This window comes from Myxine glutinosa, unplaced genomic scaffold (genome assembly GCF_964187855.1).
Source record: "Myxine glutinosa unplaced genomic scaffold, kmMyxGlut1.1 SCAFFOLD_802, whole genome shotgun sequence".
NCBI classification, from domain to species: Eukaryota; Metazoa; Chordata; class Myxini; order Myxiniformes; family Myxinidae; genus Myxine; species Myxine glutinosa.
Window position 1 is genome coordinate 57,176 of NW_027616897.1, and position 115,736 is coordinate 172,911.

Below are 115,736 nucleotides of genomic sequence, written 5' to 3' on the forward strand. Positions count from 1 at the left end.
TGGAGTGAAATCTGCACCTGGAATTTATCAGCGTGTCATGGACAGTTTGTTTGCCGCCGAACGCAACGTCGTTTGTTACCAGGATGATATTCTGGTTACTGGTCGTACGGACGCGGAACATCTACAGAACCTGGAGAAAGTTCTGAAGAAGATTTCGGACTCCGGCCTACGTTTGTGTCGAGACAAGTGCAAGTTTATGGTGCCATCAGTCACGTACCTGGGTCATACGATTGATGCCGAGGGTCTACACCCGACAGATGAGAAAGTCCGAGCTATCAAGGATGCTCCTTCTCCACGAGATGTGACCGAATTGAAGTCATACCTCGGTTTGCTTCAGTTCTATGGTCGTTACATCCCGAATGTGACCGACGTTTTGGGCCCCCTTTATCGGCTTTTGAGGAAAGGAGTCTCCTGGAGCTGGGGGTCTACTGAACAATCAGCATTCCAGACCTCTAAGGATCTGCTCAAATCGTCCAATGTTCTCGTTCATTTTGATCCAGAGAAGGATCTTGTGCTGACATGCGATGCCTGTCGGTATGGAGTGGGGAGTGTATTATCACACGTGATGCCTGATGGTACGGAAAGACCGGTTGCATTTGCATCCAGAACGTTGTCCCCGGCAGAGAAAAACTATTCCCAACTTGACAAGGAAGGATTGGGAATCGTTTTCGGCGTCGGCAAATTTCGCCAGTACCTTCTTGGACATCATTTCACGATTCGCACTGATCACAAGCCGCTGATCAGTCTGTTTGGTCCAACTAAGGCGACATCTGACACACTACCGCCCAGGATCATCCGCTGGTCCCTGTTTCTCGCTGCTTATGACTACACCATATGTTATAAGCCCGGTTCGTCTATCACAAATGCAGATGCCATGAGTCGGTTACCCCTTCCAGAATCCGTTGATGATTCGCCTACACCAGGATCCATTATCGCACTGATGGATCATCTGGAAGATTGTGCTGTCGATTCCGGCCAGATCCGCACTCGTACTCGACGAGACCCCGTTCTGTCCAGAACTGTCCAGGCTGTACAGCTTGGATGGCATTTGCTACCTGAGGGTGACCTAGATTTTGCGGCTTTTAAAGCACGTAAAAACGAACTCAGCGTGGAAAATGGTTGCGTACTCTGGGGATGTCGTGTCGTGATCCCGAAAAATCTGCGTTCCAGGGTCATGGATGAAATCCATGACTGTCACCCCGGGATTGTGAAGATGAAGGCACTCGCCAGAAACTATGTGTGGTGGCCGAATCTTGATGCTGATATCGAACATCATGTTCGACATTGTTACCCCTGCCAGAGCACCCGGAATACACATGCGAAAGCGCCACTGCATCCCTGGGAATGGCCCAGCAAACCGTGGCATCGCCTACATCTCGATTATGCCGGGCCTATTAACGGCAGCACGATTCTAATAATTACGGACGCGCACACAAAATGGATTGATGCCTATGTGACGCGTGGTACTACGTCAGCCATTGTCATCGAAAGACTCAGACGCTGTTTCGCCACTCATGGTCTGCCCAGGATGATCGTGAGTGATAACGGTTCGTGTTTTTCCAGTACCGAGTTTGCCAAGTTCACACGTCGGAACGGCATCAAACATAAGTTTGTCAGCCCACATCACCAGGCTTCAAATGGCTTGGCCGAACGATCCGTGGGAATCATCAAATCCGGATTGCAGAAACTTCAGGAGGGAACCCTGGAAACAAAGCTGTCTCGTCTCCTGTTCAAATACCGCATCATGCCACAATCAACAACCGGTGCAGCTCCGTCTGAGTTATTGATGAAACGACACTTGACAATCTCAAACCAGACATATCATCAAATGTTTATCAGAGCCAGCTTAATCAAAAGTTGGTGCACGATAAGACGTCCAACAGTCGATGTATCAACATTGGAGATCCAGTGTTTGCCCGAAATTTTGGTGCAGGTGCGACGTGGCTACCGGGGGACATCATCGAGAAGCCAGGTCCACTGTCAGCACCGATTATGCACCGATCAGCACCGATTATGATTGAGTGGGTTGGGTACTTGATCAGCACCGATTAGGTTTGAGTGGGGTGGGTCCTTGATTAGGGTTGAGTGGGTTGGGTCCTTGATCAGCACTGATTAGGGTGGAGTGGGTTGGGTACTTAATCAGCACCGATGATGATTGAGTGGGGTGTGTACTTGATCAGCACCGATTACGTTTGAGTGGGTTGGGTACTTGATCAGCACCGATTATGATTGAGTGGGTTGGGTACTTCATCAGCACCGATTAGGTTTTAGTGGGTTGGGTACTCTATCAGCACCGATGATGATTGAGTGGGGTGTGTACTTGATCAGCACCAATTAGCGTTGAGTGGGGTGGGTACTTGATCAGCACCGATTAGGTTTGAGTGGGTTGGGTACTTGATCAGCACCGATTAGGTTTGAGTGGGGAGTGTACTTGATCAGCACTCATTAGGATTGAGTGGGGTGGATACTTGATCAGCACCGATTAGGGTTGAATGGGTTGGGTACTTGATCAGCACCGATTATGATTGAGTGGGGAGTGTACTTGATCAGCACTAATTAGGATTGAGTGGGGTGGATACTTGATCAGCACCGATTAGGGTTGAGTGGGGTGGGTACTTGATCAGCACTGATTAGGGTTGAGTGGGTTGGGTACTTTATCAGCACCGAATAGGTTTGAGTGGGTTGGGTACTTGGTCAGCACCGATTATGATTGAGTGGGTTGGGTACTTGATCAGCACCGATTAGGTTTGAGTGGGGTGGGTCCTTGATTAGGGTTGAGTGGGTTGGGTCCTTGATCAGCACTGATTAGGGTGGAGTGGGTTGGGTACTTAATCAGCACCGATTATGATTGAGTGGGGTGTATACTTGATCAGCACTAATTAAGTTTGAGTGGGTTGGGTACTTGATCAGCACCGATTAGGTTTGAATGGATTGGATACTTGATCAGCACCGATTATGATTGAGTTGGTTGGGCACTTCATCAGCACCGATTAGGATTGAGTGGGGTGTGTACTTGATCAGCACCAATTAGCGTTGAGTGGGGTGGGTACTTAATCAGCACCGATTAGGATTGAGTGGGGTGGATACTTGATCAGCACCGATTAGGATTGAGTGGGATGGATACTTGATCAGCACCGATTAGGATTGAGTGGGGTGTGTACTTGATCAGCACCAATTAGCGTTGAGTGGGGTGGGTACTTGATCAGCACCGATTAGGTTTGAGTGGGGTGTGTACTTGATCAGCACCAATTAGCGTTGAGTGGGGTGTGTACTTGATCAGCACCAATTAGCGTTGAGTGGGGTGGGTACTTGATCAGCACTGATTAGGGTTGAGTGGGTTGGGTGCTTGATCAGCACCGATTATGATTGAGTGGGGGTGTATACTTGATCAGCACCGATTAGGTTTGAGTGGGGTGTGTACTTGATCAGCACCGATTAGGTTTGAGTGGGGTGGGCACTTGATCAGCACCGATTAGGTTTGAGTGGGGTGTATACTTGATCAGCACCGATTAGGTTTGAGTGGGGTGTGTACTTGATCAGCACCGATTATGATTGAGTGGGGGTGTGTACTTGATCAGCACCGATTAGGTTTGAGTGGGGTGTGTACTTTATCAGCACCGATTAGGTTTGAGTGGGGTGGGCACTTGATCAGCACCGATTAGGTTTGAGTGGGGTGGGTCCTTGATCAGCACCGATTAGGGTTGAGTGGGTTTTTTTTTTTTTTTTTTTTTTTTTTTTTTGTATACAAGATCGAGGCTCGTGAAAGAGCTAACATTAATCACACAAAAAGACAAACCGATACACAAAACTCAAAAAACAAGGGGAGCGGCAGACAAGATGGGGAGAGAGGGGGAAGGACACAAACACAACATTTGAGAGCAGGGACATCGGGAGGACTTGGGGGGAGGTGGGAGAGGAATAAAACGTATGAACACTGCAAGGACTCTGGGGTGAATTACCGGGGGTAGAAAAGATCAAGGTTTTCGATGGGGGAAGATAAGAGATGGTGGTGAACAGCTGTTTTAAAGACCTGGAGGGAGGAGTTGGATTGAAGGGAGTGGGGGAGTTTGTTCCAGAGGCGGGAGAAATGGGGAATGAAAGAGTGAAGGTGAGCAGAGAGCCTAGACTTTTGCAGTTTAACCATAAGAGGGTTGCAGGCAGATCTTGTGCGACCTGAAGGAATATTGGGGGGACAGAGCACAGAGAGAGCTGGGGGAGCAAGGCCGGAGAGGAGTCGGTAGAAGACAGAAAGACCACCAACCTGCCTGCGGTGAGTGAGTGAAAGGCCCTCGGAGTTGACTACATCGCAGGAGATTCCAATGATTCTGAAAGCTTTGGTCTCAACAGCGTGAAGCCGAGCAAGGTGTGAGGCAGGAGCACCAGCCCAGAGGGGGGAACAGTATTCCATTGAGCTGCGGATGAAAGCCTTGTATGTGGTGAGGAGCTCAGGTGTGCCAAGGAAGGACTTCGCATTGACGGAGGATGCCCAGTCGGCGACTGGCTTTGGAGGCCAGCTTGGAAATGTGGTTTTCCCAAGAAAGATCATGGCAGATAGTGAGACCCAAAAGCTTGAGCGACAGAACTTCTTGGAGAGGATTGTTGAGAAAGTAGATGGGAGGGTTTTCCAGTCGGTCCTTTCGGAGAGACATTGTAAGAGTGTGAGATTTGTCAGGATTGAAAGACATGTTCCACTTGTTTGACCAGTCTGTGATTTTGTCCAGGTCTGCAGAGAGTGAGGAGGCTGCAGACTGCCGATCTGAGGGATGAGGAATGGAGCGGCAGATAGTGGAGTCATCAGCAAAGAGATAGAGAGGATTTTCCAGAGAGTCGGAGAGATCATTGATGAAGACCAGAAATAGCACAGGGCCCAGAACACTACCTTGGGGAACTCCAGCCAGAACAGGAAGGGAAGATGAGAGAAATCCATTCAGGGCCACACGTTGCCTACGACCAGAGAGGAAATCCACAAGCCATGAGTGGAGATTTCCCTGAATACCATAGGAGGTGAGTTTGGTGAGCAGAGCTGGGTGCCAGACCGTATCGAAGGCACGTGATATGTCAAGTGAGACAGCTCTGATTTCCTGTTTGGCATTGAGGACCTCCATCCATTGTTGAGACAGCAGAAGCAACATGTCCAGAGTAGAATGACCTGGTCTGAATCCAAATTGATGATCAGAGATCAAGCCATTGGAGAAGAGGAAGGATTTGATATCCGAAGCAATGATGGATTCCATGACTTTGCTGATAATTGGGAGCAGGCTGATTGGTCTGTAGTTGCAAGGATCTGTTTTTGCACCTTTTTTGTGTAAAGCGGTAATGTTTGCTGATTTCCAAGATGCTGGCAGATGACCTTGAGCAAAAGAGAGGGTGAAAAGAACAGAGAGAGCGTGAGATAGAGCGGCAGAGCAGGATTTTAGGACCCGAGGGCTGATGCCATCTGGTCCAGTTGCAGAATCAGAGTCGAGGTTTGATAAAAACTTCTCCACCTTGTCAGGAGAGAAGGACACAGAGTCCAGGAGCAGTTGGGTTCGACTGGGAAAGGTGGGAACAGAGAGAGATGGGTTTGGGACACAAGATTTTGAGGCAAACACAGAGTTGAGGCATTCGGCTTTGTCACGTGCGGTGTCAACTGTGTAGCCATTTGAGGTAAGGGAGGGGATGGAGGGGGAACAAACACCAGAAACGGATTTGACCAGACGCCACCAGGATTTGGAGGAAGGAGACAGGTTTGAGAGTTCAATCTTGAGTGTGGAGAGATAGTGCTTCCTGGCACTCCTGAGGGTAGAAACACACTTGTTTCGAGCTTGGTGGAAGGAACTGAGATTGCCTTCAGTTGGATTTGCCTTCCAAGATGCAAAGGCAAGTTGTTTCAGGGCAACTGCCTCACCACAAGATTCAGTGTACCATGGACGGGAGGAAGGGTAAGACAACTGAAGACGAGATGGGATAAATCTGTGCATGAGAGAGATCAGTTTGCTTTGGAAGAATTCCCAGGAAGAATTGATGTCAGAGGCATTAGAGATGGGAGACCAGTCGAGTTGATTGATGGCTGCTTGCAGACCGTGCCAGTCGGCCTGAGTGAAATGCCAGACTCGTCGGCGCTGAGGAGGCTCTCTGAGAATGGCCAGTGAGATGGCCACTTTAACAAGCACATGATCAGAAGAACCGATTGGAGCAGAAGAAGAGCAGCAGACATTTGCAGGGAAGTTAGTCATAACCAAGTCCAGTAGAGAAGATACTCCATTGACTGAGATCCGGGTCGGGAAATTGACAGATTGTGTTAGTCCCAATGAGTCGCAGAAGTCCTTTGCTGAGGTGCCATGACTGGTGAGAGATGAACCCACACCCAGCCAGCTGGCATGATGACAGTTGAAGTCGCCACATATGAGGAAGAGAGAGTTTGGATGAGTTGATAGAAGTTGGTCCATGTTGTCCGACAGAGAAATGTAAATGGAGTCATCATCAATCATGATTGATTTATGAAAGATAAACACCGAGAAACTTCCAAGGTGCACACTATAAGTTCACACACCGAAAGATAAATACAGTTTCGACAAAATACAATTGTGAACAGACTTAACTTTGAAAAACGTGGAGACCGTGTGGATCGACGTCGACGTCGAAAACCCCTGCCACCGTCTCCAAGATCTCGCGAGATCTCGCGATTTTCCAATCGGTACTTGATCAGATTTTCCAATCGGGTTCGGTACTTGATCAGCACCGATTATGATTGAGTGGGTTGGGCACTTCATCAGCACCGATTAGGTTTGAGTGGGTTGGGTACTTGATCAGCACCAATTATGATTGAATGCGGTGTACTTGATCAGCACCAATTATGATTGAGTGTGGTGTGTACTTGATCAGCAACAATTAGCGTTGAGTGGGGTGGGATTACATTGTAAATAATAAATGACATTTTAAGTAATGCAGGAAAATAGTTAAATAAATCAATCATTCATTTAACATTGAACCCAATGGGGACATAAAGACCAGGACGTAAGACAGGTTCATCATTTCATCTCTGCTCAACAAAGACATTCAAGGCAAGAACCAAACTCCAACATACGATTTAATAACGTTCTCGATGGTTATGAAAGCCACAAGAGAATAAAACAGTTTGATGAACTTCAAAACAACCAGATATTTATCGGCCCTCTGTTTGTGTTCAATGACCAAAGTGACATGTAATTGGTCTTTATGATTAATTAAATAATTAATGTCAAGATGATAAGATATCACTATATCATTATACCAACACATGAATATGTGGGTAAGGAAGGAAGAGAGGAGGATTAAGGTGTGGAGATACAGATAAATTGGGTGTTTGTTCATCATTATTATTGTTGAGTTCGTAGAGGTAGAATTCAGATATTGGAGAGGGACTTTTGGTATTGGTCAGTTTTGGGATCCATCCACTTACATGTAAAATTTGGGAGGATTTTGTCTCAGAACTCTCATTTCCCAACTACTGGCGGGGTGAAAACATAACCTCCGGGATCTGTACACCTTTGATGGCAAAGGCAATGACGGATTTTTTGAACGCTGGCCGCATTTTCCATCCAACCATCATGTAACATTGTATGAAGCTAGGTTTTACCACACTTTTCTTATTTCGTCAACTTGGTTGTGGGATGGCTTTGAAGGCCAGAAATACAAATTGATGAGTCTTTCCTTTGTGTGGGGAAAGGAGGTGCACAGAGCACACTGCACAAGCGCAAGCACATCTACACTTGCCACGAGAGATAATCGATCGTTGGAGCCAAAATTTTCTGAGCCTGAACCGAAAAAGGCAGGAATCTTAGGTTGGGAGGGGTAGTGGGGGGATGCACGAGGGTTGGGAACGCCAATGTCTCTGTCCTTTGATTGAACCAACCAGCGAAGTGATTGCAAACTTCCCTCGGGGCATATGAACCACCGAGTAATAGACCTGAGGGCACTTCATAAACTGATGAAATATTCCCATATTCTGGTCAAGTTTATCGTGAAGCAACAGGTAGGCTCTGCTAGTATTCTAGTAATATAGCGAACTATTTGAGGACTAGCTCTGAGCTTGGATCACATGGACACACGTCTTCAAATCAACACATGACTCTCGCCCGATAAGTGTCGGTACGGCGTCATGTTTCAGAAATTTCCAAGGCTTGTTTCCCAGGTAGTGAGCCTGTTGATCAAATACGAACGCTGACGGCTCGAAGTGATCTTCGCAAACAACATGATATTTTGAATTAACATACGTTTTGATGTTGAATTTGGTTGTTCCTAGGTTTTTCAGTTAAAAGCTTGGCACATCGGCATCTTGAACACTAGAATAACTTGTAATCAAACGCAGACGTACACATTAGTAGAGCTTCTTTGCAAATTATGGTTCAGATTGTGATAAAAGCATCAAATTTGGGACATATGTGCTATGGCATGTACTAAATAAGATAAGAGGTGGACCCCAATGAATTTTGCCTTTTAAAGGGGCGTGGCACCATATTTTCAAAATGGCCGCCATGAAATCTTGAAAAACACGTTTTTTGTCACATCTCCACTTCTAATTGACATTTTTTTAGTGGTTTAAAATGCTAGACTATAGTTTTAAGACATAAGGAATTGATTAAGATCAAATTTAATGTGATTAGATGATTACCTCATTTGCATATATGCAAAATAGTGAGTCCTGCTTAACATTTTTGGTTGAAGTCAAAATTTAACGAATTATTTATTTATTTTTTCAGAAGACAACTGTCGGGATGCCTGAAAGACTGATTATTGATTTTATAAAACCAACTATTAAAGATACAGATCTATTGATTGTCTGTTTTTTTTATTTTTAAAGTAGATAATACTAATTGTTTGCATTTTTGTTTTACTTGCCGGCTACAAAATCTCACTGAGAACTGCTGGGTTGAAGACATGGATTTATCGAAGTTGAGCCACTATCGAATGTAGCAGTCGATCACCATTGGCTATCGTGGTCACAACAGAATGTAGATGTCACCATAGAATGTAGTTGTAGAACATAGCTTTAGAACTCTAACAATCCTGCTGTGATAATCTGTCAATATGTCTAAAAAGTTGGTGATAGTGACCGGTGGTGCAGAGGCACATATAAGTGACACTTCAAAGACTCTCACTGATTGGACTAAGTGTATTATTTGTCAGATGGATAAAGAAGAAGAACCTGCTAGATGTCCAGCGAAGTCCACCAGGTCAGCTGTTTCTGGCTATGAAGCATTTGCATCCAACTTATTGGAATTTGAAATCTTTCGTAAAATACCACTGGATGTAGATCCCAAACGACTTGATGATGGAGACGGTATCCAACAAACATTAGAGAACCACAGGGTATGGTGGCACAAAACCTGTTACAACAGATTTGATTGCTATCATTTAACCAGGGCACAAAGAAGGAAATCAAATGAACAAACATATGAGTGTAGTCCAGTCAAGACAAGAACCAGTACTGGAAACATTAATGTGCACCAAATTAATGTATGTTTTTTCTGTGGAGAAAAAGGAGGAAAAGACGGTCTCCACATCTACAAAGGACCTTGATACTAGGGTTAGAAAAGCAGCAACCACCCTTCAGGACAGGACACTGTCGGCAAAATTAGGAACAACAGACTTGGTAGCACAAGATGCTCAGTTCCACCACACAAAGTGTTTGACTGCTCTCCACATCCGTGAAAGAAAAACGCATGAAAGTGCAACAAGTGAGGCAAACCATGAGTCAGAAATGAAAGCACTTGTCGTCCTGGCTGAGTTGGTGACTTACATAGAAGAAACTCGAGATCCTGAGGTGTGTCCAGTGTTCCGCCTTGCTGATTTGTTAAAAATGTACACAATCAGACCGACACAAATGGGTGTGCTCATGGACACTCGACCAAATAGCACAAGGTTAAAGGAAACACTCATAAAGATGGTGCCAGGCCTGAAAGCGCACACAGAGGGGAAAAATGTGTCGCTTATGTTTGAGAAAGACATCGGAGAAGGGATAAGGAGTGCATGCAACCAAAACATTGAATCAGATGCCATAATCCTTGCCAAAGCTGCTGAGCCAGTTAGGTGGGACATGTTTGAGATGAAATACAGCTTCAGTGGCTCTTTTGCAGGGAAATGCCAAGAGGATTCAGTGCCCCACAAATGGAAAGCATTAGTCAATATGATTTTAGAAGGCCCAAATATTAAAGACCAAACTGAGAATGACAATAAATCTGCTGGGCTCACAATTGCACAACTGATAATGTTCAACAGTGTTACACACCAGAGAAGAGTTGGGTTGAAATCACTGTTGGTTCGTCATATGAGAAACCGGGAGACACCATTTCCCATTTACCTTAGCCTTGTAATGCATGCACAGACAAGGAGTAAGGAACTAATTGACAATTTGCATTCATATGGCATGTGCATTGTGCATAGGATACAACAGACTCCTAACCATATCAACTGAACTGGCCAATAGGGTCAGCAACTTCTACCATGAACAAAACGTGGTATGTCCTCCACATCTCAAGTCTGGGCTCTTCACTACCGGGGCAATGGATAACATTGACCACAACACAAGCTCAAGATCATCAAAAGACAGTTTCCATGGGTCAGCCATATCTCTTACGCAACACCCGACTATGACTGTTCAAGGGGAGAAGAGAGATTTGACTGCAAGGTATGACAATACCACCAGTGCTACAAATATACGTCCCTTGCCAGCTGTGTATTCAGAAGTCCCACCAGCTGGTCTGGTTGGCACAGAGTATTCTGTGCCAAAAGTACATGGACAGGTGTACCCTGGTACCGACTCTGTCATTGCTGCATTGGATGATGAAAAGAAATGGATCGATAATGTACAGACTCTACTAGACCAAGCACAGATGATTGTGGATGAAAACATATCTTGGGTGGGTTATCATGCAGCCGCAATAACAACGCCTGTCCGTCCAAAATGCATCAGTGCCTTGCTACCTTTGTTCCATGATCAGGCACATACTGTTGCCATGGTACGTCACTCCATGACTCTTGTGGAGCAGGGCATACAACAGCTCAACCCAGGCCAGACTCCTGTTGTCACTGTAGACCAACCTCTAAATGCACTCACCAAACAGATACAGTGGCGGTGGCCTGATATGTATGGAGAGGACCGATTTGTCATTGTACTTGGAGGCTTACACATCGAGATGGCCTTGTTTCAGGTACTAGGTGATTGGCTTGAGGGTAGCGGGTGGTCAAGTGCTTTGGTAGAACATGAATTCCATCGTGACGGAATCACCATGTGCACTCTAATTTTGAACATATAAGGTAATTATCTTGAATGCTAAGAAGAGCAGAGAGAATTCAATTATATGTATTGAACCAGAACTGTCACATGGCTACAGACGAGTACTACTCTCAGTGAGGCTTACCCCAGTTAACAAAATTTGTTACCCAGAATAGTCTTGTGACGGAATCACACTATGTGGACATGGTAAACAGACATGAGATTTGATATAAAAACTCTGTTCTATTAGTGAACACAAGGTCTAGAAAAAAAAATTCGGACATCAACAATAGTACTGCTTTCCTGTCGCAGTCTTATTGGTAATGCAATGCAGAAACTGCAAACTATAGGTGGCAGACCAGGTAATGTGACGGAATCACACGTGGGTGACGATTTTCATGGAATTCATCAGAAGCAAACATCACAACTTCAGGTAGGGCAAACTCCATGATGGAGGGTGGCCATGTAACATCTTGCCCATCTTGTCCTTGTCCCTAACAAGGACAAGATTGGCATACCAAGTAACGGACGCTAGTCTCAGTCTCCTACAGAGATTTAATAGTTGGTTTTATCAAATCAATAATCAGTCTTTCAGTCATCCCGACAGTTGTCTTCTGAAAAAAAGAAAAAAAAATTAGTTAAATTTTGACTTCAACCAAAAATGTTAAGCAGGACTCACTATTTTGCATAAATGCAAATGAGGTAATCATCTAATCACATTAAATTTGATCTTAATCAATTCCTTATGTCTTAAAACGATAGTCTAGCATTTTAAACCACTAAAAAATGTCAATTAGAAGTGGAGATATGACAAAAACTTGTTTTTCAAAATTTCGTGGTGGCCATTTTCAAAATATGGTGCCACGCCCCTTTACAACAAAACAACAACAGGCATTTTAAGGCCATTTTCCCTGCAAGAGCGGGGGTTAGCCTTGCGGTCCCCATGACAATCTTCTCCATTTTGCCCTATTTTCTGCATCTCCCCTTGTTAACCCCCTTGCACGCATTTCTTCTTCCACCATCTTTAGCCAAGTCTTTCTCGGTCTTCCCCATCCGCTACTTCCTTCTACATTCATTTCCATCACTCTTCTCAACCAGTCACTTTCATCCTTCCTCAACACATGACCAAACCATCTCAACCTGTTCCTCTTCACAGCATCAATCACAGGCTCTATTCCCATCATCTTTCGCAATTCATCATTTGTCTTCCTCTCTCTCAACGATACTCCACACATCCATCGAACCATTCGCATTTCCACCCTTTCCAGCCTTCGTTGCTGCTCTACGTTCATTACCCATGTCTCGCTCCCATAAATCACAACACTTCTCACACATGCAGCATCACCTTTCCCTTCAGCTTCAACGACACTCCCCTCCTCGTCAGCATGCCACTCAGTTTTTTTTTTTTTTTTTTTTTTTTTTTTGTATACAAGATCGAGGCTCGTGAAAGAGCGAACATTAATCACACAGAAAGACAAACAGACACACAAAACAAATAACATCGGGAGCGGTAGACAAGATGGGGAGAGAGGGGGAAGGACACAAACACAACATTTGAGAGCAGGGACCGAGAGACATGGAGACATCGAGAGAACTGTGGGAGGGAGAGGGCTTTGGGGGGGAGGCATGGGAAGGTGGGGGGGGGGGGGGGTGGGAGAGGTATAAAACATATGGACACTGCCAAGACTTCCAGGAAAGAAGTTGGAATTTCAAACAAGGTGGATCTGGGGTGAATTAGTGGGGGTAGAAAAGATCAAGGTTTTGGATGGGGGAAGATAAGAGATGGTGGTGAACAGCTGTTTTGAAGACGTGGAGGGAGGAGTGTGATTGAAGTGAGTGTGGGAGTTTGTTCCAGAGGCGGGAGAAAAGAGGAATGAAAGAGTGAAGGTGAGCAGAGAGCCGAGATTTCGGCAGTTTAACCATCAGAGGGTGGCTGGCAGATCTTGTGCGACCTGTAGGAATATTTGGGGGACAGAGCACAGAGAGAGCTGGGGGAGCAAGGCCGGAGAGGAGTCGGTAGAAGACAGAAAGACCACCTACCTGCCTGCGGTGAGTGAGTGAAAGGCCCTCAGAGATAGCTTCATCGCGGGAGATTCCAATGATTCTGAAAGCTTTGGATTCAACAGCGTGAAGCCGAGCCAGGTGTGAGGCAGGAGCACCAGCCCATAGGGGAGAACAGTATTCCATTGAGCTGCGGATGAAAGCCTTGTATGTGGTGAGGAGCTCAGGTGTGCCTAGGAAGGACTTCGCACGACGGAGGATGCCCAGTCGGCGACTGGCTTTGGAGGCCAGCTTGGAAATGTGGTTTTCCCAAGAAAGATCATGGCAGATGGTGAGACCCAAAAGCTTGAGCGACAGAACTTCTTGGAGAGGATTGTTGAGAAAGTAGATGGGAGGGTTGTCCAGTCGATCTTTTCGGAGAGACATAGTAAGAGTGTGAGATTTGTCAGGATTGAAAGACATGTTCCACATGTTTGACCAGTCTGTGATTTTGTCCAGGTCTTCAGAGAGTGAGGAGGCTGCAGACTGCCGATCTGAGGGAAGAGGAATGGAGCGGCAGAGAGTGGAGTCATCAGCAAAGAGATACAGAGGATTTTCCAGAGAGTCGGAGAGATCATTGATAAAGACCAGAAAAATCACAGGGCCCAGCACACTGCCTTGGGGAACTCCAGCCTGAACGGGAAGGGGAGATGAGAGAAATCCATTCAGGAGGGCCACACGTTGACTACGACCAGAGAGGAAGTCCGCAAGCCATGCATGGAGATTTCCATGGATACCATAGGAGGAGAGTTTGGTGAGCAGAGCTGGGTGCCAGACCGTATCGAAGGCATGTGATATGTCAAGGGAGACAGCTCTGATTTCCTGTTTGGCATTGAGGACCTCCATCCATTGTTGAGACAGCAGAAGCAGCATGTCCAGAGTAGAGTGACCTGGTCTGAAACCAAATTGATGATCAGAGATCAAGCCATTGGAGAAGAGGAAAGATTTCATATCCGAAGCAATGATGGATTCCATGACTTTGCTGATAATTGGGAGCAGGCTGATTGGTCTGTAGTTGCAAGGATCTGTTTTTGCACCTTTTTTGTGTAAAGCGGTAATGTTTGCTGATTTCCAGGATGCTGGCAGATGACCTTGAGCAAAGGATAGGGTGAAAAGAACAGAGAGAGGGTGAGATAGAGCGGCAGAGCAGGATTTTAGGACCCGTGGGCTGATGCCATCTGGTCCAGTTGCAGAATCAGAGTCGAGGTTTGACAAAAACTCCTCCACCTTGTCAGGAGAGAAGGTCACAGAGTCCAGGAGCAGTTTGGTTCGACTGGGAAAGGTGGGAACAGAGAGAGATGGGTTTGGGACTAAGGATTTTGAGGCAAACACAGAGTTGAGGCATTCGGCTTTGTCACGTGCGATGTCAACTGTGTGGCCATTTGAGGTAAGGGAGGGGATGGAGGGGGAACAAACGCCAGAAACGGATTTGACCAGACGCCACCAGGATTTGGAGGAAGGAGACAGGTTTGAGATCGATCGATCTCAGTTCGATCGATCTCAGTTCCTGAAACTTCTTCCATGCACATCTCACTCTAGCAACAGTTGCCGAGTCTGATCCACCTTCTCCATTCAGCATGTCTCCGAGGTAGCAAAATGTTTTCACACCTTCCAGATTCACACCGTCTCCAAGATCCAACTCAACTTTTCCCCCATCTGCAGCTCCCTCTGTGCACACCTTACATTTGAATGTAGCTGCCACACTGGTTAATGACCCTCTCAAACCACGACATTTTTGATGAACCCACTCAGCGCACATTGTACATTGAATGGAGTTCACTCCGACACCCTTCCTGTACACAGCACGCGGCCACTTCCCAGTTCTTTCCACCTCACCACATGCTTTACCACTTGCCATCACCTTCGTTTTTCTGATATTCACCTTCAGACCTTTTAAAAGGTCTTTTTAAACGCCCCTTTAAAAGGCAAAATTCATTGGGGTCCACCTCTTATCTTATTTAGTACATGCCATAGCACATATGTACCAAATTTGATGCTTTTATCACAATCTGAACAATCGATCTCATTTTGTGTGCTAAGAAGCTCTACTACATCTGCCAATGAGTTGTGCACCCGTGACGTCACGCGAATCGACGGAAGTAACTCCTTTGCATAACGGAAGTGAAAATAGTCCGATTTTAAAATACGGTTATCTGGCTTATTATTCTCCCCGAAAAATTATTTTCGTGCTAATGGGTTATATTAGGCATAACATCCTCTAAAACACATCTCTTACAAAAACTTAATGATTGTTAATTACTTTCCTTTCATCGTTTAGGTAGTCGGTTGTAGACAGCAACCGCCCAGGGTGGTACTACCGTTCTGACTTCGGAGTGTTAAAGTGGTGCCTGGAACCATCTAAAACTCTTTGTGTCAGGATTGCTGGTCTTACTCACTGTCTCACTCAAGCTATAGCTACCGCGCTAGCTTTAATCTCTCTTTCTCACAAACAAACACCATACACTTTTCTTCTCTTTTATTTTAGGCCTGACCTCGATGAGGGCTATACAGCCCGTGCATGGAACCTCCAACATAAAAAAAGAAAAAGATTGAATGAAGGAAGGAACGAACGAAGTTTTGGAACGATCGAACAATCGAACGATCGAATGAACGAACGAACGAACGAAGGACGAACACATACATACATACATGCATGCATACATGAATACATACATACATTTAAATAAATAAATAAATAAATAAACAAACAAACAAACAAATGAAAAATCACTCATAGAGTGACACTTGGCAAAACAGAACAAAGTAGCATGGCACTCAGTAGAGCATCCTTTTGACCTCAAAAATAATTAGTGGTTGAATCCAGTGACCTGGTATGCAAATCGTCTTCAAGGTTTAAGTTAATCGGATGAAAAGTGACAATTTTAGAAATTCGGCCTATGTTGACCTTTTGGCCTATGTTGACCTCAAAAATAGTTAGTGGTTGCTTTCAGTAAGCTGATATGAAAATCCTTTTCAAATTTCAAGTCAATCAGATGAAAATTGAGGATTTTAGAAATTTGAAAAAAGTGGTTGACCTTTGGCCTATGTTGACCTTGTGACCTATGTTGACCTCGAAAATAGTTGTTGGTTGAATTCAGTTCACAGATATGTAAATCCCATTCAAATTTCAAGTGAACGGGATGAAAATTGAGGATTTTGGAAATTTGAAATTGTTGTTGACCTTTCGCATATGTTGACCTTTTGGCCTATGCTGATCTCAAAAATAGTTGGTGGTTAAATTCAGTTAGCTGCTATGAAAGTCCTATTCAAATTTCAAGTCAATCGGATGAAAATTGAGGATTTTAGAAATTCAAAAAAAGTGGTTGACGTTTGGCCTATGTTGACCTTTTGGCCGACGCTGATCTCAAAAATAGTTTGTGGTAGAATTCAGTTTGCCGATATGTAAATCCTCTTCAAATTTCAAGTCAATTGGATGAAAATTAAGGATTTTAGAAATTCGAAAAAAGTGGTTGACCTTTGGCCTACGTTGACCTTTTGGCCCACGCTGATCTCAAAAATAGTTGGTGGTTGAATTCAGCAAGCCGATATGTAAATCCTATTCAAATTTCAAGTCAATCGGATGAAAATTGAGGATTTTAGAAATTTGAAAAAAGTGGCTGATCTTTGGCCTATGTTGACTTTTTGACCAGTTGACCCCAAAAATATATAGGATTTTGTCGGACCACGAACTCTACCATTTGGTAAAGTTTCGTGAAGATCGGTTTAAAATTGTGACCTGTAGGCAAGTATAAGTGAACGGACAGATAAACAAACAGATTGTGGCGGACACAAAAGCCCACTGGCGTGGTGACATCATTCCACGCACCAAGTGGGCGGTGGCCACGCCCGAGGGGTAGGCGTGGCCTCATGATATACCCCGGGCGACCAGCCCGGAGGAGTACAGTGTTACAGTGTAGTCTTACAATAAAGACGTTTATATGTTACCGCTTGTCCGCTCCCTCCTTGCTCACAAGCAGGGCGCGTAACGCCGCGCTTTACTGGTGACCCTCGACGTTGGATCTGCCGGAGCGATCCTTCCACATGCGACGCCATCGCCATGGCCGCCTTCGTCAAACTTCCGGAATTTTGGGAGGCTCAGGCCGAAGTCTGGTTCGTCCAGGCCGAAGCCCAATTTCAGCTTCGGCACCTCACCGGCGATGACACGCGCTACTGCCACGTCGTCGCCTCCCTCGGGCCCGGCACGGCCGCTCGAGTTGTGTCCGTCCTTCGCCACCCACCGGACGGCCACAAGTACGAGGCACTCAAGCGGCTACTCCTAGCCACGTTCAGCCTCACGGACGACGCACGGGCCGACCGCCTCCTGGATCTCCCCGAGCTCGGTGAGACGCGCCCGTCGGTCCGAATGGACCATATGCTGTCACTGTTGGGCGACGAAGCCCCCGGTTCGCTATTCCGGGCGCTTTTCCGTCGCCAACTTCCAGCGCAGGTTCGCCTCGCGTTGGCCGGGACCGGGCTAACGGAACCCCGAGCATTGGCGGCCGAGGCGGACAAGTACTTCGCCGCTTCGGACACGCGGGCGAGCGTTGGCGTGGCCGTCACGGCCTTCGACGCTGCTGTTCCACAGCATCATCTTCTACAGCACGCTGAGTTTCAGCAGCATGCTGATACGCACCTCGTGAACGCCGCCACGCCCCGCCCACCGCCGCGGCGAAAACCGCCACCGCGGGGAAACCCGTCGACTCCACCGGCCTGGCGGAGCCAGCCGCGCTCCTCCAGCTCCACCACCTGGTGCTGGTTCCACGCCAAGTTCGGCCACGAAGCTCGGCGGTGTCATCCGCCGTGCTCCTTCAATGGGTCGGGAAACGCCCGGGCCGGCGCTCAATTGTGGCGATGAGCGCCGGCCGTTCGAGCAGCCTGCTGTTCATAACGGACACCTTCTCCGGGCGCCGTTACCTGTGCGACACAGGAGCACAGGTGAGTGTCATTCCCGCCGGCACGTCAGACAAGCACGCCGCGGGTGGGGGCCCCGCGCTGCTTGCCGCGAACGGGACGCCCATCCGTACGTACGGAAAACGCTGCCTCTCTCTGCGGTTTGGAGGGCAGGTTTTCCGATGGACGTTCGTCACCGCCGACGTGCCCATGGCACTGCTTGGCGCGGACTTCCTGTGCGCTAATGGGCTCCTGGTCGACGTCAAGCGCAGACGGCTTGTCCAGGCCGAGACGTTCAGCTCGCTCGCATGTGCGTTGCCCAGCTCAACGAGCGGCTTGCCAAGCGGCTTGCCGAACGATTCGGTTCCGGCCACGTTGGTCTGTACGCTTCCGGCAGCGGACGCATTCACCCGCCTCCTCGCCGGCTTCCCGGCCCTCACGCGGCCCACCTTCTCGGCGGGGGCCGTCAAGCACGGGGTGGCCCATCACATCCCCACCGTCGGGCCACCGGTCTACGCCCGGGCACGCCGCCTCGAGCCGACGAAGCTGGCGGTGGCAAAAGCGGAGTTCGCTACCCTGGAGCGACTCGGCATCGTTCGGCGCTCAGAGAGCGCTTGGGCGTCGCCGCTGCACATCGTGCCGAAGCCCGGCGGGGGATGGCGACCGTGCGGGGACTATCGCCGTCTCAATGACGCCACGACTCCCGACCGCTACCCCGTCCCCCACATTCAGGACTTTTCCGCCCGCTTGGCGGGCAGGTCCTTCTTCTCGAAGGTGGACCTCATACGCGGCTACCATCAGGTCCCCGTCAGGCCGGAGGACGTCCCGAAGACGGCGGTCATCACGCCATTCGGACTCTTCGAGTTCCTGCGCATGCCCTTCGGTCTGAAGAATGCGGCTCAGGCGTTCCAGCGACTGATGGACAGCGTCCTGCGCGACTTGGATTTTGTCTACGTCTACCTGGACGATATCCTCGTCGCCAGCGCGTCCCGCGAAGAGCACCTACGCCACCTCCGCACGCTCTTCGAACGCCTGGGCCAGCATGGCCTGATTGTGAACCCCGCAAAGTGCCGGTTCGGCGCCGCCACAATCGATTTTCTGGGGCACCGTGTCACCAGGCACGGCGCCGTCCCCCTGCCGGCCAAGGTGGAGGCGGTGAAGGGGTTTCCGCGCCCCCGCACGATCAGAGGGCTGCAGGAGTTCCTGGGCATGGTGAACTTTTACCATCGGTTCCTGCCCCGTATCGCCCAGCTCCTGCGCCCCCTGCACGAAGCTCTCCGAGGTAAGCCGGGCAAAGGCGACGTTACCTGGACCGAGCAGATGGACACGGCGTTCACGGGCGCGAAGCTCGCCTTGGCTAACGCCACCATGCTCGCGCACCCGGCGCCCGATGCACCGATCGCCCTCACCACCGATGCCTCGGACTACGCGGTGGGCGCGGTGCACGAGCAATGGGTGCGTGGAGCTTGGCAACCGCTGGCGTTCTTTAGCCGGCAGCTTCGCCCGCCCGAACGCCGTTACAGTACCTTCGACCGCGAGTTGCTCGGACTTCACTTGGCGGTCAAGCACTTCCGCCATCTGCTCGAGGGCCGGGCGTTCACTGCCTTCGTCGACCACAAGCCGCTGATCTTCGCGATGGGCAAGGTCACCGAGCCGTGGTCGGCCCGGCAGCAGCGTCACCTCTCGGCCGTGTCCGAGTACACGACGGACATCCAGCACGTCGCGGGGAAGGACAACCCGGTGGCGGATTGCCTTTCCCGGGCCGTCGCCCACGCAGTCCACCTCGGCATCGACTATGCCCGGATGGCAGCGGACCAGGCCGCTGACCCCGACGTCCAGGCCTTGCGGACCGCCGTCACGGGCCTCCGCGTCACCGAGGTGCCGTTCGACGGCGCGGGCGCGGCCCTCTTGTGCGACGTCTCCCTCGGGCGTCCTCGCCCCATTGTGCCCGCGGGCTGGCAGCGCCAGGTGTTTGACGCCATCCACGGCCTGTCCCACCCGGGCGCGAGGGCCTCCCAAAGGCTGATCGCCGACAAGTTCGTCTGGCATGGCCTCCGGAAGGCCGTCCGCGGCTGGGCCAGGACATGCCTCGCGTGCCAGCGCGCCAAGGTGCACCGGCACACCCAGGCCCCGTTGGCCCCGTTCATGGTGCCGGAACGCCGGTTTGACCACGTCCACGTGGACCTGGTGGGACCTCTGCCCCCCTCGCAGGGTTTCACCCACGTCCTCACCATGGTGGACCGCACCACCCGGTGGCCGGAGGCCGTGCCCTTGGCTTCGACAACGGCGGCTGATGTCGCGCAGGCTTTCATCGCCACCTGGGTCGCCCGGTTCGGCGCCCCCTCAGACATCTCATCCGACCGCGGCCCCCAGTTCACCTCGGAGCTCTGGGGGGCGGTTGCGCAGGGGCTCGGGGTCCGGCTGCACCGAACCACGGCCTACCACCCCCAGGCTAACGGCCTGTGTGAGCGATTTCACCGCTCATTGAAGGCCGTGCTCCGGGCCACCCTCCGCGACGGCGGCTGGGTCGACAGGCTCCCCTGGGTCCTGCTGGGCCTCCGGACGGCGCCCAAGGAGGACCTGCGCGCATCCGCGGCGGAGTTGGTCTTCGGGCAACCGCTGCGGGTGCCGGGCGAGTTCCTCCCCGACTCCACGGCACCATGGTCCGCGGCACAGCAGCGCTCCGCTCTGCAAGAGACCGCCCAGAGGTTCGCCCCGGTGCCAACGGCATGCCACGGGCACCCACCGACGCACGTCGCCCCGGAGCTTCGCACGACGGAGTACGTCTTCGTCCGCCACGATGCCCATCGGACACCACTGCGGCCCCCGTACGACGGGCCTTTCCGCGTGCTGGAGACCGGGGCGAAGCACTTCACCCTGGACATCGGCGGTACTCCTGACCGCGTTTCGGTAGACCGCCTCAAGCTGGCCCACCTCGATGTGGACCATCCACCGCCAGTGGCCCGACCCCCACGTCGGGGCCGCCCTCCTGCGGGCGGACCCCCGGCACCGCCCAGCCCCGCCGCCACGCCGCCCCCCGGTCCTGCACCCATCCCAGGAGCAGCCAGGGGCATCCCACCTGGCATCCCTGCACCCCGATCGCCAGGGGGCGCTTCGGCCGGGTCATTCGTCTGCCCCGCAAACTGGCCCTCCAGGTGCGCGGGAATTCTGGGGGGGCGCGTGTGGCGGACACAAAAGCCCACTGGCGTGGTGACATCATTCCACGCACCAAGTGGGCGGTGGCCACGCCCGAGGGGTAGGCGTGGCCTCATGATATACCCCGGGCGACCAGGACCAGCCCGGAGGAGTACAGTGTTACAGTGTAGTCTTACAATAAAGACGTTTATATGTTACCGCTTGTCCGCTTCCTCCTTGCTCACAAGCAGCGCGCGTAACGCCGCGCTTTAAGATAAACAAACAGATAAACAAACACACACACAAACCGGAGTGATCAACATACTTGCAAAAAAATAAAAATAAATTGCCAAGTAACAAACAATAAATCAATCAATTAATCACTCAATCAATTAATCACTCAATCACAATCACTCAATCACTTCCTCCGTTTGCCGAGCAGCGAAAGAACATGGAAAAGAGCAACACGGAAAGACGCTTAATCAGACAAACGTGGCGGCATTTTCCTGATTACATGAATTTGGAAATTATCCTTTCTTGTCTTAAAATATTATTTTAAAATTCAAAATATTAATGTCATTAAAGCTTGCGAATAATAGCCGTACTATTATTCGTACGATAGCCGTACTACGTATAATACCGTCATGGATTTATGCACAGATTAAAGTGCTAACTGGTTTTAAAAAGAGTTCCTCAGTAGTATATACATTATACTCGCCAGTGTACTTTCTGTGCTATTATATGTAGCTCTTGTAATTAAGTGTATCTAAGTATTTTAAAATTAATTTAGTCAGGAAAGTTTTCGTACCGGTACATTTATAGCTTCATTCGGGGTTTTTTAAATATCTTGCGTTTGTTTTTGGAGTTTTCCAGTCCATTTCAGCGATGAACAAACCTCCTAATTCCTTTTAATGAGAAAAAATACAAATTAAACTTTCGACCACCTTGGTCGTTCCTAATGATAAATAAAGAAATAATATGTTCTTTGAACTTCGCGTTATAAAAATATATAATTTCCCCGTGCTTGCCTGAAATTCATTAATAGTACATATGCTCTGAGGGCAGCTATTATCGAAGGAAACCACGTTTCTCCCTGCATTCTTCCGCCTCTAAGGTCATTGGTATTATCAAAAGGATTACCTCAACAAACAGCGCGGTTTTCATTGCGGCTGGAGAGATTTGTTTCAACGTCAATTTCATTCAAAAGTACTTTTCCTTGTTTTACTTCGTATTACATCGTTCTGTAGAAATGTCGTGATTGTACTCGTGTTGCTTTAATAGTTTTTTTGTTGTTTTCCTCATGGCTTATCTTCCACCACCTCATGTCTTTGTTCCTGAACCTCACCTGACGTGTATTTTTGCTATTTCTTTTGGTCTTTACTCCGTTGTAGCGATGTGGGGTTTCTAGCGAGTCGTGTTGTGTTTTTTTTTTTTTAAATCGAGACTTCGTTTGATTAACAGCTCTTCTGTCCACTTTGACGTTATTTTCCACTTCCTCGATCGTCGCATCACCTCAGGTTTTTATCCACCTTCGTTTGCTTTACTTCATCAGTTCATGGCTTCTCCCAAGCCAATGTGTTCTTTTGTAAATCTTCGTGATCAATTCACGCTGCCATTTTTGTGGTAGTGTTCCGTGGTAATTCCACGTCGAAGACTTTTCTATACCAGGGTTGAGGTCCATGAAGGACATCGGTAGGGTTGTGAGAGAAACACGCAAATGACAAATGTTGGGGTTAGGAGTCGTACATGCATTGATTAAGTGATTTTCAGATGAATATGAGTGTGTAAATTAAATACTGAAAAACAATCCTTTTTTGTTTACAGGTTCTCAGGCTCATGGAGGAGCTGTTATGTGCAGACAGACAGATTTAATTTATTGAACACCTAACATAACTTGACTGCAGACGTACATCCGGTCACGTAACTTCCTGGTGCACTCTGGGTGCCAGTGACGTCATCTTGACATTTCTTTATCTGAGGTCATTGCACTGACCTCTGTACTAACGTGATAGGAGGGCGACGTGATTGTCTGAAGCAATTGTCCGCCATCCTTGTTGACCCAGAAAACCTTGGCACCACGGCCGTTGAAAACGTAAAACACACACACACACACACACACACACACACACACACACACACACACACACACACACACACACACACACACACACGGAGGAGTTGGAGGAGAACTACCAGGTCTCCACTTGGAGGAGACCTGGTAGTTCTCCCTTCCATCTCATTAAACACACCCACATGTGGTGATTGCAGTCAACAACAGCAACTTGCATGCACACACACGTACACATGTATACTTGCACACATGCATATATTATATACACACACACAAAGGTGGATACTTCAAGACCTGGGAGGGCTCTATTCCACCTTCTGAAAACCTGCATATGGAGATGACCAACGACACACACACACACACACACACACACACACACACACACACACACACACACACACACACACACACACACACACACACACACACACGTATATATATATTGTTGCGGATCTGTCGCCGGCCTTCTCCCCTTACCAAGGGGGGATTAGTCCCCTTGTCTTGGACTGACCAGGCGCGACCCGAGGCCTATGACGTCCCTTCCGGACAGCGCGGAATAGGGTATTAGGACTAAAATTCGCTATTACCTAATTACTCGCGCTGCCCTGAAACGAGGAAATAAGCCTCGCACGAACCACGTGTGTTGAGACGCCGAGCGGTGCATACACGCGATCCGTGCCATTTAGATGGTGAACCCGGTTCTAACGGTCTTATTCATGCCACGCTTAGTCAATGGCGAAATCACAAAGGCGATCGAATTGGAAACGGGAAGAACAAGATTTATTTACACTATTCACAATGATTCCAGAAAAAGGGGACACAGAGCAGCGTTATACAGTCTTACTTAATACCCAGGACAAACGGGCCCGTCTCACACACACACACTCACACGGGGCTTGCAGCTGCAGGATGATGGTTCGCGCGTCCAGGGATGGCTCCCGTGCAGCTCCCTCCGGTCTCCGGCTCGTCCCGTGCAGATGGATCCAGGAGAAGGCAGGAGCTCGTAGCGCGCCGTTTGGACGCACAGGGTTATTATGGGGCGAACGGTAGGGGGGTGGGCTCTGGTGCGGTTGGCGGTTATCACTGGCGGCTATGGCCGCGTTTACTCGCGTGGCTGGAATATTCGCTATTCGCCACCGGCGCGTTTGGCTGTGGCCGCGTACTCGTACCGCCAACGCCTCTTCTTCTTCCCCTCTGGCGCGTACGTAATATGGCGAGTTACAGTTCAAAGCCTCAAAGCGAGCGAGTCCTCAGATCCTAAAAAGGGCTATCGCAATGAAGTTCTCTCCACAAGTCCTTTTCGATGCGCTCCAACAAGTGCTCACAATGCGCTCGCCCCCTCAAGTCCAGTCCTCTCGATATGCGCTCGCTGTAAAAGTCCTTTCTCTGCGAGTCCTCGCACCAAGCCCTCTCCCAACAAGTCCCTCTCAATCTGTCCTTCTTGCCGACAAGTCCTGATTGGCTGATGGCTCTTACCGTCATCGCCTCTGATGCTCTGCCTCGACACCGCCCTGACTTCAACGCCGGACCCACCCTTTTTAGGCCTACCTCGTGTTACTCGACTCGTGGGCAGCCAATGATTAACAAACTGAGCGGGCAGCCAATGCTTAACAAACTGAGCGGGCAGCCAAATGGGGCGCAGGATGGATTCCGCCCATCGAGGTGGAATTGGAGGGTGGACGCAAAATGAACGGGACCTAATCTCATGTCTTTACACAACGCAGATATTAATAGGGGAAATGGCCTATACTTACACATACTATGACATAACTAATACTACAAGTGGGCCTACGTGTTGCTCGTGGAACTAACTATGAGGGGCAAACCTTTAGCATTTATTGAAGTCATATGTACAATCTCAAAACCGCAGCACTGCCCCCCTCCCTTGCCAGACTCGTCCCCGAGTCGAACCCACACAAGTGAGAACGACCGGTTTTGAGAAAGGTTTGGAACTAGTTTTTCAAAATTACGTGTGACACTTAGATGTGGTTTCCCTCTACATTTAAGCTAACACCCTGTATGTGACAGTTTTACAACACTAGATATGTCCCACCTACTGCGTTGTGTAACTAACTAACAGACTCACACCCACAGCTAACCGAATTGCAGAATTGATTTGAAACTAAACATAAAGCTGGTGGGGAGCATGTTATGTACAACACTAAACTAATTATTTACATTTCTATAACCCAGGACCTGTTATTTTGTGGAAAGAAATTTGGAAGGGGAGAAAACACAGCAATACACCAATACACATTTCACATGTCATATTTAAATGTCACATTTGCTGCTCGGCTGCCGCTTGGCTGCATCTTCTTGCTTCCTGCTTCGTCTTCGGTGTGCCATAATAAAAACTTAAAGGTCTTCTTTCCTGACACACCAGAATACAACGTACAAACCGTGTCCGTTTTTATTTACCAGCAGGGCCAATCTTAGGTGGTCCGACTGCGTGACATCGACGCCACTTAAAACCAGTGGTCCGCAGGTGCAAGGTAATGTTTGCAGCAAATGTCTGCTCAGCAAAGATGCCAGGCCACAGAACGTGTGGTCCATAAGGTGTATTGGTGCAGCAAAAGGTAGCAGGTGTGCCGCACAAGTGTAGCCAGGTGCAGCTGCACCGTTCAGGGTTCCTGCACACTCCCCTCCAAAATGGGTCCATGGGTGGGGAGGAAGACAAAGCACAGTTAGCAAAGGAAAGGACGCAAGGGTACACAAAAACACAAGGTAATGCAACATGAGGGGCGCGGGAGAGCGAGCAGAGCAAGCTCGTCCCTAACCGTTCGTAACCCCCCCCATGTCAGCTACACTACCCTTGCCCCTCCCTGTATTTACACTTTACAATTCGTCACTACGTCTTGTCTCCCATATCCCCCTCTAAACCAAATTTGTCTTCCAATCCCTCCCAAGAAGGAAGAGATGGAATTACACACAATGTCTCATCCCGTCGAGATGCATCTTACCCACTCAAATCGTTCACAAAACCTGGTGTGGAGCTTCGTCCTCCTCGGTGACTGGCTGTGGATGGTGCGAAGGGATTTCTCATCCTAACTACACTACTGACATTTACTCTTTTAACCTACCCGGGGTCGTACCCTGCCAATCGGCCTCTTTAAACGATGTGGTTCTAAGAACCCGAATTCCCATTGCCCACACTGCGGTGCCCTTGAAATTTGGGTCTCACTCTCACAAATTTTCACTCTGTGCCTTTGCACAATTTTGGGGCTGGGTCGTGTGGCTCCACTAGCAGGTCTACCTACCCGCGCACTTCCGCCACTGAAGTCGCCACCCGAGCTTACCTGCTCCTGCGACTACCTAAATTGGGGAAGGCCCCTCCTGGCTCTCTCACCCCTCTGATGCCCTCTCTGACATTGGGCTACCCGGGTCCTCTCCTGGGATCCTCGGGCCCCACTCGACAACTCTCAACTACCCTAACTGGGGAAGGCCCCTCCTGGCACTTTACCCCCTGATGCCCACCTTGGCATTGGGCAACCCGGGTCCTTCCCTTGGATCCTCGGGCCCCACTCAACACTACAACTAACCGGCTCCCAGAGCCTACCTGCGGCCTCACCTGGCCGACAAACTACCAGTGGCGGAGTGCCCCAATAACCACACGCACCAATTAAGCCACACGCCCAGCCATTCCACATACTCATGCACCCAACAAAACATTTCGTTCTACTACCTGCACCACAGGTGTCAATATCCATACAAATTTACCTACGCTCTCTACCTGGCTTTACACTACCCACCCCGGGCTTTCGCGAATGGGTTCCACCTCCCCCCATTCAATCCTTCGCACCATGCATTCCACACCTTTTATCTCACACACCTTTTGTCTCGCACACCTTTTGTGCTCACACATCTCTTTCCACGCACACCTCAAACACAATTCCATTTGTCTCAACAACACAATTCCATTTGTCTCAACAACACAATTCCTCACACACACAGCATCATCTATCTAACTACTTCCCCTAATACTCGTGCTTCCCTCGTCGTCCCTTTACACTGAGCACTCCCTTTCTCTTTATCATCCTTCTAAGCTACCTACGTCCCCTCTATAGTCCAGGTGTCACTACTTAAAGCTTGTCCCTACAGTCTTCTAGTTCCCTAACATTATCCTAGCCCTCCCTCGGCTGCTTCGGTGCCCCATGGAGGTAACCATTGCTGGCACCCCCATGTGCCTATCACTGCCATCCCCCTAAACTAATGCTCATGGGCCCTGTGTGTGAGGAATGGTCAAACTACCATTCCTCCACGTAGGGTACACTACTCTCATCAGTCCGCTACACTCGAGCCTCACCAAGTGGATGTACATTGTTGTCACGGCTCGGTCTCGGAGGGCCAAGCGATCCATGCGGGTGGTTGGTCGCCTGTATGTTGGGTCCGGCCGGCATTTTCGATCCAAGGGAGGAGGTATGGATGGGCCGAGGTGCAGGGCCCCATCCCGGCACGGGGCCTCACTGTCCCACGCACGATGGCCCAACCGGCCACGGTCGGAGCACCGCACCCGCCAAGGTGCGCAGCTCCGAAATCTCCTACCTCCCCTTGAACCTTGCCGATTGCCTTTCCCGCCATGGCACGGCACCAACCATACAGTGCAGGGGCCGGCACGAATCGCGCTCGCCGGTTCTTGTGAGACCGCCGCGGCACCGATCCCCGCCGGTCCCTGCTGCACACAACTCACCGGGGGCTCACGTCTGCTAACCGTCCTGCTAGGCGCTACCCCTCCGGTCCGTGTCGATGCTTGAGCCGCGTCCTCCCCACTCGCGACCCACTCCGCACTCGCACACCCAGGCGTCCCCGCGCCGCCCATACACTCCGTTACCGCACATTCTCTGGTGTGCATTCTCCCTCACACTCCGTACTTGTACCTGCACACCTTGGCGCACTCACGCCTTTCACACACCCCATTATCGCACACTTTTCTGTTACACACTCCGTAACACCCTCGGGTGTGCACTCCTGCACACACTCTCTAACATGCTCGGGTGTGCACTCCTGCACACACTCTGTAACACACTCTTCCGTTACACGCTTCGGCGCACACTCTCTCTCGTACCGGGTACCACACTCTCTCGTACACCGCACAATGGACCTTCCGCGAACGCCCGGGTCTCGACTCTGTCCCAAGCGCGCCAAAAACCCGTTCGCGCCAAACACATTCGCGCCATTTTTTTCACTCACCTCGGGGTCCTCCTTCCCCGGCTGCACCTGCAAACTTTTAATTTCGTTAGTAAGCACGGCATCACGGTGTAAATACAGACTTTGCGCGGGTTCCATTACCTTCTCCCGTGATTTATTTTCCGATTCTACCGTCTCTTCGGCCCCGATTATTTCTTTTTCCTCGACGACTGCTGTCGCTCATGAAATTTATTTGTCCAATTCGGCGACCGTCGGCTCTTCTACACCCCGTGTCGCGATTTCCATATCCCCGGTCAACTTGGCTGTCCTTTGCTCAAGCTCGCTCCCCACGCATTCCTAACACTGCTTCACCCCATCGCGTACCACTGCGACCTCCTCGCTCAACCCGTGCCTAATGTCCTCCCCCATCTCTTTTATTTCTTTCTTCATGTTATTATTTATCCCACGAAGTTCGTCCTTTTGGGCATCCATTGTTTCCCTCAATTCGCCCATGTTACGCCTTGCTTCGTCCCTCATCTTTTTAATGTTTTTTTCTGACTCTGCTATCCAGGTATCCATTTTTCCATGCAGCTTTTTCCAGTCTTCACCCGACTTGACCATAAAGGCCCTCATTTGTGCCATAAAAAGGCCCCAGTCCATTGGCACTGCGGGCCCGGCTCTCGCCGCCACGTGCGAGGCACCGCCATTTTCGTTACCAGCTGCCGCCCCCTTATCAGCTTTCACTACCAACTGTCTCTGCAGGTCCTGAGTCATGAATTTTTCCTTATCTACCCCCACCGGCATTCGACCGCCTTGGTCAGCCATGGTACGAATACAATTTGGATTTTAAGACTAAATTTCGTTCGCTCGTAATTTGGAGCCAATTCGTCCAAAAAAATTTTAGGGTCCAAATCCCACTCCACTGACACCAAATTGTTGCGGCCAATATGTACAATTTGGTGTCCAAATTTTTTTTTAGGGTTCAAATCCCACTCCTGACTACCAAATTGTTGCGGTTTTCCGAAGCCTGTTCCCTTACAAAGGGGAGATTAAGCCCCTTTTTCTCCTTGGGTCTTCGAACCTCAAGACTGAGTCGCCACTTCCAGGCAGACGTGGAAAAGGGTCTCGGGACAATTTCGCACGTACCTTGAGTACCCACGCCGCAGCGGAAGCGGGGACCGAGTCTCGCACGAACCACGCGTAATTGAGTACACCCGAGCGGATGGCGTACCACGTGACCCGTGCTGTTAGCTTTCTTATTGAACCCGATCAGAGTGATATAATTCGTACCATGCTAAGCCAATGATGGAAAACACAAGACGGTCGAATCAAAGGAATAACACGATTTAATTATTATTTACACAATGTACAATGATTCGGTAGAAGTAGAGACACAGGGCAGTCCTAATCAGTCTTACTTATTCCCCAGACAATGGGCCCACTTAAACACACAGGGAGATGGAGGAAGAATGTTCACGCGCCGAACGCGCCTGCCTTGGTCGCTCCAGGAACAGCTCACCCGGCGTGGCCCTCTGGCGGTCACAGCACGTATCCCGGCGAAGGCAGGCAGGCGGGAAAATCCTCGCGGCGCGTATATCGGCAAAGGCAGGCAGAACGAAATATGAAATATGCGCGTCTGTGGCCCGGCGCGGGTCGTCTTTACAGCGCGATTAATACTGCCCGGAGCGCGGGGAGCAGGGCAAAGTTCGTATACACAGAGTTATTCAGTTCCTCCAATATGGCTCGACACAATGCAATCTCACGCGCGTATCCTCACAACTCCGATTCGTAACTCTTCTCATGGGCTGCGCAACTCATCTGCTGACTCACCAACTCCAGCTCATAACTGAACTGAACTCAACTGACAAATCCTGACAAATCTCACACTCTTACGATGTCTCTCCGAAAAGACCGACTGGACAACCCTCCCATCTACTTTCTGAATAATCCTCTCCAAGAAGTTCTGTCACTCAAGCTTTTGGGTCTCACTATCTGCCATGATCTTTCCTGGGAAAACCACATTTCCAAGCTGGCCTCCAAAGCCAGTCGCCGACTGGGCATCCTCCGTCGTGCGAAGTCCTTCCTTGGCACACCTGAGCTTCTCACCACATACAAGGCTTTCATCCGCAGCTCAATGGAGTACTGCTCTCCCCTCTGGGCTGGTCCTCCTGCCTCACACCTAGCTCGTCTTCACGCTGTTGAAACCAAAGCATTCAGAATCATTGGAATCTCCCGCGATGACGCTATCTCCGAGGGCCTTTCACTTACTCACCGCAGGCAGGTTGGTGGTCTTTCCGTCTTCTACCGACTCCTCTCCGGCCTTGCTCCCCCAGCTCTCTCTGGGCTCTGTCCCCCAAATATTCCTACAGGTCGCACAAGATCTGCCTGCAACCCTCTTATGGTTAAACTGCCAAAATCAAGACTCGCTGCTCACCTTCACTCCTTAATTCCTCTTTTCTCCCACCTCTGGAACAAACTCCCTCACTCTCTTCAATCCCACTCTTCCCTCCAGGTCTTTAAAACGGCTGTTCAGTGTTCACCACCATCTCTTATCTTCCCCAATCCAAAACCTTGATCTTTTCTACCCCCGCTAATTTCACCCCAAATCCACTTTTTGAGGTGCCGACTGCTTTCCTGGATGTCCTTGGTGTCCTTGCGTTTTATACCTATCCTGCCCCCCCACCCCAGGCCCTCTCCCTCCCACACATCTCCCGATGTCCCTGCTCTCAAATGTTGTGTTTGTGTGCTTCGTCCCCTTCTCTCCCCGTCTTGTAGACCGCTCCCCTTTTTATATACTTTGTTTGCTTGTTTGTTTGATTTGTTTGTTTGATAAATGTTAGCTCTTTCACAAGCCTCGACTCTGTATACAAAAAAAAAAAAACAAACAAAAAAAAACTGAGGTGGGGGCTCTGGGCACAGGGTTATATTGCCCCGCCCGAGCCTGAATCGAATGTTCCAAACCCCGCCTTTTGCCGCAGTGGTAAGTCACTCCCCTCGAGCCCTGATTGGCGGCTCGCGCTTACCGTCGGCTCCTCCTCCGCCTTCTTTCGGCCTCGATCGACTTGTTCAGGCCTGCCTCGTGGCATTTCGTGCCAAAAGCATCAAGGCATCGTAAGAGGACCTAATTCTCATTATATTCCTACTCAAGGTTGAGTATTATCCTACTCAACGCAAAACTAAACACAGGAAAGGTCTATGCTTACATTTACGAAGAAATAACTGAGCTTAAACGAGGCTACATGTTGTAGTGTACTAACTAGGAGGGGAAATTAACCTTTATTATAAAAACATAAAGCCGCAACAATATATATATATATAGTATACACACACACTGACACACACACACACACACTCACACACACACACACACACACACACACACACACACACACACACACACACCAACAACATGCATTTTAAGGCCATTTTCCCTGCTAGAGCGGGGGTTAGCCTTGCGGTCCCCATGACAATCTTCTCCACTTTGCCCTATTTTCTGCATCTCTCCTTGTTAACCCCCTTGCCCGCATTTCTTCTTCCACCATCTTTAGCCAAGTCTTTCTCGGTCTTCCCCGTCCTCTACTTCCTTCTACATTCATTTCCATCACTCTTCTCAACCAGTCACTTTCATCCTTACTCAACACATGACCAAACCATCTCAACCAGTTCCTCTTCACAGCATCAATCACAGGCTCTATTCCCATCATCTTTCGCAATTCATCATTTGTCTTCCTCTCTCTCAACGATACTCCGCACATCCATCGAACCATTCGCATTTCCACCCTTTCCAACCTTCGTTGCTGCTCTACGTTCATTACCCATGTCTCGCTCCCATAAATCAAAACACTTCTCACACATTGCCATCACTACTCTGATCAACCATTCCTCCACTCCTAACTTCCTCAATGCCCATGTCAATACTTCGTGCGGAACCCTATCGAATGCTTTCTCCAGATCAACAAACCCAAGAAACAACTTCTTCCTCTTCTCCGGATATACTTCTCCTGCAACTGCCTCACAATAAAGAGCGCGTCTGTCGTTCCTCTTCCTGGCATCAATCCAAACTGCATTTCATCGATCTTCACCTTCTTCCTTATCCTCCTCTCCAACACCCTTTCCAATACCTTCATTCCATGCTCCAATAACTTTATCGCTCGGTATGAGCCACAGTCCAGAGGGTCACCTTTCCCCTTGTATAGAGGGACGAGGGTACTCAGTTCCCAATCCACTGGAATGCGGCCTTCTTTCACCACCAGATTGCAGATCTCTGTCATTCTCTTCACACCCCAACTTCCTGCTGCCTTCAACTTATCTTCCACAACTCCCGTCGGCCCTCCCGCTTTTCTACTCTTCATTGCTTTTATCGCTTTGATCTGGAGAAAGCATTCGATAGGGTTCCATGCAAAGTATTGACATGGGCAATGAGGAAGTTAGGAGTGGAGGAATGGTTGATCAGAGTAGTGATGGCAATGTACAAAAGAGCGCGCACAGCTGTAAGGACGAAGGACGGGAACAGTGGTGAGTTTGAGGTGAAGGTGGGAGTGCATCAGGGGTCGGTACTAAGTCCACTACTATTTGTAGCTGTGATGGAGGTGCTGGCTCAGAACGTAAAGGAGGGTTTACCGTGGGATTTGTTGTATGCAGATGATCTGGTGTTGATTGCGGAAAGTATGGATGGACTGAAGGAAAAGATGAACAAGTGGAAGGAATGTATGGAGACAAAAGGTCTGAAGGTGAATATCGGAAAGACAAAGGTGATGGCAAGTGGTAAAGCATGTGGTGAGGTGGAAAGAACTGGGAAGTGGCCCTGTGCTGTGTGCAGGAAGGGTGTCGGAGTGAACTCCATTCAATGTACAATGTGCGCTGAGTGGGTTCATCAAAAATGTAGTGGTCTGAGAGGGTCATTAACCAGTGTGGCAGCTACATTCAAATGTAAGGTGTGCACAGAGGGAGCTGCACATGGAGGAAATGTTGAGTTGGATCTTGGAGACGGTGTGAAGCTGGAAGGTGTGAAAACATTTTGCTACCTCGGAGACATGCTGAATAGAGAAGGTGGATCAGACTCGGCAACGGTTGCTAGAGTGAGATGTGCATGGAAGAAGTTTTGGGAACTGAGTGGCGTGCTGATGAGGAGGGGAGTGTCGTTGAAGCTGAAGGGAAAGGTGTATGCTGCATGTGTGAGAAGTGTTTTGATTTATGGGAGCGAGACATGGGTAATGAACGTAGAGCAGCAACGAAGGTTGGAAAGGGTGGAAATGCGAATGGTTCGATGGATGTGCGGAGTATCGTTGAGAGAGAGGAAGACAAATGATGAATTGCGAAAGATGATGGGAATAGAGCCTGTGATTGATGCTGTGAAGAGGAACTGGTTGAGATGGTTTGGTCATGTGTTGAGGAAGGATGAAAGTGACTGGTTGAGAAGAGTGATGGAAATGAATGTAGAAGGAAGTAGAGGACGGGGAAGACCGAGAAAGACTTGGCTAAAGATGGTGGAAGAAGAAATGCGGGCAAGGGGGTTAACAAGGAGAGATGCAGAAAATAGGGCAAGATGGAGAAGATTGTCATGGGGACCGCAAGGCTAACCCCCGCTCTCGCAGGGAAAATGGCCTTAAAATGCATGTTGTTGTTGTTGTATTGCTTTTATCGCTTCCTCAACTTCCTTCTCGGTTATCTTCTCTGCCGGTCCTAAAACTGGGTTACTCTCCATGGTGCCATCCCATTCATTCTCTGTATTCAACAGCATTTCCATATATCTTTTCCATCTTCCTTTAATTCAATCTGGGTCCACAACGATTTGTCCCACTTCATCCTTCAAGCAACTCACCCCCATCACATCACACCTCTCTTTCGCTATGTGCTTTGCAATCCTGAATACTGCTTTCTGACCCTCTTCCGAATCCAAGCGTTCTCCGAACATTTTCCTACATGCCTCCTGCCCTGCGCCTTTGCTACCTCTTTCTTTGCAGCCTTCTTGGCTGCCTTATAACTTTCATGCTCTGCTTTTTCTGCTCCCGTACCCTTCGCCTTCTGCCACTCCTTGAACCTCTTCCTCTTCTCGTCAATCCTCTTTCTTCTACACACACACACACACACACACACACACACACACACACACACACACACACACACACACACACACACCAAAGAAGGATTTTTCTGAGGGTGAGCCTGAATGGTGTTGATCGGACCAGGAAACTCTAAGCATTTGGCCTTTCTGTGCATTTTCTTTCCCTTTATCTTGCTCTTTGTCAACCTGCCATTCTTGGCTCTGCCTCTTTCTCACCTCATCTCTCCTTACCTCACATTGTGCCCTATAGCTCCGGAAATGCCCAAACGTAAGCGGGACACGGGTGCAGCTGCAACCTCTGGACGCAAAAAGAATCGGCCAGGCAAGCGGCGCAAGGCTGACAGTGCTTCGGACAGTGAGGAGGATACGAGTCGTGCTGCTGCTACGCGTTTTGCCGGTGCCGTCTTTGAAGCTGAGGAGAATCGAGAAAAGATAGTACGCTCCCTTTTTATTCGGACTTTATGTTTGTCACAACGTTTTTTGTTTTTTGCCCACAACACAACGTCGATAAATTTTCCCGCAACGCAACATCATGAAATTTGCCTGCAATGTGACTTTACTGGTATACTTTTCTTCTTCTTCGTCTCAATTACCCAGTCCTGATATCCCAATGGCAATGGTACACGTTTCCTTTCGTTCATTATGTATTGGAGTCTAAAAGGTTTCGGGTTATTTTTCTCCCTAAACCTTATACAGTATTAAAGAATGGTCCTGCACCCACAGAACTCTGTACAGACATTAGACATCACACCCAACATGTTCATCAAATTTTGGCCAAATCCATCCACAACTTTTAAAGATATCCTGCTCACAGACAGACGGGTGAAAACATAACCTATGTCCACCTACGGCACTATGTGAGATATTAAATACAAATTGCATTTTTGTTTTATTGGAAACATGCGAGTTCCTTTGTTCTCATTTGCAATATGACTTGTTTGCATGCACGTATGTCTGTCTTTGGCTTAATGATATGGGGGTGAATACCCAGCATCACAGGCTCAACGCACTTGTGATGTCACACTCTGATATGATGAACTCCTGGGACAGATCTGGTTCATGTTGTTTGCTGATTTTATTTTTTTATTTCAGAAAAGGTGGAATAAGAATATAAGGACATTTCATTACATGACTAATACGCTGACAGGATGGCGTAGAGGTACGCACACTCGCATCCAAGCTGTCTGGCCTGGGTTTGAATTCTGACCCAGCTATAAACAGTCGTCCTGGTGTTTCACAAGCAGGGTGAATCATCAATGTGTTCCCTCCCGCGGATGAACGTTAAACTGGGCGTCCCGTCTGCTGGCATGAATTGGTAGGTGTTAAAGATCCCACAGTGTCCTTCGCGAAGAGTTGGCGAGCTGTCACCGATCAAATTACAAATTGTTGCCCTAACTACTGCTGGGAAGGCCACGACAAACTATCCAGCATATCCCTTACCAAGAAACTACTTCCGAAGTACTGAAACTGCCATCGGACAGAACACCGGAATACTAGTACTGAACATGACTGGAAGGGTGGAAGAGCAGTACATCACTAACATTAGCTGGAATAACTGCATATGGAAGAATGAGCTAGTTATCTTCAGAGAATAGGTTACTTCTGGATTCTACCAGGAAATTATCCTTCTTGAATTTCAAACTCAGTTCAATGCTTTATCGAAAGTCGTTTATTTTCCTAGATAACAATGTGCATCCACATGAATCTGTACCGAGGCATTTCTCAAAATGTATGTCCATTTCTAGAATCGATAACCAAGTAGCAAATACTTTTTGGAATATTTGGTAGAGTATTTTATCACCATCAAAAGCTGATATGTTACTGCACAAGTAAGAAGATACAGTATTTGACTCATCAGCAGCACCAAATTCCTCAACAAATCACTGAAATAATCACTCGCACTACACTTGGTCTATCAACCCCAATGGCCAACAGTAGCTGCCTCATTTCATTACTTGATCCTTTGTTAAAATTGGAAATTGACATCATTGGTGGACAGCTAAGATAAATTGATGTGATTAACTCAATTAACTTAGCTTTGATTTTGTAAATCCATATATTTAATTGGGTATGTCATGTTATGAACATGTATGTTTGAAAGATGTTTGACATAGGCACGCCTCATTATTGCTTACAATGTGTAAGCATACTCCACCAGTATATATATTTATGAACATTGGTTAGATGTTCTAGCCCATGTTCACCTCACAGAGATCTTGTTCCACCATTTTATTTCGGCCTAATCAAAAATTGCCTTGCCTTGGAACCACATTGACCTCTCACAGACTAATTAAAATGTATAATCAAAATCTGTCTTCAGATTTGAGGATTGTAGCCGGTGGACTAAATAAGTGTCGGAATCTGGAGTGAAATCTGAAAATTTAAAGAAATTACCGATTCTTCAAACTAAACGGATTCTTCTAACTTACACCAAGGGTAAGCCTGTTTATTGCTCTAATTTAATAAGCCTGTTAATTATCTTCAAAAGGGGTGTTTAGATTTACCCAAACACCAAGTTTTAATGATTTTTGGAGTTATGGAGGAGACACGCTGGCTGACTGACACATATTCACATTTATTATTATACCAGCATATAATGTGTCAGAACTTTGCTGACAGGAATACCAGTCTATGCTGCGATGGCTAATCTATGGGGGCAAGAACAAAAAAGCATTCCTCGGACGTCCTGAAGGAAGGTTCGTGGATAACCAGCATCGCATGTTGGCTTTTACAGTTTTGCCATGCGTGCCCATACACAAACCTTCCGTCCTTTTTTGTGGGTGTCACAAACCTTTCTGGGCGCGTTCTCTGAATACACCGTCAATGGTTTCATTGAAATCTGTTAATCCGTTCTCAAGTTATAGCATGACAAACAGACAGATACGGCTCCTTTTATAATATTATAGATTATAACATGGGCTTCCCTTGAGGGATGCAACTTGAACTGCGGCTGCCGCTTTGGAACTCGAACTCTCTGAGGCGAGGGTGACATTTTATACTTCGGAACACACGTTTATGTATGTCCCTCGTTTACTTCATCACTTTAACATTGTATGGAACATCAATTTGTAATTTTCTTTTCAAACTGACAAAAACGTAAATTGCACCAGTCACCACTATTGACTATCGTCATGGCATACAAGTGTCGGTTGATAAGGAACGGCTGGCTTGGTAAGCGATTACAATGTCTACAGCGATTTTTGAGGTATGAAGATCAGCGATGTATACAACGATTCGTAGGTATGAAGCTCTATTGTACAGAAGCCGTTACGTTCTGTTCCAAAGCAAGGCATGTTTGATTAGGCCAAAACAAAATGGTGGATTAAGAACCCTGTGGGGAGAACGCAAGACTCTATGCTCACCTTCACTCTTTCTATCCTCTTTTTCCCACCTCTGCAACAAACTCCCACACTCTCTGCAATCCCTCTCCTCCCTCCAGTTCTTTAAAACAGCTGTTCACCACCTTCTTATATCTGCCACCATCCAAAACCTTGATTTTTTTTTCTGCCCCCATTAATCCACCCCAATCCCACCTCCAAATTCCGTTTTATTTCCTGAAAGTCTTTGTAGTGTCCATCTTGTTTATTCCGTGTATACCGGGCCTCAACTTAGTATACACAAAAAAAGCCGCAGCCGCAGTTGTGGCTTCGGCATCCTGCACAGCGATCCTGCTTATTAATTATTTTCATTGCACTCAATAAAGTTACACTTTGGGCACATTCCTTAATCTTTTCTTCACTTTATATAATTGTTGGAACAATAGAAAAAGTTAAGTTTAATGCTTTGACAATATGGAGAAGGAGGAAGGACAGTCCTGCTTTAAGCTTAGTAAATTATGCCCTGTTATACCCGGGTATAACATAGGCGGGTATAATAATTTCCCTGAATATGGGATAATAAAGATTTTTTTATTATTATAAGAATCAGTAATTTCTTAAAATTTAGATTTCACTCCAGATTTCAGCACTTATTTAGTCCTGGTGATCTGATCCTCAAACCTGAACCTAGATTTTGGTAATATACTTTAATTAGTTTGTGAGAGTAGATCGTGTTTCCAAGGCAACGCACGTTTGAAGAGGCCAAAATAAAATGGTGGCTTAAAACCCAGTGATGTGACAGAGTTCTGACCAAGATGACACACCACCATTTTGGTAAGGCTTATTATTATTATTTTTTGTGATAAGCATCTCCTAAATTATCTACAAACGGGTGTTTAAACACACCAAACACCCAGTTTTCATTAATGCACTCCCTTAGAGTTCGCTTTGCATCCATGCAAAGTTTGGGGCCTCTAGGTTTCATGGTTTTGGAGTTATGGAGGAGACCCACACACTAACTGACTGACACACACACTAACTGACTGACACACACACTAACTGACTGACACACATTGTCTTTTATTATTATAGATAGATATATGCATTTATTTAGTTTTATCTTTACAAAGTCAAGACTCCGAAGAACGGATAAGGACGCAACAATACAAAAGGCACAGCAGAAAGAGACAGGGGGCGAGGGTGGGGGGGAGGGATATTGACCATGTATTGGTGATTCATGTTTGTTTTCTTTCTCTGTTCTTCAGAATCTAGAGGGCGCAAAGGTTAATGGTCAGCTGATCCTATGTGGAGCGACAAATTGGGACCTCGTGGGTCGTCGAGAAGTACCAAAGCATCAAGGTGGGTTCATGCATCTGGACGTCTTGGATAAAGACCACTTGGTGGTTGAAATGTCATACCTAAACCTTGCCGATTGGTCGGTTATCTTAGTTGGTGGTGCCTGTAGTTTTGAATATGTATCATACCAACTACAATCTGAGAGCATATGTGTGTGTGCATATATTTTATGAGCTATATATACAAATTACATACACTGAAAGGGTAGGGCACAGGGTGGGATCATATTGATTCTAACTTGAACATTTCCTCTTTAAGATCAAGATGAGAAAGGGGAGGTTCAATAATATGTGGTGGAATATCTTTTCAGATGAGCAAATACCACTTTATTTATTTTTAGGGTTGTATGATATTGCAGATCTTTTTTTGTGGGACTAAATTAAGTACCGCATGGATTATAACAAGGTCATACGCAGGCTGGACATTTTTGTGCTGCCCAGGCTTGCCCACACATTATCATACTTATGCTATATTATTTAATAATTTCTACATTTACAACAGTGTCACAGAACTAATGTTACTTGGTGTAAAATAAATTTAACTGGTTGAAAATGGCCTTCCAAGTTACAAAATGAGCAATTTTACGTGCCAGAGGTTTTTTTTGCGATGTAAATGCTACAGTAGTTTCTCCTTTTTGCACCCCCTGCACCAACCTCAGCTGCGTACCAGGCAGTGGGAAGGAGCTTATGGGGGCCCCATCGCTATCACGCTTTGTCGGGGATGAGCGTGCGTACGGTGGTGTCTGGCTCGTGCGCTGCCCACAGTCTCCTGATCACTTGCAATGGGGAAGCTTGGAGCTGGGGTCAGTGAGAGCTATCACGGTTACAATTGGGGTTAAGCACTAATTATCGGAAAGGGAAGAAATGCAAGAAGTTACATTTATTTATTTGTGCATTTGTAATTGTGGAAATGTAATTGCCTCTCTTCCACTCAAAACCCTGGTTCAGGTCGTGGAGATAAAGGCCAATTAGGCCATGGAGACTTGAAGCGTGTTGATATTCCACGGGCAATTGAAGCTCTGAAAGGGACGAACATTGTTTTAGCAGCCTGTGGCCGTAGCCATACTCTATGCCTGACTGGTGCGTTGTTTTTCAACGATGCTTTCAGTATTGTTCTGCCTTGACCTTTGACTTTTCATAGCAGTAAAGTAACGTTTTTGTATCTGATGTTGAGATAGGGCCTGGATTTTAACCTGAGACCATTGAGTAACCATATAGGCCTGTCTGCTTTCTTGATTGTTGTGTGGTGGCCCTGACCTACTGAACTTGCAGTAATGGCTTGTTTTTCTTTCTTTTTTTTCTCAACTCGTGTTTCCAGATTCAGGAACAGTTTATTCCTTTGGAGAGAACAATTTGGGCCAGCTGGGCCTAGGAAACCAAACTGACAGTGTGTCTACACCCACGCCTGTATGTGGCTGCATACAGACCCACATTATGTCTCTCGCCGTGTCTAATCTTTGCGCACTGCTTCTAACTTTATCATTGATGCCTCACTCACACTTTTTTCCATATACACACACAAGATGCCACCAATTTGTCCATATTGTGTGTGCATGGCAATATAGTAATATATTTAAGGCTTGTCATGTGTACCATTAGATTACATACCATGGGCAGCCCATAGTGAAGGTGGCATGTGGAGCTGAATTTGGTGCCGTCGTCGACTGCAAGGGAAGCCTTTATACCTTTGGTTGTCCTCAGTACGGGCAGCTCGGTGAGATCTCACTTTGGTTCATGCTTTATTATTTTATTTTTTTTACGACGTCTTTGTCTATCTCATTCACCTTCTACTTGCTTTTTCCTGAAACTCACCTGCTCTACCTTTCTTGCTACTTCTTAATAAATTTTTAACTGATGTACAAGGGTAAGTGTTTATACCAGGTTAGACAGCTTCGATCGCCAAATGTGTGCCTGCATTTTCACCACCGCCCACTCCCCACCCTTCAATCCCTTTGCCTGTAGGCTTCCTTTGCTGATATCCAAATCCTTCATTTCATGTTGCAGGCCACAACAGTGATGGACGATTCATAGCACGCGCCAACAAGCTGGAGTTCGTGTGCGAGCTTGTTCCGCGCCGAATTGCCCTTTTTGTGGAGAAAACTCGTGATGGAATTGTACTTCCCGTCCCTGCCATTTCTATTGTTGACGTCGCTTGTGGGGCGAACCACACGGTGAGCCTGGGACTAGCACAAGCTTGCCACAAGTCATATGCACGTATCCACTAATTGCTTCATTTTAAACTTTGATTAGCCATCCAAGCAAACTGATGTCATGCTCAGATGTGTCCTCATTGACTGGGAGGCGTTATTTGATGAATACTTGTGCGTACAATTATGTTCCTGCCGTCGTCGTGCTCTTTTACCATCCTATAAATCTTGGTGTCACTCAGAATTAATTCTGCAGGCAGACAATTGCCCCATTTAACAGTCTCTGGAAATCTACTGTCACGGGTGATCTTCGATCTTTGGAAAAAGTTCCACAAGTATTTATATCTAGATCTTGCACACACTTGCATGAACGTTTTTCATTCGTTTGTTTGTTTTTACTATCTTCGTCTACAGTTGGCATTGGACGTGAAGGGGCGGGTATTCAGCTGGGGATTTGGGGGATACGGGCGGCTGGGTCACGCCGAGCCAAGAGACGAGATGGTGCCACGACTTATCAAGGTGTTCGACATCACAGGGCGTGGGGCCAAGACGGTGTTTGCAGGATATACCTGCTCATTTGCTCTAAACGAGAACGGTATGTCTTCACGATTGCTTTTTTATTCCCTTAGCTAACTCGTGTAATGCTTTTCTTGGCCATTCTTAATGGTTTGCGTGTGCTGAAGGTGTGCTATCCTGTCGGCCCTTTTTTGTGAATAAAGTTTTGATGCTGTTTTTTTTTTTTCCAACTACAAGACAAACTGACAGTTCTGGCAAATGAATGACCATAATCCTCCACCTATATGATTACTCTTGGGCTGACAGGATAGCTCAGGAATACCTTGTGCTGTCTATTTTGGGTTAGATTTCTGGCTGAACTTAACTGTCACCTTGGTGATTCGCACACAAGATGTTGCATCAATGAGTACGCCATCCTTTGTAGGGAACATTAAATCGGGCTGTTTCTTCTGATAACATTCCTTGGTGGTTGTTAGATTCTGTTGTATTTTTTGAAAAAGAGTAGGACATTGTGTGCCATTACTCTCACCAAATTCTCAATTTCTTCCTTGCTCTACGGTACTGCTGTTCCTTGCTCTATATGAATGAATGAATGATCGTTTTAAGGCCATTTTCCCCACTAGAGTGGGGGTTAGCCTTGCGGGCCCCATGACAATCATGGTTCCCTTTTTGAGGCAATGTTTTTATGGCCGGATACCCTTCCTGACGCCAACCCTTAGTCACCTCTTACGATGCGCAGGGAAACGGTGTACCTATTCTAAACCGGGGTACACACCGGGTACACAATTGCTCTATATAACTTCCAGAAATGATGCAAACGTGCAACCAGGCCTCAGTTACTCAAAACTCGGATAATTTAACCACTGCATAAGAGCCATCCTCTGGTTAAAATTATTATCCGATGGTTAACTTACCAAGGATTAACTTAACAAGGTTACATATCGGAAAGACGAAGGTGATGGCAAGTGGTAAAGCATGTGGTGAAGTGGAAAGAACTGGGAAGTGGCCATGTGCTGTGTGCAGGAAGGGTGTCGGAGTGAATTCCATTCAATGTACAATGTGCGCCGAGTGGGTTCATCAAAAATGTAGTGGGCTGAGAGGGTCATTAACCAGTGTGGCAGCTACATTCAAATGTAAGGTGTACACAGAGGAAGCTGCAGATGGAGTAAATGTTGAGTTGGATCTTGGAGACGGCGTGAAGCTGGAAGGCGTGAAAACATTTTGCTACCTCGGAGACATGCTGAATGGAGAAGGTGGATCAGACTCGGCAACGGTTGCTGGAGTGAGATGTGCATGGAAGAAGTTTCGGGAACTGAGTGGCGTGCTGATGAGGAGGGGAGTGTCGTTGAAGTTGAAGGGAAAGGTGTATGCTGCATGTTTGAGAAGTGTTGTGATTTATGGGAGAGAGACATGGGTAATTAACGTAGAGCAGCAACGAAGGCTGGAAAGGGTGGAAATGCGAATGGTTCGATGGATGTGTGGAGTATCGTTGAGAGAGAGTGGAAGATAAATGATGAATTGCGAAAGATGATGGGAATAGAGCCTGTGATTGATGCTGTGCAGTGGAACAGGTTGAGATGGTTTGGTCATGTGTTGAAGGATGAAAGTGACTGGTTGAGAAGAGTGATGGAAATTCATGTAGAAGGAAGTGGAGGACGGGGAAGAACGAGAAAGACTTGGCTAAAGATGGTGGAAGAAGAAATGCGGGCAAGGGGGTTAACAAGGAGAGATGCAGAAAATAGGGCAAAATGGAGAAGATTGTCATGGGGACCGCAAGGCTAACCTCCGCTCTAGCAGGGAAAATGGCCTTAAAATGCATGTTGTTGTGTTGTGTTGGTTAATTTACCAAGGAATAAACTGCGGTTGTTCAGGTGGATAAGGGTAAGATAGCTATATGTCAGATAAGGTGTGGATAAACTTTTGATAGGTACATGATATCCCACCTTGTCGTCTGCTAGCAAAACAATCGTGGTGGCAGAAGACAGTCAAATGAGAAAGAGGAAGGAAACTACGCCAATCGAACGGGATATGCTGTGTCGGGCGTCAAGAGTATGTAAAAGTCATCAGGAGTAAAATTTCCAACACCGTAACGAATGATGAGAGAGGAAAGTGTGGTTGGTGATTGCAACCATGACAACCACGCCTTTTAAATATGACTAACCTACGTACCCCTTAGAAACCACAGATAAGGCATTATCCGGGCCAGAGGAGACTCGGATGACATCATCCGGAAAATCACCACTTTATCCTGCGGATAAAGTTTTCCAGGCTTTGAGCAATATAAATTATCCAGTGAATAAATGTTATGTGCCGGATTAGTAATTTATTGGCAGGATATATGATTACTCTTGTTATATGATTTATACTTGATATATCAACCACAGGAGATATGATTTATAGCTTATCTGAGCTTTAAGAATTTGGGGACTGATGAACATCCCTATTTATTACTTTGACTTCTCTTTTTCCTCACTGCAGCTTTCTTTTGTTTTACAGCTACCGTAAAATCATCGGAGGAAGTATATAGACTGGATTCCGATGAGCAATTAGTAAAAGTGCACAAACTTTATTCCATAATGCAGCATTGTGCTGCACTTTGACCTTTCCTTTTCTGAGCTAATGGATTCACTTTTGAACAATGCGATGACAGGTGCTCTTTACTCCTGGGGTACAACGAATACGTCCCGTGAATCTACCATGTACCCAAAGGTGGTGCAAGACTTGACGGGGTGGAAGATACGCAGCCTCTGCTGCGGGTGGGCTTGCACACATTGTCACAGATCTCTCGGTGCCTGCTTGTATTGTACGAAGCTTTCATAATCGTCACCACCACACGGGCACATCATGCATGCACACAGCTGCTGTAAATGCTCGTTCGGCATGCCAATCCCATGCTTTTATTGTCACGATGCTATTTTATGAACTTTAATGTCATTGCGTCACTAAGTACCTCTTATAACCCTCCAACGCCAAACAGGAAAAGCAGTATTATGGTGGCTGCTGATGAAAGCACAATCAGTTGGGGTCCGTCTCCAGCATATGGAGAGCTGGTGAGAGGTTCATGTTGTTGATGCTGCCATGTTATTTATCCATTGGTAATGAAATCTAACCTGTGATTCCACTTTTTTGTGAACGCTTCCTTGATGCAAACCAAGCTAGTCAGGTCAAAATACAGTTTAACCCCCAAAAAATTGCTACAAAAGGTTTCTCAACTGATTCTGGTAGGGTTTAGCGTACGTTATAACATACTAAAAGTTTACCAAAGTAGGACCCCCGGAAAAGTGTTTTTTTCAAGATGGCGTCCAAGATGGCCGCCGAAACCTCTTAATGATCATAACTATGTAACTATCAACTCAAATTTGATGATCTTGGTGTCTATCCCTAGGTTTTTGGGGGCAAGGAACACATTAAGACCATTAAAAATGAAAGTGGGCCATTATATGTAACACAAAAATCCAATATGGCGTCAATAATGGCCGCCAACACCTCCAAATGACCGCAAGTCCATAACTATTGACTCAAATTTAATGATCTTGATGTCTATCCCCAGGTTTTTGGGGGCAAGGAACACATTAAGACAACTTTGGATATTACTGAGCTGTTGAATCATTATGAAATTGAACTCATGACCTTCAGCTGTCACCTAATGCACAAACACCTTTGTCCATAGAATAAGTTTCAGAGCGTTCAGTTTTGAGTGTCATCCTCCTCCTCAGTATCGACCTCTTGAGTGTTGTTTGGATTGTCACAGTTTTCAGTTTGGCAAGGGCCACATGCAGCAGTGCAGCGGAGTCCATAGCGTCTGCAGCTGCATCGAGAGGATTTGCATCCCCCCAAACAGTTGCAATGGATAATTTTCAAGAGTTCGTCAGGCGCAGCATTGTTTTGTGTCATAATTGGAATTAACTGATCATTTTCCTGTTTCCATCCCCATTCAGTTGGGTTCATTTCATTTGCCATCCCCATCCATACCATAATTTGAAAGTACACACGTTGGCTATGGAATATTGTTGCAGGTGATGTTGGGGGGAGCCATTCAGAAGTGACAAATGCTTGAGCAGTTGCCACTTTTTTGGTGAAAATGATATGGCGCAGTGATGATAGCGTATCATTAGACTTGCCACCAAAGAGATCAACCATCAGGTCTTTGCCAAGATCTGATATGTCCTCTTGAGATTTGTTTTGAAGGATGAATGCACTAGCACAGGACTTCATGACAAGATCAGATTTCACTAATTTCCGGAAGGCTGACTTTTTTCCGATGCCGAAAATCCTTGAAGTAGAATCACATCCTGAGTAGGCATGTACAAAGAGCAACTCATTGCACACATCGTCTCCTAAAGTTTCTTTCAACAGGGTAATGTTATACACTCTGTGTTCTTTTGACTGCTTGTTTGCATCAGAACGGAAGTAGATGATCTCATTGTCTGTTCTGGAGTAATGAAGGAGCAAGATCAGCAAATCTGTATCCTCACCGACCAACGTTGTGGTGCAATGACGGGATCGTTCAACAGTTGCCTTAACGATATCAACGTCTGCATCCCCTGGTGACTGAATGACATGGCATCCCCTTTTAGTTAGTGCTGTGCTGATGAGAGCAATCATGTCTGCCTTGTTTTTGTCACGAGACAAAAAGTCGTCCTTTTTGCCTGCAAACTCTGTTTCTGCAGTGAAACTAACAATAGGGTGCAGGTTTTTTCCTCGTCTCTGATGTGTGTTGTCTTTTATGGAGGGACCTTCACCATAGCCATCGAACACCACTGTCGCTTGTCCGTAATGTCTCACAGTGAAGTCTGCATAAGACTCAGCTATTGCATTATATGAGTCGCCTTTGTTCCACGGTAAACGATGGAGCAAAGAGCCACCATCAAGCACGTAACAATCTGTTTTGGGAATAGAGTTCATCACAGCCTCACTTGATAAGTCCGCAGCATGGTCTCGAATTGCCTGAGCAAGCTGAGGTTTGTCTGCTGTTCGAAGAATGTTCCTGGTCTCAAAGAGGGCTGGAGGGTAGGGGCTTAGTTCATACGTCAAAACCTCTTCAAGGGAAAGATCTCCTGACCTTGACACCAGAAGGAAACGCTGGAACAGAAGGGCAGGATCAATGGTACGATCAGGAGCAATCTTCACAGCAGAGATATTCCCAAGGGTTTTGGCTCTGTCTTTCCGCTTGAATTTGTAAGTAAATGCCGACTTTCCGATTATATCTTCAATGATCTTGTTTCCAACCGATTCAAAGTCATGTACATTCACATCTGGCCCAGCCACTATCCCGTTGACAATGTTTCTCAGAGTAGGATCAGATGTGAAGGGTGAGCAGGCTGCAAGCTTTATCCGAATTTTCTCGAGATCAGATGCATCTCTTTTGATGCGCGCCTCAGTTGAGTCTTTGTGTTGCAGACTTGTAGTATAGGTTAGGTTTGTGAAATCCTGCATCGCAATGTTGTACTCGGATGTTACAGGTGCAGATAAGGTCCAAAGGTTTCGCATGTCCTCGGTCATCCCACTGCCGCGAGTTAGACCACCAGTGCTCTTCAGAGACCTCATCAACGTTTGTTCGATGACAAGATCACTACTATGACAGCTCGTGGGCAATGACAGCTCGTGGGCGAACTGCCTTAATTATGGCATGACCAACTGCCGCAACCTTGCGTCTTGTGTCTTTCCCAACGAACAATGTTTCCAGTGCTGTCCGCAGACTAGTCGGAATGAACGATAGGGCTGAATCAAGTTTTAAATGATCACTACTTGGATACTGATTCGTCACGGTAGAAACCTGAGATTTTATATCACTTCTGATTAACCTAGCAGCAGTTTCAATAATAGCGCGTTTTTGGGACTCTTCATCGCCTTCCTGACACGTTTGCTTGTAGTATGATCTCAGAATCTGCGACGTTTGTTCTCTCATCGTAACAATATCGTCCAAGCCTTCTCTTTCACCAAAAAAAATTGAGTCCTTAAAGCGTTCTTTAAGACGCTTTTTCAAACTGTAATTGTCAGACGGTTCCGAATCAGGATTACAAAGATACCCTTTCATTATGAGGCTCAAAGATGTAACAGTTAGTTGTTCCTCACTGTTCAGTTCTAGGTAAGCACACATTTTCTGAAATGCTTCATACTTATCTTCATCTTTAGGACGACCACACTTTCTGCGCTTGGCTTCGGGGGCTTTCTGGAACTCTAAAGGCACAGACTTGAAGGACCGGAAATTTCCACTACACGAATGATGATAAAGTCCGTCTGCTGCATGTAAATCTCGTAAATAGTATTCAATCCGACCCTTTACAGTATGTCCCCAATCATCTGAACGGGATTCACAGACCTCCACAATTGTCTCCACAAATTTGTCAGTCCGTACCCAGCTGGTGTTGGGCTAGCGGCTAGGGTGTCAGCTTAGGATCCTAGGATCCTGGGTTCGAATCCCGGTCGATCGCTGAATTAACGCCAGGGGGGTTGACTCAGCCTGTCATCCTTCCGAGGTCGGCTAATTGAGGACCAGTTCACTGGTAATTCCCTGTTTGTCGTTAAAGGCGGCAAAAAGGGTTGGCGTCAGGAAGGGCATCCGGCCGTAAAACATTGCTTCAAAAAGGGGACCGAAAAACAACAACAACCACGGTTCCCGAAAAAGGCCAACCCCCGCTTGCGGGGAAAAATGGCCTCTAAAGGTGGTTACGTACCCAGCTAAAGTGTCCCTTGTCCAAATCAATTGTACATCCACAGAATACGCAATCCTTTTCACTGTCAAAACCTCCACTTGATTGTCTTGTGGTTCTCTTTGGTGGCACAGAACCACTACTTTTCTTTGCAACATGGCTTTTAATGTTTTTATCATTTATGTACTGTTGACGACAGCTTTTATGCACTTTAGTACTGGCTTCAACTACAAGATCGTCCTTCCGCTTTACACTGGCTTCATTTATTCCCTTCGCCCCCTTCCACTGAATTGCAACCCAGTTATCACTGGAATCCTCGATCTCCTCCTTGCAGATTGGACAAAAAGCTTGACTGGCTGTGCTTGCACTCATTGTTGAATCATGTCTGAAAAAGAGAAAGATGAGAATTAGTTATTCAGTTAGATCCAATTCGACACATTCTTCAGGTCAATATATGGAAAATGCCCCCTCAACCTGTTAGATAATGGCCCACTTTCATTTTTAATGGTCTTAATGTGTTCCTTGCCCCCAAAAACCTAGGGATAGACACCAAAATCATCAAATTTGAGTTGATAGTTACATAGTTATGACCATTAAGAGGTTTCGGCGGCCATCTTGGACGCCATCTTGAAAAAAACACTTTTCCGGGGGTCCTACGTTGGTAAACTTTTAGTATGTTATAAAGTACACTAAACCCTACCAGAATCAGTTGAGAAACCTTTTGTAGCAATTTTTTGGGGGTTGAGGGGGTATTTTCCATATATCGACCTTACTAAGCACGTATACGGCTGGTAAGATTGAGGCAAGAAAGAAAAACCCTGCAATACGTTACGGATGCCTTTATAATGCCACTGCTTATCCAGATAGCATCGAGGTATATATTTAACTGAGCTTGAAGGTTGTTTCGTTTTCGATTATGTGCACCATTAACAACAAACCAGCTATGCAGCCCAACTCAAGTGGTGTTAGTAAATGATCAGCCAGGTCCTTCTTCGATTGCCAGGAAGAAAAGCTGGTTCTTGTCACGCAGCATTTTGTATGCTTCCAATCTCTTCCAAGTAGAAGTGCGGGCCATTTACTTTCCACTCTGGGAGACAGCATGCTGTATGATGCGGCATATTGTAGTAACCAATCTTCTTCTTCTTTTCCAGCCACAATTATTCCCACTTTCTTGTGGGGTTGGCTGGGAGAAGCTTGGCCTAAGCTGGCCAGGCCTAACGTTCAACTAAGGTTAGGGCAGGAATTTGTAATTTGTTCAGGGTGCCGGCGATAGCTCGCCTACTCTTCGTGAAGGACACTGTGGTACCCTTAACATCCAACTAATCCTGGCAGATGGGACTCCCATTTAACATCCATCCAAGGGATGGCACACATTGATGAATCACCTTGCATGTGAAACCCCGGGGTGACAGTTTACAGGTGGGCCAAGATTGAAACACAGGTTAGACAGCTTAGGTGTGAGTTTGCGTACCTCCAGGCCATCCTGCCAGCCCCACATACATTCTAGTAACAAAATTCTTCATGGAAGTCGAGGGTTTATTTTTCGGTGCCATGTATGCATTATTAAATATAAGAAATAGTGGAGGTGATAATGTACAGAGTAAATTGAGGGAAGAAAATTTGAACAAAGGCGAGGGAGTGCGGAGAAAAGTGTTCTCACCACATCTCCCCAAACTGACCCAAGAGTCTATCGTACGAGAAGCATGAACTGACGGTAGTTGTTACTTCATGGGTACTAGCACATTACCCGTAGGGAGATGGTGTCACCCTTCCCTCCCTCTCTCCATCCTACACTGACACACACACATACTTTTTATTGTGAGTAAACTCACATACAATTCTGACAACTCCTCAACTAAATAGCCTCAGCCTCCCCCTCCCAACTTGTTCCATCTTTGCTCACCACCCTCTTCCCCCCCAACCCCAAAACCTCATCCTTCACCTCCCAGCACCTAAGGCATTTTATCCTGTGGTCCTTGCACTCAAGCCTACAAACCCCCATTCCCCACCCACCGAAAGTCCTCAACCCCTCCTTCCCCTTCCAATGTTGTCCCATCTTTACTCCTCCCGCTCATAAAAGCAAACGGGCATTCCCATGTCAAAACAGTGGAATATGTAATGTTTTTTTTGCTCCCCTATCATGCTATCACAGACTTCACAGAAACCCCTCACACTCGCAACTCGCCTGGTCCTCACAGAAATTCGCCTGTTCAACTCACAATTTGAGAAAATGGTCGGAAATAATAGCAAACCCGCATAACCTCCGCAGTAAAAGTGCTGCTTGAGAGAAAAGGTAATTCTAAAGGGTTCCTAAATTGGTGGCCATATTATAGAAATTGTAGGTGGAGTCAGGCGAACTGTCCAACCAATGGTTGGGAACACACATGCACGTATGCACACACAGACACACGCACGGCTCCTTTTATAGCATAGAAGGTGCAATGTTTGTGAAAACGTTGGTAAAACATCACTGAAGCAAACCTGGAGAGTTCATGAAGAATGTTCTGAACAAGTCTGAACAATGTTTAATGTTAGCTCTTTCATGAGCCTCGTGAAAGTCTCATGCCTACCATGCACGTCAAAAGGCACCGCTGTGAAATGAACTGTTGGTCAAACTGAGAGTAGCGGATCAACCTGCTACCTCAAAAAGGTTGAAAGGGAGAAAGAAATAGTTTTGCATCTGGCATATCTTCTGTTGAAATTTTATATTGTTAGCATTAAGTGCTTTTATTTTTGTTTTTTGGAAGGGTGTGGGAAGAGGGAAAGGGAGGGTTTGGGGGGATGGTGTAAATAATGAGTGGTTGTTTGTACCAGGGTTACGGAGAGAACAAGAACAAGTCTTCCACCATTGCCCAGGAAGTGAAAGCGCTGGATGGAATATACATAGAGCAGGTGAGATGTTCCTCGAATCATCATGAATGATAACACCATGGAAATGGTATCTTTGATGGATCCATTTAAAGCAAGTCCAACCCCTCCAGATTGTCTAATTATTAGTCTTTATTTTAGTTCAACTCTCTTGTGTTTTTACCTCCGCCACTAAACGCGGATGGAGGTTATGTTTTCACTTCAGTCAGTTTGGTACTTGCAAAGTTGAAGATTTGCAAGCATATTGATTGGTCGGTCGACTTTGTTGGTCTTTCTGTATGTTTGTTTGTCTGTCAATCGCCTGTAGGTCATAATTCTAAACCGATTGTCATGCAACTTTCCAACTTCGGTGAACTTTCTAAAATCCTCAATTTTCATCCGATTGACTTGAAATTTGAACAGGATGTGCATATCATGTCACTAAATTAAACTGCCAATTATTTTAAGGTCGAATTTGTTTTAGGGATTTTGCAAGTATCATGCAAGCACGACATCTTTCTTGTTCTGTTTGTTTGCATGGCAATCACCTGCAGGTCACAATTTAAAACCGAACTTCACCAAACTTCACGAAACGATTAGAAATGATTAGCTTTTGGTGAAGATCCAGACCTGGATCCAGATCCGAGATCTGGAGCAATGCCAGTTGATCATAAGGAAGAAGCCCATTGATTTTGATATGAAAAGATCAATGCAGGCCAATGGTCTACAACTTAGTCCAATTTATAAAATCATCAATTTTCATGCAATTGACTGGACATTTGAAGAGGATTTGCATATCAGGTCACTGAATTCAACCACTAATTCTTTTTGAGGTAAATTTGTTTTCGGAATTGCTCTGCACGCTTTGTTTGTTTGTCTATTTATCTGTCTGCGAGCAGGATATCTCAAAACGTTTGGGACGGATTTGGAAGAAATTTGGTGGACAGGTTGTGTGTGTGACGAAGATTAATTGATTTGATTTTGGAGAAGATCTGGATCCGGATACTAGAATTTTAAAAGTAATTCTTCTTGATTGAGAGGGCCAATTACCATATTGTATATAGCACGATGTTTCAAAAAGTTATGGATGGATTTGGATGAAATTTGGTGGACAGGTTGGATCTGTGATAAGGACAAATTGAGTTGATCTTTTTGAAGATCCGGATACGAGACTGTTTTAATTTTTAAAAGTGATTCTTCACCATTGAGTGTTAGGGTTAAATGTTATACAGTACTGTATGGCACAACAACAACATGCATTTTAAGGCCATTTTCCCTGCTAGAGCGGGGGTTACGATATTTAAAAATGTTGTGGACGGATTATGATAAAACTTGGTGGACGAGTCAGGTGACAAAAATAAGCCGATTAGATTTGGATTAAGGTCCGGATGCAGGTCCGGCCTACCGTATTTGTTCCCCACAAAATGTAAACTGGTCAGCGTGGCAGAGGTATATGCTCTACGGAGTGCCGTTCTAGTTTATTTTGATTTTCTTGCATTATCATATACAGAGTAAAAAAGTAACCACATTTAGAGGCCATTTTTCCCCGCAAAGCAGGGGTTGGCCTTTTTCGAGGACCGTGGTTGTTGTTGTTTTTCGGTCCCCTTTTTGAAGCAATGTTTTACGGCTGGATGCCCTTCCTGCCGCCAACCCTTTTTGTCGCCTTTTACGACAAGCAGGGAATTACCAGTGAACTGGTACTCAATTTGCCGACCTCGGAAGGATGACAGGCTAAGTCAACCCCCCTGGCGTTAATTCAGCGATCGACCAGGATTCGAACCCAGAATCCTGGGATCCTAAGCTGGCACCCTAGCCGCTAGCCCAACACCAGGGTTATTATGAAGGGTTATATATTATCATATACAGAGTGTAGATGTGTAACTAGTACGAACCCAGTTGAAAAATAAAAGTGTTTCTGCATAAGCTCTTCCAATTTGCAGTCTCCAATATTTGATCTGAAGGATATCAGGGCTATGCCGAAATGGACAATTTCTTGTGATTTTGTAAATACAGTACTGTGTATTTAATTTGGCACCATTACAACTCGTACGTTTCCAGAGACATTCATTGGGAGACATTTTGAAATTTTGTATTCTCTCCTTGTTGGTCACTTTATGAATGTTAAGCAAGTTATTGGCTGCAACCCTCCACACTGTTCCTTCCCACTGCCCCATGCCTCCCTCCAGAAAAAAAAGAACGAGAAAACATCCTGAAATGCAAAGCCTTAGCCGTCTCTGCTTTGTACTCAAACTAATCTTGACGAAAACCATACCTAACTAGAACGGCACTCGGTAGAGCGCGTACCTCCGCCAGGCTGAACAGTTTATGTTTTGTATTCAACTGATAGGCCAGATCTTGCTTAGGACCTTAAGCAAAAATCGAGTTGCTTGTTCTTGTCACCTAATCAACTCATCCACCTTGTTTTGTCATCATCCGTCCACAACTTTTTGAAATATCATGCTATATATCATTTTGGTCCTATCTCTCAATGGTGAAGAATCAAAAACCGACATACTGATTGGTCATTATATTTTATATATCAATATATTTCAAATCCCAAGTGGTATTAAATCTCTTGCGACGTCATTTTGTGATTGCCCAGCTGACACAGTGCGGCTTCAGAACTCACGGGTATTTATCGATGTTTTCAAATTTTCAGTTGAAGACATCCTACAGTATAATGTTGCTCCATAGTTTACAGGAGAGCATTAACTTGCCTTAAAACAATTACCTGAGATGCCGCAGATTAATGTGATATTATTTTCACGTCCTCTGCAGGTCGCCATGGGCTATTCACACACGTTGTTCATTGCACGGAATGACAGCGAGGAAGAAAAAGCGAAGATCGAGCGACTGCCCGAATACATTCCCAGGACAATATAGCACTATCTTCGGATAGCTCAATCTCTCGATGTCTTTCTTGATCCGTCGTGTGCTTTCTCCCTTTAACAGACCATTTTTTCTATCCTCTTCTTTTTTAATTCGGCCTTTGCAACCGCACAGAGCCCCTATTCATTGTGGGGTGGTGGTTTATACTTTTGGTGTATTTTGATCTCAGGCAAGCGGTATCCAGCCCGCACACGCTGGCCAACGTGCTTACGATCACTGGCGTTTTCTCCCATGTCCTTTTTATTAACCTTTTTTATTTTTATTTTTTTTAAAGAAAAAAATTATTTGCTTGTCTTTCCTTATATTCTGTTTCCCTACTGCACTCTCTGCATCCATAAAAGCAGTTGGCTTTGATTATCTTTAATGTTATGGTGCCTTCCAGCTCGAATCTCTTTCCCCCGTTTGCTTTGCATTAGTCTTGAACTGACGACTTTCTCTTGCTGTTCAGGATGTAAAGTTTGACACGGTCATAAGGACTAGTTAATGATGCAAACCAATCCCACGTGATCATTTAACCCATTTTGTGCAGAGGTCGAGGCTCTCTCCTGTCTTTCATCACTTCCCTATTGCCATGCCCGTAATACCAGCTAGTGATCACCTTTACCCTAGCTGATCCACATCTTCGCCGAAAGAGCCGAATCGACATGCTCTTTCAGATACTGCACTTGCCAGCAGGAATTGCACAGCCATTGTTTGCCTTGAGTGTTTGGTGCAAGGTTTCTCTGTAAAAACTCAAACCACTAATCATTCCAAGACCCTGCCTCTCAAACTTTCCACGGCAACTTACAACAATTCAATTTTGAATTCCAGCTGTGTGCACTCAACACCTGCGTACAACAACGTCTCTCGACCCCTTACATCAAATCCCTTTGCACTCCTAAACTCTTGCCTCGCAACCGAACTAGTTAGCACAACGTTCTGGGAAGGCGTCGATTTTGGGGATCACACGGGTATACTCAGATCACCCAGACGAAGCAAAGCAAGTGTTTTCTGTTTTTCTTGTAATCTTGAATGTTTGTTGCAGGTGTTCATTGTGATGAGGATTGGGGTGGATGGAGCGAATTGTCATTTTGAATTTAGGCCTCTGTGTGATAAACCATGGGGGAACGGCTTGTCTCGATTCGATTTACCTTTCCATCAGTTCAGATCGCTCGGTGCAAACTTGCCTTAATGTAATAGTCAGCAGTCGAAGCAAGGATCGGAGTAATAATAGGAAGGCTCCATTTCGATTTGTTCATTATTTTTCTGTGTTTGTAAATGAAGGGACAGTCGTGGATATAAGCCACGGCGCCCTGCTCCTGATGCTTGCATGTCGAGCGGCCGATTTTGACGGATGTTAAAATGGGAGGATGTCGGCTGAACGATTCTCTCTTTATTGTGTGCCTTTACTTAACCAGCATTCCTTAAAATGAGCAAGAGCGTTGCTGAGGATCGTCAGTGTGGCATTGAAACGTTCCTTGTTTTTGATGGATATTTGGAGTGGATTTATATTGTATATATGTTGGCGTTTATTGCCTGTGCAATGCATGCATTACAAACATTCCACGATTATTATTTCTTTTTTTCCAACAAAGTTTATAAAAGTTTTCAATTTCCCCTCTTCACCCTCATCCCCCTACCCATGTTCTGGACATAGTTGTTGAACAAGTCCGTCATTTCTTCTGCCTCTTGCGCGACTTGTATGGTATTGGTTACAGAGTTGTTTCATGAAACAGTTTTGGCTTAACCCCGATTGATCATTTGGGGAAATTAGTTTCTTTCCTCATATATGTTTAGTGTTTCATTATTCTGGCTTTTCATTAAAGCTTGGGGTTTTACTCCCCTATTTTATGAGGCATTTACGTCACGTGTTGTTTTGCAAGCCTTGTGTGTTTCCAAACAGACCAGAGTGGCTATAATGGTCGATTCAAGAATTAAGCTGGATTGGGCCAAAGGTTCACAACATGATGGGTAAGCTGAGCAAGCAGGGTGAAGACTATCTTGAAAAAAATTTCCGAACTGTTTGCATGTGCAGGTTCTGTATTCCACTTTGTTCTTTTATTGAAATACTGGACAAATTGACCACAATATCAGTAACGACTAATTAGAAAAGCAAAAAAGCCATCAAATACTCTATTTTGCTATTATCATGTGAAAATGAGAGAAAACGAATGAAGCAGTTTGTCCTGAACAATGAACATGGCTTATTACACCACGCATAGAGTGGGGTTAAGCAATTGGTTCATTCTGTCTGTCTGACAGACGTCAGTCCATTATCAAAGAACAACTTCATTTCAATTGAACTTATATTTTGAACACTAGAACATGAATCGGAACACAAACCTGCACTTTCGTAATACTATGGCACTGAATTGGGCAAATTGTACCGTCTCCTCCCGAGCGTGCACGTGCAAAGAATGGAAAGGAATTCCTTCAGTTTGTATGTATGACAGCCAAAACAAAATTGAAAATTATTCCAAACCGGAAACTTACTGTTTTTAGGGATGTCATTAAAGACACAAACGGGCACGAAGAACTAATGTAACATGTGTAAAAAAGGTGGTGTATAAGAGGGTGCATCATTGGTGGTAAACCTCTGATTGAATGTTTTTTTTTTTTTTCCTACACCTTTAAAACTTTTATTTAAATTTACCCAAATATTTGAACACTGTCAAACAAATCGTCTTGTTTGCACTTCCAAAAACTATCAGTTTAGGGTACTTGGACAAAATTTTATGTCGTTTCAACCAAATTCTCTGCGGTCTGAGGGTGGAATAACAGCAAGATTTAAACAAAATGGCGGCGCATAGTGATGTAATGACAGAGCTAACTTAGTCAAAAAGATATGATTACGTGCATCTTTTTCTCAACAATTGTTCCAAAATCGTCAGTTTCTCCGAGAAGGGTTGGCAGAAGCTTCAGCTCTGGACTGGTCGGTTTGACCCATCGGCTTCATGTGGTTGCCATCGCTCCTGTTATTCAAAGTTCACGAACAAAGCTAATATAGATCGGGCACGGAAGGAAACAAAAAGAGTTAAACGACCCTTCCCATGTCCTTTTTCTCAAGACTGTGTAAGGTGAGGTGTTCTATGAACTCTCCAGTTAATTTGTTGATTATTGCATAATAAACGGTTCAGGTCAAAGGATTCCGTTGATGTGAGGTTGGGGCGTGGTGTTTAGGGTATTTTTCAGGTCTTAGGTCTTGGAGTTAGTGGTTGGCATTGATTATCCAACTGACACTAAACATGGTGCAACCATGCAACGTGAATTTGTCGTGTTGTGTGATAAAGTTGGCATGTCTGCCACCCTACAATTAATGTCGGGAAAAATATCAAACGATTCCCCCACCCTGACTTGGCAATTTTTCTTCTAATTTAGTCAATGGGCAATGTGTGTGTGTGTGTGTGTGTGTGTGTGTGTGTGTATTTACAGTGCCCTCCATAAGTATTGTAAGTGTCAAGATCTTTTTCAAATCAAGATCTTTTTTTTTTACCCACCGTGTTTAATTCGAAACGGTTCTAAAGCGTAATTCTAAAGGTTAATTACAGAGGTTAATTCTAAAGGGTTCTATAGGGGTAATTCCAAAGGGAACTAGAGCAGCACTCGGTAAAGAGCAAACCTCTGCCTGGTTGGCCATATCACTCAATGGTGAAGAATCACGTAAAAAATTCTACTAGCTGGATCTGGATCTTCACCAAAATCGAATCGATTCTTCCTTGTCACGCACAACACAACCTGTCCAACAAGTTTCGTCCAAATCCATGCATAACGTTTTTGAGATATTTTGTTCACAAATAAAAGACACAAATAAAACAAATAAACAAGAAGACGTCATGCAGAGCACGATACTTGCAAAATCTGCCCCCCAACCCCCAAGAAAAAAAATTCCATTGATACAGCAAATTGTCCATTTCATCAAGATTAAAAATGACAATCTTGATCAAAGCTCGGGTCAATAGGAAGAAAAGTGACGATTTTTCAGATGAAAAATGATGATTTTGTAAGGTTGACCTTTGACCTTTTGACCTCAAAAATAGTTTCCCTATTTAGTGACTCAATGTGCAAATGCTGTTCTATTTTCAAGTCAATCGGATGAAAATTGAGGATTTTAAAAACTTGGCCTATGTTGACCTTTTGGCCTATGTTCACCTAAAATATAATTTGTGGTTGAATTCAGTGACCAGATATGCAAGTCATCTTCAAATTTCAAGTCAATTGGATGAAAATGGATGATTTGAGAAATTTGGGCTATGTTGACCTTTTGGCCTATGTTGACCTCAAAATACTAGGTGGTTGAATTCAGTGACCAGATATGCAAGATCTCTTCAAATTTCAAGTCAATCAGATGAAAATTGAGGATTTTAGAAATTTCGCCTATGTTGACCTTTTGGCCTATGTTGACCTGTTGGCCTTTGTTGACCTCTAAATACTTGGTGGTTGAATTCAGTGACCAGATATGCAAGTCCTCTTCAAATTTCAAGTCATTCGGATGAAAATTGAGGATTTAGGAAATTTGGCAAAGTTTGGCCTATGTTGACCTATTGACCCCAAAAAGAATAGGCTTCTCAATTGGGACGACCTATACAACTTGGCGAAGTTTCGTGACGCTCGGTTTGGAATTGTGACCTGTAGGCCGGTGACAGACAGACAGACAGGGGTGAAAACATAACTTCCATCCACCTTTGGTGGCGGAGGTAATTATAAATGGTAATTCTAAAGGGTTCTTCTAGTGGGTTTTGTTGGTTTCTGGGCTTTGCCCATTTAATGTGAAAAATGCCAAACTGAACAGCTTGCTTCGGACACAGGTGCGACTTTTTTTTTTTTTTAATTTCCACGTTTAATTTAAATTTTATTTTTAAATTAAATTAAATTTAATTTAAATTTTATTTTATTTATATGAATTTTTAATTAAATTTTATTTTAAATAAATTAAATTAAATTAAATCATTTAAATTAAATTTCCACGGGTGTGGTTTTTCAAATGTGGTTTAACTCGATGAAGAAGACCATCATTGCTGAAAAGGTCAAAGTACAGTGCAGGGGTGAAGGCCCAGCTTGGTGAACGTTTATGGGGCAGTTGGAGTTGGCACTACCTGGGAAGAGTTGGACTGCTTGGGAAGTTAACAAGCGTTGGCCATTGTGCCAACTATATGAACAGTGACACCATGTTTTGTCAAAGACTGACAAATGAGCGACGGTTAAAACCTTTTGACAATATAAACAAACTTTTCATTACGATCATCCTGAACTCAACGCTGGGGAATTCATTCTTGACGATTGAATGGGTCTGACTCCACCAGGCTGATTCATCATCATCATCATCATCATCATCATCATCACCATCACCATCACCATCATCATCATCATCATCTTGAAAGGTCGTGCCGCCGCGGAGCACCAGGTGTGTAGCGAGCTCGGTGATGATTCGAAGAGGAAGAATGTTCAGGTAAAGACTTAAAATAGCTAAACGGATAAAAATAGATACCGGTACAGAGATGAAAGAAGAGGAGCCGCACGTGAGTGGGAAATGGTGGCCCGGAATGGCAGCTCTGGGTTTCAACTGGGCAAGAGGGGAAGGTTCCGTACGTGGGATATAACGAGATAGGGAAGGGTGCGTGGGCCGTGGATGGCGAGGGAGAGGGAGAAGGCCGTGTGAGTCAGAAGAATAGAAGGTCGAACGAGCGAGCGACGGGTAATTGTGAGGGAGGGTAACAGGGCGGGCAATCGTACAGTGCAGGAGAGCGGAAGAAGAGTCGAGGAGCAGGGAAGAGCCGCCAGAGACGAGGAAGGAGCGCGGAGGATCGAACGATGCCGACGCAAGACGAGTCTGGAGAGGAAGAGAACAGTCGGATTAAAGTGAAGGCGTATTACAACGGGTAAAGTAAAACCTCTCATGGCCTCCGTGTCCCTCTTCCTCCCTCATCGCATCCTTGCACCGTGTTTACCTCACTTTACCTCACATTCTGTGCGATGTAAAAACAGCCGATTGTACGGAATACAATGGGACTATGACGTGTTTCCATTGGTGCACAAGACGATAATCCTGACTGTACTTCAGGCTCCCATTATGTGATCAAATTTGAGATTTCATGTTCACTCCGTTGTTAAATTGGGGAGGTGCGGGTCGGGGAGCACTGTGACTGGATTCTAACGTACGCATGTTTCTTCTCGAACTGCTGTAACCGATGTAACGTTTACGACAAACCACCCAAAGATAACCTGCGAGGCAGTCGCGTGTTTCCATGGCGACCATCCATCCAGGTGGGAATGCGGTTGGCATGGCGTTCTGTTCTGTCTGCCTTGTCCAGCCTTGGCTGCTTGGAGTTATTGTCAACAAACTGCTGGGACACACTCGAAAAATTAATCGGTGTGGGCCGCCTGCCTCTGAATCGTCACATTAACCCACTGTCTTTGTTACTCTATATTAAACCTGCCTGCCTCTGAATCGTCACATTAACGCACTATCTTTGTTACTCTGTAGTAAACCGGTCTGCCTCTGAATCGTCACATTAACCCACTGTCTTTGTTACTCTGTAGTAAACCGGCCTGCCTCTGAATCGTCACATTAACCCACTGTCTTTGTTACTCTATAGTAAACCGGCCTGCCTCTGAATCGTCACATTAACCCACTGTCTTTGTTACTCTGTAGTAAACCGGCCTGCCTCTGAATCGTCACATTAACCCACTGTCTTTGTTACTCTGTAGTAAACCGGCCTGCCTCTGAATCGTCACATTAACCCACTGTCTTTGTTACTCTATAGTAAACCGGCCTGCCTCTGAATCGTCACATTAACCCACTGTCTTTGTTACTCTGTAGTAAACCGGCCTGCCTCTGAATCGTCACATTAACCCACTGTCTTTGTTACTCTGTAGTAAACCGGCCTGCCTCTGAATCGTCACATTAACCCACTATCTTTGTTACTCTATAGTAAACCGGCCTGCCTCTGAATCGTCACATTAACCCACTGTCTTTGTTACTCTGTAGTAAACCGGCCTGCCTCTGAATCGTCACATTAACCCACTGTCTTTGTTACTCTATATTAAACCTGCCTGCCTCTGAATCGTCACATTAACCCACTATCTTTGTTACTCTATAGTAAACCGGCCTGCCTCTGAATCGTCACATTAACCCACTATCTTTGTTACTCTATAGTAAACCGGCCTGCCTCTGAATCGTCACATTAACCCACTGTCTTTGTTACTCTGTAGTAAACCGGCCTGCCTCTGAATCGTCACATTAACCCACTGTCTTTGTTACTCTATATTAAACCTGCCTGCCTCTGAATCGTCACATTAACCCACTGTCTTTGTTACTCTATATTAAACCTGCCTGCCTCTGAATCGTCACATTAACCCACTATCTTTGTTACTCTATAGTAAACCGGCCTGCCTCTGAATCGTCACATTAACCCACTGTCTTTGTTACTCTGTAGTAAACCGGCCTGCCTCTGAATCGTCACATTAACCCACTGTCTTTGTTACTCTATATTAAACCTGCCTGCCTCTGAATCGTCACATTAACCCACTATCTTTGTTACTCTATAGTAAACCGGCCTGCCTCTGAATCGTCACATTAACCCACTGTCTTTTGTTACTCTATAGTAAACTGGCCTGCCTCTGAATCGTCACATTAACCCACTGTCTTTGTTGCTCTGTAGTAAACCGGTCTGCCTCTGAATCGTCACATTAACCCACTGTCTTTGTTACTCTGTAGTAAACCGGCCTGCCTCTGAATCGTCACATTAACCCACTATCTTTGTTACTCTATAGTAAACCGGCCTGCCTCTGAATCGTCACATTAACCCACTGTCTTTGTTACTCTATAGTAAACCGGCCTGCCTCTAAATCGTCACATTAACCCACCATCTTTGTTACTCTATAGTAAACCGGCCTGCCTCTGAATCGTCACATTAACCCACTGTCTTTGTTACTCTGTAGTAAACCGGCCTGCCTCTGAATCGTCACATTAACCCACTGTCTTTGTTACTCTATATTAAACCTGCCTGCCTCTGAATCGTCACATTAACCCACTGTCTTTGTTACTCTGTAGTAAACCGGCCTGCCTCTGAATCGTCACATTAACCCACTGTCTTTGTTACTCTGTAGTAAACCGGTCTGCCTCTGAATCGTCACATTAACCCACTGTCTTTGTTACTCTATATTAAACCTGCCTGCCTCTGAATCGTCACATTAACCCACTATCTTTGTTACTCTATAGTAAACCGGCCTGCCTCTGAATCGTCACATTAACCCACTGTCTTTTGTTACTCTATAGTAAACTGGCCTGCCTCTGAATCGTCACATTAACCCACTGTCTTTGTTGCTCTGTAGTAAACCGGTCTGCCTCTGAATCGTCACATTAACCCACTGTCTTTGTTACTCTGTAGTAAACCGGTCTGCCTCTGAATCGTCACATTAACCCACTGTCTTTGTTACTCTGTAGTAAACCGGCCTGCCTCTGAATCGTCACATTAACCCACTGTCTTTGTTACTTTATAGTAAACCGGCCTGCCTCTGAATCGTCACATTAACCCACCATCTTTGTTACTCTATAGTAAACCGGCCTGCCTCTGAATCGTCACATTAACCCACTGTCTTTGTTACTCTGTAGTAAACCGGCCTGCCTCTGAATCGTCACACTAACCCACCGTCTTTGTTACTCTATAGTAAACCGGCCTGCCTCTGAATCGTCACATTAACCCACTGTCTTTGTTACTCTGTAGTAAACCGGCCTGCCTCTGAATCGTCACATTAACCCACTGTCTTTGTTACTCTATAGTAAACCGGCCTGCCTCTGAATCGTCACATTAACCCACTGTCTTTGTTACTCTGTAGTAAACCGGCCTGCCTCTGAATCGTCACACTAACCCACCGTCTTTGTTACTCTATAGTAAACCGGCCTGCCTCTGAATCGTCACATTAACCCACCATCTTTGTTACTCTATAGTAAACCGGCCTGCCTCTGAATCGTCACATTAACCCACCATCTTTGTTACTCTATAGTAAACCGGCCTGCCTCTGAATCGTCACATTAACCCACTGTCTTTGTTACTCTATAGTAAACCGGCCTGCCTCTGAATCGTCACATTAACCCACTGTCTTTGTTACTCTATAGTAAACCGGCCTGCCTCTGAATCGTCACATTAACCCACTGTCTTTGTTACTCTGTAGTAAACCGGCCTGCCTCTGAATCGTCACACTAACCCACCGTCTTTGTTACTCTATAGTAAACCGGCCTGCCTCTGAATCGTCACATTAACCCACCATCTTTGTTACTCGATAGTAAACCGGCCTGCCTCTGAACCGTCACACTAACGCACTGTCTTTGTTACTCTATAGTAAACCGGCCTGCCTCTGAATCGTCACATTAACCCACCATCTTTGTTACTCTATAGTAAACCGGCCTGCCTCTGAATCGTCACATTAACCCACTGTCTTTGCTACTCTATAGTAAACCGGCCTGCCTCTGAATCGTCACATTAACCCACTGTCTTTGTTACTCTATAGTAAACCGGCCTGCCTCTGAATCATCACATTAACCCACTGTCTTTGTTACTCTATAGTAAACTGGCCTGCCTCTGAACCGTCACACTAACGCACTGTCTTTGTTACTCTATAGTAAACCGGCCTGCCTCTGAATCGTCACATTAACCCACTGTCTTTGTTACTCTATAGTAAACCGGCCTGCCTCTGAATCGTCACATTAACCCACTGTCTTTGTTACTCTATAGTAAACCGGCCTGCCTCTGAATCATCACATTAACCCACTGTCTTTGTTACTCTATAGTAAACCGGCCTGCCTCTGAACCGTCACACTAACGCACTGTCTTTGTTACTCTATAGTAAACCGGCCTGCCTCTGAATCGTCACATTAACCCACCATCTTTGTTACTCTATAGTAAACCGGCCTGCCTCTGAATCGTCACATTAACCCACTGTCTTTGTTACTCTATAGTAAACCGGCCTGCCTCTGAATCGTCACATTAACCCACTGTCTTTGTTACTCTATAGTAAACCGGCCTGCCTCTGAACCGTCACATTAACCCACTGTCTTTGTAACTCTATAGTAAACCGCCTGCCTCTGAATCGTCACATTAACCCACCGTCTTTGTTACTCTATAGTAAACCGGCCTGCCTCTGAATCGTCACATTAACCCACTGTCTTTGTTACTCTATAGTAAACCGGCCTGCCTCTGAATCGTCACATTAACCCACTGTATTTGTTACTCTATAGTAAACCGGCCTGCCTCTGAATCGTCACATTAATCCACTGTCTTTGTTACTCTATAGTAAAGCGGCCTGCCTCTGAATCGTCACATTAACCCACGAGCTTTGTTACTCTATAGTAAACCGGCCTGCCTCTGAATCGTCACATTAACCCACTATCTTTGTTACTCTATAGTAAACCGGCCTGCCTCTGAATCGTCACATTAACCCACTATCTTTGTTACTCTACAGCAAACCAGCCTGCCTCTGAATCGTCACATTAACCCACGATCTTTGCTACTCTACAGCAAACCAGCCTGCCTCTGAATCGTCACATTAACCCACGATCTTTCCTACTCTATAGTAAACCGGCCTGCCTCTGAATCGTCACATTAACCCACTAGCTTTGTGACTCGGTAGTACACCGGCCTGCCTCTGAATCGTCACATCGACCCACAAGCTTTGTTACTCTATAGTACACTAGCCTGCCTCTGAATCGTCACATTAACCCACCGTCTTTGTTACTCTATAGTAAACCGGCCTGCCTCTGAATCGTCACATTAACCCACTGTCTTTGTTACTCTATAGTAAACCGGCCTGCCTCTGAATCGTCACATTAACCCACTATCTTTGTTACTCTATAGTAAACCGGCCTGCCTCTGAATCGTCACATTAACCCACTATCTTTGTTACTCTATAGTAAACCGGCCTGCCTCTGAATCGTCACATTAACCCACTATCTTTGTTACTCTACAGCAAACCAGCCTGCCTCTGAATCGTCACATTAACCCACGATCTTTGCTACTCTACAGCAAACCAGCCTGCCTCTGAATCGTCACATTAACCCACGATCTTTCCTACTCTATAGTAAACCGGCCTGCCTCTGAATCGTCACATTAACCCACTAGCTTTGTGACTCGGTAGTACACCGGCCTGCCTCTGAATCGTCACATCGACCCACAAGCTTTGTTACTCTATAGTACACTAGCCTGCCTCTGAATCGTCACATTAACCCACTATCTTTGTTGCTCTGTAGTAAACTGGCCTGCCTCTGAATCGTCACATCAAACAATGAGCTTTGTTACTGTACAGTAACCCGGCCTGCCTCTGAATCGTCACATTAACCCACTGTCTTTGTTACTCAAGAGTAAACCGGCCTGCCTCTGAATCATCACATTAACCCACCATCTTTGTTACTCTATAGTAAACCGGCCTGCCTCTGAACCGTCACACTAACCCACCGTCTTTGTTACTCTATAGTAAACCGGCCTGCCTCTGAATCGTCACATTAACCCACTGTCTTTGTTACTCTATAGTAAACCGGCCTGCCTCTGAATCGTCACATTAACCCACTGTCTTTGTTACTCTGTAGTAAACCGGCCTGCCTCTGAATCGTCACATTAACCCACTATCTTTGTTACTCTATAGTAAACCGGCCTGCCTCTGAACCGTCACACTAACCCACCATCTTTGTTACTCTATAGTAAACCGGCCAGCCTCTGAACCATCACACGAACCCACTGTCTTTGTTACTCTATAGTAAACTGGCCTGCCTCTGAATCGTCACATTAACCCACTGTCTTTGTTACTCTATAGTAAACCGGCCTGCCTCTGAACCGTCACACTAACCCACCATCTTTGTTACTCTATAGTAAACCGTCCTGCCTCTGAACCGTCACACTAACCCACCGTCTTTGTTACTCTATAGTAAACCGGCCTGCCTCTGAATCGTCACATCAACCCACCATCTTTGTTACTCTATAGTAAACCGGCCTGCCTCTGAACCGTCACACTAACCCACTGTCTTTGTTACTCTATAGTAAACCGGCCTGCCTCTGAATCGTCACATTAACCCACTGTCTTTGTTACTCTATAGTAAACCGGCCTGCCTCTGAACCGTCACATTAACCCACTGTCTTTGTTACTCTATAGTAAACCGGCCTGCCTCTGAATCGTCACATTAACCCACTGTCTTTGTTACTCTATAGTAAACCGGCCTGCCTCTGAATCGTCACATTAACCCACTGTCTTTGTTACTCTATAGGAAACCGGCCTGCCTCTGAATGGTCACATCAACCCACTAGCTTTGTTACTCTATTGTAAACCGGCCTGCCTCTGAATCGTCACATCAACCCTTTAGCTTTGTTACTCTATTGTAAACCGGCCTGCCTCTGAATCGTCACATCAACCCTTTAGCTTTGTTACTCTATAGTAAACCGGCCTGCCTCTGAATCGTCACATCAACCCACTAGCTTTGTTACTCTATAGTAAACCGGCTTGCCTCTGAATGGTCACATCAACCCACTAGCTTTGTTACTCTATAGTAAACCGGCCTGCCTCTGAATGGTCACATCAACGCACTAGCTTTGTTACTCTATTGTAAACCGGCCTGCCTCTGAATGGTCACATCAACCCACTAGCTTTGTTACTCTATAGTAAACCGGCCTGCCTCTGAATGGTCACATCAACCCACTAGCTTTATTACTCTATAGTAAACCGGCCTGCCTCTGAATGGTCACATCAACCCACTAGCTTTGTTACTCTATAGTAAACCGGCCTGCCTCTGAATGGTCACATCAACCCACTAGCTTTGTTACTCTATAGTAAACCGGCCTGCCTCTGAATGGTCACATCAACCCACTAGCTTTGTTACTCTATGGTAAACCGGCCTGCCTCTGAATGGTCACATCAACCCACTAGCTTTGTTACTCTATAGTAAACCGGCCTGCCTCTGAATGGTCACATCAACCCACTAGCTTTGTTACTCTATACTCTATAGTAAACCGGCCTGCCTCTGAATGGTCACATCAACCCACTAGCTTTGTTACTCTATAGTAAACCGGCCTGCCTCTGAATGGTCACATCAACCCACTAGCTTTGTTACTCTATACTCTATAGTAAACCGGCCTGCCTCTGAATGGTCACATCAACCCACTAGCTTTGTTACTCTATAGTAAACCGGCCTGCGTCTGAATCGTCACATCAACCCTTTAGCTTTGTTACTCTATAGTAAACCAGCCTGCCTCTGAATCGTCACATCAACCCTTTAGCTTTGTTACTCTATAGTAAACAGGCCTGCCTCTGAATGGTCACATCAACCCACTAGCTTTGTTACTCTATAGTAAACCGGCCTGCGTCTGAATGGTCACATCAACCCTTTAGCTTTGTTACTATATACTGGTGCTTGTGTGCCTTGCACATTTTTATTTCCATCACCACTCATGATTTGAATCCTGTCATGGCACTGTATCGCCTTGGAAGTGTTGTGGATGATACTGAGCCATTCCATGCTCCTGAGTTGCCATGCTTGAAATAATGGGCAGTAACTTGGCACTCGTTTTGTACCAAAACAGCATAAATAACCATGAAAATGGACATGGCAATCTTCCAGCTCGGAGTTCAGCTCCGTAGAAGATCGAGCTAAATAGAGAGTGAAATATCTGAAAGCTGGCTTCTGATTACGTTTCAGGAACTGGTGTTAGAAGTTGAAAGCTAAAAGAACAACCAACTTCGATCAAAGTTGTGGGAGTCGGAACTGGTTTTTCTGGCTGAGATTCCATTCGTGCTTATCGTGGATGCCAAGCTCACCAGAGCCAGATATGCGAAGAATTTTCGATGTTACAAGCAGTCTCTTTCCTCACCCATTTGTTCCAAGCTCTTTGTATGCATGACACACAATCTGTTATGTAGTGCTGTTTAAGTTTTATAATACGCCTGTATCCTTCTCAATATTTTGTGTTGTGACATCTGCCTGTGTTCTCTCAAACTATCCTGAATGTTTATAATATATGGAGTTGGAAGTTTAATTGAGTGGTACAGGATGAAGGGGCATAGGTTTGTTATAGTTGTTGAGGGATGCACGGGTGGATGGAACTCTGTTTTAACCGAAAATAATTAATTGCTTGGGTGAGAAAACAACATAGTAGGTAAAAGAAATAATCCTGCTTATGGTTCTACATTGTCAAACTCTTCAATTTTATTTTTTGTGAAATTAAACTCTGTGCTATTATTTATCCAACTTCACTCCTGTGTTCTAAGTTTATCCATATTGTCATTTGCGAGATTTAAATTAACCTGCTCATAGAGGAGCAATTGACAGTGCATAAAGGATTTGATGTTGCTCATCATTTAATTCATTAGTTGTGTGCGTGCATGCGTATATATATATATATATATATATATATATATATATATATATATATGTATGTATATATATATATTGTTGCGGATATGAGGACTGTATATATATATTTTTATTGTGTGCTTTATTATTATTATTATTATTGTTTATTCTGCACCCCCTGCCTCTGGAGCTGTGTAAAGGTGAAAGGGCATCCCATAATTAGTCCACAAGCATACACGTCAGCCAACAATAGAATACCCCTGTTCGATAGTTATATCTTATTCTGTGTTTTAGAGTAAGGCTGTGTCTCCCATTAATTGAAGTACTCCATTGCACCAGTGAAAGAGAATAGATCCCCTTTCATTCCCATCCCCAAAATCTCCATTTCCTTTCACATCCCCTTTCGTCATTGCCGAGCCTCGATTGCCAATTACCTCCCCTCCAAAACCACCATTGAACAAGTGATCGGGTCGGGGAAGAGGGGCGTGCCCGCCCGTCGTCATCAAGGGCGGAGCCAGAGGGTCGCGTGACCAACCAGGGCCGAGGTGAGCACACCGATGGGCGTGTCCTGGAGGCCGGCGGCTTGATCGCCGGAGGCGCTATAAAGGCGCGCGCGCAAGTGGCGTGAGGGGGTCAGTCGGTGGTCAGTTGGTTGCGTTGGTTGCGGTGAAGAGTCAGTCAGTGGAGTCGGTGGTCAGTTGGTTGCGTTGGTTGCGGTGAGGAGTCGGTGGTGGTGGTCAGTTGGTTGCGTTGGTTGCGGTGAGGAGTCGGTGGTGGTGGTCAGTGGTTGCGTTGGTTGCGGTGAGGAGTGAGTGGACCAAGAAAGAGTTGAGGGTTTGGACCAGACGAGTCAGACAAGTCCTGGGAAAGCAGCGGAGGCCACAGCAGCAACAACACCCAACAGCCACTTGGGGCCTGGACGGCGGTTTTGAGCAAGGCCGTGAAGGAACGGCGGCTGCTAAACGCGCCGATTGTGCTGCAGGACCCCCTTGGACCTTCCTCTCCCTCCAGCCATCCACCTCCTGCCTTTCCACCCTTCTTGTGTACGTGAGTTTGTTTTGTTTGTTCTGTCCCTGGGTTAATTAAGTCTGTATAAGCTAGTATTTGCACTGTGTCACCTGCGTCTTATGTGTTGTAAATAAACGTGACTGCTTTCTTTTTGCTTGTGTAAATAATAAATCCCATTACTCTTCTGTACGTCTTCTCGTTTTATTCCTTTTCCTCTTTGCATTTCGTCGTTTTAGAGTTTTCCAGATTGGGCAGCTGCGGTGCGATACGGCCAAAGTTCTGGGTGAATCGGGTGAGTCGGGGAACAACTGTTCGGTCGCGGAGCCTTCGCTCGGCAAAGTAACATCTAAACCGCGATCAGTAACAATATATATATATATATATATATATATATATATATATATATATATATATATATATATGTATGTATGTATGTATGTATGTATATGTATATACAGTCACGTGAAAAAGTAAGTACACGTACACTGTACACCCCATGTAAAGTTTTGACTTTTTCAACATATTTCAACATACAGCTATTTGATCTTCATTTCAACAATGTTGATAGATAAAGGTGATATAATATAACAAATATCATGAAACATGAACATTTTGTAGTCCATTGTATAATTTAAATAAACATAAATGCAAATTTCGCACATGGAAAAAGTAAGTACACCCCTACATTTATCACGACTTCAAATACCTAAAATTAGAATCAGGTGCACCAGCTCAGGTGCAAATGATTAGAACATCATTAGAGAGGATCTTGGAGGAACCCGTCTTATTTAAACTTTAGACATTTAGTTTGGTTTGCTCTTTGTTGTTTGGTGTGCGGCGTCACCATGCCTAGATCAAAAGAGCTCTCTGAGGCCTTCAGAAAGAAGGTTATAGATGCCTACAAGTCTGGGAAGGGATTTAAAAAGATCTCCAAACAATTTGAAATCAATCATTCGACTGTCCGGAAGATCATCTACAAGTGGAGAAGATTCCAAACAACTGCCAACTTGTTCAGGCCAGGCCGCCCCAGCAAGTTCAGCCCGTGAGCAGACCGCAAGATGCTGAAATAAGTCTCGAAGAACCCCAGAATGTCATCACGGGACCTACAGGTAGCTCTTGCCACTGTTGATGTCAAAGTGCACGAGTCTACCATTAGAAAGAGGCTGCACAAATCTGATCTACATGGTAGGTGTGCCAGCAGGAAACCTTTGCTGTCCAGAAAGAACATCAGGGCAAGACGTAAGTTTGCCAATGAACACCTCGGCAAAGACCAGCACTTCTGGAACAATGTGCTCTGGACAGATGAGTCAAAGGTAGAGCTATTTGGCCACAGTGCCAGAAGACATGTTTGGCGAAAACCAACGACAGCATTTTACCGCGAAGAACCTGATACCAACTGTAAAGCATGGTGGTGGAAATATTATGGTTTGGGGCAGCTTTGCTGCATCAGGGCCTGGGCAGCTCACCATCATAGAATCCACTATGAATTCTTCATTGTACAAGACGGTGCTTGAGGATAATGTGAGGCCATCTGTTGGAATGTTGAAGCTCAACCAAAGGTGGACCTTGCAACATGACAATGACCCTAAACATACCAGTAAATCCACCAAGGAATGGCTGAAAAGAAAGAAATGGAGGGTTCTGGAATGGCCAAGTCAAAGCCCGGATCTAAATCCCATCGATATGTTGTGGGGGGATTTGAAACGAGCTGTGCATGCAAGAAACCCCTCAAACATCGCACAGCTGAAAGAATTCTGCATGGAGGAGTGGGCAAAAATTTCTCCCAGTCGATGTCAGACTGGTAGACAGTTATAAGAAACGCCTACTTGAGGTTGTTTCTTCCAAGGGGCAATACCACCTATTAGAGCCTTAGGTGTACTTACTTTTTCCACATGTGAAATTTGCATTTATGTTTATTTAAATTATACAATGGACAACAAAATGTAAATGTTTCATGATATTTGTTATATGATATCACCTTTATTTATCAATATTGTTGAAATGAAGATCAAATAGCTGTATGTTGAAATATGTTGAAAAAGTCAAAACTTTACATGGGGTGTCCTTACTTTTTCACGTGACCGTGTGTATATATATATATATATATATATATATATATATATATATATATATATATATATATATATATATATATATATATATATATATATGTTTATAGCAGGAGAGGAATATCTGCATATTTATTTATATACAGTGCATTCAGAAAGTATTCAGACCCCCTTCACTTTTTCACATTTTGTTATGTTGCAGCCTTATGCTGAAATCGTTTAAATTCATTTTTTCCCTCATCAATCTTCACTCAATACCCCATAATGACAAAGAGAAAACAGGATTTTAGAAAGTTTTGCAAATTTATTAAAAAGAAAAAACTGAAATATCACATTTACATAAGTATTCAGACCCTTTGTTATGACACTTGAAATTTAGCTCAGGTGCCTTCCATTTCTCTGAATCATCTTTGAGATGTTTCTACACCTTGATTGGAGTCCACTTGTGGTAAATTCAATTGATTGGACATGATTTGGAAAGGCACACACCTGTCCATATAAGGTCTCACAGCTGACAATGCTTATCAGAGCAAAAACCAAGCCATGAGATCGAAGTAACTGCCTGCAGAGCTCAGAGACAGGATTGTGGCAAACGCAGATCTGGGGAAGCCTACAGAAAAAATTCTGCTGCATTGAAGGTTCCCAAGAGCACAGTGGCCTCCATAATTCTTAAATGGAAGAAGTTCTGAACAACCAGGACTCTTCCTCGAGCTGGCCGGCCAGCCAAACTGAGCAATCGGGGGAGAAGGGCCTTGGTAAGAGAGGTGACCAAGAACCCGATGGTCACTCTGGCTGAGCTCCAGAGATCCTGTGTGGAGATGGGGGAAACTTCCAGAAGGACAACCATCACTGCAACACTCCACCGATCTGGGCTTTATGGCAGAGTGGCCAGACGGAAGCCAAACCGTTCAATCTTCGTTTCATCAGACCACAGAATCTTGTTTCTCACAGTCTGAGAGTCCTTTAGGTGCTTTTTTGCAAACTCCAATCGGGCTTTCATGTGTCTTTCACTAAGGAGAGGCTAAGGGTGTAACGGTGTCGGAGCATTTCGATATGCATAAGTAGGGAAAATGCAGCTTAATGTTGTCAAATGTGCATCACACGAGGGATGATGCCGTGTTAATTACTATTGGGGGTTAAGGTTAGTTTTCCTCTGTGCATCACACCGTCTGCAATTTTCCCGAACGTTTTTGTGGACACGGCCGGCCATGTAAAACAATCCCCAGCCAAGCCAAGCAGGACCCGGCCAAACTGGGCCCGCCCCCATGGACCTAATATGGCAAAAGACCCATCCAGAAGAGACGGAGGATCAGTGGGCGGAGAAGAATGCCGGCAGGCCACGCCTCAAGGGACACGATTGGCTCTCACGGTGGAGGAAGAGGAGTGCGCTTTTCTGCTGCTTGGTCTGACAAGAAGGCTGGCCATTTTGGTGCTCGGACAATTGTGCGAGCTTTTGGAGGGCTAGTGGAGCTTTTTGCTGCGTCGGCAGCATTTTGAAAGAGGCGGGCTACTATTGGAGGCCGCGTTGTGCTTGCCCAGGCAGTGGAGGAGGAAGGGGGCCGTCTTCACGAGCTTTCCATAGGCTTGATAGTAAGCGCTTTCGATGTGCGGCGTTGCCACCATTTTGGAACTTCTCGCGTGGGTGGCTCAAGGTCAACTGCCGCTGGTCTTACAAAATGACCCATTGGGGCAAGCTAAGTGCCAGCCAAGACTTTTTATTTTATTACCTTTCCCTGTGTGTGTGTGGTTGAATCAGATTAGGGGCGCCTCAAATTAGAATTTATTTTACCTCAGCTATTTTCATGTTACAATCCGTGCTTTATTTTGTCATTAAATCATAATTGTTGCACTTTTATTTGTCGTGTCTGCATGTTTTGTGGTTTAGGAATAAACCTGTGTGTTTCGTTTAATTATTAAACGCCGCACATCCCTTCCATCCGCACGCGCAAAAATGTCCAAAAATCATCGAGAGGTCGCCTCGGGAGTTAAGGCTGGTTCGGCTATCCGTCCCCGGGTGATCTTTTGATCACCAGGGACACGACAACACACACACACACACACACACACACACACACACACACACACACACACACACACACACACACACACACACACACACACACTCTTTCCAACCACCAACTCACTCACTAATATAAATGTTTAGTACCTTCTAGTTTTGCTATAAAGCTGAAATTTTGCATACTGATGCAACTAGAAGCCCATATCCCTGGGAAAAAATATCACAAAACAGTCGGGCTATTTCTGTAAACAGAAATATCCGCAAATAAAAGTCAGCTGGTGCAGCCTCGGTCTGCTCACTGCACATCACGTGTCCCAAGACAATGGAGCTTACACTCAAACTGGTTGCTCGGCAACACTAATATGTCTCTTCTGCCTCTTATTTTATAACATTTGCCACATTTACATTAAAATTACTATAGCTGTAAACTTTTGAATTTCCTTTTCTTGCATATAAGAAAATACACTCGAAGTCTAATTTGGACAGCCAAGTCACAGCACTGTCTGTTAGGTGGATTGCCCCAAATCCTTCATCAAATTCCCGTAGGTGACACTCATTCACAATGTGATGCATAGTCTGGTCTGGGTGGCTAATATGGGCTAATGTGATGAATAGTCTGGTCTGGGTGGCTAATATGGGCACCTAATGGGCTATCTTTGAAATACTATTTGTGGAGTTGTTGTGATGTTCTTGTATGGAGTACCGATCCTATTGAGTGCAGACCACTGTTTCTGGGGGAGGTTGAAACCTGGAGGCTCTTTTGTCTTATCACTCAAAGGTTTTTTGTTAACAATGTCGTTGTCTGTCCAGAGATTGCACCACTTGTCCTTTGTGTCAAACCCCACATCACTCAAAACATTTGCAGAGCCCCAGAAAGGTCTGTGTGATGTGAGTCGCATATTTTGTCGATTCTGCAGGTCGTCTTTGATTGGAAGCTCTGGGTTAGCTTTGAATCGATCAAACTCTCTCAGCGTTCTTGCCTTCCAGCGCACATCATGGGGGTGGGATGTTGGACATGACTGGGAGCCACTGCACTGGTGTTGATGTTAGTGTACTGCTGATTGTCCTGAAAACACTGATGCGGATAGTGTCCAAGTGTCTTGTGTGGCTGCTCTCTGCCCAAATAGGAGAACAGTATTCCATACACAAGAGCAAGGCTGGCAGTGTGAGGAGTGTGAGCACTTGATCCTCAGATTGTGCCTGCCAGTTCCCGGATGATGTTTACCTTGGTCTTGATCTTTTCTGTGACCCGTTTTGGTGTTTGTCGAACGCGAGGCTGCAAACAGATGGATGAAGAGGGTGATCAAGGGTGACTCCAAGGTACTTGGGAACGGTTCATTATGGACTGCTTTGCTGCAAATGGAAACCTGTAGTTTCCTGTAATCCAGTCGGTTGCTGAGTTAGAATAGAAAGTGGTAACTGTTGTCTTAGTTGGGTTTGGGCAGAGGCGTCAGGAAATGAAGTATATTACCCCATTGCATTTAAGTCATGGGACGTGGGACTGTGTATGTGGTACATTTATGTCATGAGATCTACAGTGTTGATTGCTTTGGTAGCAAGGGCAGGATCATCAGTGTAGGCAAACATTCTGGAGGTGGTACAAGTCATGTTGCTCACATATATGTGGAAGAGGATTAGAGCAAACACAGACCCTTGGGAAAGACAATCATGAAGAGACCTTATGGAGCTTGTTTGCTCTCCGGGTGAAACCCTTATATCTTGGATTGCGAAGCATAGAAGAAAGAACATGCATTGTGGCTTGTTCAGCTGTTGTGCTGACGCTGCTTCCAGAAGCAGTTTGGAACTCGATAGTGAGTGTTGCAACCGAGGACAGACGATTTTTACGCACTACGTGCTTCAGCACTCAGCGGTCCCATTCTGTGAGCTTGTGTGATCTACCACTTTGTGGCTGAGCTGTTATTGCTCCTAGACGTTTCCACTTCACAATAACAGCAATTACAGTTGACCGGGGCAGCTCTAGCCAGGCAGAAATTTGACGAACTGACTTGTTGGAAAGGTGGCATCCCATGACGGTGCCACGTTGAAAGTCACTGAGCTCTTCAGTACGGCCCATTCTACTGCCAATGTTTGTCTATGGAGATTGCATGGCTGTGTGCTTGATTATATATACCTGTCAGCAATGGGTGTGGCTGAAACTGCCGAATCCACTAATTAGAAGTGGTCATTTTTTTTTTTTTTGTATACTGAATCGAGGCTCGTGAAAGAGCTAACATTTACTTCACAAACAAATCAACAAGACAAACAAAATATATAAAAAGAGGGAGTGGAAAACAAGATGGGGAGAGAAGGGGAAGCACACAAACACAACATTTGAGAGCAGGGAGATGTGTGGAAGGGAGAGGGCTTGGGGGGAGGAGGCATGGGAAGGGGGGGTGGGGGGGGGAGGGAGAAGTATAAAACACAAGGACACCAAGGACTTCCAGGACAGAAGTTGGTATTTCAAAAAAAGTGGAATTGGGGTGAAATTAGCGGGGGTAAAAAAGATCAAGGTTTTGGATGGGGGAAGATAAGAGATGGTGGTGAACAGCTGTTTTAAAGACCTGGAGGGTGGAGTGGGATTGAAGAGAGTGAGGGAGTTTGTTCCAGAGGCGGGAGAAAAGAGGAATGAAGGAGTGAAGGTGAGCAGAGAGTCTTGATTTTGGCAGTTTGACCATAAGAGGGTTGCAGGCAGATCTTGTGCGACCTGTAGGAATATTTGCGGGACAGAGCCCAGAGAGAGCTGGGGGGGCAAGGCCAGAGAGGAGTCGGTAGAAGACGGAAAGACCACCAACCTGCCTGCGGTGAGTGAGTGAGAGGCCCTTGGAGTTAGCTTCATCGCGGGAGATTCCAATGATTCTGAATGCTTTGGTTTCAACAGCGTGAAGACGAGCTAGGTGTGAGGCAGGAGCACCAGCCCAGAGGGGAGAGTGTCTGCATACTTTTGGTCATGTAGTGTGGGTCGTTTTTGGCCCCATCTCTCAATCGTGAAGAACCACTTAAATTTGAGTATCCGGAACTGGATCTTTACCAAAATATAATGAATTAATCCTTGGCACACACCCAACCTTTCCATCAAATTTCTATCAAATCCGTGCATAACCCTTTGAGATATCCTGCTCACAGACGTACAAACAAAGATATACATCCACCTTTATGGCAGAGGTAATCAGTTATTTTGTTTTTGGTGAAATGAAGGTATTGTTTTATTCGTGATCATTATTGCTGATAAGTTATCCGGAGTCTTAATGAGATGAGCATCACCATGTGAATTGCGAACAAAACGAGTATAGAGTATAGTATTGGAGAAGTTAATATTTCAGACTACTGTAATAATATTATGGCTGGCAGGATGGCCTAGGCCCTCGAGGTATGCACACTCGCCTCTAAGCTGTCGAGCCTGGGTTTGAATACCGAACCAGCTACAAACTGTCATCCCAGTGTTTCACGGGCAGGGTGATTCAACAGTTTGTGTGCCTTCCCTCGAATGGATGTTAAGTGGGTTTCCCGTCTCCCAACATTAGTTGATGGACGTTAAAGATCCCACAATGGCCTTCACGAAGAGGAGGTGAGCAACCGCCAGATTTCAGGCCATCGTTTCGATGGTCATTCGTGCATTGGACCAGTTGGATGGGGCCATGTGAAGGTGTAAATGCATTTTTAGAAGCCCCAAATGCACATTTTCTAGACCAAAATATCTATTGTCTAGACCTGGATAATCCATTGTCGAGACCAAATGTTCAGTATTGAACGAATTGGTTACAGTACACTAGTTATAAAAGTTTTGTGAAGAATATAGCAGCTGTCGTATGACTACTCATTATTATCCTCCTGGTACAGCCTCTTGGCAGGTTAGTCGGAAGATGGAGGAATGGTTGATCGAACGTTTGTTTCACTGAATACGTCTGACAATTGGGTTCAACTTTCTGTACTTGAAAGATAGCTTTTGGCTGCATCCAAATTAAATCAGGGGTGACGGTGACTGAACACTGAACACATGAAAGAACTAGAAATGTTCCAGCCAAAATCTACAAAGGAAACATAAAGGCCGAGCCACACTGTGACTGCAACTACTGCCAACCAATGATAATGTCCACGACTGATGGCCTACAACATTTAGGGACTTGCTGTAGCGTAACTATAGTGAAACTCCCTGCTGCTTTAACCAGATCCTTAGTTCTGCCACTTTCTTCATTTCAAACTCGTGTTTGGATCGAACTATTAAATATGTGTGACTGAAGAAATAAAACGTTCTGATTTAGACACGGTGGCTTATCACCTGGGTTCCCACAATGCATTGTACGTGTGACGTAAAAGGTATAACTCCGATTACTCAAACCTGCATTCTAAAAATGATGCCATCAGATGTTTCCTGATGTGGCTCTTACTCCCATTCAGGCACTTCCTCACTGACGATAAAGCACATTTTGAAGTCTACACAGTTACTTCAAAAAACAGGTGTAAACTACTCCTGCTTCGTTAATAGCACCAATTATTCCCACTTTATTGTGGGGTTTGCCAGGTAATGTTTTTGGCTTAGTCTTTCATGAACTGACTGGCCAAGCCTGATGTTCAACTGAAGGTTGGCAGGATGGCCTCGGCCCAAGAGGTACGCACACCCCTAGGCCCTAGACCTAGAGGAAGGCATATTCCTGTGTGTGCCTGGAATGTGTAATTTGTTCAAGGTGCCTTTGATAACTCGCTTACCCACTAATGACATTGTGGGATCTATCACCCACCAAAAGTCAGTTCTGCCAGTTGGGCTCCAGCTTACCATCCTTCTGATGGACGGCACACACATTGTCGCTTCGCCATGCATGCAAAACAAGATAATGACAGTTTATGGCTGGGTCGACATTCGTACCATTTCCTACCAGCAGTAAAATCATATATATATCCTGACCAATTAATATGTATTTCACCTCCATTTGACAATATTTGATTCCATACCCACTAACTTTTAGTGTTAGACTGACTTTTGTAAACATGTCCATCACCTGAATTTATAGATTTAGGACAATAAGCCTTTGGATTTCTAGCTTTCATACAACTGGCTCCACATGTAAAGACTGATCGCCTTCGCTGTATTAAAGCACCATCAACTTATTTGGTAATCTAAGTCGATAAAAAGGCAATCCCGCTTGTTTGTCTCTCCCCGACAGGGTTGCGATACTGTTGTAATACCCCTATCCGTCTGGCTGTCTGTGTGTGTCCAGTCCACGTCTATATGTTTTTGCTTTAATCGTTTTCCTCCGCAACCACTTGTCCGATCGATGCGAAACTTTAAGCATAGGAGGAGCTTCCTATGGAAAATATTTTAATGAAAACTCGGACGTCATAGGTCACGTGGTATGGCAGCCATTATGGATTAAAGGAAAAATTTTGACATCTCCGAAACCGCTTAACGAAATTTTTTTAAACTTTGTATGTCTGATCAACTCCCCATGAGTTTTATAGGATGATAATGATGACATCATCTGAGAAGTTGTATTCAATTTTAGCCACAATTGATTGAATCTAAATCCTTATCTGAAAAAAGCTGAAACATCATATATCTGAATGTGAATGAATAATGTGAGTGAGTGAATAATTAAATATATTGTAGCGGCTGCCGCTGAGTTTTCACAATCGCCTTGCACCTATCAAGGACGCGGAGCGATCACCATGCCGGGCTCGTCCAGGACGCCCAGGCCCGCGCTCAACTTGCCAGGCCGCAGCCAGGACGCTGGGCCACGCCCCCTGGCGCCGGGCCTGGGCAAACCCCCTGGCGGAATAGATATATATTGCTGACTGATAAACGGTTTTTCAGAGTGCCTGAGTGTTTGATTTCATTAAAGCAACTCAGATGAATTCTAGCTTTTTGTCGCGTCCATTCTTCCGATCGACGTGGGAGCCCCGGCTCCTTCATTGGTGACCTATCGACATGGACACGGCAGTCGCCCTTAAACTGCCTACCTTCTGGGAGGCTCACGCGGCGGTTTGGTTCGCACAGGCGGAGTCCCTGTTCGCCCTGCGAGGCATCACGGCCGACGACACCCGCTTCCACCATGTGGTAGCTGCGCTCGGGTCGGTTACCGCGGCCCGCGCCCTGAGCCTCCTCGAAAGCCCGCCAGCCGCTGACAAATACGGCGCGATTAAGAAGCTGCTCCTCGATGCTTTCGCCCTCCCATCGGCGGAACGCGCACGGCGCCTGCTCGATCTGCCTGAGCTCGGCGACACGCGCCCTTCCGAGCGCATGGACTACATGCTTTCACTGCTCGGCGAGCACTCTCCGGCATTCCTGTTCCGGGAGCTGTTCTTCCGTCAGCTGCCTAACCCGGTACGCCTCGCCCTGGCAAGCACGACGATCACAGATCCCCGGGCCCTTGCCAGAGAAGCCGACAAGATCTCCGCCGCAGGACAGCGCATCGTAGCGGCGACATGGGACCCACCGCCGTCCGACGCAACACCCAGGGCGCCCGAGCACCCGGCACGGTCGACGGCCGAACTGCCGACGCCATTGGCGGCCGCTCTACCGAGCCGACCACCTCCGGCACGACGACCGAGGCCTCCACCTGACCAAGCGTGGTGTTACTATCATGCCAGGTTCGGACAGAAGGCCCGGACATGCCGACCCCCGTGCACCTTCGGCAGGCCGGGAAACGGCCGGGCCGGCGTTCATTACCAGCCATGAGCGCCGGCCACACGGGCAACTTACTGTTCATCACGGATAAAGCGTCCGGACGGCGCTTCCTGTGCGACACCGGCGCCCAACTGAGCGTCATACCCGCCTCTGACCAGGACAGGCAATCCGCGGTTTGCGGCCCCTCCTTAGTTGCGGCCAACGGATCGACTATCCGCACCTTCGGCCCGCGCAACGTCACCCTCTGCTTCGGCGGCCAACGCTTTGCTTGGACGTTTGTAACCGCCAACGTGCCCGTGGCTCTGCTAGGCGCCGACTTCCTCTGCGCACACGGACTGCTGGTGGACGTCCAACGGCGTCGTTTAATCAACGCTGAAACCTTCAGCTCCCTGGTATGCACATTGAGCAGCTCCGCGCCGACCGAGCTGGCATGCGCCGTCCCGGCGGCGAACGAGTTTGCTCGCCTGCTCACGGAGTTCCCGGCCCTCACGCAGCCGACGTTTTCGGCCGTCGCAGTACGGCATGGGATCGAGCACCACATACCAACCACGGGCCCACCGGTCTACGCCAGGGCCCGCCGCCTCGACCCAGCCAAGCTCGCCGTAGCGAAGGCCGAATTCGACGCGTTGGAGCACCTCGGCATCGTGCGGCGCTCCGATAGCGCGTGGGCCTCGCCACTGCACATCGTGCCAAAGCCGGGGGGTGGATGGCGCCCGTGTGGCGACTACCGCCGTCTCAATGACGCTACCACCCCCGACAGGTACCCGATCCCGCATATCCAAGACTTCTCCGCCCGTCTGGCGGGACGGGTCATTTTTTCGAAAATTGACCTCATACGGGGATATCACCAGGTACCTGTCAGGGCGGCCGACGTCCCTAAAACGGCAGTCATCACGCCGTTCGGCTTATTCGAATTCTTGCGGATGCCGTTTGGTCTCAAGAACGCGGCTCAGGCGTTCCAGCGCTTGATGGACGGCGTGCTGCGTGACCTGCCGTTCCTTTTCGTTTACCTGGACGACATCCTCGTCGCCAGCACGTCCCGGGCCGAGCACCTCCTCCACCTCCGGACACTGTTCGAGCGCCTCAGCGAGCACGGCCTCATCGTCAACCCGGCCAAATGCCACTTCGGCACGACGGCCGTTGATTTTTTGGGCCATCACATCACCAAGAACGGGGCCGTGCCGCTGCCAACCAAGGTCGAGGCCATCACCACGTTCCCGCGTCCCCGCACCATAAAGGCCCTGCAGGAATTCCTGGGAATGGTGAATTTTTATCACCGCTTCGTGCCCCGCGCTGCTCAGCTCATGCGGCCCCTCTACGAAGCCCTCCGGGGCATGCCGGCCAAGCACGACATCGCCTGGTCCGCAGCAATGGATGCGGCCTTCCAAGGCTCAAAGCGGGCCCTCGCCGACGCAACACTGCTCGCTCACCCGGTGCTCAACGCTCCCATCGCCCTCACCACGGATGCCTCCGACTACGCGGTGGGCGCCGTACATGAGCAATGGGTGAACGGGGTTTGGCAGCCACTCGCTTTTTTCAGCCGGCAGCTCCGGCCGAACGAGCTCAAATACAGCACGTTTGACCGGGAGCTCCTCGGTCTACACCTGGCCGTCCGCCATTTCCGCCACCTCCTGGAGGGCCGACCTTTCACGGCGTTCGTCGACCACAAGCCGTTGGTTTACGCCATGGCCAAGGTCACGGAGCCATGGTCGGCCCGCCAACAGCGCCACCTCTCCGCCGTGTCGGAGTTTACCACGGACATCCGGCACGTCGCCGGCAAAAACAACGCCGTGGCCGACTGTCTTTCCCGGGCCAGCGCGAACGCGGTCCACCTGGGCGTGGATTTTGCGCTTATGGCGGCGGACCAAACCACCGACACCACGGTGCAAGCCCTCCGGGCGGCGGACACGGGCCTCCGCCTGGCCGACATCCCCTGCGCGGACACTGTCCTGCTCTGCGACGTCTCCCAAGGCCAGCCTCGCCCCATCGTGCCCGTCGCCTGGCAACGCCGCATCTTCGCCTCCCTCCACGGCCTTTCCCACCCGGGCCGGAAAGCTTCCCAGAAGCTGGTGTCGGCGCGTTTCGTCTGGCACGGCCTTCGTCGGGACGTCCGCGATTGGACCAGCGCCTGCACGGCCTGCCAACGGGCCAAGGTCCACCGACACACCCAGGCCCCGCTGGCACCTTTCACCGTGCCCGAACGACGTTTCGACCACGTCAACGTGGATCTGGTGGGCCCCCTCCCCCCGTCACGGGGGTTCACACACCTGCTCACCATGGTGGACAGGACCACCAGGTGGCCGGAGGCCGTTCCCCTCGTCTCCACCACCACCGCCGACGTGGCGCAGGCTTTCATCGCCACCTGGGTCGCCCGCTTCGGCGCACCGGCGGACATCTCGTCAGACCGCGGTCCACAGTTCACCTCCGAGCTGTGGGGCGCGGTCGCCCGCAACCTGGGGATCAAGCTCCACCGTACTACGGCCTACCACCCCCAAGCAAACGGGTTGTGCGAGCGATTCCACCACTCCATGAAGGCCGCGCTCATGGCCGGCCTTCAAGACGTCGGGTGGGCTGACCGGCTGCCGTGGGTCCTTTTGGGCCTTCGCACGGCCCCCAAGGAGGACCTCCAGGCATCCACCGCCGAGCTTGTCTATGGCCAGGTGCTACGCGTCCCGGGCGAATTTGTGCCCGACGCTACCAGTCCCTGGTCCGCAGCTCACCAGCGCTCGGACCTCCAGGAGGCCGCCCGACGGTTTGCCCCCGTGCCAACATCCCACCACGGTGACCCCCAGTCCTACGTCCCCCCAGCACTCCGCACAGTGGAGTATGTTTTTGTGCGTCACGACGCACATCGGTGGCCACTCCAGCCGCCGTACGACGGGCCCTTCCGGGTGCTGCGACGGGACGACAAGTCGTTCGTCATCGACATCGGCGGCAGGTCGGACCGGATTGCTGTGGACCGCCTCAAGCCGGCGCACGTGGACGTCGACCACCCACCACGGGTGGCCCTTCCGCCGCGGCGAGGCCGTCCCCCGTCCACGGTGCCCCCCACTCGACCGCCCACCACCTCACCGGACCCCCTCCCACGACCCGCCAGGGGTCGCTTCGGCCGGGTCATCAGGACCCCCCTCAAATTGACCCTGCCGGTGCAAGTCGATTCTGGGGGGACGTGTGTAGCGGCTGCCGCTGAGTTTTCACAATCGCCTTGCACCTATCAAGGACGCGGAGCGATCACCATGCCGGGCTCGTCCAGGACGCCCAGGCCCGCGCTCAACTTGCCAGGCCGCAGCCAGGACGCTGGGCCACGCCCCCTGGCGCCGGGCCTGGGCAAACCCCCTGGCGGAATAGATATATATTGCTGACTGATAAACGGTTTTTCAGAGTGCCTGAGTGTTTGATTTCATTAAAGCAACTCAGATGAATTCTAGCTTTTTGTCGCGTCCATTCTTCCGATCGACGTGGGAGCCCCGGCTCCTTCAATATAATGTCGATGAATAATTGGACACGTTGTCTGGCGGCCATTTCGGATTGAAATTAAAACGTAAAAAAAAACTTCTTCTCCAGAGCCACTTAACATATTGATGCAAAACTGAATGAGCATGCGAGGTGAGACTTTGCTCCCTACCGAATGCCATCTACTTGTAGTTAGCCCTTGTGACCACTTCTCAATGAACTTCAATGAAATATAAAAAGCACTATCCCTCCACCCCCCTGGTCTCGGTCTTGTGATAATACAACAATAACATGTCATTAATAGCTTCCTTTGTCCTATAAAGTGCAGACTTATTCCGTTCAAAAAAAAAGAACCTTACTTCTGAGCTTGTTGGGTCTTTGTTTTCGATCGTTTCAAAACCATGTTCTTATGTGGTGCCAGCAGGGGGCGCTGAATCATAGAGCACACTAGCCTCAAGGGAGTGCAAAGCAGACGGTCCTAAATCTGAATCGTAGATGATGTTCAAAGCGGAGGGGTGAGGCCAAAGATAAACGAGAACTGCACTCGGTAGAGAGCATACCTCCACCTGGTGAACAGTTTGTTTTATATCCCACTGATAGGCCGGATCTGGATTCGGACCTGAACCAAAATCTAATCGGCTTGTTGTTGTCACCTAACCAACTCATCCACCAAGGTTATTCATAACTCGTCCATAATTTTTAAAATATCATGTTATATATCGCTTTTCACCCGATCTCTCAATGGTGAAGAAGCACTTAAAGATTAAATAATTCTTGTAGCCGAATCCATATTCCGATCTTCACCAAAATCAAATATATTTCTCCTTGTCAGACACCCAACCTGTCCACCATGTTTCATCCAAATCCATCCATAACTTTTTGAGATATCCCGCAATGTATAGTTTTTGGCCCAATCTCCCAATGTTGAAGAATCACTTAAAAAATTATAGTATCCGAATCCGGATCTTCACCAAAAATCTAATCATTTCGTCCTTGTTCCTTGTCACAAGCTACGCTACATACGCTACATCTCTGACAAATTTCGTCCGAATCCATCCAAAATTTTTGAGATATTTTGTTCACAAACGGACAGACAGACAAACAGACAGACAGGGGTTAAAAAATAACCTCCATCCACCTATGGTGGCGGAGGTAAATATTGGGGATGGTTAATCCTATATTTTATGACAAGAGCAGGCATTTTGGTCATGTTGGTCTTGCTATGGTATTGTTAATCAAAGTTGGATCGTTGGATATTAGGCAAGTTCAGGTTGATTTTTGAAGTGGCAAAATAAACATTTATGGTTTATATTCAAGAGGCTCAAGCCAGATCTTCAAGCCAAACTGGCTTTCTGCCTACATGGCCATCCCCCCATTGATGATCCCAGTAGGCATCTGATGTTGTTTCAACGTTAATGTTGGGATTGCATCACGACATTGAACAACAAAACGTCTGTTAATGGTGTTTCAACATATCATTGCCTACTGGGATGCCACTGTGTTAACATATTGTTTCCAGTTTGTTTCCAGTTCTTTATCCCGATACTTCGTGTGTGATTACAGAGACATCTTGATATCTCATGTGGGTCCAACGCTCACCTTTTCCGGCTTGTGTGAGGACATACGGCAGATGTGTGCTTTTTCACAAGGACAGCCGTTCACACTCAAGTGGATCGATGAAGAAGGTCGGTCATCATGTAGAACATTATTCGATACCTGTCTACTGGTTATTGAAATCCACTTTCCATGCTAACCCAAGTTTGTGCCTCACAGGTGATCCCTGTACCATATCCTCCCAGATGGAGCTCGATGAGGCATTGCGTCTTTACGACATCAACAAGGATTCTGAGCTGACTGTGCATGGTACTCAGCACCATATACACCAGTCATCCTGCTCATTGAGTTGCACACACCTCTTACCATGCTAGTTTTAACAGCTATTTCCATCATTCACTGAAATTTCAAATGTATGCACCACGAGTTGCACACCATAAATATTACTTACTGCACTCTACACCTTATACTTGGTGGCTTGCTCACAGTGCAGTGCTTACTATCACTGCCATTGTTGTAGTTAATTTGCATAGCATATTATGAGGCAAATGAACATTGGAAAAATATAAAAACTTTAACATTGTCAGTAACCAGAGCCTAACTAGCAGTGCGTACTTTTCCATCGGAGAGCTTTTGCTTATCAACTTTGGGGACTTACGATGGAATTCCTTGAGCATTGCAGTTGTGTGCTGAAAGAGCGAAACAGTAACTGTGCAAGACGTCTGAATCTGACATTGCTTTGACTTTGGAACTACGTCCTGCTTGTATCATTACATCATATACAGTATTGCAATTGTTACCGAGCTGTAAGACACAGCACATGTTATCCTCAAGATTTCATGATAACATCTTGTTTTTCATGCGGTAAAATAACAACGGATACGCACCGCTCTGATATTGCGCTTTGTGTTGGGCTCCGATATCGCTCTGATATCCATCTCCATTTCAGTGAGGGATCGTGATTCATGGACCATTTTGTGAAGTTTTCTTATTCTCAAAGTTTTGTTCCGAGGGCTCTTTTGAGGATCATCGCCGAGCCTCGGACAGCTTCCAACTGCAGTTCGTTTGTTGTAATATTTCCAGGGATCGTTTTTAAGATCTCCAAGGTTATTTTTGATCATTCCCGTTGCTCCAATAATCACTGGTACAATTTTGGCGCTCTTCAGCTTCCAGGATCTTTACACTTCATTTTTGAGGACTTGGTATTTGGTTATTTTCTTGATTTCTGTGTTGTTTGGGTTAGATTGATTTTTGTTGAACATTTTGTGGATGCGGAGGTGTTTCCTTGATTTAATATCTAGTTTATTGATTTCTGATTGTGGACAGTTTATTATTCTGCAGCTGTACTGGAATACTGGTATTGCGAGTTGGTTTATGGCTTTGAGTTTGTTCCTTGGAGAGAGGTATGTTTTCAGGATCAGCTTCGTTCTACGTAGGTATTCTTTGATTGTTTTGCGCATTTGTGTGTGACATATTTGGTGGTCCTCTTCTACTCCAAAGTATTCGTGTGATGCTTCATTGTTTAGCTCCTTTGAATGATTTTTGTTGGTCTACCTTGTATGAATGTGCACTTGGCACACTTATCTAGGCCAAATTCCATTTGAATGTTGTCGGAGTACTGTTTCACTCATTTGAGTTGTTCTGCCAATTTTTCATCGTTTGGTGCAACGAGTTTTAAATCATCCATGTAAAGTCGATGTGCCACCTCTTTGTCTCTTTGGACATTCTCTTATTTGATGACAGGGTGTATCCATGTCCTTGCTCATTAATGAGGTTCTTCAGTGGGTCCAGGACCAGGCAAAACAGGAAGGGTGAAAAGCTGTCTCCCTGGAAGATTCTTCGACGTATCGTCACTCCTGGTATTTCAGTGTTTCCTTCCGATTGCTGCAATATCAATGTGGTATTCCAAATCTCATTTCTTTCTCTATCAGTTTGGTTATTTGGGGTCTGATCTTGCACAATTGCATGCATTTTATCATCCGTGAAAGTGGTACACTATCAAAAGCTTTTTTTTAGTCTGTCCACACTAGATAACTTGGTTCTTTTTGTATTGCAATTTTCGAGTGTGGCCTTGTTTAGTAGTAGGTGGTCTATTGTTCCATAGCATCCTCTCTTACATCCCTTCTGTGTTGTTCCTCTAGTGTTGTCTGTGTGCGTGTGCGTGTATGTGCGTGTGCGCGCATGCGTACATGCGGCGTGTGTCTTTAATCCCATAAGTTTTTCAGGGCAGTTTTGTTTGTTTTTCTTGCTTGGTGATATAAGCATTTTCATTCCTATCTCTACTTCATGCCCTGAGGGCATTGAGAGCCAACCTCAAAGTATGAACTCTCACCACATGTTGACCAAACCAGGGAGGTCAGGCAGATAATCCGCTCCTTGAATCTCATTAGTGAGCCAGCCACGTCTTCACCGATGATCCATTAGCGAGACGATAATTCTAGTTATCCACACTTCCACACTTCCAGAAGCTTAAGATCAAAATCCTTAATATTGCTGCCTTCGGCTGGATTTGTGTGAACCATCAACGTCAAGCTACTAACCCAGTGGCAATCAAACCTAATTTTGCTTATTTACAAATGTATATTATCAGCACATAGGGTCGTGTTGCACCTCATTTATTTTACTTTTATCAATGGAAAGCAGCACACAAAGACGGGGGAGTCCTGACACAACACAGCAAACCATTGTGCACATGAATGAATATAAAGCAAGACGTGTAATGGAAGAAGAAGAGTCCCTCTTGCTGCTTTTGTAACAAGAAAGCTTTTTGGAAATGCAAAATTACTACAGAAAATGTGCAAAGAGGAATATCTGTATCTGGATGTCCTGCTCTTCTGATTGATTGATTGCTCTCACTAGTTAGTCATGCATGTGGAGCCATCTTTTGTACACTTCCTTGTTTATTTTCTGGGGTTTCCAGGTTTAGGAGACTATGGTACAAAGCTGTGGAAATAATTGACATTGCTGAGTTTGGGTTTAATTTGCATTTTATTTTGCTTTTCTCAATTTAGGCCATATACCTTCCCCCTCACTACTCCACGGCCCCAATATTGTTGAAACTTGTGCATTTGGTTTGAAAACAGTGGCAAAGTCGGTATTAGAGTCATCTTTTTCTTTTTCAAGCGGCCATGAGAGTTGTTGACTTATGATGACCTTGCTCCACCAGTTAGTTTTTTCTCTCTCCCCCTCTCCCTTTATCACTACATTTTTGTATGTACGCTTGTGATTTCTTCTTGTTCGATGCTGTTTTTCGTAGGCCTACTGGCAATGCTGTGGCTTTTTTCCTCCATGTAATGGCTCCTAATCATAATGCACCATCTGCTGTCTGACCTGAGTACAAGCTCCCATTGATTTGCACTTCACCACCTGTGCTCGACTAGATGAGTTCACCACATGTGGCAGTCTCTGGGATGCCAGTTCAGTGTCCGCCATACCACTGCTCAGTCAGTATGAATAATTGTCGGTTTAAACGCTGAATTCAGCAAATGTTAAGGATTTGGATTGTAAGGTTTGTGTCAGAAAATTTGCGGTGTTGATACTTGATCGTCAATTGAAAACCCACCTGGCTCGTCAATGATCCTCGGGGATGGGCCAAGCTGCCTAATCCGCCTGCTCTGGTTGACGTATGCAGCCAATCCACACTTTGTTTTTGCATACGGAACCTGTAGGGCCAGCCGGCGAGGCTGTCATGTGAACAGCTGGTTCAGTCTGTCCCACGATATGTAATAATTCAGGATATTTTTCGAAATGTCAAAAAAACATAACGACCGGTACTACAAACCGCAACAACACATTCAAAATGTAGCACAAAGGTTTTATGCTTAGTCCTTTTTTAATATGCTGATCAATCAATTGCGTTGACTTAAAATGAAGACAACAGCAGTAGTACAGGAAGCCTTCATGTGCATGCGTGGCCTAGCAGGATATCTGAGAGGTGTACGCATTCACCTCTGAGCTGTCTAGCCTGGGTTCAAATCTCAACCGAGCGATAAACTGTCAGATTGGGGCTTCGCACGCAGGGTGTTGCATCACAAAGAGTTCAGGTTTCTCGGATTATTGTTAAGCTGGGTGTCCCATCTGACAGCGTTAGTGGACGTTAAAGATCCCATGACTGGGTGTCTTTTGTGAAGACTAGGCTAGTTATTGCCGGCAAGCTGGGCGATTTGCAAATTCCTTCCACCTTCAGTCAAATCCCAGGCCTGGTTTTGGTTCAAGAAATTTGGGCCAAAAACTTTCCCCGGTCGACCTCACAAGAAGGTGGGATTTATTGTAGTAGTAGTAGTAGTAGTAGTAAGTAGTAACTAGTAAGTTAGAAGTAGTAAGTTAGAAGTAGAAGTAGAAAGTAGTATTTTTTTTATTCGTATATTGTTGGTGTATTGTTACCTTCGCAAAAGCGGAAGGTTATGTTTTGATCGCTGTGTATTTATTTGTATGTCTGTGTGTGTGTGTGTGTGTATGTTATTCGCATAACTCAAAAAGTATTCAACCGAATTGCATGAAATTTGGTGGGATGATTGGTTATTATACGGGACACATTTGATTAGATTTTGGGAGCAATCGGGTCAAAGGTCAAGGTCAAGGTCACGAAAAGGTCAAAATCGTATTTTTACCATAGCGCGGTCAATTTTTATCCAATTGGCATGCAACTAATGCCAAAATGTTCAGAATTCAATGCCCGATCTTGTGATATACGACATGACCCAGTGAAGACATTACCCTTGTTAGCGGTTGGGGGTCAAAGGTCAGGGGGGTCACGACCTTGCAAAATGTGCGTTTTTTGTCATAACTCGGTCAATTCTTATCCGATTTGCATGAAATCAGCACCAAACTGTTCACTGTTCTGTTCCCTACACTCCCATGCCAAGTACAGAACAGTAGCTGCGGCGAAGGTATGCGCTCTACCGAGTGCCCGTTCTAGTTTGTATATTTGTTCGTGTTAATTTCTCTTCGTATTCGAATTGTTAATTAACTGCTTTCTTTCTTTTTTTGTCTATTCTTCTTGTATTTGTTATTACCTGTTTCTTTTCTGTATTCTTTCTGTTCTGTATTTGTTTTATTTGTGTTGATAAACACAACAACCCGAACGCTAACAACTCGGTTTCATCGTAACTTTGAAAATGCCTCCAATGTTGACTTCTTATGTCATCTTAAGTACGACTAATGCCTACTTATAACGCAATTGTTGTTATAAAGATGTATAGCAAAGCAAATATTTTAGCTCAGGTGTGATGTTTTTTTTTTTTTAATGTACCCTTTTCTTTATTGACAAAAAAAAAAAATTTTATTTTATTTATTTTTACATATATGAACACCCCTCCCACTTCCCTCTCTCTCCTCCCCCTCCCCTTCAATAACGTTTCATTATCAGGACAAACAACATCGCATTGCTATGCTGACCGAGCAAATGTACAATTTCAGGGTGCATGTAGTAGAAGTAGTAGTAACAGTAGTTCCATTTTAACACTCAAACACACATCAACAATAACGAGTGATGAAGGACATGCTTTTACAAATAATCTCATCCATTGAATAAAACTCTCTTGGGACCAAGTTGGTAAGTGCTTCTTGTATGGGCAAATTGGAACTGCAGGTCAAGTCAAATATGGCAAAATGCATCATTATCCACCGCATCATCATTTCCCATAGTTTCCCCTGACTAAAGTGAAACTTGACATAGCTATTAATTCTTTTCTACATCTCTGTTCAAAATAGTTTGCACATTTGACGTCACACATTTTACGTTTTCCAGTGGGGTTGAAGTTATGGTTTTGGCTCGTCAAAGTATTCTGGGGACAGAACCTTTTGAAGCCCTGTATATATATATATATATATATATATATATATACACACACATACATACCCTGTATATATATATATATATATATATATATATATATATATATATATATACACACACATACATACCCTGTATATATATATATATATATATACAGGGTATATATATATATATATATACAGGGTATATATATATATATATATATACAGGGTATATATATATATATATATATACAGGGTATATATATATATATATATACAGGGTATATATATATATATATATATACAGGGTATATATATATATATATATATACAGGGTATATATATATATATATATACAGGGTATATATATATATATATACAGGGTATATATATATACACAAAGAATTAAGTTAAGCACCCCCTCGTTTTTTTATAACCTCGCACATTACAAGTTTGTTGTCGTCAAAACAGTGTAATATACCCATGATATTGCTATATTTTCTGGAGAAGTGATATTATGGTCACATAAAAACATAACAATCATGCCGTTTTCAATATTTTATTCTGAATAATTTAAGGTGAAATTTTTTGGGAATTTTAGGCATATTTTCACCTCAATTTAAGTATGGAGCTATAGGTCCATCACGGACAGTGTGGATGACGTTTATGTTTTCTAACGTACAGTCATTGTTCTGAGAAGACCTCTAGCGATATTTGCGTCAATAACGTGTGTAGGACCCACGTGATCGGATCACTGACTCAACCCTACGTCTCATAGACCCTGTAAGCCGTCGTATGCGTTGCTGTGGCAGGTTGTTCCATTCCCGATGTAATGCACGTTCCAATTCATCCAGATTGGCTATTGGAGGGACCATCTTCGCAATTTGTCGTCCCAACATGTCCCAAACGTGCTCGAGGGGGTTCAGGTTCAGGACAGGATTAGGGGGTGCTTAACTTAATTCTTTGTGTAGGGGTGCTTAACTTAATTCTTTGTGTATATATACAGGGTATATATATATATATATATATATATATACAGGGTATATATATATATATATATATACAGGGTATATATATATATATATATATACAGGGTATATATATATATATATATATATACAGGGTATATATATATATATATATATATATACAGGGTATATATATATATATATACAGGGTATATATATATATATATATATATACAGGGTATATATATATATATATATATATATATACAGGGTATATATATATATATATACAGGGTATATATATATATATATATATATATATATATATATATACAGGGTATATATATATATATATATATATATATACAGGGTATATATATATATATATACAGGGTATATATATATATATATATATATATATACAGGGTATATATATATATATATACAGGGTATATATTGTTACTGATCGCGGATTAAGATGTTATTTACCGAGCGGTGGTATTGCCGCGACCGTTACAGGATCCCTGACTCACCCGATTCACCCAGAACTTTGGCCGGATCGCACCGCAGCTGCTCAATGAGGGGAAAAGACTAAAACGACGAATGCAAAGAGGAAAAGGAATAAAACGAATAGACGGACAGAAGAGTAATTGGATTTATTATTTACACAAGCAAAAAGGAGCAATCAAGGTTTATTTACAACACATAAGACGCAGGTGACACAGGGAAATACTAGCTTATCTACAGACTTAACTTATTCCCAGGACAGAACAAACAGAACAAACTCACGTCCACAAGAAGGGTGGAAAGGCAGGAGGTGGATGGCTGGAGGGAGAGGGAGGTCCAAGGGGGTCCTGCTGCTCAACCGGCGCGTTTAGCCGCCGCCGTTCCTTTTCGGCCCTGCTCCAAACCGCCGTTCAGGCCCCCTTTGGCTGTTGGGTGTTCTTGCTGCTGCGGCCTCCGCTGCGTTCCCAGGACTTGTCTGACTCGTTGGTCCACACCCTCAACTCTTTCTTGGTCCCTCACTCTTTACCACCGACTCCTCACCGCAACCAACGCAACCAACTGACCACCGACTCTACTGACTGACTCTTCACCACTCTCCACTTGACGACCGACTCTCAACCAACTCAGACCAACTCAAGTTGCTTCCTGCGTGCGCGCCTTTATAACGCCTCCGGCGATTAAACCGCCGGCCTTTTTGGACACGCCCATCGGGGTGCTCACCTCGGCCCTGGTTGGTCGCGCGACCCTCTGGCTCCGCCCTTGATGACGACGGGCGGGCACGCCTTTCTTCTCCGACGAGAGCACAGGTTCAATGGCGGTTATTGGAGGGGAGGTAATTTGGCAATCGAGGCCCGGCAATGACGGAAGGGGGTGTAAAAGGAAATGGAGATTTTGGGGATGGGAAGGAAAGGGGATCTATTCTCTTTCACTGGTGCAATGGAGTACTTCAATTAATGGGAGACACAGCCTTACTCTAAAACACAGAATAAGAGATAACTATCAACAGGGGTATTCTATTACTTGGCTGATGTGTATGCTTGTGGACTAATTATGGGATGCCCTTTCACCTTTACACAGCTCCGGAGGTAGGGGGGCGCAGAATAAACAATAGTAATAATAGTACAGCACACAATCCAAAAAATACAGTCCTCATCTCCGCAACACTGCACCCTCCTCCTCTTAGGCACGTCCCGGGCCTACAACTTTTATTTTTAGTGTGACACGTAGGTGTAGTTCCCTCTACTTTTAACCTGACCCTGAGTGCGACAGTTTTAAAACATAAATAAATGTGTCCCGCTGCTCCATTGCACCCTGCCTAACAGACTTACGCCCACAGTTAACCGAATTGCGGAATGGTCTTCAAACTACACACTGACGGTGGGAAGCATTATTTACACTTGACGCTACTTTTATTTACAAGACTAACCCAGGACCTGTAATTGTTCTTTCTGGGGGGGAGACAGTCTGCTCTGCATCAATGCACCATTAAAGCACCCAAAAACGCACCAAAGCACCCTCAAGCACCAATCGGTGCACAGTCATCACTGTTCATGAATAAAAATAACAAAACAACCCCTAACCCTGCAGGTGATCTCTTGCTCTTCGGCTCCCTCTGCTGGTTATTATTATTTCTTCCAGTTGTTGTCTTTTCCTTCATTTTCTTACTGGCGGCCTATTTGAACTGAAAAATGCACCCAATGTGTCCTTTTTATTTGATTTTATTTATAGCCCACAGGGCCGACTAGTGTGGTTCACCTGTGGGGCATCGGTGCCCTGTGGCCAAGGTCCGCCAGCAAGATTTCGGGCCCTCATGGCCGGTTCCAGCAGAGGGGCCATGCCCCAACCCATGGGGTCCATAAGTGGTGCTCGGCCACAGACATGTGGTCCATAATGTGGTGCATCGATGCAGACAGCTGGTTCTGGGAATTTCGGGCGCACAATGGCCGACCCACGCACGCTCCCCTCGGCACCCAGTGGCGCACAGGTCATGTGGGAGACAAAAGGGGAAAGACAATTGAGCGAGGGGTAAGGTCACAAGGGTACACATCAATAAGGCAATGCAAGGCGAAATGCGTACGGAGGGCGAAGTGAGAAAGCTCGTCCCTACCGTACGTCACCCCCCTGTCACCTACACTACCCTTGCCCTTACCCCATATGTACAAAATCTACCCATTTACAAATTCGTCACTACTGTCACGTCTTCCCCATATTTCCTCTATACCAAATTCGTCACCACAATCCCTCTAACCAAAATTTGCCATCACCCAATTCGTCATCAATCCTCATAAGGAGGGAGAGATGGAATTACGCACAATGTCACACCCACGTCATGATGCGTCTCACAATCCAAACATTTGCATCACAAAAAATAATCAAAACATGGCATGGTGTGGAGTACCTATCACCTCAGGTGAGTGGATGCAGATGGTGTGAGGAGACTTCAATCCTAACTATCCTCTAAATGACTTTAACACACTTTACACTACCCGGGGTCTCTCCCTGCCAATCCATTGGCCAACTTACACTATGGGTTCTAAAAACCAATTCCCATTGACCAAACTGTGGTGCTTCTCAATTTGGGGTCTCACTCCCCCGATTCATCTCCCGGTGCCCTCGCACAATTTCTGGACTGCGACGTGTAGCTCTCCCAGCAGGTCTACCCACCTGCACACCTCCACCACTGCAGTTGCCACCCGAGCTTACCTAGCTCCTCACCCTAACCTAACTAACTGGGGAAGGCCCTCTCCTGGCTCTGTCACCCCTTGGTGCCCTCTGGCACTGGGCTACCCGGGTCCGTCCTCCGGATCCTCGGGCCCCATCCACAACTACCGGCTCCCAGAGCCCACCTGCGGCCTCACCTGGCCGACATCCTCACAGTGGTGGAGTGCCCAAACCAACTACACACACTAACAGGCTACACGCCCAGCCATTTCCACAACACTAATGCACCCATCCAAAGACCATTCTTTCACCCGCACCACAGATGCCAATATCCAACCACAATTTACCTGTACCCTCTACCTAACACTTACACTACCCGCCCCGGGTATCCGTGATGGGGGTCCACTCTTCCCCCATTCACACCCCCGCACCATCCACTCCACTCCACAATTTCCACCATACTCACTCCACGACCATCCATTCCAATACTCCATACCATTTATTCCATACACCTGTCCTCCATTCACCTGTCGTTGCACACCTGTGCAATCATACCTGGTGCCACCTGCACCCTCCTCCTCTTCCTGGACCAGTTGGTCAACACAACACACATCACCATCACTCACTCATACACTGCTCCACACACCTGTTCAGTTGCACACCTGTGCAATCACACCTGTTCAATCCTCAAACACACGGCATCATCTCAGCTAACTACTCCCCTCTGAAACTTGCGCTTCCCAGTCGTCCCTTTAAACTATTGCGCTCCCACATCATTATCATCCACGCTAATCTACCTGCGTCCCCACTACAGGTATCAGTCACTAACTAAACTTAACGTTACCTACTGTCATCTTCTAGGGCCCTACACACGATATATCCTAACCCACCCGGGCTAGTTTTCACTGCCATCAACCCCATAAACTATAGCGCATTTGCCCCCACTGTGAGGGATGGTGGATTGGCCATCCCATCACATGGGGCATCTCCCACTACCAATTTTGCACATCAAATTTCAACAAATCAAAAATTTTCCATTTACTGCCAATTCTACCCACTATTATCAAATTTTGCTTTTTTTTTTTAATTTCGGGGCCAAACCACTATCCTCATCACCCGTCTACTTATTACATCCTCTCGGTGCGCCAATTCACGTCTACAGCCCGGCTTCTTACAGCCGAGCAATGAACGCGGGTTCTTTTGTGCCAGCGGCTGGATACGTCCCGCATTCGGGGCAGGGACGGGGGCTTACCCGTGCCGAGATCCCACGCACCTCCTCGGCGTGGAGCCATCCAATGTCCCGATCTCGACCTGCCGGCACGTCTCAATAGAAAGTGGTCGCCATGACGACCCTTCCTATCGGGCTGCCCGCTCCGCTTAGTGGAGCCAGGACGCGGCCGTTCCAAGCGCACAGCGTGGATCTCGTACGGCGGTTCTTTCGAAACCGCCGTGGTTCGGATCCCCGCTGGTCCTCGCGGCACGCGAAGCTGCCCGACGCGCACCGAGGGCCCGATTCGGCTATAAGTCGTTCTAACCTCTAACCTGGTTACCGTCGATGCCTCACCTGGATGCTTACATGCATACGCTACCCCTTTCTTGCTCATACCTCCAGCTGTTCCCATGCTCCTCGTCGTACCTTCTCTTACACACCCAGGTACACTCATTCCACTCACCGACTTGGTCACACACCTGACCACCGAACACCTTGGCACACATTCGTCGCTCGCACACCTCACCAACACACCTCTTCGCGCCCCTTTCTCGGTCACCTCCTTTGTGACAATCACAGGTGTGCTCTCACCCGCACACCCAACCACGTGCCTCACGACCAACTCAAGTGTGCATTCCCACACACGCTCTACCATTCCAGGTGTGCATCCTTCCATTACAGGTGTACATCCTCGCTCACCTGTCACAACCAACTCACGCTCCGTGTCACTCTCACTACTCTCACCTCCACTCTCGGTCGCGCACTCACCCTTACTCTCGACAGCACACTCTTTCCTCATGCACCCGTCCGTTACACACCTTTCTCGCCATCCTCTCGCGCACACTCTTTCGTTACTTCCTCCGTAACACTTACCACACCGCGCTTCCATGTACCCCTCGCACACGCGCTACGACCGACTCACTCCTGACAGCACACTCACTGGTCGGCGCGCACTTTTTCCTCACACACCCCATGGTCGGACATTCTCGCACACCTCTTTTTTCGCACACCAGACCTGTCGCACACTTCACCAACGGCCTTTCACGAACACCCGGATCCAAACCAATCCCCAAGCCGACTGAAGCTTTCCTCACATCATATACATTGCCACTCACCTCCGTACCTCGTCGTCGCACCTCCTTTGCCACCTGCAAACTCTTTATTTGGTTAGTGAGCATCACATTATGAGTTGAGCACCGACCTTGTACCAATTCCATTACCTCCTCCTGGATTTCTCTTTTAGTTTCTGTCCGTCTCTTCTTAATTTCACTCACCTCTTCTTCCACTTCCTCTAATTTTTGTTTAACCTCTTTTATTTCTCGGTGCGTCTCCTCAAGTTCGCCCTCTAAGGCTACCGTGACCGTCTCTATGTGCATCCTCACCTGCCGGTCCTTTGTCTCCATTATCTCTGTCACCTCGTCCACCCTCATTGTCAGTTCCTCACGTACCATCTGACATTGCCTCTGCGTCGCTATTAATTCGTTTTTAATTTCTTTTTGTGTCGCCTTTAACCCTCCTAGTACCGCAGTGTTCTTTTGAACCTGCTCCACTAGTTCTTTTTGTCCCTCCGTCAGCTGTTCCACCTCCTCCGTCAGATCTTCTATTCCCCCTTGTAACTTTGCCGTATTATTTCTCACCTCTTTCTCCATACGCTTCTCACCTCGCTTTACCTCCTCGCGTAGCCCCGAGACCTCCTCACCCACACCTCGTCGTATCTCCTCCTTCATCTCCTCCCTTTCTTTTGTAGATGCCGCCCTCATCTGTCCCAATTCATCCCTCTGAGCATCCAGTTTGGTTTCTACCCCGATTTTTACCTCCTCTATCTGCTCTCCCATTTGTTTAATTTCTCGGGCGGATTGCTCCCCTATCTCCCGCAATTTGCCTTCCATCCTATTTTCTAACCCCATTAACCCATTTTTCACCTCTTTTATCCCGTTGTCTAACGCCTCACCGGTACTCCTCACTTCGTCCCTCATTACCCCCATTTGGCTTCCCATTACCCCCATTTGGCCCCCTATCCTGTTTTCCATCCCTTTGAAATTATCGTCTGTTTTTACCATAAAGGCCATCATCTGTATCATAAACAGGTCCAAATTCATTGGCATCTCTGGCTCGGCTGCCGCGACCACGGCCGCGGCTAAATTTGGTGCCGCTACACCCACGTGCGCGAGGACACCATTTTGTGCGCCTGATACCCCCTCAACCGCCTCCTCATTGCTCTCCTCCTCCCTTTCATCCACATACATTTCCCCTAGGTCCTGGGTCGATTCTACCCCGTCTATCTCTCCCACCGGCATCCCGTCGCCTTGACCAGCCATGGCGCGATTTCAAAATTCGGGTTTTGTAAAACAAAACAAATTTCGGCCGCTCCAAATTTTGACCAAATTTTTTTCCTAGATGTTTTAAAAATTTGGTTCGGGCCCCGAATCTCACTCCCAGACACCAATTGTTACTGATCGCGGATTAAGATGTTATTTACCGAGCGGTGGTATTGCCGCGACCGTTACAGGATCCCTGACTCACCCGATTCACCCAGAACTTTGGCCGGATCGCACCGCAGCTGCTCAATGAGGGGAAAAGACTAAAACGACGAATGCAAAGAGGAAAAGGAATAAAACGAATAGACGGACAGAAGAGTAATTGGATTTATTATTTACACAAGCAAAAAGGAGCAATCAAGGTTTATTTACAACACATAAGACGCAGGTGACACAGGGAAATACTAGCTTATCTACAGACTTAACTTATTCCCAGGACAGAACAAACAGAACAAACTCACGTCCACAAGAAGGGTGGAAAGGCAGGAGGTGGATGGCTGGAGGGAGAGGGAGGTCCAAGGGGGTCCTGCTGCTCAACCGGCGCGTTTAGCCGCCGCCGTTCCTTTTCGGCCCTGCTCCAAACCGCCGTTCAGGCCCCCTTTGGCTGTTGGGTGTTCTTGCTGCTGCGGCCTCCGCTGCGTTCCCAGGACTTGTCTGACTCGTTGGTCCACACCCTCAACTCTTTCTTGGTCCCTCACTCTTTACCACCGACTCCTCACCGCAACCAACGCAACCAACTGACCACCGACTCTACTGACTGACTCTTCACCACTCTCCACTTGACGACCTACTCTCAACCAACTCAGACCAACTCAAGTTGCTTCCTGCGTGCGCGCCTTTATAACGCCTCCGGCGATTAAACCGCCGGCCTTTTTGGACACGCCCATCGGGGTGCTCACCTCGGCCCTGGTTGGTCGCGCGACCCTCTGGCTCCGCCCTTGATGACGGGCGGGCACACCTTTCTTCTCCGACGAGAGCACAGGTTCAATGGCGGTTATTGGAGGGGAGGTAATTCGGCAATCGAGGCCCGGCAATGACGGAAGGGGGTGTAAAAGGAAATGGAGATTTTGGGGATGGGAAGGAAAGGGGATCTATTCTCTTTCACTGGTGCAATGGAGTACTTCAATTAATGGGAGACACAGCCTTACTCTAAAACACAGAATAAGAGATAACTATCAACAGGGGTATTCTATTACTTGGCTGATGTGTATGCTTGTGGACTAATTATGGGATGCCCTTTCACCTTTACACAGCTCCGGAGGTAGGGGGGCGCAGAATAAACAATAGTAATAATAGTACAGCACACAATCAAAAAAATACAGTCCTCATCTCCGCAACAATATATATATATATATATATATATATATATATATATATATATATATATATACAGGGTATATATATATACAGGGTATATATATATATATATATATATATATATATATATATATATATATATATACAGGGTATATATATATATATATATATATATATATATATACAGGGTATATATATATATATATATATATATATATATATATATATATATATATATATATATATATATATATATATACATATATATATATATATACAGGATTCCCTGGTGTTGGGCTAGCGGCTAGGGTGCCGGCTTAGGATCCTAGGATCCTGGGTTCGAATCCCGGTCAATCGCTGAATTAACGCCAGGGGGGTTGACTCAGCCTGTTATCCTTCCGAGGTCGGCAAATTGAGTACCAGTTCACTGGTAATTCCCTGCTTGTCGTTAAAGGCGGCAAAAAGGGTTGGCGTCAGGAAGGGCATCCGGCCGTAAAACATTGCTTCAAAAAGGGGACCGAAAAACAACAACAACCACAGTTCCCGAAAAAGGCCAACCCCCGCTTGCGGGGAAAAATGGCCTCTAAAGGTGGTTTTTAAAATTTTTTATACAGGGTGAGTCAAAAGTAGCGCCCGATTTCTGTTTATATATATACTAGCAGAAGTACCCGGAATTGCCGGGCGGGGGAGGGGAACGGGGGGGGAGGGGGAAGGGGAGGCGGAGGGGAGGTGGGGGAAAGGGGAGGGTAAGGGTGGAGGGGGGAAGGGGAGGGGGAGGGTGGAGGGGAGGAAGGGGAGGGCCAGTCAACAATGACGTTGCAGTTCTCATGGTCGTAGAGCAGCACAACAATCGTGACATCGTCCAGCGTCTTCGCGACAACAGCACGAAGCGGATTTTGGAGACTCACCGATCCTGTGACGCACTCCAGTACCAGCGTTGCCGGGCGGGGGAAGGGAGACCCGTACATTCTCAACCCGTACATTCGCCCTCTCGACTCAAGCTCACTCGGACAAAAGCCTCGCACAAATTACACCGTGAAGGCCCAATGGCAATGTCTATGCCACAAATCAAGTACATGAGCGAGTCTGGCGCACTGAATTGAAAATATATAGAACGTTCATACTCCGTGAAAAGTGTAGCCGCCGTGTCGCCATCTTGGTTAGCACGATTCGACCAACTCGCTTCGCGGATCTCGTTTGTTTTGAACATGTCCCAGATTTTAAAAGCCAGACAACTGTTAAAATGCCATTTTGTGCGGCAATAAATTGCTCCAATCGGTTACGGAAGGGTTGTGGAAAGACGTTTCAAAGACGTTTAATTCATATCGCACAAAATCGACACAAAACACGACCACACAAAAGGTGAAAAAACGCAATCGCTTTTCGCTCTGAATTACGTGCAAACGTGTGACGGAAATCACCATCGCCCAGCATCAAGTGCCAACCAAGATGGCGCCCGGTAGCTGCATCTCCACCTATGTGGTGTGAATGGCAATGGTCATTGATTCGATATATTTTCCGTTCAATGGTCTGGCGGCGGGGATGGAACATCACATGATCGCTCTGAGCGAATCAGCGAGTTGCTCTGGCACCGGCTGAGATTCCGTGTATAATGTTCCTCGCTGAAATGCGCTGAGGTAAATATGAATAAAAAAATATGGATCTCGTCAAATATTTTTAGGTAGGCCATGTCCTTCCCAGGCTCAATGGCCATGTCTGTGCCAAATATCAAGTACGCGAGCCTCTCCGTTTAGGGGTCTATCGGTAACATTACACACACACACACACACAAACTGTGTTTGATATATATATTTCTGTCAGTTGATTGGCTAACCCCTGCTGTAGCAGGGAAAATGGCCTTAAAATGCATGTTGTTGTTGTTGTTGTTGTCAGTTGATTGTTTGTTTGCCATTTGTATTAGTGTGTGCAAGAAGGTATAAATAAATGAATGACATGTTTATCTAACCATTTATTCGGGGGAAAATTATTACGGAAGTGTACCAAGCTGTTTTACTTGCACTTTTCAAAGTGCCCTCCCTCGTGATCGATGCACAATTGCAGTCGAGCAGGCACAGAGTGGCACACACGCTTGCAGAGTTCGATATCAATTTCCTCAAACTTTGCAGTGATTTGAGCCTTCAATTCCTGAATGGTACGAGGCTTTTCATGATAAACAAGGTCTTTCATGAGCCCCCAAAGAAAGAAATCTGGAGGTGTAAGGTCTGGGGAGCGTGCCGGCCACTCGATCGGACCGTGGCGGCCGATCCACTTTCCGGGATCAACTTACACTTCCATAATAATTTCCCCCCAAATAAATGGTTAGATAAACATGTCATTCATTTATTTATACCTTCTTGTACACTGTAATACTGATGGCAAACAAACAATCAACTGATAGAATATATATATATATATATATATATATATATATATATATATATATATATATATATATATATATATATATATATATATATATATATATATACAGAAATCGGGCGCTACTTCTGACTCACCCTGTATATATACAGACTTGGCATTTAATATGGAATATTTTTTTTGTGGGGGTGAACTTACTTTTCAAGATGTCTTAGAACCAAAAGTTCATTGGAATTATGTTGAAATTATTCTAGATTTTGTTAGTGACCTTTAAAAGAAACAAAAACCACATTTGACATTTCGAAACAAATAAATTGATCCTTGAAAGTGATGTAAACTGATATCGAACTCAATTCATGGACAGTACTGTGTTAAATTTCTGTACGTTTTCCAGAAGTATCTCTTTATTTTGCACATTAGCCAAAAAATTTTTTAACAAAAGTTAAATTACGACTGGGATTACGGACAGTAAAATTACAGTTGAGTACTTCGTGTAACCCCCACGAGCATTCAGGTGAGCACGTACACGTTGAGGCATGCTGTTCATGAGATTTGCCAAGGTTTGGACAGGAATCGCTTGCCATGCAGTGACAATAGCCTGCTGCAATTCACGCACAGAGGTCGGCTGCTGGTCCAAGTGGTCGATTTGACGCGTTAGTTCTGCCCACAAGTTCTCTATCGGATTCATATCCGTGGACATGGCAGGCCACTCCATATGCTCCACACCACGGTCAGCAAGAAAGTGTTGGATCATGCGAGCACGATGAGGCCGTGCATTGTCATCTTGGAAGACAAAGTTTCCTCGAAAGGCTGCATGAGCAAATGGAAGCAATATTTCTTCCAGAATGGCCCTGTACTTGAACTGGTTCAGGTTTCCATTCAGAACAACCAGGTCAGTTTACCAGGTCAGTTTTGCCCCCTGCATGAAAAGCAGCCCAAACGGTCACCCCACCACCTCCAGCTTGGACTCTTGGCACTATACAATCTTTGTTGTAGGCTTCATGCACTTGTCTGCGCACTCGGACGTGGCCATCTTGACGATAGACCAGAAATCTAGACTCGTCACTGAAGATCACGTGATTCCAGTGTCCTGGCTGCCATTGACTGTGCTCTCTGGCCCACTGCAATCGGCGCTGGCGGTGTTGTCTGGTCAGGCGTGGCTTTCTCAGGGGATGCCTGGCATGATAGCCTGCTTGAGCCAGTCGTTGGTTGACTAGCCTTCTGGATACAGGCACATTTGTCAGTTGCTGCCACTCAGCCCTAAGCCGATTAGCTGACTTGGTACGGCCATTGCGGACTAACCGGTGCAGCTGGCGATCATCCCTCCTTGTGGTTCTGCGGGGACGTCCTGGCCTCAGTATTGGAGTCCGGACACCCCTCTGAGCATTTCGTTTCAGGATCTTTGACACCTGACCTTGAGTGATGCCATACTGCCGAGCAACAGCACGCTGTTTCATGCCGTAATTTCGTAAAGCCACCACTCCATGACAAACAGCATTGTCGAGTTGACGGACCATCTCCAGAGGAAGCGGCAATAACTTTTGGAGACGTGCAGCAGTTGTTTTCCACTAATACAGAACGCAACAACCTTTGTATACCCGACTGTGAAGCCAATCATCAAATGCACCTGTCCGTACATTTTGCCATGCCACCTGTGATATAATCCTGTTGTTGACTTCTTGCTGCGACAGACAATCAGTGACATGGTTCTTTTAACAAATAAATCACCAAAGTGTAAAAGAAACTCACCAGATTGATATACTGAGTTAAGAAATTAAACCCAAGTCAAGAAAACAAAAATAATCCATATTAAATGCCAAGTCTGTGTGTATATATATATACACGACTTAAAAATAACCAATATCAGTGCGTAACATTGACTTTAAAACAACAGTGAAGTTATTCACATTTACAAAGAAAATAGTTTGGCCTTCTGAAAACGTGATCTCAAACGTAAAAGGGCCAAGGTTAACATTTTGAATAAATACAAAACATTGACGGGACAAAAAAAACAATTGAAGTAACCTGTATTAAAGAAAAAAGTTCCAGACTTCTAAGGTGTGGTATCTAAAGAAAGCCAGGCCAAGTTACATTTTAAAATGAATGTGATCCATGTTACAATCAGGATGAAGTGTTCATATTAAATAGGTACCGATTATAATTAACTTGATTCTGCTCATCAAACTTTGAGAAATCTTGAATCTACTGGCTTTTTTAAAAATATAAAATCAGATACATAAGCATCACAGTGGTAGGCGGCTGATTTAATTGAGACATTATTGTTTGTTCGTAACAGAAGGGATGATGATTAGGGAGAGGTAGAGATCGGATGAATTCCTTCAGCTGATTTAATGGCCAATCAGATGACCAGTTGGGAACCATTAATCATCGAGGTTCCAACATTTCAGACTTCAGAAAGAAATAAAGATATAGATACATGAAGCAAGCAAGATGGGTGATTCTGTTTCAAACATTTTGGAGTGTGTATGTAAACATAGGGGCAATACCCCTGGCGCTCACCTGGTAGAATAACTTCCCCCCCCCCCCCCCCGTAGATGCCCAAAGGGGCAGATCTCTTTAATGCCATAAACAAACTTCGGTACATCACGGGTGATGAAGGTTGTGGTGAATTTTCATCGAAATCGTGTGTGTAGTTTCAGAGAAGAAAGCAAATATCTATTTTGGGGGGGTCAAACCTGGATCCACTTTGACCCCCGGTAGACCCCCATTTTTTAAATGCCGTGAACAAACTTTAGTCACAACACAACAAATATCATTTGTGCCAAATTTGATCACAATCCCTTTAGTGGTTTCGGAGAATAAGTTTCAAGTATTTCAAATTGGGTCCAGGTTTGAACCACCCCCCCCCCCTCCCCCAAAATAGATATTTGCTTTCTTTCTGAAACTACACACACGATTTCCATGAAACTTGACCACAACCTTCATCACCCGTGATGTACCAAAGTTTGTTCAGGACATTAAAAAGATGCGCTCCTTTGAGGATCTACGGGGGGTGAAAGTGGATCCAGGTTTGACCCCCCAAAATAGATATTTGCTTTCTTCTCTGAAACTACACAAGCAATTGTGATGAAACTTGACCACAACCTTCATCACTTGTGTTGTACCAAAGCTTGTTCCTGGCATTTAAAAAATCGGGGTCTAAGGTGGTCCATGTGGGGCTTGCCCCCAAAAATAGGTATTTGCTTTTTTCTCAGAACCTACATGCACAATAGCGATGAAACTTCACCACAACCTTCATCATCCGTGATGTACCAATGTTTGTTCAAGGCATTGAAAAAATTGGGGTCTTAGGGGGTTGGGGGGGGGTTCTCCCAAAGTAGGTATTTTTTTTTTGTTTTTTTTGTTTAAAGTCTTATGATTATGTTAATATGATTCTACATGTTGCCCTGTCTTCTAGCAACCATTGAAATTGGTTTAAAATACCTTCTTTAGTCAGTGTAGTATGCTGTCTATTCTACCAGGTGAGCGCCAGGGGTATTGCCCCGATGTTTTATTGTGCTATTAATGGTTTGTAATGATCTTCAAATGCTTCGCTGGTGGTGGAAACGATATGCCCATTGGTACGCCCAGTTTTACATCAATCCGAGGGATAGCACACACCTTTAACACCAGCATGACAGTTTATAGCAGGACTGAGATTCCAACCCAGACTAGACAGCTCGGAGGAGAATGCGCTATCTCTAGGCTATTCTGCAATGAAACACAGGGAGGAGTATGCGTACCACAGGGTGCTTGGCGAGAAAAGCAGATCACTGCCACAGATGATGAGTGTACATCCAAATGCACCACTGGAATCGTGATTTAGATACCCACACGCACTTTCCTTTACATAACTTCACAACCTAGCTCTACTGATCCAGCCCATGGAGCCAGTCCATGTCCTAAACTTATGGGTCTGGTTTGCCAACTTTCCTTATCCATCCTGTGGTTAAATCTACCAGACAAATACTGTATACTTTTGACTAGTAGATCTGTATGTGCTGTAATATACGCTAAGGCCTAATTGAACGAAAAATAGGTATGTACGATAATTGAAGACCTGAGTGGAAGAGGTACTTTGTCACATTCTTAGGCAAATTGAGTTTTAACCAGGAACTCCATCTACAGTATGGTAGCAATCCATGTCTGTAATAATTTTGCATTGTGTTATTTTGTGACTTGAATCCTTCCTCCTCCCGGTTCTTCATTTAAAACTATTGTACCGACTCCTCTCTGGCCTTGCTCCCCCAGCTCTGTCTGTGCTCTGTCCCCCAAATATTCCTACAGGTCACACAAGATCTGCCAGCAACCCTTTTATAGTTAAACTGCCAAAATCAAGACCCTCTATTCACCTTCACTCTTTCATTCCTTTTTACTCCCACCTCTGTAACAAACTCCCTCACTCTCTTCAATCCCACTCCTCCCTCAAGGTCTTTAAAACAGCTGTTCACCACCATCTCTCGTCTTCCCCCATCCAAAACCTTGATCTTTTCTACCCCCGTTAATTCACCCCAGATCCACTTTTTTGAAATTCCGACTTCTTTCCTGGAAGTCCTAGCCGTGTCCATGTGTTTTATACTTCTCCCACGCCCCCCCTCCCCAAACCCCTGCCCACTCCCCCCAAGCCCTCTCCCTCCCACAGATCTCCCAATGTCCCCGTTCTCTACCGTTGTTGTGCTTGTGTGCTTCCCTCTCTCTCTCCTCATATTGTCTCCCGCTCCCCTTATTATATGCTTTATGTGTCAGTTTGTCTTTTTGTGATTAACCCTTGGATGCAGTGATTGGGCCTCGGAGGCCCACAATAATTTTTTTGTTGCAAAAACTATACTGTACAAATTTTTTTTTTTTTCTGGGGGGAATGAGCCTCATTTTCACCGACTTTCATGTTGTTACACAAAATTCAGTGACAAAAAAAAGAAAAATTCATTCAGGCTCGTGGGAAAATCTTCATTCTTCACTTATAGCCTGAAAATCCGGCACGAATGCAGGCCTGGGGCATTCGAGGCCCCGCATAAATGATGTTGTACTACTATGTTATATCATTATTTTCTTGATATGAGCCTTATTATATGCTCCTATAACCTGGTTACAAATAATTCAGTGACAAAATATGAAAATTAAAAAAGCTTTACACATACATTCGTGGGGCCTCCGAGGCCCAATGGCTGCATAGGTGTAGGATTTTTGACAGTTGTGGGCTTATACATTCTAAATAAAACGATTACTGAATCATTTTTTTTGAGCAAATACTCCTCCATGCGCCTCAACCTTTTAGAGAAAAAGAAGTTGAAAAACCAAGAACAAAATAAATTTTTTTGCAAAAAAGAAAAAGAAGATTCATTACTTGGATGGGATTCTTCCAACTAATAGGATCAATGATTCACATTTTCTGAGCAAATACACATCCATGAGCATCGACTTGGATTTAAAAAGGATATGAAAGAAAAAAAATCTGTAAGAAAAAAAAACAAAAAAAAAACTATTCACCGGGCTGCGTTTATGTAGGATTTTTGACGCCTGCATCTACGAGTTAATGCTAGCTCTTACACGAGCCTCGATCTTGTATACAAAAAAAAAAAAAAAACCTCAACGAGGTGACCTCATTCCTCTGAAATATATTACGACGCATACTTACTAGCGGGGAGCAAAGTATCAGAATAGTTGCATTTATATAAATGTTGCTTGTTTTAAAAGACTCTACCTTAACAGTATTTAGTGTTGGCGCTGCCCAGGGGGAGGGGAGATACCCGGCCCTACCCGGTTGGGTGAGTTTTTCCCGGCGATGGTTTCAGGACATGTTGGATATTGAAAAGTTGTGGAGTTATTGGTCTCATGGCCGTTACCTTTTGCCTGCAGGCCGAAAGCAGCACTGCCTGAGACCATATCCCATATACACTTTGTGGTGGCCACAAATCGGATGTCAAGGCCAACATGAGATAGATTAAAACCTTGCCCAGATTCTGAAGTACATCCACCCAAAATTTGTGGCCTCTACGTGTTACGGTTCGTCTGTGAAAGAATAACGTACAAACACTTGAAAGTATAAGATATGTCTGTGTTTGTTTTTGGTTTTTCGGCTCCCTCAGTTGTTTGCGTTGATTCACAATCACTCTCGTTGGAATTGAATGGTTACATTTTATGACTTCAATCCGATCAGTTTGAATAACCGACAAACAATGAAGATCTAGCAAACTATGTACATCCCTTCTTGTTGTGGTTGATATTGAAAAACACCCAACTATGAAAGTAACCATTTGGGTTTTAGCTCACCTGGAACATAGTTCCGTGGAGCTTATGTGATGGTGCGTCGTCAGTCCGGCAGTCCGTGAACACTTGCAACTTTTTCTCCAAAACCACTGATGGGATTGTCACCAAATTTGGCAGAAATTATATTTATTATGTTGTGACTAAATTTTGTTCACGGCATTAGAAAAAAAAACTCGGAGTTTAAAGGGGTCTACCGAAGGTCAAAGTGGATCCAGGTTTGACCCCCCAAAATAAGAATTTGCTTTCTTCTCAGAAACCACACACGCAATTCCGATGAAACTTGACCACAACCTTCACCACCCGTGATGTACCAAAGATCGTTCACGGCATTAAAAAAAATCGGGCCTTGAGGGGTCTACTGGGGGGTTGCCCCCCCCAAATAGGTATTTGCTTTCTTCTCCGAAACTACACATGCAATTCTGATGAAGCTTGACCATGACCTTAATCACCCGGGTTGTACCAATGTTTGTTCAAGACATTAGAAAAATTGGGATCTGAGGAGGTGTTAGGATGGGTGAGAAGAGAGATTGGGGGGATGCTAAGAGGGATTGGGGTGATAAGAGGGATTGGGGGGGGGGGGATGACAAGAGAGATTTGGGGGATGATAAGAGAGATTGGGGGGATGATGATAGAGATTTGGCGGATGATAGAGATTTGGGGGATGATAGAGATTTGGGGGATGATAAGAGAGATTGGGGGGATGATAAGTGAGATTGGGGGGGGGTGTTCCCCCCCAAAGTAGGTATTTTAAAATTTGTTTGTTTAAAGTCTTGTGATTACATGAGTGGTCGTACATGCTGCCCTGTCTTCTAGCAACCATTGAAATTGGTTTAAAATACCATGATACTGTTTAAAATACCTTTATACAGTGTAGTGCACTGCTTTATGCTACCAGGTGAGCACCTAAGGGTTTTGCCCTTTATTTGTACTATAGGTATGGCAGCGTCATCATGACGCAGAGCTAGCAGGATGGCCTAGAAGTTTGCATACCCACTTCTGAGCCATATACAATGCCTTCAGAAAGTATTCACACCTCTTGACTTTTTCACATTTTGTTGTTACAGCTTGAATTTAAAATGATTACACTGAGATTGTATTGTCACTGATCTGCACATAATACCTCATAATGTCAAAGTGGAATATTATTTTTAGAAATTTTGCAAAATAATTAAAAATGAAAAGCTGAAATGTCAATAAGCAGTCAATAAGTATTCACCCCCTTTGCAATGACACTCCGAATTGAGCTCAGGTGCATCAGATTACCTTTGATCGTCCTTGAGATGTCTCTACACCTTGATTGGAGTCCACCTGTGGCCAATTCAATTGATTGGACATGATTTAGAAAGAAACACACCACAGTTGACAGTGCATGTCAGAGCAGAAACTCCACCTTGAAGTCCAAGGAACTGTTTGTAGAACTCCGAGATAGAATTGTGAGGACCCCAGACATTACAGCCAAAACAACACTGGGATGGCTTCAGAACAAGAACATGAAAGTCCTTGGGTGTCCCAGTCATAGCCAAGACTTTAATCCCATTGAGAGTCTGTGGAAAGACTTGAAGATTGCTGTTTACCAACACTCCCCATCCAACTTGACAGAGCTTGAGCAAATCTGTAAGGAAAAATGGGAGAAACTCCCCAAATCCAGATGTGCAAAGCTGGTACAGACATACATAAGAAGACTCAAAGCTGTCGTCACTGCCAAAGATGCTTTTACCAAGTACTGATTGAGAAACCCAGGTTCTCTGGAAACCGTACCAGTGCTCTGCCATCTTATCTGAGCTATCTAGACGACCCTAACTGAGCATGCAATTTTCCCACACATATGATTGCCACTCTCTTTCTGTCAATGCTTCTGGGGCACTCGTGTTCAAGACATGATTCAGAAAGAAACGTGTTCAGACCATTGGTGCTCCTATGGCTGGAACAAAAATGTGTAGATCAGTAACAAAAACACTCAATTTAATCAATTTTAAATTAAGGCTGTAACAAAGGGGTGTGAATGCTTTCTGAAGATACTGTAACTTGGGTTAAAATCCCGACCCAGCTATAAACTGTCATCCAGGTGTTGAGCAGGCAACGCATGGCAGCAATGTGTGTGCCATCCATCGGATTGACGTTAAATTGGGCGTCCCATCTACCAGCATAAGTTTGTGGACATTGAGAATCCCATGGTGTCTTTCATGAAGAGTAGGCGAGGTATAGCTGGCACCATGAACAAATTACAAATTTCTTCCCTGATTGATGTTGGGAAGGCAAACGCAAACCACCCATCATAACCTGTGCCAATAAACTGCTTCGGTACCATCAATGCTCTGTTAAGAGTCTGGTACAGCTAAACAGTGCAACAAACAGTGCAAGTACAGCTTCGGTACCATCAGGTACACACCGGGATCATTCATCCCAGCAAGCTGGTACTCAATTTGCCGACCTCGGAAGGATGACAGGCTGAGTCAAGTTGCACTGATTGTGACATCAGCTTCAACAGCCTATACGAGTGTCAAAGAGCACCAGCAGATATCAGGACATCAGCATCATTAGTTGATCAAATTCGCACTTCTGTGTGACTTTCTACTTTATTGCACCATCAACACCTCCTGCCAGTATTTTGTAATCATTGCGTTTAAGTTATCGTGTTGGCCTTTTACCAAGCATTCTTCGGAAAAATGCAGGGACATAGAAAAGGCCTCTTTGTATGTATGGTATGTGGCAAACTATAACAAAGAAGTGACATTCCATAAGTTTGTAGAAAATGCCAAACAATAGAAAAGAAGGGACATTCCATGGCTTGTGGAAAATGCCAGATGATAGAAAATAAGGGACATTCAAAAAATCTCGTGTGCATGCTGTACTACCCTTGTGTTCTTCGGAGGAACCAAGTAATGCTCTATAAAAGTTCATATAAAGGGGCACCCTACATATTATTTAATGTGCAATTATGGTCCAAAAGGGACTGGTAAAATAGGCTGCACTGCACATGTGTACAATTATTTCATCTAACCCAAATGTTGCATGTAATGTGTACACACATATCGCTTGTGCTAAAGAATAAATCACCCCCAACATGTCTGCAATTGAATGAAATGAATGAATGAATGATCGTTTCAAGGCTATTTTCCCCGCTAGAGCGGGGGTTAGCCTTGCGGGCCCCATGACAATCATGGTTCCCTGTTTGAGGCAATGTTTTTATGGCTGGATGCCCTTCCTGACGCCAACCCTTAGTCGTCTCTTACGATGCGCAGGGATACGGTGTACCTATTCTAAACCGGGGTACACACCGGGATCATTCATCCCAGCAAGCTGGTACTCAATTTGCCGACCTCGGAAGGATGACAGGCTGAGTCAACCCCCCTGGTGTTAATTTAGCGATCGACCGGGATTCAAACCCAGGATCCTAGAATCCCAAGCCTGCACCCTAACCGCTAAGCCAACACCAGGATAACATGTCTGCAATTGGTTGGTACATATTACATACTAGCTTTATTAATCTTTTAAAACAAATTAATCACACACATGCACATTATCTTATGTGTTTTCGTTTTCAAGGTACACAAAAAAACTTTACATACTGATGGGTTTTTACCTATATATGTAGGGCTCCCCTTTATATGAACTTTTCTAGAGCATTACTTGGTTCCTCCTAAGAACACAAGGCTAGTCCAGCATGCACACGAGATTTTTGGAATGTCCCTTATTTTCTATCTTCTGGCATTTTCCACAAGCCCTGGAATGTCCCTTCTTTGCGATAGTTTGCCACATGGCACATCTCTATATATAAAAGAGGAGTGTGTGTGTGTGTGTGTGTGTGTGTGTGTGTGTGTGTGTGTGTGTGTGTGTGTGTGTGTGTGTGTGTGTGTGTGTGTCTGTGTGTCTGTGTGTCTGTGTGTCTGTGTGTCTGTGTCTGTGTCTGTGTCTGTGTCTGTCTGGATGTCTGGATGTCCACCTGGATGTCCGCTTATAACTCAAGAACTACACATCGGAGAAAAGTTTTAGACACAGATTCGGAATCAGCATAAAATCCTGGTGGTTATAGGCTACGTTTTATTTTAATATCAATGGTTTAAAAAAACCGCGCCACCTGTAATTCCATGGTGGTTTGTGGCGGCGCTAGATGTTCGGGGTGTATGGCAATGGTTTGTCGGGTTTGGCTGTGGGTCCAGAATAGCTCCCATTTCCTCATGTGCTTCCACTTTTATTTTGATTCTTCTGTTACAACACCTTCCTTATGTACCTTATATCCCCCCGACGAGGCCTCTACATAATTTCATGCGGCAGAATTTCGTACATTTTGAGTGAAAGAAGTGAGACGAAGTTGTAGGAGGAAGAAGAGGCGCGGCCGAACTGATAGAAGCCGACTGTGGAGGACCTCGATCGTGAGTGGAAATGGCGGGAATTGCGTTTGTATCGCAAAGTAAAGGATCTGCATTCATTTCTGAACTTGCATTGGTGGATTGTTATACATCTGCATTATTTTTCATAAAAAAACTTTATGTTGAACTTGAAGGCTCCAAGCACGGACTATATATATAGCCCTCATTGAGGTAAAAATAAAAGTAAAAATCCTGCTATCGCTTGCCAAGCTAGCCGTTCCCCCCCTCCTCCCCCTCCCTCTTCTCCCCTCTCCTCCTCTTCTCCCCTCCCCCCCTCTTCTCCCCTCCCCCCCTCTTCTCCCCTCCCCACCCTCTTCTCCCCTCCCCACCCTCTCCTCCCCTCCCCCCCCCGTTCCCCTCCCCCCCCGTTCCCCTCCCCTCTCCCCCCCATTCCCCTCCCCTCTCCCCCCCGTTCCCCTCCCCTCTCCCCCCCGTTCCCCTCCCCCCCCGTTCCCCTCCCCTCCCCCCCCGTTCCCCTCCCCTCCCCCCCATTCCCCTCCCCTTCCTCCTCCCCTCCCTTCCCCCGCCCGGCAATGCCGGGTACTTCCCATGGCCAGCTGTACGTGGGCTGCTCGAGGGTTGGAAAACCAAGCAATCTTTATGTCTTGGCACCAAGTAAGAAAACCAGAAATGTTGTACACCAAGAGGTTTTGAGAAATTGAAAATTGACAAAACGCCATGTAGGAAATGTACTGTGATATTGCTCTAAAATATACATGTTCTTTTCATCATATATTTGTATTATTCTTATTCAACCCGGGTGAAGCCCCCCCTCCCCCCTCCACACTCCCCCCTCTTCCTCCCCTCCCACTCCCCTCCCCCTCCCCTCACCCCTCACCCCTCCCCCACTCCCTCCCCCTCACCCCTCTCCCCCCTCCACTCCCCCCTCCCCCTCCCCCTCCACTCCCCCCTCCCCCCTCACCTCCCTTCACCCCCTCCCCCTCCCCTCCCCCTCACCCTCACCCTCACCTCCCCCCTCCCCCTCCACTCCCCCTCCCCTCCCCCATCCCCCTCCCCTCTCCTCCTCCCTCCTCTTCTCCCCTCTCCTCCTCCCTCCTCTTCTCCCCTCTCCTCCTCCCCCTCCCTCCTCTTCTACCCTCCCCCCCTCTTCTCCCCTCCCTCCTCTCCTCCCCTCCCCCCCCGTTCCCCTCCCCTCCCCTTCCTCCTCCCCTCCCTTGCCCCGCCCGGCAATGCCGGGTACTTCCCATGGCCAGCTGTACGTGGGCTGCTCGAGGGTTGGAAAACCAAGCAATCTTTATGTCTTGGCACCAAGTAAGAAAACCAGAAATGTTGTATACCCAGAGGTTTTGAGAAATTGAAAATTGACAAAACGTCATGTAGGAAATGTACTGTGATATTGCTCTAAAATATACATATTCTTTTCATCATATATTTGTATTATTCTTATTCAACCCGGGCGAAGCCGGGTACCTCAGCTAGTACCATATAAAGGGGCCGTTTCGTTGCCCCTGGCATTTTCCCCAAAAATGTCCCTTCTTTTCTATGGCCAATGGAAGTGGTCATAGAAAGCGGCCATTACAACGACAGATGAAAAAATACATGGAGACATCATATACATCAATTAAATTACACAACTTAAAAACTAACCTATTTACCGCGGTCTGTATAGGGGTCCTGCCCGATTCTCGAAACCATTTCTCCAATGGCTTGTCATGAAATACAGTATCATTCCAATCCTGAACAAAGAAAACGTTCTATGTTGATTACTCCTGGAGTTGTATGCAATACCCTCTCCTCTGGTGAGGGTAACAAGAAAGAGCAATCAGAGATTGCAGACCCTCACCAGGATATTTTTGTTTAGTTTTGGCATTTGGTTTTTCAGGGTCTTCATTGTATTTTGGGTCCTCTGGGTATTTTGGATCCTCTGGGTATTTTGGATCCTCTGGGTATTTTGGGTCCTCATGATATTTTGGGTCTGTTGGGTCCTCAGGGTGTTTTGGGTCTTTGGAGTCTTTAAAGGTCTTCGAGGTATTTGGGGTCTTTTAAGGGTCTTTGGGGTATTTTTGGTTCTCTGGGTCTTCAAGGGTCTTCTGGGTCTTCGGGTCTTTTGGGTTTTCAGGATATTTCTGGTCTTCAGGATATTTCTGGTCTTCAGTGTTTTTGAGGTCTTAAGGGTATTTAAGGGTCCTTTCGGTCCTCTGGGTCTTTTGCATATTTTGTTTTTATTGTGGCTTTTGGGTATTTTGGGTCTTTTGGGTCTTCGGGTCTTTGGGGTATTTTGTGTCTTAAAGGGTGGAAATGTAATTCTAGGGGGTATTTGTGGTCTAAAGGAGTGTTAGCAGTCTTGAAGGGTCTTGGGGTTTGAAAGGTTCTTAGATGTCTTCGGGGTCTCAAAGGGTCTTTGGAGTCTCAAAGGTTTTTAGGGTTCCAAAAGCCTTAGGGGTAGTTTTTTTTTTTTTTTTTTTTTTTTTTTTGTATACAAGATCGAGGCTTGTGAAAGAGCGAACATTAATCACACAGAAAGACAAACCGACACATAAAACATATAACATCGGGAGCGGTAGACAAGATGGGGAGAGAGGGGGAAGGACACAAACACAACATTTGAGAGCAGGGACCGAGAGACATGGAGACATCGAGAGATCTGAGAGAGGGCGAGGGCTTTGGGGGGGGGGGGGGGGGCAA

At 46.1% G+C, this 115,736-nt stretch overlaps 2 protein-coding genes across 3 annotated transcripts; both read left to right on the forward strand.

Annotated features, from left to right (window-relative positions):
* Positions 1–22,417: 22,417 nt before the first annotated feature.
* LOC137424535 (protein RCC2) lies at positions 22,418–56,125 on the forward strand. Of its 2 annotated transcripts, none has more exons than XM_068112092.2 (13): positions 22,418–22,507; positions 34,811–34,995; positions 39,143–39,236; positions 39,892–40,035; positions 40,181–40,312; positions 40,551–40,639; positions 40,832–40,946; positions 41,237–41,403; positions 41,794–41,974; positions 44,546–44,651; positions 44,873–44,945; positions 51,363–51,440; positions 54,174–56,125. In XM_068112092.2, the coding sequence occupies exons 2-13, from the start codon at positions 34,819–34,821 to the stop codon at positions 54,276–54,278; spliced, it is 1,461 nt and encodes a 486-aa protein (XP_067968193.1). In that variant the 5' UTR covers positions 22,418–22,507; positions 34,811–34,818; the 3' UTR covers positions 54,279–56,125. The 2 variants fall into 2 exon arrangements, with proteins under 2 accessions (XP_067968193.1, XP_067968194.1); XM_068112093.2 differs by lacking the exon at positions 22,418–22,507 and adding an exon at positions 22,619–22,818.
* A 3,690-nt stretch (positions 56,126–59,815) lies between these two features.
* Positions 59,816–86,540, forward strand: LOC144889100 (protein kinase C iota type-like). The gene is made up of 3 exons (XM_078768972.1): positions 59,816–60,139; positions 85,325–85,446; positions 85,535–86,540. Exons 1-3 carry the CDS (start codon positions 60,072–60,074, stop codon positions 85,687–85,689), a joined length of 345 nt encoding a protein of 114 aa, XP_078625098.1. The 5' UTR covers positions 59,816–60,071; the 3' UTR covers positions 85,690–86,540.
* Positions 86,541–115,736: the final 29,196 nt, after the last annotated feature.

Coding starts and splice junctions, on each gene's coding strand:
- LOC137424535 (XM_068112092.2), top strand. CDS start 34,819: ATGCCCAAACGTAAGCGGGACACGGGTGCAGCTGCAACCTCTGGACGC. Junction 40,036..40,180: donor TGGGGAAGCTTGGAGCTGGG/GTCAGTGAGAGC, acceptor ACCCTGGTTCAG/GTCGTGGAGATAAAGGCCAA. Junction 40,947..41,236: donor TCCTCAGTACGGGCAGCTCG/GTGAGATCTCAC, acceptor TTCATGTTGCAG/GCCACAACAGTGATGGACGA.
- LOC144889100 (XM_078768972.1), top strand. CDS start 60,072: ATGCCGACGCAAGACGAGTCTGGAGAGGAAGAGAACAGTCGGATTAAA. Junction 60,140..85,324: donor GTGAAGGCGTATTACAACGG/GTAAAGTAAAAC, acceptor GTGTGATTACAG/AGACATCTTGATATCTCATG. Junction 85,447..85,534: donor CAAGTGGATCGATGAAGAAG/GTCGGTCATCAT, acceptor TGTGCCTCACAG/GTGATCCCTGTACCATATCC.